Consider the following 132,467-nt stretch of genomic DNA (forward strand, 5'->3'; position numbering starts at 1 on the left):
TACCCCAACATTTTTTCCAATATTCTCATTCTACCCTTATCAAATTTAAATATATTTTATTATTTTTCACATTGTCATTTTGTAACTTTTTCGGTAGAGTGATCACACCCAGTGTTCCGGTGCGTTTTCTTTTCAGGTTTGTTAAACTTATTGGAACTCTTTTTCAAAGTGTTCCGGTTTACTTTTTTAAGTGTTCCGGTATACAAAAGGTGTTCCGGTATACAGCAAAGTATTCCGGTAATTACATACGTGTTCCGGTGTGTTGAACAAGTTGTAACAAGTGTTCTGGTACATTAAAAGTATTCCGGTATAGCAGTTTTGCTATTTTTTTTTAAACAGATATGACTCAAATCGGCAATACAAGTCAAATATTGGTAGATACTACAGATGTTTTTACAACTGATAAAAAATTTGCTACACCAGATGTTGTTCTCACATGAGCTCGAGATGTTGGAGATGCCAACAAAGTCAGTATTATCATTACTCGGTCAGATAAAAAGAACGGAATAAGAGGTAGAAATGATAAGTTGGTTCCACGTCAACTACATCGATTAGAGTTGCGCCTTCAACAGATGGTTTGGGATGGAAAGTTAATGTTGTTCATGGATGAAATTCTGGTATCACTAGAATGATGTTATCCAAGATGTCCCAACAACAGCTTTATGAATAATGTTGTATGGATTGTTGGCACATCTTACGTAACATGTAAAAATAAACTAACAGAAAGTAAATTGCACAAATAATTGTTAACCCAGTTCAGCCAACTGCCTACTCTGGGGGATACTAATCCAGGAAGGAAATCCACTAATAGTTCTAGTCACTAAGACCTCCAGCAAACCCTAGGATTTACGCCTTACACTAAGAGACCTCCAGCAAATCCTTGGTTTACGTCTTATAACCTCGACACTACTCATGCAACTTCTGCCTAGGAACTCCTAGACATGAGATCCCATCCCACTTCCACTTACTCAACACAACCTGTGTTGTTTATACAATGTTGGGAATGATGTGGCAACAACTTACCAAGACAATACTTCACTCTTGCTTAAAAGCTTCAAGTGAATCACACACGGTAAACTCCGTACTTCAAAGCTTAGGAGTAACCTTACAATAATAAACTCAGTTCTTAACTCGTGTTATAGAATCCACAAGCAAGAATCACAATTAACAAAACAAACAAAGACTCAACAAAGACTCAATATGTATTTCTAATACTTTTCAATGAGATGCTTAGTCTTGAACTTGGTCTTCATATATATACCATATTAGCACGCTCCTCTTGCTTCACAAATGCTAGGACTCTCCTTGAGAATCATAAAAGGTGATTGATAAACTCCAATTTAGTGTATTATATGTAGATACTTTTTGTGATATTTTAGAATAATTACTTATTATTATTTAAATTACTAGCTTGATTTTCTCTTATTATAGAAAAGAGAAGAAAAGATAAAAAGATGTAAATCCAATTTTTGAATCACTAAACATAATATATTTTTATTATTATTATTATTATTATTATTATTATTATTATTATTATTATTATTATTATTATTATTATTATTATTATTATTATTATTATTATTATTATTATTATTATTATTATTATTATTATCATTTTGTGTAATTTTATGCTAAATAGCCCAAAGGTGGGTAATTAACGTTGGCCCAATTGAAAGAAGAGGGCATATATACACATTGGAGATAATTGAAGAAAAAGTTGAAGCTTGAGATCAAGTGGAGGGTCGGTTAACATCGCAACACAAAAGGGATTGCAAGTTGAAAATATCTGACAACTCAAATGCAAGTAGCTGAGGCGGTGAAGTATGAGAGAGATCTTACATATTAAGGAAAGGGAATTTTGAGCTCTTAAGGAACAATATGAGGCGGCAATTGATCAAGCAGTGACTATAAATAGGGCTGCTCAAACACAGTTTGGGAGGGGACGGAGGAGATAGAAGACAGTTTTGGAGAGGCAGAGATTGAAGAACATGGAGGAGAATACCAACAACAATTGAAGTATTTTTGGGTTATTCTCTTCTCTTAGTTTCATGAATCTTTTTGTGTTCTTCATGATTATACGTAGCTAAATACTCTTCTAGGGTTTATGGTAGATCTTGTAATTGAAATTCCTTTTACTATGTCTTAGTTTTATGTTCTAGTTTCTTGTTTGGATTTCTATTTTTAGTTCAATTAATTTTATCCTATTGATTTTATCACATGATTAGGAATGATCAACCTATGAATGTTTATAATCAATTGATTGATCAGCGACTGTACTGCAGTTAATTGGTGGACCTATAGGATAAATGAGACTTAGATTATTGCATGACCAAACCTTAATCTTAGTCTTCTAATCATTCAACCTTTTTGCACTTTATGCTTTTCTTGAATTTAAACTCTTTGCATGACCAAACAAGGGGTTAATTTAGGAAAAAGAATATTAATCACGAATGACCAAACGGATTAATAGTTATAGTAAAGGGATTGGTAATTGAGTTAAAATAATGGAATTCAAGTGGAACTAGACATAGGGAATCAATGATTGCGAGTGAAACCATGACCCTAGACCTCTTTATTTTGAACCACAACTTTCACTTTTGTTCTTATTCGTTATTACTTTCTATTTACTTATTTAGCTACTATAAACAATGAAATCATCGTTTAGTCTAAATAATAAATAATCTTAACTAGTTTGGTAATTGTTAATTAATCCCTGTGGATACGATAATCTTTTATACTACTTCTACGCTAGAGTACACTTGCTCTAAGTGTGTTTTTAACGCAACAGTGATCTGATTCGTTTTTGATCTTCATCAAGGATGTATAAAAACTTTCCAAAATTGTTTAAAGGACTTTAGAAGATAAGTGTAATCATACTGTTGTTCCATTAAGTCTATCTTATCCTTAAAACACCTGATCAGATCAAATCTTCAATAAGCGCGCTCTTAAGTGGATTTCCATATATAGCAGATGCTCATATTAAATGCGCGAGATTTCTTTTAGCAGATAGGATGTTGTAACATATGTTTTCCAACATCTTGTTAGCATATTTGTTTTAGCAAAATTAAGCCAATTCAAATATCCAACAATGGAATTCACAACCACAGACTACCTGACCAATATCATGGTCATCCTCGCAAGGCGCGTTTAACCGCAGATGAAAACAAACAACCACAGACTACCTGACCAATATCATGGTCATCCTCGCAAGGCGCGTTTAACCGCAGATGAAAACAAACGTGTTGAAGATTTGACAAAGCGTCGTGTAGCACCAAGGCACATCGTTTTACATTTGAAAGATCAAAATTCAGAGTCTGTTGTTGATGCCAATCAAATATATAGGAAAAGACACATGATGCAAAAAGAGGAAAGATGCTCTAGAACAGAGCTGCAACACTTGCTGGAGTGGTTAGATGAAGCAAAATTTGTCAGCTGGAACAGAAGAAAAGATGATGGCTCTGATGTTTTGAGTGATATTTTTTGGGCTCATCCAGATTCAATCAAGTTGTTGAACTTGTTTCCCGTTGTTTTGGTTATGGACTCCACCTACAAAACTAATAAATACAGACAGCCACTGCTTGAAATCACTGGCATAACGTCAACTAACATGACATTTGCTGTTGGATTTGCTTACATGGAATCTGAGAAGACGGACAATTATCATTGGGCGTTAGGGAAGCTGAAGGAATTGCTTACTAAGCAAGATATATTTCCTAAAGTAATTTTGACCGACAGGGAGTTTGCTTTGATGAATGCAATTCAAGTTATATTTCCACATACTATTAATATGCTCTGTACGTGGGACATAAACAAAAATGTGAATGCGAGATGCACCGCGCATATACCTAAGGATATGCGACAGTTGGTGATAAATTTGTGGAAAAATGTTGTTGAAAGTCCAAATGAGGTGGAGTATCAGCAGCGGTTGAATGCGTTTCAGCAAGCATGTGTTAATTCAAGCAGGTTTGTTGACTATGTCAATAACACCTAGTTGACCCCTCACAAAGAAAGATTTGTTGGTGCATGGACCAATCAAGTGATGCATTTAGGAAACACAACGACTAATAGGTATGATTTTATATATTTCAAAATTGTAATTATATTTTTCTTCTTTTTTTTCGTTTAATTGACTGTTGTTTGCAATTTGATATTTAGAGCCGAGTCTGTGCATTGGAAACTGAAGCAAATGTTGGAACACAGCAAAGGCGACTTATGCAAGTGTTTGGATGCCATGAATAACAACATAATACTAAAAGTTGGCAAAATTAAGAAGTTTTCTCAAAAAAGTTTTTACTATGCAGAGAAGACACACATCAGTCCATTTTTTTAGAATTTGATAAACTTTGTCTCCAGGGCCGCTATGACACTAATTTCTGATGAAATGAAGAGAATTGGCATTGTTGGAACAAATAAAAACTTTTGTGGTTGTAAACGTAGATCAACATGTGAGTTGCCTTGTTCTTGTTAATTGGGTGGGTATACAACCAGCGGTGTACCGATACCATTAGATTCAGTTCACGGCCACTGGAAGAAATTAATTATGGAAGAACCACTAGAGGATGACACAGAGGATGGATATGAGTTGGACATGAGTCATGCAAATGGAGGCAATATGGACTCGATTTCATTCACTTGATATTGTTGGTAAAAAAACGTTGAAGAGTAAAGTGTTTGAACTTGCTTATCCAGCCTCAAGTTCATTGTGTCCACCACCTGAAAAAATAAAAACCAGAGGAGGAGTGAAGAACAAAGATAGAGGCAAAGCACCAAAGGGTTATGATGTGTATCGTGAACCATCATACTTTGAGTACAGTAGAAACTCTTTAAATTAATACTCGGTAAATTAATAAACTCTCTAAAATAATAAATTTGTCCGGTCCCAACTTGGGCCAATGTAAAAAATTGAAAAATTCGATAAAATAATAAGATAATAATTTTTCGGGAGATCCCTTTATAATTTTCGGTCCCAAGAAAATCATAAATTAATAATTCATAGAAACTGAAAAAAATATATTACACTCTATATTGAAATATGATTCAATAGTTGTCTGGTTTCCTTTAAAGTTCAAAAGCCCTTATTGATTTCCAAAGCATATGAACACAGTAGTTACTAATTTACGTTGAGTCTCAAGGTTCACTGCAACGTAATTCTAAGAGGCATAGACTAATTTGCCTTTTTGTTTGGTATGTACAGTATAATTACTTAAAAACTCTTTAAATTAATAATTATTGTTATAAAACTAATCTAAACATAACTAAGAATATAGAAGAATAGAGATGAAGGAGAGAAGAGAGAAAGATTAGAGTTTGTATATTCTCTTCAAGGTGTGCATTACATTGTAATAAAGGGGTCCTATTTATAGGACACATTTAGGGGACAAGAAAACCTACACAATAATGGACATTCATTACATATTATTCATAACACTCCCCCTTGAATGTCCATGAAGGATATTCTTTCTCTAAAAAAAAACCCTAGTGAAGGAAAAAGAGTACATCATCATTTGTGTGTGAACTGCCTCATTAAAAACCTTACCAGGAAAACCCAGTGGGACAAAACCACGGTGAAGGAAAAAAGAGTGCAGAACATATTTATATCTCCCCCTCATAAAGATAATTATTATACATGAGATGAAAAATCAAATAATCTTCTGTACTAGCTGCTCCAAAGTTTTACTAAAAGTTGACTCTGTAGAAAAATCTGTCATATCTTCTTTATTATACTCTTCTCTAAATTAACACTGCGTTTGATATTATCTTCATGTTGAGTTGTTGCAGGAACCATCATTTTGTAATAAAACAACGAATTTCTTGTATGTGTTGAATTACAATCCTCAACAAAAACATCTTCTCAGCTTGCTTGATGTAGTGCTAAAATCTTCACATGATTGGATGATATTGTTGTTTCTTTAAAGTATAAATAATTGTATGTTTTGCTTTACTTCAACATTTGGGTTGGATGAATAGGCAAAAATAAAATACTACGAAATTATAGTAAATATATTAGTGAGCTTAATTGAATTAAGATATGGTACTTCAGGACCAATTCAAATTGTTCATCATTTTCTTGAGGCATGACACATCAAATGACATTGCAACCATTTGTAGTATACAACAAATTAGATTTGTCAATGTCAAACTGTTTTAACACTTTTGTTATATAATCTTATTTAAATTATAAATTTAAATGAGAATATCTCATAAGCTCTTCGGGAGTCTAGATGATATTTTATCATTAATATAAGCCTCAGATATAAATAATTCATTGTCAAATATAACTAAATCCTTTAGGGATCATCATTATCAAGTGAGCCAGTAAAATACGTTAAAACACATATTTCACATGAATTGAGTATTTCAGATGCTACTCAACTTAATTAATTTTTGAATTCACTTCAGGTGAATATGCTTCTTGAAAATCAATGATTGACATTTATCAATATACTTGAATAACAATTCAAACTCTAAATATTTTGTTTTTATTATTTTTCTCTTGAAAACTTATTCATATCGATTTATCTCCATCTGCAGATGAAATGGACTACTGGTCCAAAAACATTTCGCTTTGCAAAGCTAATTTAATTTTGTATCAATTGTGTCTATCTTATTTAGTCAATCATTTCATTGTCTATAATCCTTAATAGACTTTGATTTATGATCCTCATTGTCATTTATCACATATATAGCGCTTTATTATGTGCAAAAATATTGTCAACGTTGACTTCATCTCGGTTCCATCGTATTCCATTCATGACATAGTTTGTCGAGATCTCTATATTTTCGTAAATTACAGGTACCTGATAAGTTCTTCTGGAACTGGAAAATTAATTATATCAAATACTATTTTCATATCCTCACTCGGGTCATCTTTGTTTTTAGCTCCTTTTCTTATTTGAGGATTTTTATCTTTGGAACCGATTTGCTTACCATGCTTCACGCGTGGTTAGGAATCATTTGCAATATTAGATTGTCCAACTAGAAATCAATTGCAATATTAGATTGTCCAACAGGGACATTCATTTTTATTGGAGCATTAGCAGCTGTTGATTGATTTCATAAACTTTGCAAATGAGTTATCTTTTGAACTTCTGGTTCATATTGATTTCTAAGAGGATCAAAATAACAATTATTAATTTATTTCAAAACATTTCAATTGAACTTCTAGTTCATATTTTTAGCTGCTTATTCTCTCCCCCTAATATTGGGAAAACTGATTCATCACTTGAAAATTAGCCTTCTAGGCTATAAACAAGTCCCTTATTGGCTCGATATAATTTATAAGGGATGAAGAGGTATATCAAATATATTTTCCCAATATTCTTTTACGACCCATTTAAATGCATTATATTGGAGCAATTGAGTCGTACCCAACACATCCAAAAATGTTTATATATGGGAAATTAGGTTTATAAACCAAAATTCAAATAAATTAGGGGAGAGCTTATGTATATAATAATTTGTTGGCATGATGCTATTTAATATCTCAACATACATGTTTGAGTGTTCCCTTATGATCTCATAAGTATCGGTCGTGTAATTAACTTTAGACCTCTAAAGAATGGATCTTCAAGTCCATTATTTTTGTTTGTATGAACATATTCTACAAAATGTTCAGTATAAATTTCAATTAACATATGATACTTATCAAATACTTTCTAGAATAATATATATAAAATGAGCTCTTAAAAATAATCTCACAAACTTCTGGTTGTGAGTTTATAACAAACATACATGTGACCATTTAGTTGATGCATCAATTAAAATTTTAGGAATCGAATTGGTCCACGTGATCGGTGTATTGATTTACAAATATCACCTTATATATATTCTAAAAAAATAAAAGATGCTCATTTACTTTAATTATCAACTTCCTTCGGGAACTAGTAACACATAAAATTATTAGATTGAAGAAACTTCAGGCCCTTCAATTCGTATAAAATTATTTTATATTTCACATCATAATAGATTCGGGATGACCCATCCGATCTTGCCAATTACAAACTTAATATGATTTAAATTGTAAACTTCTGGTTTACTTAAACATATATGTGCCTGAGTTGCACTAATATTATAAGTATGCCCCAAACTAGAGATAAAAATTGATAATGTGTCTCGTAATATAGAGATACAAGATCTCCTCCATTACTTGTTTCAATATGATATTTATTTATGTGAATATCCTTCGGTAACAAATTTCTTTAAGACTTAAAATATAAAATACATTAGCAAAGTGCAACTTTGTTTCTCGATATAACAATGCATTGACTCTTCTGGAGTCTTCAATAATTTTCGTACTACCAAATATAAAATTTAATTTTTCATGAATAGTAGTATCGATGAATATTTTCAAGCTAAACAAATATGTTTCTATAAAAAAAATCTTTTCGGTGGAACACAATAAAAAAAATAGTAATAATTTATTTGTATGAGAATTAAAAGAGTAAAAATAAAGTATAAAAAATTTTTTTTATGTGGATTTCAGTAGAATTAGAAATTAAAATATAGTAACAATTAAAAGATTTTAAAATTAAAATCAATCAATTGATTTAAATATGTAACCGGAATAATTAAAATTAGTTTATATTTACAAACTGTAACCGAATTATAATTATAAGTAATTAAGAAAATAATTGTATTCAAAGCTTAAGAAAACATAATCACCATAAAATAAATTCAAAGTTTAATGTATAAAAAGCTAAATGTAACTTTTTTCTTAGGCATATATTTCATAGGGAATAATAATCGTCTACCTCATAGTAAAATATAAAATAGATAGATAGAGATCTTACTAAGTTGTACATCGAGAAATAAAGTCGAATTATCATGTAAAAACTTTCACATTTCAATTGATAATTATTGAAATTGTACCAATCTAAAATATGATTAATCAAATATTTTTTGAAATTATTTTCATAAGTTTGCTACTTCAGGAGCATATTCAAGAGACATACATAATTGTTCTTTTAATTTTGGTCCAATTTATACTAAGATAAAATAGATCATATGGACTTTAATCATGTTGTAAACAAAAATTAGTTCTTCAGGAACTCAACAACAAATCTCTATTCATAATGGCTAGAGAAAAACACAATTTTACAATCTTTCATAATATTGGTTAAGAAAATCCATATTCTTTGAGCAATCCATCAAAGATGCGCTAATATTAAAGCTTTAGCTTTTCAAGAACTATATCACAAGTGATCTTCATATAATGATCATAATAATCTTCAAGAAAATTTTATTCTTTGAGCAATCATTCAAAGATGCTTCAATATTAAGGTTTTCCCTTTTTATTCTTTAATTAGTTCTTCGGGAACTAGCTAATATCACATATATTTTCATTAGTTTTGCTAATTTGTCTACTTTTCCTTTTTTTCTTTCAATTCTAGCGAGAAGCCGAGCTTTTAAAATTAACACGGCCATGACTATTACCTCAACGATGGCCACAATTTTGTCCATGGTAATCGTGTGTTGCTACATTCACTTCCGGGAATGGAGTAACATCAATGGGTTGGACTTCATTCACTTCTGGGAATGATTTTTCATTCATTTATCATTGATATATACTATCATCAAATAATAAAATTAAGCAAATACTTAGATAAGCATAATAAACATAGTCAAATAAAAAAATTAATTCCAATTATTTTTTATTAATACTAATGTAATGTAACGTACTGAAAATTTATAATTTAAATTAAATAGTAACTTAATAATAATTATAATGTAACCTATGTTATGAATAAGATTAATTAGTAACTTATTGAAAAAATAAAAATAAATTGGCATATAACGTATTGATAACAAAATTGGCATATGATATACATTTTTTATGTTTTGTACAATATAGAAATAAATAAATAAATCCATTGAAAATTGTAAATTGCCAAAATTTTATAAAAATTGGTAAAATTATCCTTTAGGGATGCATATGTATATTGAATTCTTCTGGAATTCTTAAGAAATAATTTGATTTTTCTTTTAAGTTCTTCATGAACTATATAATATTGTTATAATGTAAGAATAATCCTTTATGCAATCCTCATAAGAATAATCCATATTCTTCGTTATATTATAATATATCTAATTGTACAATCCTTCAAAGATGTATCCGTAATGAATTCTTCAGGAATTCGTGGGTAATACAAATTGATTTTAAAATTGTTTAAGAACTGTATAACGGATCAAATATATATTCAATCAGTTATTTATCCAATCCTTCAGGGATTGATGTTCATTTTACTTATATCTATGAATCTTCAGGATTCATATTTTAAAATTTCATCACACTATGAATCTTCAGGATTCATATTTCAAAAATTTCACCACGATACTTCTGGATCGAAGGTTTGTGAATCAATATAAAAAAAAACAAGAAGACAAAAATTATCTGAAAGAATAGAATAAAAAAATCATACATAAAATAAAATTGTCACTTCCCTTTGTTGCTATACCTTTCTTGAAAGGGGAGAGACTATCGTGCTGATAACGTGTTATAAAACTAATCTAAACATAACTAAGAATATAGAAGAATAGAGATGAAGGAGAGAAGAGAGAAAGATTAGAGTTTGTATATTCTCTTCAAGGTGTGCATTACATTGTAATAAAGGGGTCCTATTTATAGGACACATTTAGGGGACAAGAAAACCTACACAATAATGGACATTCATTACATATTATTCATAACAATTATTAATTTATTGATAAATTAATAACTCTCTAAATTAATAAATTTCTCCGGTTCTGACATTATTAATTTAAAGAGTTTTTACTGTATGTTGAAAGAGAATACAATGATTCACAAGGTAACTAATTTATTTTTTATAATATAGTTATTGTTTATATTTTTATTTCTTATTTTTATATATTCAACTTATTTTTTTCTACATAAATCAAGGTACATCAAAGAGGTTGCGTACACAACTATCTCAGCCATCTCAGGAGCAACAATTTCAACCATTTCAAAAGCAACTATCACAGATGTCTAAAAAACTGACATCTCAGAAGTATTTGGGGCAATTTCCTACCCATATACATCCACATATTGTTGACATTATTGAAGTGTTAGGAGATGGAAATTGTGGTTTTAGAGCTGTTGCATATTTACTTGGTTACACAGAGGAAGGTTGGCCTATCGTCCGTCGAGAGTTACATGAAGAGCTGAGAAATAATAACAGTTTGTATGAGAAATTATTCAGACAAGGTTTACAGGGCGTTAGAGATTCGCTGGTAGCAAATAGATGTTTCACCATACCTGCTATGGGTTACTTGGTAGCAAATAGGTATAATGTTATTTTAGTCACTTTGGGTAAACCTAGTCGGACCTTCTTTCCTATGATGAATTCATATTCCTCTTCAACAAGGTTTTTTTGTATCGGTTTTGTCGGTGGAAATCATTGGGTTCCGATAAACATGTCAAAGGGGTTTCCGTTGCCCGAAGTTACAACTGATTGGAAGAAATTTCGTTCACATGAAGCAACATCTTGGATGTCAAACTTAAACGGACGCCTCCGATGAAACCTCCTAGTGGTGTTATGTCTATTGATTAATTTTTAATTTCATGTCAAACAATTAAATATTACTTATTTTCAAGTGATCTAGGGACAAGCATGTGAATGTACGATGGATATATCACAATTTAATTCTTTCTACTAATTAAATTAAAATAGAATTTGTGAACTATTTAAAATATATTCTTTAACCATGCACTTAACGAAGCTTAAAAGTCCATGGGCATGTACAATTTTATGCATAAAATAAATAAAAAATGTTATACATCATATGAACAAGTTAGAAGCGAAATTCTCACGAGTAGTGTGCATACCATATAATAAAAGGAGAATTTCTAATAGTCAATTTTTTTTCCTGAAACCTTTGCGATATGATTTTTGCTATGTATAGCAATACTGTAAAATAAAATATATGAATAGATACATATGGAGAGAGAGAGAGTTAGATAACACCAGTTTTCTCTAATTCAAAGTAGCAAATATTACTCCTATGTCATGAATCAAAGAAGAAAATAAAACATATCCGTCGGTGTAAACTAAATTTATAACATGGTACTGGTCAAGTTTTACTACAATTACATGAAATGCATTTGGATAACATATTTTTTCGACCAATAATAATTAAATTCACTCATAAATCAAACCATATGTCCTGCATCCATTTTAAGTGATAAGAATGAAAATTCAATCACACAAAATCCAAGTTATCAAAATTATCACAGATTAAACTTTTGCATAAACCAACCAGTGTTCAAAATAAGTACACATGTACATAAAACAGTCATAAAAAAGACGTACATAAACCAGTGTTCAAAATAATAATATAACAACACGAAAAAAAAAATAGTCATGGATGTTCACCATGAGCCACATCCAGTGCCAAAAAAAAGATCTTCAAATTCCTCTTCATCTATCGAGATCTAACCGCGTGACCAATCTCTCCAACGCGGAACCAATCGTACCTCTCCATATTCGTTCGTGTTGTAGGTCATCTTCTGCTGGAGCTGGTGCATCTGCTTCTATCGGATCATCTTGTGCTGGCATATACTGTGGAACTAGTTGTGCTCCATGCGGTCCATCAACATGGCGACATACTCTAGGATGTGATACTATATAGTACCACGACAAGTAATCAGCTGCAGCCTCAGCAGCATATGTCGCTGGACGTGTCGGCTGAACGATCCGATCAACAACGATGTCATAACCGATCCAGTCGTTATCAACAAAAGCAATGGCAGGAGCTGGAGGTGGTGGTAGTGGTATATATTGAACGTAGCCAAACTGCTTGATACATCTCTCAGGCAAGTAAGGAACTACCGTGCACCCACGCAGATAACCACTATACATACCCACCAGGTCAAAAGGAAGTGCAGCTCTATGATTTTGAAACGGACGCCATATCATGTCATCAGGGGTCAATGCATCCATTACTGGTCGATATTCGAGAAGCTTCACATTCCCTTGCCTATACCTCCACCTCCTAGCTCGAGGGAAACTCGCACCGGGTACATCACAGTCAAGACCAGACTCAGCCTGCCTTCTAAGGCTAGGGAAATACTCGTGAATCCAACACTGTTACAACCAAAATTTTCATTATTTCAATAAGCTGAAAAATAATAATGCATCAAGAATTTTAAAAGAATTTTAAAAGGATGAAATGATCCTAATCATGTTTTTTATTGTATTTTAATTTCTACTTACTACTAACCATATCCCATAGGTCTTGTCCGGTATCAAAATTGGTTCCCTAGTCCTTTCTCATCTCATGGCAACGCAAAGCAGCAGGGCAAGACACATATAGTAACAACACCTCATCTCATGAAATATTTTAGTAAACTAAAATTTAAAACTAAATACCTGTAAAAGTGACACATACGCAGCGAGCCCCTTTGTGGTAAATACAGAAACATCATTCAAGTTATCATATAATTCAACCAACGCAATAGCACCCCAATCAAATCTACCACATGTAGACAAAACCCTAAACATCAGTAGATATTTTGCATCTACGCGTGTATAACTCTTGTCAGTGCAAATTGTACAGCCTACCAACAACAACAAATACGACCTAGCAGCACAATCATAATTCTTAACAGAACACTGCCTTATATAGTTATCAAATAGCCATTGTTGAGAAAAATATCTACCTCGCTGCTTTCTTGTCTCTCTGGCCGCAAACTGAACATTGACACCCAACAAATCAGCTGCAAGTGTCGCAGCTTCTTCCTCTGTGAACGATGACAGTGTGTAAAAGTTACCCCTAATCGGAATATGCAACAAACACGCAACATCATCTAGTGTAATTGTCATTTCACCGAACGACATGTGAAATGACGATGTCTCTGGGTGCCATCTCTCAACAAATGCGAATATAAGATTCGAATCGACCTTGTTCAACTGGTTCGCTCAAGTGGACTCAACCCAGATGTAGTCATCCAACCTTCAACAATTGGTGGATGTTGATCAGGAACCAATTGGGCTAGTTTTCCACCGAGATATGCTATCTTTAATTCAATTCTTGGTCCATGACATTCCTACATATATTGAAATGCATATAAGTTTTGTCCTTTCATTAAAATATTTCTTTAATAAACACCCACCAAAATTAATAAAAACCATACATATTTACTACTTAAGTTTACCACAATTACAACTTAAGTTTATCCACCAAAATGCAATAGCTATTTATAAGAATACTAGGTTACGAGTGTTACCAAAATATTAGGTGAATTTTTTCATAATTTTTTACCTGAGATTCTTTCCCCAAACATTGATCATAAGATACATCCTACTGCTATACATTTAATTGAACTTTAACTAAAACTATAAATAATAATTGATTACCTCGCCAAACCATACATGACGAGCAACATGCTCATGATACCGTGTCAGAAGACTCGTATCAATTGGTCCTCCAGGCCAAACCACAGGCTGCGCAACAGGCTGCACCACAGGCACAAGCTCCTCCTCATGTTGCTCCTCCGCCTGGCACCGTAGAAACTCTTCATGTCCGATATCTTCGGAACGCCTAATTCTACCATCACATCCTCTTATACGCGCCACTGATAAAATAAAACAACATTCATTAATAAAAAATGCAAAACAGTTTAAAAATGTAAGAAATTTTCATATAATAATTTATTTTAAAGTTAATTATTATATAATTAATTTATCTTTGAATTAATCATCTCACGTTTTTTATTTATTCCTTTGTATTGTTATCATTCCTAATTAAAAGGGTGGGTTTTCGGTTATGCTTTTTAAAGAACATTGTAACGTTGCTTTTTAATCCTAATAATTAAGAATTATGGTTTTGTCTTATGAGATTGATTGGCAATAGTATATATACAAGGACGAGGGTGAGTGAGAAGAGGGTGAAGAGAAGAAGATGAATAAGAGATACAACAAATTCTATTACTAAAATAATAATATATAATATTAAGTTCCCTCGAGCATCCAAAAGTAGTTCTATGAGACCTTGCTAATTCACGTGCAGTGCTAGCAAGAAGTGACTGTTGTATCCTGGAGGGTATTAGCTATGAGACCAACTGCACCGGGTAATTTACCTGTGGTGGCGAAATACTCTTAAGCCCAGTGCATTGCACGCCTCAGTCAAAATCGATAAGCTTTTCTTCTTCTCTAATTTAATTTATTATTAGTCATATTTATTTGTTCTAATATTTCATTGATTTATTATTATTGAAATAATTCTATGTCATATTTTTCCAACAAAAAATACATACCGGAACTCTTGAGTTTGAGTCTTCCGATATGCAAATATTAACAAACGCGGAATAGTTGACAAATAGAATATCGGAACCCATTTTTGAAGTGTTCCGGTAAGAATATTCATACGGGAACACTTTCATTTAAGTATTCCGGTATGAATATTAATACCGGAATCCTTAAACGAAAGTGTTCCGGTTCGTTATCGGCACTTACTCTCTCGATTTCCTCTTTCACAACACCGGAACACTTTTTTGAGAGGTGAGTAGAAAATGATTTTTTTACGGTTTTAGTTTATATACGAGGGCATATTCGTCCATTCAAAAATTTGTGTTGGGGTAGATGGAAGATTGTTGGGGTAGAAAAAAATAATTTCTGGTGTTTTTAGGTGCTAATAAGCCCAACAAAAACAAACGAAATTCTTACTTTTGTCTATCGCTTCTCTCTCAGTGGACATATAAATCAAGTATCAATTACTCCGTTCAATCATTATTATAAGCAAAAAAATAATTTTTTAGGTTCATTGAAAAAATAATGTATCTATTCTACATTATTAACCAGATACATTACTTTTTTAATTAACCTAAAAAATGTTTTCTGTTTATAATAGTGACCGGGGGTATGAATTTTGATACAATGATAGTTGATATATATGGTTGATAATTGATGAGTTGATACAATGATATATAAGTATTAATGATCAAATTATCTTTGTGTATGTATCTCATACTCATATCAAGTATCATATTCTCTTTTAGACATCTTTCGTACTACCTTCTCATCACTACACATATGAATTTCTTTTCTTCTCGCAAGACTGCAACTCATCAGTCATCAGTAGCTTTCTCTAATATAACATATTGATGTAAACACAATTATTCGTGATTTTGCATGATTGCACGTAGTAATTGTTTTGTATGATTATTTTGATATTAAATGAAAAGTTTAATGTTTTTTGAGTATTTAACTTTTTTATAATACAATTATTAGTTTGGGCCCACAGTGTGATTCGCATTTAGGCCACTAAAATCTTAGAAACGGCCTGGTCTTCTGTTCCGGTGAATGGGAGGTGGCTTTTGTACATGCAATTACATATAGCCCGACGCTGGATCAAGACCGTTGATGAACATGTTAATGCTATCAATAGATGTCGCGCGGAAAACGACCGAAGAGCCATAATGGACAGTAAATACCCATCATTCTGATATCGAACATTACAATACGCTCAAGTTGGTAAATGCACATCATTTTAAAAACACACTGAACCACAACTATATTTTTAGAAGAACAAACAAAAAAACCTAAACTTGAAAGTTATTGAAAATAAAGTAGAGTAAGGAAAAGTTTTAATGTGAATGAAAGAGACCAAATTTTCAAAGAACAAAAAGTAAGAAGAGATTCGCGGGCCCAGCTTCTTCTTGCGTATGGTTGTTAAGCAAAAATGAATGATAGTGTCTTTCGTATGTGATTGTCTTTTTTAAAGACCAAAACAAATGATTGTCTTAGTTTTTGGTTAGTTTTTGTAAATCAACTTCTAGAAACACTTTTCAAGAAACAAAACAAAATAAAAGCTGTTTGGTAGTCCTATTTTCTAAAAGGTTTAAATATGCAAAAGGTCCCTGCACTTACGTGTCATTTGAGTTTTAATCCCTGCATTTTAAAATTCTTTCATTTTGCCACTGCACTTTCATTTTACTTTAAAAATGGTTCCTGAACCCATTTTTTGTTGAAGTGACACATTTTTTATGATGTGTCAATTTTATTTTACTTTTAAAAAATTACTTATTTAAGGGTATTTTGATCGATTCACTGCAAAATTAAATTAGTCATCAACTCTAAAGTCCAGTCAACAGTGACAGATCAGCAAAAATGTGTTATTTCAACAACAAAAAAAAGGTCCGGGGACCATTTTTAAAGTAAAATGAAAGTACAGTGGCAAAATGAAATGTTTTTAAAATGCAGGGACTAAAACTCAAATGACTCGTAAGTACAGAGACCTTATGCATATTTAACCCTTTCTAAAATTGTTTTAGAAATGAGAAAATGAAAAAAACTGTTTATAGTAAATCAGTTTTCATGCTATGTTTTAAAAACATTTTGCTACAAACATATTTTTAAACTAAGTGTAATTGCTAAAAAACAGTTTTTAAAAAGTAAATCAAATAGGCTCTTATTCTCTTTATAAATAAAAAATTAGGAAAATGCTAAAAATTAGGTTTTTCATGAAGATAGTTGCGAAACTCATGCATAGGTGATAAAAATAGATAATTGTACGATCAAATCTATACGAATAATATTTCAAATATCTCTCCAGTTAAATATGTTTGGATCTCATCCCAAAAGTTAGCTCATAGGGTGAAGTTGCCCTCACATATTTATACACTTCACGGAACCTAAGCAATGTGAGACTTCAAACAAACCAACAACACAACTACATATTCCAACACCCACCCTCATGCCTAGCGTGGTCCTGGGTCCAATGTCCATATTACAGTCCTTAACCCGGCTTTGATACCATGTTATAGGGTGAGGTTGCCCTCACATATTTATACACTTCACGGAACCTAAGCAATGTGGGACTTCAAACAAACCAACAACACAACTACATATTCCAACACTCACCCTCACGCCTAGCGTGGTCCTGGGTCCAATGTCCATATTACAGTCCTTAACCCGGCTTTGATACCATGTTATAGGGTGAGGTTGTCCTCACATATTTATACACTTCACATTCCGGAACCTAAGCAATGTGAAACTTCAAACAAACCAACAACACAACTACATATTCCAACATCTTCAACTTTTATCATGTGAACTGCATTTAATTTCACAATTCAATCATTTTTCTTAAATTTTTTTTTATTTTTACATAGTTCCCGTGAGGTATGAAAATTCCATAAAAAAAATGAGTGAACTTTGAGGGATGAATTGATATTTAATTTATACGGTTGATGAAATGCACTTTTAGATTAATAAATTTATAGTAGTTATCACTAGGCTATTAAATAACAAATTCTCTAAAAACATGGTAAAAAAGAGGAAGATTGTTTCATATATCATAGTTGCACCATGATGGTGATGGTGATGGTGGGTCATACGGTTATCCCAAATTAATAGGTGGAGAAGTGAACTTTCTATGTTTGAACGTGATGGATAAGTGGGAATGTTTTTTTTTTTATAATTATGGATGAGTGGAGTTAATAGTGGTTGGTATTTTAATTTATTTATTTTTAATTAAGTATTTTTAGTTGTTGTTGAGATAAGTCATTTTTTATAGCAATAATAATATTGTTGAGAAAACAAAATCATATTACAACAATTTAAAAAGATTTTTGTTGAAAATATATTGTTGCCAAAATTCTTTATTCTTGTAATGTCTTAAGACACAATTACCTTCTACTAATTTTTATCTATTTTTGAATAGCAAACACCTTTATTAAACAACCGATCAAGCAACAACTTGTTTGTAAGTAACTAAGACAAATAAGCTTTATCAACCGAGATGGGTAGAGGAATTGCTATCAATCGAGATGGAAGCTTTATCAGAACTAACATGCATGTTGACAAATATTAGTCCAACGCCAAACCATGCCGGCATTTTTCGGTGCGTTCAACTTATGCTTTCCTTCAAAATCGCGACGCACAAACGACTTTTGACAGTAACGTTGTGGATGCGCTACAAAATTTATGGGCGAATGATGTTCCTTTCAAAGTGAGCATTTTCGGATGGCGGTTATTATTAGCAAGACTTCCAACACGTATGGCTTTGGTGAGAAAAAATATTATTGTCAATCCTCATGAATTTAGTTGCGCGTTTTGTTTCCGAGAAGAAGACATCGACCATTTATTTTTTAATTGCTCTTTTTCATTACAAGTATGGAAGAAAATTTTTAGGTGGTTGAATGTGGAATTCATACCCTTTGAAGAAGGATGGAAGCATTTTAATACTTTTGGCAGTTTGGTGAAGCATAAGAAAGTAAGACATATAATTTGGTTAGCAACCATTTGGAGTCTATGGTGTGCACGCAATAACATCATGTTTAGAGGAGAAGTGGTTATTTTGTCTTTCTTAGTGGATCAAATTATGTTTATTTCCTGGTTTTGATTTATACGACGAATAGGGAATATTTCTTCTTTTATATTTTCTGATTGGTATAATGACTCGTTAGTATGCATTTTAAGCATCTAACGATTTATTTTTTCTTTGAATTGTAAGGTTTAAATACACCCAGTACTTCTTATAATTCAATTTTTTCTTATAAAAAAAAACTAAGACAAATAAGCTGTTATTAAAATTATGCTGACCCACAAATCTTATATGTTTCCATGCATGCAATATATATACAAGTCATTATGTGCTTATCTACCTAAAATTGTCACCCTGCTTCTGGATCCCCTCAATATACCTTTTGGTCAAAAAAAAAAAAAAGGAAAAAGAAAGAAAGGTTGTGGTCACAAGTCATCATGTTGTGATGTTCACATTTGATTAGTGCTACATCGATCTATCATCCAATAGAAACTTGATATAAGTTATATTAGTTAAAAAACTTCATTTACTTTTATTACACCCACCACAAAGGAACAAACCACACTCACTCGCTAAAAGAAAGAAATACGTCCCACTCATTTTTCATTCATCATTTTTCCTTTTTTAGTTTTGAGGGGGCTTTTAGTTTTGACTAATGCATTAGCATTTCATCAAGTTTGTTTTTCTCTAGTCCCTTGATCCTCAATTTGTCCGGTTTTAAAAATTTCAAAAATGAACGGTGTTAATGAAAATTGTTTTTGTCTAGTCCCTGAAAAATGAAATAGTCATTGGATTGAGTAAAAAAACTTTATAATAATTATACTATATAATATAATTACTTTATGTTATAGAACAGTGTAATTTTGCTTTTTTAATGCATGATGAAATTTTTTTTTTGGTTTATAATGAGCTGAAAATCGAACTCAAGACTTATAATGTATTGCTCAAACCCCTCACCACTAGACCAAACCTAGTGACTTAATGCATAGTGAAGTTAGAACAGTGTAATTGTTGTTAATTAAAATAATTCACTGCAACATGCAACATATTTATTCCAAATCATATATTACACATTCATGTTAGTTGATATGAATAAAATATATGAATGGTCCTACATGATAATGATAGCTATTACGAAAACTTCTATATATACCTCTTTCATTCTACATTTGACATAAACATAATATCAACAAATTCTCTTCTTATTTTCCTTCGTTCCATCTGTTTTCTCCTCCTCTACCGATGGCAATGCTACTCTTCTTCATTATTGTGATTTCTGCTGCTGCAGATAGTTACTCTTCTTCTCCACCACCTTATTGTGAACCAAACTTTGATAAAAACAATTGATTTTTTTTCTTTCTTTCTTAAGCATGTACTTATATATCCAATGTCTATTCCATTTTTGAATTATTATTATAAATTTTTTCAATTTAAGTGCACCCTAATTTTCAAGTTTTGATTTTATAATCACTTCAAGTTTTTAAAAAATAATATCTAATTTTCCTTAACTTCTTGATCTAATGATCTATAATCGTACAGTTATTGTTTGTTGATTATTGATCTATGAATTAACCACAACATTAAATAATAACGGAAAGTTATGACACATATTAAGCTAGCTAAAAGTAGAAATTTAACAAAGTGTATATCTGAAATTAACCACTTAGATAGATTCTAGTGACTAATGACTTTTATTTAAAGATGGATTATTAAAACATAATTGAGTTCAAATTATGACTAAATAATGTGATACCCCATACTTAATTTACTATTATATTTTATCTTATTACTACGAAAAGTTATGTTTACTTCTGATTAATTAGTAGTGTGGGGAGTTGGCCGTTAGAGCATCCACAATGGAGAAATCTAATTTTGAGTGCCTAAGTGGGTTCCGCGTGTACATATCACTTATTTATAATTTTTTAATAATAGTACATAATAAGCACTCAATCTCTTCAACTCAGCACCTCTTAAAAAATTCTAAATGGGTCCCACAAATAACTCCACATGTCATCAATAACTCTACATCTTTATAAATGAGTCTCACAAATTCTATTATGTTGCAAAGGTTGCAAAATTCAAGGCACCATTGATTTTATCTTTGGAAATGGGAGGTCCCTTTACCAGGTATTATTCTTCCATTTAAAAATTATTTGTTGCTTAATCATGTTTGTTTGTTGTTTAATCATGTTTTCTTGATGCAGGGCTGCACTATAAATTCCATAGCGCAAAATGTAAGCTTTATCACAGCTCAAAAGCGCTCAAGTTTGACAACTGATGATAGTGGATTTTCAATATTAAAAAGCAAAGTAATAGGGAGTGGTAAAGTTTATTTGGGAAGACCATGGGGAGATTACTCGAGAGTAATTTTCTCTTATACCTACATGGACAGTCTTGTTCTCCCTCAAGGATGGGTTGACACTATGGACGACGGTGACCACCACTTGTTAGTACTAACTATACCTTGCCTTCATACAAATTATGCAAATGCAATGCTAAAAGACTTATTGTATGTATTTCTTTGTGCATAAATGCAGGAGCGTATTCTACGCAGAATATAAGTGTACTGGACCTGGATCCAATTTTGCTGGAAGACTTCCATGGATACAGAGATTGTCAGACAAAGATGCCCAAGAATTTATCGGGGTCCATTTCATTTATGGGGAGACTTGGCTCATTACCAGTGGTGGTGCTCGGACCCTGGTCCAAGGGTGCACATTTTTAATCAATATTTTAATTTATATATACATATAAATTAAATTGTACTAAAAAAATTACTTATATATGTTTTACAATTTTTCACTCCGCGGTTTCAAGTTTTGAAATCGTTGAATGACAACTTATTATCTATATTGTCGAACAAATCTCTTTCAATATAAGTGTAACGCCCCAAATTTATTAATTTGGTATTTTATGTTAATTTAATTAATTGGCATGTTTATGTATTATTTAGGATGTCTATTTATTGGGCTAGTGTTTGGTTATGTATGAGCCCATTTTAGTGGAAGGTAAAATGGTAATTTATGGCTATATGAGGTTAATTAAGTTAAAGAGAGAGAGAGGTGATAAAAAAAATTTATAAGGTAAAGAACATTTAGACATCAGGGGATAAAACAGTCTTTACCCCATCCATTGCCCATATTTCTTTATTATATTAAAAAAAAAAAGGAAAAAAATTAAAAAACTGGGTATATAGACCTAACCGATTGTCCAAACTTATGACGGTGACCCGAATCAACGCCATTATTGAACAACAACCATATGACGGCTTCTCCTTGAAGCATCTCCGACGAAACACAAAACAGAGGATCAATGCCGACCAAACAACCTGAGCACTCATCCACAGACGCGACAACAACAAATGAAAACCAACCACCGCAACTACGCCAATGGAGTGGCGGTGAACAGACCCGAAATGGGTTTTCCGACCTAAGCAACCGACTGAACAAGATCAAAGCACAATCGAGCCAGGATCGATTAAGGTCTAGATCGGATTGTAGTAGAGTAGTGCTTGACGGCGGAAGAAGACTGCTATAGAACCACCCAGAAGGGGCTTTTTGGTGGTGACGACGTCGTAAGATGCTAACGCACCACCAGAATGAATGCTACATGGTTGCATCGTAGTTTGGATGATGGAGATGAGCAAAAGAGGTTGGTGGTGGTGCTTGGTTAGATAGAAAATGGCGGGCGGCGGATTCGGCTAGGTTTCAAGGTCATAATTTTGAGATTGAGAAGGAGGTAGAGAGAAGAAAAGATGAGAAATAAGAGGAAGAAGAGAAGAAGAGAGAAAGAAAAATGTTTTTGAAGAAAAGAGAAGAACATAAGAGGAAGGAGAGGAGCTCTAGAGTGATCATCAGGCCTTTCCATCATTTCTCCAATTTCATGATGTAAGGGAAGTTTGATGTTTTCTCTCCTGACCCCGTGATTCTTTTATACCCTCAATATTTCAATTTTGCCCTTGCAAAAAAATTCGGTTTGCAGAAACGAATTTTTTCTAGTGCAAATTCAGAGTAAATTTCGGTTTTTAGAAACCGAAATTTGTTTTCAAGCAAAAAAAAACTTCAGTTTCTACAAACCAAGTTTTTTTAAGGGCAAAATTGGAAATTCAGGGGTATAAAAGAAACACGGGGGTCGGGAGAGAAAACATCGGGAAGTTTTATTTATGGGTAGACTAGGTGGATAATGGTTGAAAGTGGGTAGAACCCTTGGGTGTAGATTATTGCTTTTGTTGTGAATAATCTTGTTGGTGCTTTTAGAATTCATGTTTGAATCATATATATGAGAAAATACATGCAATATTGTTGTGTTGTTTTGAGAGAAATGGGTTTTATATGATTTTATGAATTAATGATGAACCTTGGTGATTTGGTGTTGATTGTCGATGAAATGATGTTGTTGAGGTTCAAATATCATGAGTGTTGATTAGTGGGACTAATGGAATTCACATTGGGATTTTGGAAAATCAAAGATTCAATTTTTATAGTTTAAGAAAAACTGTCTTTTTATAAGGTCTGAAGAGAAAACGTAATTTTTTATCCTTTTGCGCTCTGAATTGGTTTTTGTCGTCAACATGAAAGTTGTAACTCTTCTCTTTAGCTTTTCAACACATGTTCACGCGTCTCAATCGGATGCTCGTATCTGAAGTTATGATCCATGCATTGAGCAGCTGTTTTTCAAAATTGTCTGTCCGCCAAATCGATTGAAACTGTCATAACTTGAGAAAAATCATGTTTTTGAGGTCCAATTGATTCCTAATACTTAGGCTACCTATTCCTAATCGTTAGGTGAGTTTATGGGAGTTTAAATCACTACTTTTCTATGATAAACTTGGTGGTTAATTAGGAGAAGTTGTTTTGGAAATAAAACGAAGTTAGTAACCAATAACTAGAGGATTTTGGGGAGTGTTAGAGAATGGAGTTGGGTGAGGTTTAAGATAAATTAAACCATGTTATCTTATCCTTATGATGTAGATGATGTGTTATGGTTGGTTGAGTAACATTGTTGTTTGTCTATGAATATTTTCATAAGATTAATGGTGATGTCAATGCATGAAAATTGATAATGAATTGATGCATGATTGGAGATGATGTATCATACCGACACATCTGCTCTCTCAATTCCTCTGCCACTGTGCCACCACCTAATCCTGCATAACCACTAATTTTTACCTACACAGTATATGCAAGAATTAGGATTTCTAGTCATTTTTACCAGATGAGCAGGACATGTGCGGTAAGGAGCTACCTGCGTTAAAAATAACACATGTATCATGCGCGGTAAGGAGCTATCTATTGTCGCAGCGTGAAAAATAATCCTCGAGTGTGAACACTCGAAAAATAACAGAGTCGCACCGAATTTTATTTATCCCAAAAAAGGGAAAGGAAAATATCAAGAAAACCTTGAGGGTGAGAAATGGGTTCGGGAGTTGGTTATGCGAGGGGAAGGTATTAGCACCCCTCACATCCGTTGTACTCAATGGAAACCTTTTAGAGGGAAATGTTTGTTTGTTTTAATGTGTTTTTTAATGTTTGCTTGATTACTTGTTCCTTGCTTCATCGATAGATAAGTTATTTTTTATTATTATTTATGTGATTGTGGATACGGGGAAAAAGGTTTGTTTTTTATTATTGTGCCCGACAAGATGTTGAATCTTGCTCCTACGTATTCCCAGGTGCAATGGGAAAATTTGGGTTTCGTAGTTCAGGGTAAAAAATGTTTGTGGGTTGGTTGTTTTTAGACGCATGACGTCTAAGTCGCATTCTCGTATTTAAACGCTGCTTGTATGCTCGCACTTTGGAGGCTTAAGCGTGGTTTGTATTACGAAGAATGTCGCATTCTCGTATTTAAACGCTGCTTGTATGCTCGTAAAGTGGAGGCTTAAGCGTTGTTTGTGTTACGGAGAAAGGACGAAAACGTCACCCGTTTTATGGAAAAAGTTTTACTTTTACTGCGCGCGTGGGCAGTGAAAATGGTTTGAGTGTGTTGAGTTGATTTTAGGAGTTTTAATGAAAACGTCCGAAAATGAGGATAATTCGAGTCACGAGCCATATGTCAGGGTCTCAAACTATCCGGGGAAGAAAGCCATACGTCAGACTAGCCCCTTTTCATTCTGATTATGCTTAAGTTCTTTTATTTGATTTAAGAAAGTCAAAAGAAAAGATGAAGCGGGTAACGAAGTGTTTTAACGTTTTTTAGTGTTTGGGAATGAGAATGATTCAAGTCACGAGCCATACGTCAGGGTCTCGAATCATTCGGAGAAAGAAAGTCATACGTCAGACTAACCCTTTTTCATTCCATTTATGATTTAGTTTGATATGTTTAAGCAAGATTACCAAGAAATAAAGCAAACAGATATAATATAACAATAAATATATGCATGACTGAAGCTTTTATCAACCGATCAATTTTGCTTAATCATGATTATTTAGAGAAAAAAAATAAGAATGGGAATAATTCGAGTCACGAGCCATACGTCGGGGTCTCGAATTATTCGGGGAAGAAAGTGATACGTCAGACTAACCCTTTTTCATTCCATTTATTTTAATTGTGGGGTTTTTCAAGTAAAGAAGTGTTTTTGAGAAACAAACTTGAGATGAAAGTATTAAATCAAGTAAATAATCCAAACATGAACTTATTAAAATAAGCTTGAGAAGTTTTGATTAATTAATCATTTAACTAACAATCACTTATTTAAGTGTTTAACCATTTAAGCACTTAGTAACTTAAGCACTTTTAATTAAACAACTTAAATGGTTACTCACTTAATCAAGTGTTTAATTAATTGACTAATTAATCAACAACTCAAATAATCATTTCTAAATGATAAGCACTTATTTAAATAAGCACTTATGTGAATAAGCTCTTATTTGAATAAGCACTTATATAAATAAGCACTAAAAAATAAGTAAAACGTAACTGGGGGTGCAAGAATGGGTTCTGGGGCTGAAGCAATAGCAATCTGCAACACCAGGCCCAACCCAAGATCTAATTCGTCCAAACAAAAAAAGGATAAGCAGGATATGATCCAGTGTGGCATGAGCACAGAGGCGCACAGTAGACGTCACATATCTGAGCCTTTAGATTAAATCAGGCAGTCAGGATTTAAAATTCCCATAACAGATCTCGGCCCTTGATCTTTTAAATAAAATCAAACGGCTGTGTTTTAAAAACGGAGGGAGCCGATGACGCGTCGCCATGTCATCGTCTTCAACAACAACAACATCAATTCTTCGTCAAAAATTTAAAAAGAATATATCGTTTTGCTCAGTTTTCCGCGTAGATCATGAATATACACTTAGATTTTTCAAAAGATGTTTGTATCTCAAAAAAAGTTCGAAACTTTAAAACCCAAAAAACTTTAAAATTCACATTTGTACGAATTAAACAAAATCAAGGGTTGGAAAAGCTTCAGTAGGTGTTCATGAGTAAAAAAACGTTTAAAAACCTACTTGTTTTGAGGCTTGTTTAGGTGGGTTAACACCTACTCTTTTCTTTGCTATTTTTGAACTTTGGGTGAGCTTCTATTGACGTTTTTTCTTCGTTTTTCTTGTGTGTTTCACTACTGAGATGTATTAGAAGAGTTTTGTGAAGAAAAATTGAAACTTGAATGATGTTTGTATGGATTTCGAAAAATGGAAAAAATGGTGAAAAAAAAAGAGATTTTTGGTGATTCTAACTCTTCAGAAAATCCAACCTCTATTCCTCTCTTCTCTGCTGCTTATATAGAGACAATAGGAACATTCTAGGCTGAAGGAATTAGGTTAAAAAGGGTGAAAAAAGAATTTTCTCATGAGTGGCATTTTTGGGAATTTTTGGAGTTATAGTGGTAGTTTTATTGCTTCCAATCATGATCCTTATCCAATGATTGGAGGGGATCACGAAAATTGATGAGGTGGCTACCTTCTAGAACATTCTAGGTTGGAATGGAGGTGTGCAATAATTGTTTTGGTATATTCCCTTTTTGGTGTTTTTGGTATATTTTTTGGTCACTTATTCCATATTTTTTGGTAGTGTTGACTTTGGTCAAATTGGTATTTTGGTGAGTGGACCTTATTTGGGGTAAAAGTGGAATTTTGATAGTGAAATGTGGTTTCTTGAAGGTGAAGCAACAAAATGCATATAAAAATAATATTTTTTTGAATTTTTGAAATAATAATAAAATAATGGAAATAAAATAATGATAAAAATGGGGTAGGACAAAATTAGGGTACGACAGAATTAGGATTTCTAGTCATTTTTCCCAGATGAGAAGGACATGCGCGGTAAGGAGCTACCTGCGTTAAATTGGCAGACAAATGCATCAAGTTTACAGCCTTAATGGGAATTAGGAAATCAAATTTCTAGTATAATAGTTTTATTTATGGGTAGAACCCTAGGCGTATAGTTTGAGATCCAAAACTCAGATACTTCCATTTGAAGATTCGGCATATCAGACCAATTGATAGAAACCCAAATTAAGAGAGAACACAAGAGTTATTATTATTGCTTGAAAACTAACTATCATAGAATATTTTCTCTGCCTAATCACAAATAAGTAATTTCCTAACATAAATTTCCACACTGTGGGCTAGGAAGTATGAGCCCACAATCCTAACATTGTTTTACTGTGGGCTAGGAAGTGAAATTCATCAAATGAAATGCATATGCAAAAATTTGAGTACGGGTGGGCAGGTTTATCATTATGCAAGGAAAGAACGTCTTTTGGTTTTCAGTAGATTCAAATTTAGACACCTGTTTGAATTAAAAAAAAAAAGGAAAAAGAAGTTAATTCAACGTGTTTGTGGTTTTCATCGTGAATAACAAAAACATGTTCTTGTAACTCATCGAAACGGTAAAAAGAAACATGTTCTTGTAACTCACCGAAACGGTAAAAAGAAGAGAGGTAACCCAGATATACATTAATGCATGAATTTATTGTGCTTGTCAAATACACATCTTAGCTTCTAGCCATTTAATAGACCGAGCTCGAATGACACCAGGAACAATTACGCGTAATGGCTAAAGAAAGACACAGATTATACTTTGGAAGTTTAGCAAGAGAACACAACACATACCTGCAGTGTGGCAGTTACATTATACTTTGGAAGCTTCCTGTAATCAAAATAACATTTTTTCTGACATGAGCAGCTGCGTAAGTGTTTAAAAGGGCTTATAAAAATAGCATATGAAATGCTCACAAGATGCTTTTAGCTTTTTTAACTAAGCTCCCTATGATAGCTTATAGAAACAACTTTTATCATATAAATGCTTATTTATAAGCTATTTCTACAACATAAAACAAAATAAAGTCAAACTGTTTCCGTATTAGCTATAAATTGTTTTCATAAGCTGAGCTTATGGAAATAAGCAATATGAACATATCACAAGTTGTTTCTATAAGCTCTTCATAGCAGTCACACGAGTGCTTATGCGCATATGTAAGCTCAAATAAGTCAATCCAAACAAACCTAAGCATAAGAAAATTCTAAGTGAATTCCGTATTCAAAACAAACTTAACTAACCTGACATCTTTCATAAAGAGCTGTTTGGAATGTTCCACGAGACCAGATATCACCGCAGAGTATTTGTTCATAAATACCAAACATTTCATAAAATATAATAATATAAACTATTATATAAAGTCAACTCTAAAGCTAATTACCATTAACAACTAGGGTGGGTTGAGTAGCTCTACTAGTATGAGCTAAGGGTTCAACCCCAGACAAAGGCGAAAAATTATTAATCTAAAAAACTAACAACTAATATTGGTCGCTTAAGAAAAAAAAAACACTACAATTAACTACAATTAACGCTTAATATTTGTTCACATCTTAATCAAATGAATTTAAAAACCAACTACAAGATTTAGTCAATCTTTTCCTGACGAATTTGCCCACGACAATACAATATTTTCCAAATTCAATTTTCAATTCATAAACATATGACACAAATATTTAAACCGAAATTTGGATAGATTTATATTACCTAAATACTACCTCCTCTCTTACATAAAAATAGCAAGATAAAATACAATAAAACTATACTCCTTTCGGTCTCATATAAAATATCCAATATCTGATGTATGTGATCCATAATATATATTTGATACATCAGTTATTCAATTAATCTAAAAAATGTATCTTTGCTTGTATATGAGACCAACGGATGTCTGTATTTTACCAAATCACGCCACTACACTCCACTCTACTTTAATACTATGACATGAAGTTTTTTTTGTAGAGAAGTGAAGGGTGACGAGGTGGTTCTTTGGAATAATCTGATGGTGCTGTTAATCCTGCCAATTTTTTGTTTAGGAATAGAGTGAGTGGAAATGATGAAGAAAAAGAAGAAGGATTTGGAACCACATTGCAAGATTACAAATGCTCAAAATTAGGCATGACAACAGAACATGCGGGTACTCGCCTGAACCCACCCCGAGTTTGACGGGGAAAAACCGATTTAATTGGGTTTGAATTTTTCTCGATTTCAAAACATGGAGATGGGGCGGGTAACGGGATATTGCTACCCACCCCGAACCCGTCGTTTATAAAAAATTACTATATTACCCCTATTTAGAGTCTAAAACAAAACAAAATTAATTTAGTTATTAAAAAGAAAATTAACTCAAGAGGAATTTTATGAGATTATGTGGGTCTCTTGTAACTTAAGTAAAATTATGGGTTTGATTCATTTTAAGGTAAAATTTCTAACAATTAGGTTATTAGACAAAAAAAAAATCATGGGTTTGATCTTATCTTTGGTAGTTTATGGCCAATTTGGGTCCACAAAATTCGACTAATTAGTCTTTTAGTTGTGCGCAAAGGATATTTGTTTTACGCAGAAATAAAAAACAAAAATTATATACCAACCCATCATGTATGGTGTTTAAAAACAAATAATGTGTGTCATTCATTAAATAATGTGACAACACATCATTTGGTGCATGTGTAAAAAAACATTACATTAACCGTGCATACAAACTCTTATTGATTTGAGTTTAATTGACATAAGCATACAAAATAAAAAAACTTTACACACTCGATTAATAAGAATGTTTCAACCTTCCATGTCATATAAAAAAAGTGGGGTGAAGTAGCAGAAAACATGGTCGTGATTGGTTGACAGTGTAAAATTATTTTACACTGTATGTGCATATTCTTTTTTCTCTATTGATTTACTTGTATTCGTATTGGAATGGTCGTAAAAAATTATCTACATAAAAAAGATGATTTTTTTTTTGACATAAAAAAATTATATCGAATATGTCTTGGTGAGCATAACTCAATTTGCAAGGACATTGCAAATTATTGCAGGGACTGGAGTTCGAACCCAGTACTCCCACTTAAGCTATGTTTGGTAAAATTAAGCTATCAGTTAACTGGTAGTTGAAAAGCTAGCCGATAGCTTATCAGCCAGCTTTTAGCTGATAGCAGCATAATGATAGCAGCACAATGTGATCAATTACAAAAATTATTTGCTTGGTCAGATGTTTTTTCAATTCATGATATGGTTCCCAATATGCAACAATTCTAAACATTTTCATGCATCATAAAAGCCGTTACGAAATCAAAATCACAAATAAATTTTACTACTCTGAGCTATAAAATCAGTGCTCCAACAACACCAGCACGACGAGGATCTTGTATTAGTATTACTGAAGAACATGTATCGAAATGCGATTGTTGAGGCAATATGTCCCATTCTTTGCGATGAATACATTCATTGCTTGAGTCTTTGAACGGAAAAGTACTGTTGCCATTTTAACAGGTTTGTTAGAATATGATGCACATTTCTAGAATTTACTAGAATTCATTAGTAAGTTGTGGAATAATTAATAGTTATTAAATGATGATGTAAACTTGTAGAACTTTCTAGATTACTTGAGTAGTTAGTAGAATATGTAAGTACTAGGACATATCATGAATGATCTAGAATAAATGATCTAGAATATGTCATCCACACCTATAAATATGTAACCATGACTCATTTGTAATGTATCCAAGTGGAGAGCAATTCAATATATTCTTGCTCTAAGTGATCCTCATTCCTCACACTACTTGCTACTACTATTCAACTATCAACTAAGCATTCTACACTATCTAACTATTTTCTAAACTATCACTACTACCTCAACTACTAACTGTGGCATCAGAGCAACGTTCGATCATACATTGGGCGTAGAAATTTCATTCATATATTTTCAACCAAGCCCTCCTTATATCTACATCATTTCTAAATTTTCCCCTAAGACATGGCCAATATCTTTCAACCATCATCTATGACTATCCCTATCTTTAATGGTGAAAACTATGATTTTTGGAGCATTAAAATGAAGACATTTTTTTGCTTCCAAGATTTATGGGACATTGTAGATGAAGGATTTACTATTCCAGAATATCTTTCAACTCTCAATGCTAATCAGAAAAAAGAGTTGAAAGAAAATAAACAAAAAGATTCAAAGGCACTATTATTTCTACAACAAGCGGTAGAAGATAACATCTTTCCGAGAATAATGGGAGCTACAAGTGCCAAAGATGCATGGGGTACATTGAAGGAGAAGTTTCAAGGAAGTGATAAGGTACGTGCCATTAAACTTCAAACTCTAAGGCGTGAGTTTGAATTAATACAAATGAAAGAGTCTGAGACCGTAAAAGACTACTATACTAAAATAAATGAATTAGTGAGTCAAATGAGATCATACGGGGAAAATATTCTCGACAAAAGAATTGTTGAGAAAATTATAATTTCGATTCCTTGTAAATATGATGCAATCGTGACTACGATTGAACAAACCAAAGATCTATCTACTATGTCGGTGACAGAATTAATAGGCTCACTAGAAGCTTATGAGCAAAGATTGAGTAGGCATGATGACAATACATTTGAAAATGCCTTTCAATCAAAGCTCAAATTACGACTGGGAAATGGCACTGTTGTAGAATCTAAAGGCAAAGGCACTGTGATGGTGGAGACTAATAAAGGTACGAGATTCATCAAAGATGTCTTGTTGGTTCCCAATCTCAAAGAAAATCTATTGAGTATTGGTCAAATGATGGAGAAAGTCTATATTCTTCACTTTGAAGGAGACACATGTTCAATATATGACAATAAAAGAAATGAGATAGCCAGAGTAAAAATGGACAAAAGGAATAGAAGCTTTCCAATAAACTTCAAATATACTCCAATACGACAATCAGACATAGAGGATATGGAACACGCAATAGAAGAACCAGGTACGCTACTTTCACCTTCAAAACAAGAGATTTATTCACCGGAATCTACTCCAACAAGAATAAAATCATTGGTGGATATATATGAAACCTGCAACTTTTCCATGCTTGATTCTAAAAGTTATCAAGTGGCGTCAAAACAACTATGGACAAAAGACAATCAAGAAAAACTTCCAAGACTAAGAAAACCTTTATATGGACTCAAGAAAGCTCATCCAGAATGGTACAATAGAATTGATCACTGTCTCATCAAACGAGGATTCGGAAAGAACAAGTTTTGAGCAACGATGAACTATGGTTAGAGTTACCGAAATATGCATCAAGGAGGAGTGTTAGAATATGATGCACATTTCTAGAATTTACTAGAATTCATTAGTAAGTTGTAGAATAATTAATAGTTATTAAATGATGTTGTAAACTTGTAGAACTTTCTAGATTACTTGAGTAGTTAGTAGAATATGTAAGTACTAGGACATATCATGAATGATCTAGAATAAATGATCTAGAATATGTCATCCACACCTATAAATATGTAACCATGACTCATTTGTAATGTATCCAAGTGGAGAGCAATTCAATATATTCTTGCTCTAAGTGATCATCATTCCTCACACTACTTACTACTACTATTCAACTATCAACTAAGCATTCTACACTATCTAACTATTTTCTAAACTATCACTACTACCTAAACTACTAACAAGGTTCATTACCCTCTCCAGTTCTGAAACAAAGCACCATCATCTTGAGAGAATAGTAAAATCAGACATCAAACAAATTTAAAAATGACATATACTTGATGTTAACCTTAGAAACATATTGAGGGAAGATGAATCATGATCATAATCGGACCCTCAAAGATTTTTCCTTGTTCCGTCCCTGATTGGAGCATGTTTAAGGAGTGTGTTAGAGGGTGTGACTATAGCACTTAGTGTTGTGTTGGGGTGTAAGGGGAAATTTTTTTATGCTCGCTACAGTTTGGAAGATATCAATTTATGGTTTAACAACACTGGCCGGTTCAAATTACATTTCCAAATTGCAGATAGCGGAATCAATTTTTTGAACTAAAATTTGGTTTGGAAAATAGAATCCAAACCATTCTCAATGGGCAAAAATTGAATTTTGGGGGGCTGACTACAGTCTAATAAGTGGATCAGTCTGTCGTCGAGTAATAATATTTATAACAAAGATTCGTCTCCACAGGATTCGTGCCAAAGCGATTAGTTTCGTTTATGATTTAGATAGTTTGCATTCATTTTTTAGTTTGAAAAGGTTTTGAGACATAAATCAGATGATAAAAACTAAAAGAAAATCAGATGAGAAATATAGGTTAAGTGCTTTCGAATTCCTCTCTTACTCCTGCTTGGTAACTGACGTTATATTGCTTCTATTCATTTTTGTTTTTGTTTTGAAGAAGCTAAATTAGCTCACCCAAATTGACACAGAGAGAATCGAACCTGAGACTTCCAGGTCTCAAGTCAATGCCACCAGACCAACCCAAGTGGGTTCTTCTATTCATTTTATTATCTGGCGAATTAATTCTAAAGTATGTGCTGTCGCATACCTAAATCACCATATTGCAATTGAGAACGCTGATACTAAACCAATAATAAGAGTGCCATTGTTTGTCACGTATTAGCATTTAACAAGTTCTCAACGTTAAGCTTACCTTGATTGAACAGCTCTAGAACATGCAGAAATTAACAATGTGTTCCATTAATCCTTTGCCCCTAACCTCGGGTACTTGTACTTCCGTTCCCAATGTTGGCTAGCTATATTATCTCTTAGTTTGGGATGAGTAGTGTTGTCACGAGATCACTTAATCCTAGAGGTTTATTCTATAATGTGATCAGTATTAAGAATCAAACATTAAAGCAAAGATAATAATAGATAATAAACCGAATAGTAATTAATATAAACTTTTTCTAACCAAATTACATAGTCTCAAGCATTCATAGAGAAGTTTACCTACTCGACCTAACCTAAAGATATTTAGCGACTCATAGTCATAATTAAAACAAAAGAGTAAAAACCACGCATACAAAGTAACCTCGATTTCTTGAAGAGGAAGTTTTGTCTCCCTATGATGAGGAGAGTCGCATTCCCTCGAGAGCTCCTTAGCCCGCCATGTTGCTCCTCCTTTACTTCTGAATTTCTAAATGAATTTCCTTAATATATAAAGAAAACATATCTGAAACTCTATTTTCAATGCTACAATATAAACTACTTTTAACCAAGACAATAAACTAAACGAGTTAGAATTTCTCCCCTAAGACAAATCTTTTGGGAAACCAACTTCTGAGTGTTTATCACCAATAAAACAATTATAAAATACATTTAAAATTATAAAAAATGTGAATATATCTCAATCGAAGCATTTTGTGTTAGATCTACTTGGTAACCCATGTATAAATTTTATTATTTTTTTGAGAAGTTGTATTGCTTTTTAATTTATTTTTGTTTTGTTTTTAATAATTTACCGTACTTTTTTTTTTTTGAAGCAAGTTTAGACCGTACTTGTACTTACAAGATGATGTATTTATTTGTTCTTGGTCAAGTGATAATGTTTGTTTCTATAATTGTAAGCGCATATCAATTTAATTTAATACTCCGTAATATTTATCATTAAAAGAAAAATAACATTATTAATTTTTTGTCAAAAAAAATCATAGTCGTCCACAAATCCTAACTCAAATGGCAGAAATGCTAAAATTGCTAGTGTCGCACCTTAGGACCGGGGTTCGAACCTCAGTCACTCTACTTTGTGTGTGTGAGTTTTCAATGGCTTTGCAATTTTGTCTATCAAATCAAAAAAAATAATTCATAGTCAACCAAAGTCAAAAAACACAATTTGACTTGTTGAGAATTTACCATATATTAAACCTAAGTCAGACGATGAAAAAAAAAACCTAAGTCAAAATACCTGTATATTGACCAATATTCAATTAAAATAATTAATACCTTTTCTTGGCAAAAACTAAAATAGTTAACTATTTAAAATTAATAATTGAGTGTTTTACTTTTCAATTGATGATAACTATAAAACCAAGTGAGGAAACCAATCAGGGCCCGTTTGGTGCACAGGATAAGAGACAGGATAGGATAACTGTATCATATCCTGCCGCAATCCAGTGTTTGGTGATACAGTAGGATATGATAAGTTAATCCTGAAGCTTATCCTATCTTGTCTCTCTAGTTATAATTCTTATCCTGAATTTGAGTTGGGTTACCAGCAGGATAAGAAGAAAAAAAAAATTACTGATTTATTTTATAAAATATATTTTAAAATACATAAAATAAAATTAATAAAATATAAATAGTAAAATAATTATTTTTTTAAATATATATATGTGATTTTCTCACAGGGGTAATTTTGTAATTTACATATTCTAAAAAGTCAAAATTTTACTAAAATTACAATATTTTAAAGTAAAATGATTATTAAAAAATTGACAAATAGGGATATTAATTTAAATTTTATGAAAAAATTAAATATAATTCTTTTGCAATAGTAGTTTTATTATTTACGTATGTGATATATCATATATTTATTTGGCTTATCTAACATGTATATATTATCGAGTTATTTATTTGATCATGATTCATATAAAATATTAAACTTGATTCTTAAAAAAAAAAAATATTAAACTTGATTATTTTCTCATGATTTTTATTTTAAATTATATAAAGTTATTTGATTACTTATTTATATTTTTTATTTATAAAATTCAAAGTATTACAAAATAATTTTAAAAAAATAACAATTGTTTTACAAGAGTAATTTTGTCAATTAAATATGTTATATATCTTATCATATTATTATGAGCAAGTATGTATTAAAAACAAAATATAATAGTTATCATGTTTGTTATCCTGTGTGCACCAAACATATGATATGATAACTGAGTATAACTGTTATCCTGCTGTTATCCTATCCTATCCTTATCCTGTTTTATATCCTATCCTGTCACTATGCTATACTGCGCACCAAACGGACCCTCAAAGTAAATACTAAGATAGGAGAACTAATAAGAAAAACAAAAAATGGTTCATCACTCTTTCATTTTGCTAGTGTTTCTTCTATGTATTACATCCTCTTATTCAACCAAAATTGTTCAAGTAGATGAGATTTGCCACAAAGTAAAAAATCCTTCATTTTGTTCGAGTCTTCTCAATTCAAAAAAAGGTGCAGACCTTGTTAGTCTTGCACAATATACAATTGGCGTGCTTCGTGTTAATATGATGAACACGGTGAAGCTAATCAACACACTGATCGGACAAAGTGGTAAGGATGTCAAAGCATTAACTCATTACAAAATGTGTTTGAAAGAATTTGTTAATGATGGGGGTGCTCTTTTTGTGCTTGGGAACGTAGAAAGAGTTTTGAATGAAGGAAATTATCATCTTATGAGTGTTGGAGCTAATGATATAATGCAAGACATTAGAAATTGTATTTATGATACTAGTTATCAAGATACTTCTTCCCTTCCAAGTTATGGTGAAGTTGCCTTGCAAATTGATCAAATTATTCAAATTATAGCAGGATTATTTACTGCTTAATTAATTAATTAATTGTTGCTTAATTCTTTTTATGTGTAATGTTAAAGTTTGCACAATCAAAATCACTAAGTTTGATCTAGTGGTGAGGGGTTTGAGTAATATACTAGAGATTCTAGGTTCGATTCTCAGCTCTATTGTAAAAAAAATAAAAAATAATTTGCACAATCATGCAATACATTTATTTGAGAATCATTTTTTAGGTTTGTAATAAAAAGTGTGGCATTCACAATTACATTTCAATATTGAGTAAGTTATCTTGCTTTGTTACAATGTATACTACTCATGATAAAATTAAGTAATCAACGGTTTTATTATGTAAGGTTTTTCATTCTTCAAATGCAACAAATGATTTATAAAAAACAAACATCCAATTAGGGGTGGATCTAGAAAAATTATTATGATATATAAAAATACTGCATCCGTCTCAAAATATAAGAGAAAAAAACTCAATTTTTTATCTGAAATTATAAGATAAAAAAACAAACATATATCTTTTTCTAGAATTTTTTAATCTTCTCATACAACTTAACTTACTTTAAAAAACATACAATAACATACTTTAAATTTTTATGTTTTGATTTTTTTAATAAATTTGATTTATTTTTTTGCAATATAATTTAAGATGGATGGAGTAATGAGATATGATTGAACTTATGCATATGATTATGGGTAGGGCTGAGTATGAACCCACGATCTGACTCAAAACTGATATAACCGACAACACATTCAAGCGTTCGGCCGGATATGGCCCGTGACAAAGCTCCATACCGATTCACCCAAGGTGGGCTACTCCAGTCCTCACAAACTTTGTGAAAGTTCACTAGTGTTTGGGATAACCTCCCAAATCCGTACAAGTTTGACCTAGATAGATTATAATGTGATTGCGATACCCTCTCAAATTATGCACACAAATCCAATCTAACTAGACCAAGTAAACAACCTACAAATCATTCCTTAAGTCCAAAGAAGATTAAAGGTGTTTACAACAAAACCGCGGAAAGGATGAAAATGCTTCTCAACTCTAAACTACAGGTAGATAATTATACATTCACTTTTAATGGATAAATGATGAACCATATAAGTGTGAAGAGATATATGAAGCTTCTTGTATGCAAGAGCAAGGCAATTGTTTCAGTTTCTTTTGTTGTTCGATATACTTTTGATCTTGGTTGATGAGAATCAATACTTTTCTTTCTTTCAAATATCTTTGAAATCTCTTACCAAAATAGGAGGCATGCCTTCCTATATGTAGGAACATGAAGTGGTTGGATAAATTTGGTGCACAAGGCTTGAAATAACCGCTATTCTTATAAATATGCTTCTGATCATGTAAGAACAAGCCATGAACTAACAATTACTTGCATGATTATGTTTCTCAAGCCTTTAGTTAAGAAACAAGGAGGCCTTGATATTGATCAGTGATGTTGATGATCATTTAACAATTGCTTCTCAAGTTGTGTAAGCATTTTTCCTTTCATGGAATCTACTTCTCATGTGGTGTAGACATTTTTTTCTTCCATATATAAGTCTTTTTTATTGAATACTGTGAACCTTCAAATTGATTTGAAAATGTTCTTCTAATTAATCGCTTCTGATCATATGATTTTCAAATCATGGTTGCTTCTTATCATGAAGCATGAATGGTTCTTAAGATGAAGCTTGAATGCTTCTCATCTTGTGAAGCAAAATACAAGGAAACATATTAGATAATAAAACATATCAGAATCATAAAATGATTCTTAGTCATTAAGTTTGTTATCATTAAAATACAAAGGGATTTTTGGAATATTTCCTCAACACTACAACCTAAGGACTTTTACAATCGGAGTTATAGAGATTGTTTTGGTTTTGCATACTTTTGAGACTCCAAAGAGTGGTAAGATTACAATTGAGCGCTGAGTTTTTCAAACAACTTAGATATTCTAAGATATAAGTTTGCAAGAATCTATCTAAGTGTTTATGTTTTACAAATATTCACAAATATATACAGAGAGTTGTAAGTATCTATCTAAATGTTTGAGCTTCCTTGAAAGTTATCTCTATAAACATCATTGACTGTAGGCATGTTTGCTAAGTGCATTTAATGTAGCAGAGACAAAATGCATGGAGCAGGTTAATGATGTTGATGTTCTAGAGCAAGAGGACAAAGGTGTCAGTTATAGGAGCATGTTCTTCAAAGAAGTACAATACTTGTTATTGTCACTTCAGAATCTTGGCGAACCTTGATCTCTTCAGAGTCTCGCTTCATCTTCAGAGATCGTCTTCTGCTTTAAATGGTCTTCAGAGCTCGTTCTTCAGATTCATATGACTCTCTTGATTCTTTTTGAAGATCTTGCTCAAAGCGTTGACTTTTGTTAACTTGCTCAGAAGCTCTTCAGAGGGACACTAGTCTTCAGAACTTATTGGTCACCAGAGTTGACTTTTTACCTTCAAAGTAGAACTTTGTAGCATGATTAGTATGTCCTTGAGATGCAAGTTACTATTATTAGAAATAGAGTTTCAATATATGGTCCTGCACACTTGAACATACATTAGTATGTTGAAGTGTTCTCTTATACATTGAAAATAATCGACATAAATGTCACAATTTTGGTTCATGACTTGTTGCTATGGGACTCACAGCCCAAATTCAACACATTACCGCCATAGAGATGGTGAGTTTTGAGCTTGCATCAAAATTTTGTTTCCTTCACATCAGCCATTTCAAATGCATGTTTCAAGATTTTTTTTAAAACTTTAAAAATTGATAAATAGTTTAAAACAAACTAAATAAAAACTAAAAAAAATAAATTAAATAATATAATAATCTCTAAAACATGCATGGACACTTTTAAAATAGTGAAATACATGTATTAAGTATTTTTATTTTTAAAGTAAATTTAATAGTTAGAAATTTCATCACTATTGTGAATAAGTTGTGTGTCCGGTGTTTGAACCATAACCCCTGTACATTTTAAATATTTTATATCGTCAAGGAATTTAAACTTAGTCAAAAAATACAATTGTGGTTCGGCGTTTTTAAAACATGAAGGTGATCGTACCTGAATTAGAGTTGACCTTGTCGGTGGTGCTCTTCTTCCGCAGTGCCGTATATGAGGGAAGGCGAAAAGGGCGACTCTCTTATGTCCATAAAAATGAGTCTAAAACTTGGGCCCCATAATGGTTTTTTGAAAGAAAAAAATTTTCTACCCCAACATTTTTTCCAATATTCTCATACTACCCTTATCAAATTAATAATTGAGTGTTTTACTTTTCAATTGATGATAACTATAAAACCAAGTGAGGAAACCAATCAAAGTAAATACTAAGATAGGAGAACTAATAAGAAAAACAACAAATGGTTCATCACTCTTTCATTTTGCTAGTGTTTCTTCTATGTATTACATCCTCTTATTCAACCAAAATTGTTCAAGTAGATGAGATTTGCCACAAATCAAAAAACCCTTCATTTTGTTCGACTCTTCTCAATTCAAAAAAAGGCGCAGACCTTGTTAGTCTTGCACAATATACAATTGGCGTGCTTCGTGTTAATATGACGAACACTGTGAAGCTAATCAACACGCTGATCGGACAAAGTGGTAAGGATGTCAAAGCATTAACACATTACAAAATGTGTTTGAAAGAATTTGTTAATGATGGGGGTGCTCTTTTTGTGCTTGGGAACGTAGAAAGAGTTTTGAATGAAGGAAATTATCATCTTATGAGTGTTGGAGCTAATGATATAATGCAAGACATTAGAAATTGTATTTATGATACTAGTTATCATGATACTTCTTCCCTTCCAAGTTATGGTGAAGTTGCCTTGCAAATTGATCAAATTATTCAAATTATAGCAGGATTATTTACTGCTTAACTAATTAATTGTTGCTTAATTCTTTTTATGTGTAATGTTAAAGTTTGCACAATCAAAATCACTAAGTTTGATCTAGTGGTGAGGGGTTTGAGTAATATACTAGAGATTCTAGGTTCGATTCTCAGCTCTATTGTAAAAAAAAATAAAAAATTTTGCACAATCATGCAATACATTTATTTGAGAATCATTTTTTAGGTTTGTAATAAAAAGTGTGGCATTCACAATTACATTTCAATATTGAGTAAGTTATCTTGCTTAGTTACAATGTATACTACTCATGATAAAATTAAGTAATCAACGGTTTTATTATGTAAGGTTTTTCATTCTTCAAATTCAACAAATGATTTATAAAAAACAAACATCCAATTAGGGGTGGATCTAGAAATATTATTATGATATATAAAAATACTGCATCCGTCTCAAAATATAAGAGAAAAAAACTCAATTTTTTATCTGAAATTATAAGATAAAAAAACAAACATATATCTTTTTCTAGAATTTTTTAATCTTCTCATACAACTTAACTTACTTTAAAAAAAATACAATAACATACTTTAAATTTTTATGTTTTGATTTTTTTAATAAATTTGATTTATTTTTTTGCAATATAATTTAAGATGGATGGAGTAATGAGATATGATTGAACTTATGCATATGATTATGGGTAGGGCTGAGTATGAACCCACGATCTGACTCAAAACTGATATAACCGACAACACATTCAAGCGTTCGGCCGGATATGGCCCGTGACAAAGCTCCATATCGATTCACCCAAGGTGGGCTACTCCAGTCCTCACAAACTTTGTGAAAGTTCACTAGTGTTTGGGATAACCTCCCAAATCCGTACAAGTTTGACCTAGATAGATTATAATGTGATTGCGATACCCTCTCAAATTATGCACACAAATCCAATCTAACTAGACCAAGTAAACAACCTACAAATCATTCCTTAAGTCCAAAGAAGATTAAAGGTGTTTACAACAAAACCGCGGAAAGGATGAAAATGCTTCTCAACTCTAAACTACAGGTAGATAATTATACATTCACTTTTAATGGATAAATGATGAACCATATAAGTGTGAAGAGATATATGAAGCTTCTTGTATGCAAGAGCAAGGCAATTGTTTCAGTTTCTTTTGTTGTTCGAAATACTTTTGATCTTGGTTGATGAGAATCAATACTTTTCTTTCTTTCAAATATCTTTGAAATCTCTTACCAAAATAGGAGGCATGCCTTCCTATATGTAGGAACATGAAGTGGTTGGATAAATTTGGTGCACAAGGCTTGAAATAACCGCTATTCTTATAAATATGCTTCTGATCATGTAAGAACAAGCCATGAACTAACAATTACTTGCATGATTATGTTTCTCAAGCCTTTAGTTAAGAAACAAGGAGGCCTTGATATTGATCAGTGATGTTGATGATCATTTAACAATTGCTTCTCAAGTTGTGTAAGCATTTTTCCTTTCATGGAATCTACTTCTCATGTGGTGTAGACATTTTTTTTCTTCCATATATAAGTCTTTTTTATTGAATACTGTGAACCTTCAAATTGATTTGAAAATGTTCTTCTAATTAATCGCTTCTGATCATATGATTTTCAAATCATGGTTGCTTCTTATCATGAAACATGAATGGTTCTTATGATGAAGCTTGAATGCTTCTCATCTTGTGAAGCAAAAATGTTTCTCATATATGAGTGAGACATTGGATTCTTTTAGAAAATGTTCCTATGCTCTATCACACTCAAGGAAACATATTAGATAATAAAACATATCAGAATCATAAAATGATTCTTAGTCATTAAGTTTGTTATCATTAAAATACAAAGGGATTTTTGGAATATTTCCTCAACACTACAACCTAAGGACTTTTACAATCGGAGTTATAGAGATTGTTTTGGTTTTGCATACTTTTGAGACTCCAAAGAGTGGTAAGATTACAATTGAGCGCTGAGTTTTTCAAACAACTTAGATATTCTAAGATATAAGTTTGCAAGAATCTATCTAAGTGTTTATGTTTTACAAATATTCACCAATATATACAAAGAGTTGTAAGTATCTATCTAAATGTTTGAGCTTCCTTGAATGTTATCTCTATAAACATCATTGACTATAGGCATGTTTGCTAAGTGCATTTAATGTAGCAGAGACAAAATGCATGGAGCAGGTTAATGATGTTGATGTTCTAGAGCAAGAGGACAAAGGTGTCAGTTATAGGAGCATGCTCTTCAAAGAAGTACAATACTTGTTATTGTCACTTCAGAATCTTGGCGAACCTTGATCTCTTCAGAGTCTCGCTTCATCTTCAGAGATCGTCTTCTGCATTAAATGGTCTTCAGAGCTCGTTCTTCATATTCATATGACTCTCTTGATTCTTTTTGAAGATCTTGCTCAAAGCGTTGACTTTTGTTAACTTGCTCAGAAGCTCTTCAGAGGGACACTAGTCTTCAGAACTTATTGGTCACCAGAGTTGACTTTTTACCTTCAAAGTAGAACTTTGTAGCATGATTAGTATGTCCTTGAGATGCATGTTACTATTATTAGAAATAGAGTTTCAATATATGGTCCTGCACACTTGAACATACATTAGTATGTTGAAGTGTTCTCTTATACATTGAAAATAATCAACATAAATGTCACAATTTTGGTTCATGACTTGTTGCTATGGGACTCACAGCCCAAATTCAACACATTACCTCCACAGAGATGGTGAATTTTGAGCTTGCATCAAAATTTTGTTTCCTTCACATCAGCCATTTCAAATTCATGTTTCAAGATTTTTTTTAAAACTTTAAAAATTGATAAATAGTTTAAAACAAACTAAAAAAAAACTAAACAAAAAAATTAAATAATATAATAATCTCTAAAACATGCATGGACACTTTTAAAATAGTGAAATACATGTATTAAGTATTTTTATTTTTAAAGTAAATTTAATAGTTAGAAATTTCATCACTATTGTGAATAAGTTGTGTGTCCGGTGTTTGAACCATAACCCCTGTACATTTTAAATATTTTATATCGTCAAGGAATTTAAACTTAGTCAAAAAATACAATTGTGGTTCGCCGTTTTTAAAACATGAAGGTGATCGTACCTGAATTAGAGTTGACCTTGTCGGTGGTGCTCCTCTACCGCAATGCCGTATATGAGGGAGGGCGAAAAGAGCGACTCTCTTATGTCCATAAAAATGAGTCTAAAACTTGGGCCCCATAATGGTTTTTTGAAAGAAAAAAATTTTCTACCCCAACATTTTTTCCAATATTCTCATTCTACCCTTATCAAATTTAAATATATTTTATTATTTTTCACATTGTCATTTTGTAACTTTTTCGGTAGAGTGATCACACCCAGTGTTCCGGTGCGTTTTCTTTTCAGGTTTGTTAAACTTATTGGAACTCTTTTTCAAAGTGTTCCGGTTTACTTTTTTAAGTGTTCCGGTATACAAAAGGTGTTCCGGTATACAGCAAAGTATTCCGGTAATTACATACGTGTTCCGGTGTGTTGAACAAGTTGTAACAAGTGTTCTGGTACATTAAAAGTATTCCGGTATAGCAGTTTTGCTATTTTTTTTTAAACAGATATGACTCAAATCGGCAATACAAGTCAAATATTGGTAGATACTACAGATGTTTTTACAACTGATAAAAAATTTGCTACACTAGATGTTGTTCTCACATGAGCTCGAGATGTTGGAGATGCCAACAAAGTCAGTATTATCATTACTCGGTCAGATAAAAAGAACGGAATAAGAGGTAGAAATGATAAGTTGGTTCCACGTCAACTACATCGATTAGAGTTGCGCCTTCAACAGATGGTTTGGGATGGAAAGTTAATGTTGTTCATGGATGAAATTCTGGTATCACTAGAATGATGTTATCCAAGATGTCCCAACAACAGCTTTATGAATAATGTTGTATGGATTGTTGGCACATCTTACGTAACATGTAAAAATAAACTAACAGAAAGTAAATTGCACAAATAATTGTTAACCCAGTTCAGCCAACTGCCTACTCTGGGGGATACTAATCCAGGAAGGAAATCCACTAATAGTTCTAGTCACTAAGACCTCCAGCAAACCCTAGGATTTACGCCTTACACTAAGAGACCTCCAGCAAATCTTGGTTTACGTCTTATAACCTCGACACTACTCATGCAACTTCTGCCTAGGAACTCCTAGACATGAGATCCCATCTCACTTCCACTTACTCAACACAACCTGTGTTGTTTATACAATGTTGGGAATGATGTGGCAACAACTTACCAAGACAATACTTCACTCTTGCTTAAAAGCTTCAAGTGAATCACACACGGTAAACTCCGTACTTCAAAGCTTAGGAGTAACCTTACAATAATAAACTCAGTTCTTAACTCGTGTTATAGAATCCACAAGCAAGAATCACAATTAACAAAACAAACAAAGACTCAACAAAGACTCAATATGTATTTCTAATACTTTTCAATGAGATGCTTAGTCTTGAACTTGGTCTTCATATATATACCATATTAGCACGCTCCTCTTGCTTCACAAATGCTAGGACTCTCCTTGAGAATCATAAAAGGTGATTGATAAACTCCAATTTAGTGTATTATATGTAGATACTTTTTGTGATATTTTAGAATAATTACTTATTATTATATAAATTACTAGCTTGATTTTCTCTTATTATAGAAAAGAGAAGAAAAGATAAAAAGATGTAAATCCAATTTTTGAATCACTAAACATAATATATTTTTATTATTATTATTATTATTATTATTATTATTATTATTATTATTATTATTATTATTATCATTTTGTGTAATTTTATGCTAAATAGCCCAAAGGTGGGTAATTAACGTTGGCCCAATTGAAAGAAGAGGGCATATATACACATTGGAGATAATTGAAGAAAAAGTTGAAGCTTGAGATCAAGTGGAGGGTCGGTTAACATCGCAACACAAAAGGGATTGCAAGTTGAAAATATCTGACAACTCAAATGCAAGTAGCTGAGGCGGTGAAGTATGAGAGAGATCTTACATATTAAGGAAAGGGAATTTTGAGCTCTTAAGGAACAATATGAGGCGGCAATTGATCAAGCAGTGACTATAAATAGGGCTGCTCAAACACAGTTTGGGAGGGGACGGAGGAGATAGAAGACAGTTTTGGAGAGGCAGAGATTGAAGAACATGGAGGAGAATACCAACAACAATTGAAGTATTTTTGGGTTATTCTCTTCTCTTAGTTTCATGAATCTTTTAGTGTTCTTCATGATTATACGTAGCTAAATACTCTTCTAGGGTTTATGGTAGATCTTGTAATTGAAATTCCTTTTACTATGTCTTAGTTTTATGTTCTAGTTTCTTGTTTGGATTTCTATTTTTAGTTCAATTAATTTTATCCTATTGATTTTATCACATGATTAGGAATGATCAACCTATGAATGTTTATAATCAATTGATTGATCAGCGACTGTACTGCAGTTAATTGGTGGACCTATAGGATAAATGAGACTTAGATTATTGCATGACCAAACCTTAATCTTAGTCTTCTAATCATTCAACCTTTTTGCACTTTATGCTTTTCTTGAATTTAAACTCTTTGCATGACCAAACAAGGGGTTAATTTAGGAAAAAGAATATTAATCACGAATGACCAAACGGATTAATAGTTATAGTAAAGGGATTGGTAATTGAGTTAAAATAATGGAATTCAAGTGGAACTAGACATAGGGAATCAATGATTGCGAGTGAAACCATGACCCTAGACCTCTTTATTTTGAACCACAACTTTCACTTTTGTTCTTATTCGTTATTACTTTCTATTTACTTATTTAGCTACTATAAACAATGAAATCATCGTTTAGTCTAAATAATAAATAATCTTAACTAGTTTGGTAATTGTTAATTAATCCCTGTGGATACGATAATCTTTTATACTACTTCTGCGCTAGAGTACACTTGCTCTAAGTGTGTTTTTAACGCAACAGTGATCTGATTCGTTTTTGATCTTCATCAAGGATGTATAAAAACTTTCCAAAATTGTTTAAAGGACTTTAGAAGATAAGTGTAATCATACCGTTGTTCCATTAAGTCTATCTTATCCTTAAAACACCTGATCAGATCAAATCTTCAATAAGCGCGCTCTTAAGTGGATTTCCATATATAGCAGATGCTCATATTAAATGCGCGAGATTTCTTTTAGCAGATAGGATGTTGTAACATATGTTTTCCAACATCTTGTTAGCATATTTGTTTTAGCAAAATTAAGCCAATTCAAATATCCAACAATGGAATTCACAACCACAGACTACCTGACCAATATCATGGTCATCCTCGCAAGGCGCGTTTAACCGCAGATGAAAACAAACAACCACAGACTACCTGACCAATATCATGGTCATCCTCGCAAGGCGCGTTTAACCGCAGATGAAAACAAACGTGTTGAAGATTTGACAAAGCGTCGTGTAGCACCAAGGCACATCGTTTTACATTTGAAAGATCAAAATTCAGAGTCTGTTGTTGATGCCAATCAAATATATAGGAAAAGACACATGATGCAAAAAGAGGAAAGATGCTCTAGAACAGAGCTGCAACACTTGCTGGAGTGGTTAGATGAAGCAAAATTTGTCAGCTGGAACAGAAGAAAAGATGATGGCTCTGATGTTTTGAGTGATATTTTTTGGGCTCATCCAGATTCAATCAAGTTGTTGAACTTGTTTCCCGTTGTTTTGGTTATGGACTCCACCTACAAAACTAATAAATACAGACAGCCACTGCTTGAAATCACTGGCATAACGTCAACTAACATGACATTTGCTGTTGGATTTGCTTACATGGAATCTGAGAAGACGGACAATTATCATTGGGCGTTAGGGAAGCTGAAGGAATTGCTTACTAAGCAAGATATATTTCCTAAAGTAATTTTGACCGACAGGGAGTTTGCTTTGATGAATGCAATTCAAGTTATATTTCCACATACTATTAATATGCTCTGTACGTGGGACATAAACAAAAATGTGAATGCGAGATGCACCGCGCATATACCTAAGGATATGCGACAGTTGGTGATAAATTTGTGGAAAAATGTTGTTGAAAGTCCAAATGAGGTGGAGTATCAGCAGCGGTTGAATGCGTTTCAGCAAGCATGTGTTAATTCAAGCAGGTTTGTTGACTATGTCAATAACACCTAGTTGACCCCTCACAAAGAAAGATTTGTTGATGCATGGACCAATCAAGTGATGCATTTAGGAAACACAACGACTAATAGGTATGATTTTATATATTTCAAAATTGTAATTATATTTTTCTTCTTTTTTTTCGTTTAATTGACTGTTGTTTGCAATTTGATATTTAGAGCCGAGTCTGTGCATTGGAAACTGAAGCAAATGTTGGAACACAGCAAAGGCGACTTATGCAAGTGTTTGGATGCCATGAATAACAACATAATACTAAAAGTTGGCAAAATTAAGAAGTTTTCTCAAAAAAGTTTTTACTATGCAGAGAAGACACACATCAGTCCATTTTTTTAGAATTTGATAAACTTTGTCTCCAGGGCCGCTATGACACTAATTTCTGATGAAATGAAGAGAATTGGCATTGTTGGAACAAATAAAAACTTTTGTGGTTGTAAACGTAGATCAACATGTGAGTTGCCTTGTTCTTGTTAATTGGGTGGGTATACAACCAGCGGTGTACCGATACCATTAGATTCAGTTCACGGCCACTGGAAGAAATTAATTATGGAAGAACCACTAGAGGATGACACAGAGGATGGATATGAGTTGGACATGAGTCATGCAAATGGAGGCAATATGGACTCGATTTCATTCACTTGATATTGTTGGTAAAAAAACGTTGAAGAGTAAAGTGTTTGAACTTGCTTATCCAGCCTCAAGTTCATTGTGTCCACCACCTGAAAAAATAAAAACCAGAGGAGGAGTGAAGAACAAAGATAGAGGCAAAGCACCAAAGGGTTATGATGTGTATCGTGAACCATCATACTTTGAGTACAGTAGAAACTCTTTAAATTAATACTCGGTAAATTAATAAACTCTCTAAAATAATAAATTTGTCCGGTCCCAACTTGGGCCAATGTAAAAAATTGAAAAATTCGATAAAATAATAAGATAATAATTTTTCGGGAGATCCCTTTATAATTTTCGGTCCCAAGAAAATCATAAATTAATAATTCATAGAAACTGAAAAAAATATATTACACTCTATATTGAAATATGATTCAATAGTTGTCTGGTTTCCTTTAAAGTTCAAAAGCCCTTATTGATTTCCAAAGCATATGAACACAGTAGTTACTAATTTACGTTGAGTCTCAAGGTTCACTACAACGTAATTCTAAGAGGCATAGACTAATTTGCCTTTTTGTTTGGTATGTACAGTATAATTACTTAAAAACTCTTTAAATTAATAATTATTAATTTATTGATAAATTAATAACTCTCTAAATTAATAAATTTCTCCGGTTCTGACATTATTAATTTAAAGAGTTTTTACTGTATGTTGAAAGAGAATACAATGATTCACAAGGTAACTAATTTATTTTTTATAATATAGTTATTGTTTATATTTTTATTTCTTATTTTTATATATTCAACTTATTTTTTTCTACATAAATCAAGGTACATCAAAGAGGTTGCGTACACAACTATCTCAGCCATCTCAGGAGCAACAATTTCAACCATTTCAAAAGCAACTATCACAGATGTCTAAAAAACTGACATCTCAGAAGTATTTGGGGCAATTTCCTACCCATATACATCCACATATTGTTGACATTATTGAAGTGTTAGGAGATGGAAATTGTGGTTTTAGAGCTGTTGCATATTTACTTGGTTACACAGAGGAAGGTTGGCCTATCGTCCGTCGAGAGTTACATGAAGAGCTGAGAAATAATAACAGTTTGTATGAGAAATTATTCAGACAAGGTTTACAGGGCGTTAGAGATTCGCTGGTAGCAAATAGATGTTTCACCATACCTGCTATGGGTTACTTGGTAGCAAATAGGTATAATGTTATTTTAGTCACTTTGGGTAAACCTAGTCGGACCTTCTTTCCTATGATGAATTCATATTCCTCTTCAACAAGGTTTTTTTGTATCGGTTTTGTCGGTGAAAATCATTGGGTTCCGATAAACATGTCAAAGGGGTTTCCGTTGCCCGAAGTTACAACTGATTGGAAGAAATTTCGTTCACATGAAGCAACATCTTGGATGTCAAACTTAAACGGACGCCTACAATATTGACAACTTCTAAATCCTCCGATGAAACCTCCTAGTGGTGTTATGTCTGTTGATTAATTTTTAATTTCATGTCAAACAATTAAATATTACTTATTTTCAAGTGATCTAGGGACAAGCATGTGAATGTACGATGGATATATCACAATTTAATTCTTTCTACTAATTAAATTAAAATAGAATTTGTGAACTATTTAAAATATATTCTTTAACCATGCACTTAACGAAGCTTAAAAGTCCATGGGCATGTACAATTTTATGCATAAAATAAATAAAAAATGTTATACATCATATGAACAAGTTAGAAGCGAAATTCTCACGAGTAGGCATACCATATAATAAAAGGAGAATTTCTATTAGTCAATTTTATTTCCTGAACCTGAAACCTTTGCGATATGATTTTTGCTATGTATAGCAATACTGTAAAATAAAATATATGAATAGATACATATGGAGAGAGAGAGAGAGAGTTCGATAACACCAGTTTTCTCTAATTCAAAGTAGCAAATATTACTCCTATGTCATGAATCAAAGAAGAAAATAAAACATATCCGTCGGTGTAAACTAAATTTATAACATGGTACTGGTCAAGTTTTACTACAATTACTTGAAATGCATTTGGATAACATATTTTTTCGACCAATAATAATTAAATTCACTCATAAATCAAACCATATGTCCTGCATCCATTTTAAGTGATAAGAATGAAAATTCAATCACACAAAATCCAAGTTATCAAAATTATCACAGATTAAACTTTTGCATAAACCAACCACTGTTCAAAATAAGTACACATGTACATAAAACAGTCATAAAAAAGACGTACATAAACCAGTGTTCAAAATAATAATATAACAACACGAAAAAAAAAATAGTCATGGATGTTCACCATGAGCCACATCCAGTGCCAAAAAAAAGATCTTCAAATTCCTCTTCATCTATCGAGATCTAACCGCGTGACCAATCTCTCCAACGCGGAACCAATCGTACCTCTCCATATTCGTTCGTGCTGTAGGTCATCTTCTGCTGGAGCTGGTGCATCTGCTTCTATCGGATCATCTTGTGCTGGCATATACTGTGGAACTAGTTGTGCTCCATGCAGTCCATCAACATGGCGACATACTCTAGGATGTGATACTATATAGTACCACGACAAGTAATCAGCTGCAGCCTCAGCAGCATATGTCGCTGGACGTGTCGGCTGAACGATCCGATCAACAACGATGTCATAACCGATCCAGTCGTTATCAACAAAAGCAATGGCAGGAGCTGGAGGTGGTGGTAGTGGTATATATTGAACGTAGCCAAACTGCTTGATACATCTCTCAGGCAAGTAAGGAACTACCGTGCACCCACGCAGATAACCACTATACATACCCACCAGGTCAAAAGGAAGTGCAGCTCTATGATTTTGAAACGGACGCCATATCATGTCATCAGGGGTCAATGCATCCATTACTGGTCGATATTCGAGAAGCTTCACATTCCCTTGCCTATACCTCCACCTCCTAGCTCGAGGGAAACTCGCACCGGGTACATCACAGTCAAGACCAGACTCAGCCTGCCTTCTAAGGCTAGGGAAATACTCGTGAATCCAACACTGTTACAACCAAAATTTTCATTATTTCAATAAGCTGAAAAATAATAATGCATCAAGAATTTTAAAAGAATTTTAAAAGGATGAAATGATCCTAATCATGTTTTTTATTGTATTTTAATTTCTACTTACTACTAACCATATCCCATAGGTCTTGTCCGGTATCAAAATTGGTTCCCTAGTCCTTTCTCATCTCATGGCAACGCAAAGCAGCAGGGCAAGACACATAGAGTAACAACACCTCATCTCATGAAATATTTTAGTAAACTAAAATTTAAAACTAAATACCTGTAAAAGTGACACATACGCAGCGAGCCCCTTTGTGGTAAATACAGAAACATCATTCAAGTTATCATATAATTCAACCAACGCAATAGCACCCCAATCAAATCTACCACATGTAGACAAAACCCTAAACATCAGTAGATATTTTGCATCTACGCGTGTATAACTCTTGTCAGTGCAAATTGTACAGCCTACCAACAACAACAAATACGACCTAGCAGCACAATCATAATTCTTAACAGAACACTGCCTTATATAGTTATCAAATAGCCATTGTTGAGAAAAATATCTACCTCGCTGCTTTCTTGTCTCTCTGGCCGCAAACTGAACATTGACACCCAACAAATAAGCTGCAAGTGTCGCAGCTTCTTCCTCTGTGAACGATGACAGTGTGTAAAAGTTACCCCTAATCGGAATATGCAACAAACACGCAACATCATCTAGTGTAATTGTCATTTCACCGAACGACATGTGAAATGACGATGTCTCTGGGTGCCATCTCTCAACAAATGCGAATATAAGATTCGAATCGACCTTGTTCAACTGGTTCGCTCAAGTGGACTCAACCCAGATGTAGTCATCCAACCTTCAACAATTGGTGGATGTTGATCAGGAACCAATTGGGCTAGTTTTCCACCGAGATATGCTATCTTTAATTCAATTCTTGGTCCATGACATTCCTACATATATTGAAATGCATATAAGTTTTGTCCTTTCATTAAAATATTTCTTTAATAAACACCCACCAAAATTAATAAAAACCATACATATTTACTACTTAAGTTTACCACAATTACAACTTAAGTTTATCCACCAAAATGCAATAGCTATTTATAAGAATACTAGGTTACGAGTGTTACCAAAATATTAGGTGAATTTTTTCATAATTTTTTACCTGAGATTCTTTCCCCAAACATTAATCATAAGATACATCCTACTGCTATACATTTAATTGAACTTTAACTAAAACTATAAATAATAATTGATTACCTCGCCAAACCATACATGACGAGCAACGTGCTCATGATACCGTGTCAGAAGACTCGTATCAATTGGTCCTCCAGGCCAAACCACAGGCTGCGCAACAGGCTGCACCACAGGCACAAGCTCCTCCTCATGTTGCTCCTCCGCCTGGCACCGTAGAAACTCTTCATGTCCGATATCTTCGGAACGCCTAATTCTACCATCACATCCTCTTATACGCGCCACTGATAAAATAAAACAACATTCATTAATAAAAAATGCAAAACAGTTTAAAAATACATACCGGAACTCTTGAGTTTGAGTCTTCCGATATGCAAATATTAACAAACGCGGAATAGTTGACAAATAGAATACCGGAACCCATTTTTGAAGTGTTCCGGTAAGAATATTCATACGGGAACACTTTCATTTAAGTATTCCGGTATGAATATTAATACCGGAATCCTTAAACGAAAGTGTTCCGGTTCGTTATCGGCACTTACTCTCTCGATTTCCTCTTTCACAACACCGGAACACTTTTTTGAGAGGTGAGTAGAAAATGATTTTTTTACGGTTTTAGTTTATATACGAGGGCATATTCGTCCATTCAAAAATTTGTGTTGGGGTAGATGGAAGATTGTTGGGGTAGAAAAAAATAATTTCTGGTGTTTTTAGGTGCTAATAAGCCCAACAAAAACAAACGAAATTCTTACTTTTGTCTATCGCTTCTCTCTCAGTGGACATATAAATCAAGTATCAATTACTCCGTTCAATCATTATTATAAGCAAAAAAATAATTTTTTAGGTTCATTGAAAAAATAATGTATCTATTCTACATTATTAACCAGATACATTACTTTTTTAATTAACCTAAAAAATGTTTTCTGTTTATAATAGTGACCGGGGGTATGAATTTTGATACAATGATAGTTGATATATATGGTTGATAATTGATGAGTTGATACAATGATATATAAGTATTAATGATCAAATTATCTTTGTGTATGTATCTCATACTCATATCAAGTATCATATTCTCTTTTAGACATCTTTCGTACTACCTTCTCATCACTACACATATGAATTTCTTTTCTTCTCGCAAGACTGCAACTCATCAGTCATCAGTAGCTTTCTCTAATATAACATATTGATGTAAACACAATTATTCGTGATTTTGCATGATTGCACGTAGTAATTGTTTTGTATGATTATTTTGATATTAAATGAAAAGTTTAATGTTTTTTGAGTATTTAACTTTTTTATAATACAATTATTAGTTTGGGCCCACAGTGTGATTCGCATTTAGGCCACTAAAATCTTAGAAACGGCCTGGTCTTCTGTTCCGGTGAATGGGAGGTGGCTTTTGTACATGCAATTACATATAGCCCGACGCTGGATCAAGACCGTTGATGAACATGTTAATGCTATCAATAGATGTCGCGCGGAAAACGACCGAAGAGCCATAATGGACAGTAAATACCCATCATTCTGATATCGAACATTACAATACGCTCAAGTTGGTAAATGCACATCATTTTAAAAACACACTGAACCACAACTATATTTTTAGAAGAACGAACAAAAAAACCTAAACTTGAAAGTTATTGAAAATAAAGTAGAGTAAGGAAAAGTTTTAATGTGAATGAAAGAGACCAAATTTTCAAAGAACAGAAAGAAACAAAATAAGAAAATATAAGAATAAAAAGTAAGAAGAGATTCGCGGGCCCAGCTTCTTCTTGCGTATGGTTGTTAAGCAAAAATGAATGATAGTGTCTTTCGTATGTGATTGTCTTTTTTAAAGACCAAAACAAATGATTGTCTTAGTTTTTGGTTAGTTTTTGTAAATCAACTTCTAGAAACACTTTTCAAGAAACAAAACAAAATAAAAGCTGTTTGGTAGTCCTATTTTCTAAAAGGCTTAAATATGCAAAAGGTCCCTGCACTTACGTGTCATTTGAGTTTTAATCCCTGCATTTTAAAATTCTTTCATTTTGCCACTGCACTTTCATTTTACTTTAAAAATGGTCCTTGAACCCATTTTTTGTTGAAGTGACACATTTTTTATGATGTGTCAATTTTATTTTACTTTTAAAAAATTACTTATTTAAGGGTATTTTGATCGATTCACTGCAAAATTAAATTAGTCATCAACTCTAAAGTCCAGTCAACAGTGACAGATCAGCAAAAATGTGTTATTTCAACAACAAAAAAAAGGTCCGGGGACCATTTTTAAAGTAAAATGAAAGTACAGTGGCAAAATGAAATGTTTTTAAAATGCAGGGACTAAAACTCAAATGACTCGTAAGTACAGAGACCTTATGCATATTTAACCCTTTCTAAAATTGTTTTAGAAATGAGAAAATGAAAAAAACTGTTTATAGTAAATCAGTTTTCATGCTATGTTTTAAAAACATTTTGCTACAAACATATTTTTAAACTAAGTGTAATTGCTAAAAAACAGTTTTTAAAAAGTAAATCAAATAGGCTCTTATTCTCTTTATAAATAAAAAATTAGGAAAATGCTAAAAATTAGGTTTTTCATGAAGATAGTTGCGAAACTCATGCATAGGTGATAAAAATAGATAATTGTACGATCAAATCTATACGAATAATATTTCAAATATCTCTCCAGTTAAATATGTTTGGATCTCATCCCAAAAGTTAGCTCATAGGGTGAAGTTGCCCTCACATATTTATACACTTCACGGAACCTAAGCAATGTGAGACTTCAAACAAACCAACAACACAACTACATATTCCAACACCCACCCTCACGCCTAGCGTGGTCCTGGGTCCAATGTCCATATTACAGTCCTTAACCCGGCTTTGATACCATGTTATAGGGTGAGGTTGCCCTCACATATTTATACACTTCACGGAACCTAAGCAATGTGGGACTTCAAACAAACCAACAACACAACTACATATTCCAACACTCACCCTCACGCCTAGCGTGGTCCTGGGTCCAATGTCCATATTACAGTCCTTAACCCGGCTTTGATACCATGTTATAGGGTGAGGTTGTCCTCACATATTTATACACTTCACATTCCGGAACCTAAGCAATGTGAAACTTCAAACAAACCAACAACACAACTACATATTCCAACATCTTCAACTTTTATCATGTGAACTGCATTTAATTTCACAATTCAATCATTTTTCTTAAATTTTTTTTTATTTGTTTTTATTTTTACATAGTTCCCGTGAGGTATGAAAATTCCATAAAAAAAATGAGTGAACTTTGAGGGATGAATTGATATTTAATTTATAGGGTTGATGAAATGCACTTTTAGATTAATAAATTTATAGTAGTTATCACTAGGCTATTAAATAACAAATTCTCTAAAAACATGGTAAAAAAGAGGAAGATTGTTTCATATATCATAGTTGCACCATGATGGTGATGGTGATGGTGGGTCATACGGTTATCCCAAATTAATAGGTGGAGAAGTGAACTTTCTATGTTTGAACGTGATGGATAAGTGGGAATGTTTTTTTTTTTATAATTATGGATGAGTGGAGTTAATAGTGGTTGGTATTTTAATTTATTTATTTTTAATTAAGTATTTTTAGTTGTTGTTGAGATAAGTCATTTTTTATAGCAATAATAATATTGTTGAGAAAACAAAATCATATTACAACAATTTAAAAAGATTTTTGTTGAAAATATATTGTTGCCAAAATTCTTTATTCTTGTAATGTCTTAAGACACAATTACCTTCTACTAATTTTTATCTATTTTTGAATAGCAAACACCTTTATTAAACAACCGATCAAGGCACAACTTGTTTGTAAGTAACTAAGACAAATAAGCTTTATCAACCGAGATGGGTAGAGGAATTGCTATCAATCGAGATGGAAGCTTTATCAGAACTAACATGCATGTTGACAAATATTAGTCCAACGCCAAACCATGCCGGCATTTTTCGGTGCGTTCAACTTATGCTTTCCTTCAAAATCGCGACGCACAAACGACTTTTGACAGTAACGTTGTGGATGCGCTACAAAATTTATGGGCGAATGATGTTCCTTTCAAAGTGAGCATTTTCGGATGGCGGTTATTATTAGCAAGACTTCCAACACGTATGGCTTTGGCGAGAAAAAATATTATTGTCAATCCTCATGAATTTAGTTGCGCGTTTTGTTTCCGAGAAGAAGACACCGACCATTTATTTTTTAATTGCTCTTTTTCATTACAAGTATGGAAGAAAATTTTTAGGTGGTTGAATGTGGAATTCATACCCTTTGAAGAAGGATGGAAGCATTTTAATACTTTTGGCAGTTTGGTGAAGCATAAGAAAGTAAGACATATAATTTGGTTAGCAACCATTTGGAGTCTATGGTGTGCACGCAATAAACATCATGTTTAGAGGAGAAGTGGTTATTTTGTCTTTCTTAGTGGATCAAATTATGTTTATTTCCTGGTTTTGATTTATACGACGAATAGGGAATATTTCTTCTTTTATATTTTCTGATTGGTATAATGACTCGTTAGTGTGCATTTTAAGCATCTAACGATTTATTTTTTCTTGAATTGTAAGGTTTAAATACACCCAGTACTTCTTATAATTCAATTTTTTTCTTATAAAAAAAAACTAAGACAAATAAGCTGTTATTAAATTTATGCTGACCCACAAATCTTATATGTTTCCATGCATGCAATATATATACAAGTCATTATGTGCTTATGTACCTAAAATTGTCACCCTGCTTCTGGATCTCCTCAATATACCTTTTGGTCAAAAAAAAAAAAAAAGGAAAAAGAAAGAAAGGTTGTGGTCACAAGTCATCATGTTGTGATGTTCACATTTGATTAGTGCTACATCGATCTATCATCCAATAGAAACTTGATATAAGCTATATTAGTTAAAAAACTTCATTTACTTTTATTACACCCACCACAAAGGAACAAACCACACTCACTCATTTTTCCTTTTTTATTTTTGAGGGGGCTTTTAGTTTTGACTAATGCATTAGCATTTCATCAAGTTTGTTTTTCTCTAGTCCCTTGATCCTCAATTTGTCCGGTTTTAAAAATTTCAAAAATGAACGGTGTTAATGAAAAATTGTTTTTGTCTAGTCCCTGAAAAATGAAATAGTCATTGGATTGAGTAAAAAAACTTTATAATAATTATACTATATAATATAATTACTTTATGTTATAGAACAGTGTAATTTTGCTTTTTTAATGCATGATGAATTTTTTTTTTTGGTTTATAATGAGCTGAAAATCGAACTCAAGACTTATAACGTATTGCTCAAACCCCTCACCACTAGACCAAACCTAGTGACTTAATGCATAGTGAAGTTAGAACAGTGTAATTGTTGTTAATTAAAATAATTCACTGCAACATGCAACATATTTATTCCAAATCATATATTACACATTCATGTTAGTTGATATGAATAAAATATATGAATGGTCCTACATGATAATGATAGCTATTACGAAAACCTCTATATATACCTCTTTCATTCTACATTTGACATAAACATAATATCAACAAATTCTCTTCTTATTTTCCTTCGTTCCATCTGTTTTCTCCACCACCTTATGAGGTTAGCTAGCTATATGAACCAAACTTTGATAAAAACAATTGATTTTTTTTCTTTCTTTCTTAAGCATGTACTTATATATCCAATGTCTATTCCATTTTTGAATTATTATTATAAATTTTTTCAATTTAAGTGCACCCTAATTTTCAAGTTTTGATCTTATAATCACTTCAAGTTTTTAAAAAATAATATCTAATTTTCCTTAACTTCTTGATCTAATGATCTATAATCGTACAGTTATTGTTTGTTGATTATTGATCTATGAATTAACCACAACATTAAATAATAAGGGAAAGTTATGACACATATTAAGCTAGCTAAAAGTAGAAATTTAACAAAGTGTATATCTGAAATTAACCACTTAGATAGATTCTAGTGACTAATGACTTTTATTTAAAGATGGATTATTAAAACATAATTGAGTTCAAATTATGACTGAAATAATGTGATACCCCATACTTAATTTACTATTATATTTTATCTTATTACTACGAAAAATTATGTTTACTTCTGATTAATTAGTAGTGTGGGGAGTTGACCGTTAGAGCATCCACAATGGAGAAATCTAATTTTGAGTGCCTAAGTGGGTCCCGCATGTACATATCACTTATTTATAATTTTTTAATAATAGTACATAATAAGCACTCAATCTCTTCAACTCAGCACCTCTTAAAAAATTCTAAACGGGTCCCACAAATAACTCCACATGTCATCAATAACTCTACATCTTTATAAATGAGTCCCACAAATTCTATTATGTACTATGAGAGAGAGTACTTATTTGAGAAGTGATACCTATTTGATACTAAAATGTGTTGTGCTCCAATGATAGTACATAATAAATACCATAAATAGATACTATATCATTGGAAATGGTCTTATACAAACATACGCTAAAATAACAAATAATTTTTTAGTACAACTAACTAACTACTAAGAGAGGGAGTAAGGAATATTATTTATTGACTTTCAAATTTAGTCTCCGAATGCGGGCCCTATATTATTATTTTATGAAATAGCTTTATTGTATGATCTAATTAAAATCTAAAAGGCAATGTAATGTAATTTATAAGTAAATAAATAAAGACTTTTAGCCTAAAAGACTTTTTTTAAAAAGGCAATGTAATTTATAAGTAAATAAATAAAGTTACTCAAATGTAATTAAATAATTAAATAACATGCCTTTATGTTATTTATGATGAGTACTAGTTAATAAATTTTCTGTTGCTCAAAAAAAAAAAATTAAATAAGTAAAAGAAAAATCTCTCACTACTCTTTCTTTATTGGCTATATATAAAGCCTCAGGAGTAAATTTCAGTGAGTTGAGAAGTAGAAATTCAAATGAACAATTTATTTAGATGAGTGCACATAATGATAATATATAGGAGAGGAAAAATCAATTTTCTGAATTGAGTTACTGAATTAAGGAAAACTAATTTATAAATAATAATATAAAATAACATATGTTTAATTGATTAAGTCAAAAAAACATATGTTTAGTTGATAGCAAAATTTTAATGAAGTGGGGTCAGGTCTGCTAATCTCAATAGATATTCCCCCTAGGCCACCCTGCCACGTCAAATGTCTTTGTGTTAATGCTTTTTACTCTCTCATAGACACAAAGAATATACTCCCTCCGTCCAAAAATATAAGGGAAAATTGGTCAACCAAAGTTGATGTATCTAGTCCAAATTTTTAACCAAATACATCAACTTTCTTTGACAAATTTTCCCTTATATTTTGGGACAGAGTAGTATTTGATAACTTTTTTTGATGTTAATGGATCCCCGCATTAATTGTGGAGATCCGCGAGAATGTGGATGGAGGCAGAATGCTAACTTCAAAGCGCAAATATGTATAAAATTAACTATTTGAATGCAGGCTCGGTTTTGGGCCAGGGCAACTAAGTCCCCAGCTCAGGGCCTCCAAAATATTGGGGCCTCAAAAAAAAATTTTAAGTCCATGATCACAGTTATTAGTTAAGTAAATGTTTTGGTGAAAACTTTTGATGAAGTGTTGAGTGGTCTAGTGGTGTGCGCATGGCTGTTAAGTGCCAATGTTTAGGGTGGTAGGTTCAAATCCTACCTATGCTAGTTTTTGATTTTATTTTAAGAGATCAATTCATAATAAATATAGTTAATTTTAATTTAATATTATTTATAGTTCGTATTGAATATGACAAAAATTGTTTCCTTTTATAAAATAATGAGTATTTTATAAATAGAACTCTATAGCTTACTAATAATTTTACTATTTTTTTTTAAAAAAAACCTATATTTTGTTGTTTCTTTGAAAATAAATAATTCATTTTTAAAATTAAGTTGCAATTTTTATTAAAAAACCATAAGTTTTTTTTACACGACTAACAATACTATCATTTTTTTAAGATGTATTTTGTTGTTATTGATTAGAATACGACATTTTTTATATTATTGATGTTATTTTAATTTTTTTTTAAAAGTTACTCTCTTTTAAAAATTGCATTTTTTTAAATAAAAAAGATATTAATTTTACTAAATTTATTTACCTTTAAAATGCTTCTTTATCCAATTTATCTGGGAGCTCCAAATGTATTAGAACGGCTATATGTTATTTTCAATTTAAATAGATGATGTTCTTTAATAAAAAAAAAATTAACAAAAAAAAAAAATTTATTAGGGGCCCTTATAATTATTTGCCCTGAACCTCCAGAATATCGGAACCGGCCCTTTTTGAATGTACCGATTCATTTTGGCTTAACTTTTGCATCCTTTGTTGTGGTGTATTATGCAGGTTAAGACACTTGAGGGACAAGGAGTGCCTTTAGATCAAGCTGAAGCAATAACTGCTGCTGCCATAACTAATCAGTCATTGGTACCAAAAGAAGAAATGCAAGCTGAATCCAAAATCAAAGCAGAAGTGCAGAACTCACAGGTATTCATTAATTGAGAAGTTGTTATAAAGTGATTTTTAAGGACTTTGGTGTTGGTGTCTTGGTGAGTTTAGATATTTAGAAAGCAAATGTACTTAAAAGATTACATTCAAATAGATGTTATTTACTATGATTACTATTTTTTATGTTATTTACGATTCAAATAGAGAATAACTTTTTAAAAAAATTGTATTTTTTATTAAAGATATATTTTTAATTTTCAAACAGGACCTCCAAATAATATTCGGCACCGGCCCTGACATCGGACAAAGTCAGGGTAATATTCAAATAGATTATAAGCTGAGGCAAGCGGAGAATAACAAGGTGACTATTAATGTTAACCCAAATGGTAGTGGTGATTTCATGACCATTACTGAAGCTATCAACAGCATTCCAGCACCCAACAGCAGAAGAGTAGTTGTTTTCATTGCGCCCGGTCTTTACAGGTATCAAAATTTAATATAAAGTATTATGTATTTTTTTTTGTTTAAGTTACAAAAACTGTTACTCTCATTATTTTTTCCAATTGTAATTGTTGGAATTCTAGAAAACTAAGATATGCAGAGTTTAATTTAATCCATGAAGTTTTCTAATTCGTGATGATTAATTGTTTTAGGGAGAAAATTGTGATCCCTCGAGATTTGGATTTCATAACATTCTTAGGGGATGCAACGAAGAAACCAATTATTACCGGAAATGATAGATCATCTACCATTGGAAGTGATGGCGAACCATTGGCGACGTTCAAGAGTGCAACAGTTGCAGTAGATGCAGACTATTTCATAGCTATCAACATTGTATTTGAGGTAATAAAAAAAACGAATAAACATAGTATCAATAAAAGATACCCTTTAATTTTTTTAAGCTTTTAATATGCTATTATATTTTATGTTTTTTTTCAAAGCTTTTATTATTCTATTATAATTTTTTCAACTTAAAAGTATGATAAAGATTACTCACAAAATTAATTTTCTTATTAAAACAGAACACTGCATCACCACGTATTGGATCGAAGGATGATCAAGCTGTTGCTCTTCGCGTCTCTGGAAACAAATGTGCTTTTTACAATAGCGACTTCTATGGATTTCAAGACACGTTGTACGATCATAAAGGCCTCCACTACTTCAAAGGTTGCAAAATTCAAGGCACCATTGATTTTATCTTTGGAAATGGGAGGTCCCTTTACCAGGTATTATTCTTCCATTTAAAAATTATTTGTTGCTTAATCATGTTTGTTTGTTGTTTAATCATGTTTTCTTGATGCAGGGCTGCACTATAAATTCCATAGCGCAAAATGTAAGCTTTATCACAGCTCAAAAGCGCTCAAGTTTGACAACTGATGATAGTGGATTTTCAATATTAAAAAGCAAAGTAATAGGGAGTGGTAAAGTTTATTTGGGAAGACCATGGGGAGATTACTCGAGAGTAATTTTCTCTTATACCTACATGGACAGTCTTGTTCTCCCTCAAGGATGGGTTGACACTATGGACGACGGTGACCACCACTTGTTAGTACTAACTATACCTTGCCTTCATACAAATTATGCAAATGCAATGCTAAAAGACTTATTGTATGTATTTCTTTGTGCATAAATGCAGGAGCGTATTCTACGCAGAATATAAGTGTACTGGACCTGGATCCAATTTTGCTGGAAGACTTCCATGGATACAGAGATTGTCAGACAAAGATGCCCAAGAATTTATCGGGGTCCATTTCATTTATGGGGAGACTTGGCTCATTACCAGTGGTGGTGCTCGGACCCTGGTCCAAGGGTGCACATTTTTAATCAATATTTTAATTTATATATACATATAAATTAAATTGTACTAAAAAAATTACTTATATATGTTTTACAATTTTTCACTCCGCGGTTTCAAGTTTTGAAATCGTTGAATGACAACTTATTATCTATATTGTCGAACAAATCTCTTTCAATATAAGTGTAACGCCCCAAATTTATTAATTTGGTATTTTATGTTAATTTAATTAATTGGCATGTTTATGTATTATTTAGGATGTCTATTTATTGGGCTAGTGTTTGGTTATGTATGAGCCCATTTTAGTGGAAGGTAAAATGGTAATTTATGGCTATATGAGGTTAATTAAGTTAAAGAGAGAGAGAGGTGATAAAAAAAATTTATAAGGTAAAGAACATTTAGACATCAGGGGATAAAACAGTCTTTACCCCATCCATTGCCCATATTTCTTTATTATATTAAAAAAAAAAAGGAAAAAAATTAAAAAACTGGGTATATAGACCTAACCGATTGTCCAAACTTATGACGGTGACCCGAATCAACGCCATTATTGAACAACAACCATATGACGGCTTCTCCTTGAAGCATCTCCGACGAAACACAAAACAGAGGATCAATGCCGACCAAACAACCTGAGCACTCATCCACAGACGCGACAACAACAAATGAAAACCAACCACCGCAACTACGCCAATGGAGTGGCGGTGAACAGACCCGAAATGGGTTTTCCGACCTAAGCAACCGACTGAACAAGATCAAAGCACAATCGAGCCAGGATCGATTAAGGTCTAGATCGGATTGTAGTAGAGTAATGCTTGACGGCGGAAGAAGACTGCTATAGAACCACCCAGAAGGGGCTTTTTGGTGGTGACGACGTCGTAAGATGCTAACGCACCACCAGAATGAATGCTACATGGTTGCATCGTAGTTTGGATGATGGAGATGAGCAAAAGAGGTTGGTGGTGGTGCTTGGTTAGATAGAAAATGGCGGGCGGCGGATTCGGCTAGGTTTCAAGGTCATAATTTTGAGATTGAGAAGGAGGTAGAGAGAAGAAAAGATGAGAAATAAGAGGAAGAAGAGAAGAAGAGAGAAAGAAAAATGTTTTTGAAGAAAAGAGAAGAACATAAGAGGAAGGAGATGAGCTCTAGAGTGATCATCAGGCCTTTCCATCATTTCTCCAATTTCATGATGTAAGGGAAGTTTGATGTTTTCTCTCCTGACCCCGTGATTCTTTTATACCCTCAATATTTCAATTTTGCCCTTGCAAAAAAATTCGGTTTGCAGAAACGAATTTTTTCTAGTGCAAATTCAGAGTAAATTTCGGTTTTTAGAAACCGAAATTTGTTTTCAAGCAAAAAAAAACTCCAGTTTCTACAAACCAAGTTTTTTTAAGGGCAAAATTGGAAATTCAGGGGTATAAAAGAAACACGGGGGTCGGGAGAGAAAACATCGGGAAGTTTTATTTATGGGTAGACTAGGTGGATAATGGTTGAAAGTGATTTTATCTCTCCCAAGATCCCTCATCCCTTTCATAGGTTGGGTTTTGTGATAAAACCCTTGGGTGTAGATTATTGCTTTTGTTGTGAATAATCTTGTTGGTGCTTTTAGAATTCATGTTTGAATCATATATATGAGAAAATACATGCAATATTGTTGTGTTGTTTTGAGAGAAATGGGTTTTATATGATTTTATGAATTAATGATGAACCTTGGTGATTTGGTGTTGATTGTCGATGAAATGATGTTGTTGAGGTTCAAATATCATGAGTGTTGATTAGTGGGACTAATGGAATTCACATTGGGATTTTGGAAAATCAAAGATTCAATTTTTATAGTTTAAGAAAAACTGTCTTTTTATAAGGTCTGAAGAGAAAACGTAATTTTTTATCCTTTTGCGCTCTGAATTGGTTTTTGTCGTCAACATGAAAGTTGTAACTCTTCTCTTTAGCTTTTCAACACATGTTCACGCGTCTCAATCGGATGCTCGTATCTGAAGTTATGATCCATGCATTGAGCAGCTGTTTTTCAAAATTGTCTGTCCGCCAAATCGATTGAAACTGTCATAACTTGAGAAAAATCATGTTTTTGAGGTCCAATTGATTCCTAATACTTAGGCTACCTATTCCTAATCGTTAGGTGAGTTTATGGGAGTTTAAATCACTACTTTTCTATGATAAACTTGGTGGTTAATTAGGAGAAGTTGTTTTGGAAATAAAACGAAGTTAGTAACCAATAACTAGAGGATTTTGGGGAGTGTTAGAGAATGGAGTTGGGTGAGGTTTAAGATAAATTAAACCATGTTATCTTATCCTTATGATGTAGATGATGTGTTATGGTTGGTTGAGTAACATTGTTGTTTGTCTATGAATATTTTCATAAGATTAATGGTGATGTCAATGCATGAAAATTGATAATGAATTGATGCATGATTAGAGATGATGTATCATACCGACACATCTGCTCTCTCAATTCCTCTGCCACTGTGCCACCACCTAATCCTGCATAACCACTAATTTTTACCTACACAGTATATGCAAGAATTAGGATTTCTAGTCATTTTTACCAGATGAGCAGGACATGTGCGGTAAGGAGCTACCTGCGTTAAAAATAACACATGTATCATGCGCGGTAAGGAGCTATCTATTGTCGCGGCGTGAAAAATAATCCTCGAGTGTGAACACTCGAAAAATAACAGAGTCGCACCGAATTTTATTTATCCCAAAAAAGGGAAAGGAAAATATCAAGAAAACCTTGAGGGTGAAATGGGTTCGGGAGTTGGTTATGCAAGGGGAAGGTATTAGCACCCCTCACATCCGTTGTACTCAATGGAAACCTTTTAGAGGGAAATGTTTGTTTGTTTTAATGTGTTTTTTAATGTTTGCTTGATTACTTGTTCCTTGCTTCATCGATAGATAAGTTATTTTTTATTATTATTTATGTGATTGTGGATACGGGGAAAAAGGTTTGTTTTTTATTATTGTGCCCGACAAGATGTTGAATCTTGCTCCTACGTATTCCCAGGTGCAATGGGAAAATTTGGGTTTCGTAGTTCAGGGTAAAAAATGTTTGTGGGTTGGTTGTTTTTAGACGCATGACGTCTAAGTCGCATTCTCGTATTTAAACGCTGCTTGTATGCTCGCACTTTGGAGGCTTAAGCGTGGTTTGTATTACGAAGAATGTCGCATTCTCGTATTTAAACGCTGCTTGTATGCTCGTAAAGTGGAGGCTTAAGCGTTGTTTGTGTTACGGAGAAAGGACGAAAACGTCACCCGTTTTATGGAAAAAGTTTTACTTTTACTGCGCGCGTGGGCAGTGAAAATGGTTTGAGTGTGTTGAGTTGATTTTAGGAGTTTTAATGAAAACGTCCGAAAATGAGGATAATTCGAGTCACGAGCCATATGTCAGGGTCTCAAACTATCCGGGGAAGAAAGCCATACGTCAGACTAGCCCCTTTTCATTCTGATTATGCTTAAGTTCTTTTATTTGATTTAAGAAAGTCAAAAGAAAAGATGAAGCGGGTAACGAAGTGTTTTAACGTTTTTTAGCGTTTGGGAATGAGAATGATTCAAGTCACGAGCCATACGTCAGGGTCTCGAATCATTCGGAGAAAGAAAGTCATACGTCAGACTAACCCTTTTTCATTCCATTTATGATTTAGTTTGATATGTTTAAGCAAGATTACCAAGAAATAAAGCAAACAGATATAATATAACAATAAATATATGCATGACTGAAGCTTTTATCAACCGATCAATTTTGCTTAATCATGATTATTTAGAGAGAAAAAATAAGAATGGGAATAATTCGAGTCACGAGCCATACGTCGGGGTCTCGAATTATTCGGGGAAGAAAGTGATACGTCAGACTAACCCTTTTTCATTCCATTTATTTTAATTGTGGGGTTTTTCAAGTAAAGAAGTGTTTTTGAGAAACAAACTTGAGATGAAAGTATTAAATCAAGTAAATAATCCAAACATGAACTTATTAAAATAAGCTTGAGAAGTTTTGATTAATTAATCATTTAACTAACAATCACTTATTTAAGTGTTTAACCATTTAAGCACTTAGTAACTTAAGCACTTTTAATTAAACAACTTAAATGGTTACTCACTTAATCAAGTGTTTAATTAATTGACTAATTAATCAACAACTCAAATAATCATTTCTAAATGATAAGCACTTATTTAAATAAGCACTTATGTGAATAAGCTCTTATTTGAATAAGCACTTATATAAATAAGCACTAAAAAATAAGTAAAACGTAACTGGGGGTGCAAGAATGGGTTCTGGGGCTGAAGCAATAGCAATCTGCAACACCAGGCCCAACCCAAGATCTAATTCGTCCAAACAAAAAAAGGATAAGCAGGATATGATCCAGTGTGGCATGAGCACAGAGGCGCACAGTAGACGTCACATATCTGAGCCTTTAGATTAAATCAGGCAGCCAGGATTTAAAATTCCCATAACAGATCTCGGCCCTTGATCTTTTAAATAAAATCAAATGGCTGTGTTTTAAAAACGGAGGGAGCCGATGACGCGTCGCCACGTCATCGTCTTCAACAACAACAACATCAATTCTTCGTCAAAAATTTAAAAAGAATATATCGTTTTGCTCAGTTTTCCGCGTAGATCATGAATATACACTTAGATTTTTCAAAAGATGTTTGTATCTCAAAAAAAGTTCGAAACTTTAAAACCCAAAAAACTTTAAAATTCACATTTGTACGAATTAAACAAAATCAAGGGTTGGAAAAGCTTCAGTAGGTGTTCATGAGTAAAAAAACGTTTAAAAACCTACTTGTTTTGAGGCTTGTTTAGGTGGGTTAACACCTACTCTTTTCTTTGCTATTTTTGAACTTTGGGTGAGCTTCTATTGACGTTTTTTCTTCGTTTTTCTTGTGTGTTTCACTACTGAGATGTATTAGAAGAGTTTTGTGAAGAAAAATTGAAACTTGAATGATGTTTGTATGGATTTCGAAAAATGGAAAAAATGGTGAAAAAAAAAAGAGATTTTTGGTGATTCTAACTCTTCAGAAAATCCAACCTCTATTCCTCTCTTCTCTGCTGCTTATATAGAGACAATAGGAACATTCTAGGCTGAAGGAATTAGGTTAAAAAGGGTGAAAAAAGAATTTTCTCATGAGTAGCATTTTTGGGAATTTTTGGAGTTATAGTGGTAGTTTTATTGCTTCCAATCATGATCCTTATCCAATGATTGGAGGGGATCACAAAAATTGATGAGGTGGCTACCTTCTAGAACATTCTAGGTTGGAATGGAGGTGTGCAATAATTGTTTTGGTATATTCCCTTTTTGGTGTTTTTGGTATATTTTTTGGTCACTTATTCCATATTTTTTGGTAGTGTTGACTTTGGTCAAATTGGTATTTTGGTGAGTGCACCTTATTTGGGGTAAAAGTGGAATTTTGATAGTGAAATGTGGTTTCTTGAAGGTGAAGCAACAAAATGCATATAAAAATAATATTTTTTTGAATTTTTGAAATAATAATAAAATAATGGAAATAAAATAATGATAAAAATGGGGTAGGACAAAATTAGGGTACGACAGAATTAGGATTTCTAGTCATTTTTCCCAGATGAGAAGGACATGCGCGGTAAGGAGCTACCTGCGTTAAATTGGCAGACAAATGCATCAAGTTTACAGCCTTAATGGGAATTAGGAAATCAAATTTATAGTATAATAGAACCCTAGGCGTATAGTTTGAGATCCAAAACTCAGATACTTCCATTTGAAGATTCGGCATATCAGACCAATTGATAGAAACCCAAATTAAGAGAGAACACAAGAGTTAATATTATTGCTTGAAAACTAACTATCATAGAATATTTTCTCTGCCTAATCACAAATAAGTAATTTCCTAACATAAATTTCCACACTGTGGGCTAGGAAGTATGAGCCCACAATCCTAACATTGTTTTACTGTGGGCTAGGAAGTGAAATTCATCAAATGAAATGCATATGCAAAAATTTGAGTACGGGTGGGCAGGTTTATCATTATGCAAGGAAAGAACGTCTTTTGGTTTTCAGTAAATTCAAATTTAGACACCTGTTTGAATTAAAAAAAAAAAGGAAAAAGAAGTTAATTCAACGTGTTTGTGGTTTTCATCGTGAATAACAAAAACATGTTCTTGTAACTCATCGAAACGGTAAAAAGAAACATGTTCTTGTAACTCACCGAAACGGTAAAAAGAAGAGAGGTAACCCAGATACACATTAATGCATGAATTTATTGTGCTTGTCAAATACACATCTTAGCTTCTAGCCATTTAATAGACCGAGCTCGAATGACACCAGGAACAATTACGCGTAATGGCTAAAGAAAGACACATATTATACTTTGGAAGTTTAGCAAGAGAACACAACACATACCTGCAGTGTGGCAGTTACATTATACTTTGGAAGCTTCCTGTAATCAAAATAACATTTTTTCTGACATGAGCAGCTGCGTAAGTGTTTAAAAGGGCTTATAAAAATAGCATATGAAATGCTCACAAGATGCTTTTAGCTTTTTTAACTAAGCTCCCTATGATAGCTTATAGAAACAACTTTTATCATATAAATGCTTATTTATAAGCTATTTCTACAACATAAAACAAAATAAAGTCAAACTGTTTCCGTATTAGCTATAAATTGTTTTCATAAGCTGAGCTTATGGAAATAAGCAATATGAACATATCACAAGTTGTTTCTATAAGCTCTTCATAGCAGTCACACGAGTGCTTATGCGCATATGTAAGCTCAAATAAGTCAATCCAAACAAACCTAAGCATAAGAAAATTCTAAGTGAATTCCGTATTCAAAACAAACTTAACTAACCTGACATCTTTCATAAAGAGCTGTTTGGAATGTTCCACGAGACCAGATATCACCGCAGAGTATTTGTTCATAAATACCAAACATTTCATAAAATATAATAATATAAACTATTATATAAAGTCAACTCTAAAGCTAATTACCATTAACAACTAGGGTGGGTTGAGTAGCTCTACTAGTATGAGCTAAGGGTTCAACCCCAGACAAAGGCGAAAAATTATTAATCTAAAAAACTAACAACTAATATTGGTCGCTTAAGAAAAAAAAAACACTACAATTAACTACAATTAACGCTTAATATTTGTTCACATCTTAATCAAATGAATTTAAAAACCAACTACAAGATTTAGTCAATCTTTTCCTGACGAATTTGCCCACGACAATACAATATTTTCCAAATTCAATTTTCAATTCATAAACATATGACACAAATATTTAAACCGAAATTTGGATAGATTTATATTACCTAAATACTACCTCCTCTCTTACATAAAAATAGCAAGATAAAATACAGTAAAACTATACTCCTTTCGGTCTCATATAAAATATCCAATATCTGATGTATGTGATCCATAATATATATTTGATACATCAGTTATTCAATTAATCTAAAAAATGTATCTTTGCTTGTATATGAGACCAACGGATGTCTGTATTTTACCAAATCACGCCACTACACTCCACTCTACTTTAATACTATGACATGAAGTTTTTTTTGTAGAGAAGTGAAGGGTGACGAGGTGGTTCTTTGGAATAATCTGATGGTGCTGTTAATCCTGCCAATTTTTTGTTTAGGAATAGAGTGAGTGGAAATGATGAAGAAAAAGAAGAAGGATTTGGAACCACATTGCAAGATTACAAATGCTCAAAATTAGGCATGACAACAGAACATGCGGGTACTCGCCTGAACCCACCCCGAGTTTGACGGGGAAAAACCGATTTAATTGGGTTTGAATTTTTCTCGATTTCAAAACATGGAGATGGGGCGGGTAACGGGATATTGCTACCCACCCCGAACCCGTCGTTTATAAAAAATTACTATATTACCCCTATTTAGAGTCTAAAACAAAACAAAATTAATTTAGTTATTAAAAAGAAAATTAACTCAAGAGGAATTTTATGAGATTATGTGGGTCTCTTGTAACTTAAGTAAAATTATGGGTTTGATTCATTTTAAGGTAAAATTTCTAACAATTAGGTTATTAGACAAAAAAAAAAATCATGGGTTTGATCTTATCTTTGGTAGTTTATGGCCAATTTGGGTCCACAAAATTCGACTAATTAGTCTTTTAGTTGTGTGCAAAGGATATTTGTTTTACGCAGAAATAAAAAACAAAAATTATATACCAACCCATCATGTATGGTGTTTAAAAACAAATAATGTGTGTCATTCATTAAATAATGTCACTACTAGAAAAATCTTAAATACCGACGGGCAAAATCTGTCTCTAAAATGCAAATATTCCGTCACTAAACATGTTAGAGACAGAATTAGAGACGGATTTGATTCTGTCTTTGATTTCCTCGTCTCTAAACTATCAGAGACGGATTTTATATTCTGTCTCTGATTGGAGACGGAATTTATCCGTCACTACCAAATAAAAATCTGTCTCTAAACATTGAATTCAAAACACAATAATCCGTCTCTATTGGAGACAGAATTATCCGTCTCCATATTCAAATAATTATGTCTCTAAAATTCCGTCTCTAAACATAGAATTCCGTCTCCATAGAGACAACACATTTTCCGTGTCTAATAATTATTATTTTTTGTCTGTATAGTAATTATAAATGCTTATACAATTTTTTAAATATTAATTTTTATTTACTCTATGTAATTCATATAATTCTAGAATGTGAGAATATTAAAAAAAAAATCGACACCAAATTTGCAAATTAACATAAAAATGTATGTCATTCTTACAAAGTATCAAATGCGCTACTACGGCACTACATAATAATATCAGACTTAAAGTTGTCCAACACAAAAAAATACATATAATTGATTTAACGAAAATACATAACGGAAAATAACTAAAACTAAACTTCACTGGATTTCAAAGATTCTTTGATAGTGGCTGCTTGAGATCCTAATCCAAATATGTTTCTCTTCTTGTTAATGCCTCCAACCACTTCATGTATATACTATCATCATCAGATTGTTGGCTATGTTGTCTGCTATCCTCACCTCTTTGAGAGTTTCTCTCAAACAATTTAGTTTATGCAGATCCATCTCCTCTCATCATGTAGAGAAGCAACTCTTAGCTCTTCCTCTAGCTCTACCAAAGTTTATGTAACTCTCTGAAACCAATTCAAAATCAAATATTAGCAATTAGCATAATATGTGCAGGAATTAACTACATTAATTGTTGTCAAATTATATAAGTGTAGGAACTATAACTAACATTATGTGAATTAAAAATATAGAATTTGAAAGAAGCTGACAAGTTTTAATGCATACCTTTTAAGTTGGTCTGGACCAAATTTTCCTTCCTGTATCCTTCACTTGGTCATGGAACTCTTTAGGAAGTCTAGAGTATAAATTTGAAAAAGTGTTTAGGTTTATTAAAATAATATAATCAAATGATAGGATACTTACCAAATGACATGATGTGGAGGTTAGAATCAAATCATTGTCTAATATCGATCAATTAGATGTTAGGCGCTTGTGGTATAAAACCCGTTTTGGGATACTAATTATTGACCAGAAAGAAGCACAGATAATTAAATATTGGAACATGACAATATTCAATATATAGTTTTCTACATTTGCAATATTGGCATGCTGAATTTATTAGATGTTGGATATCAGTTCAAGAAATTGTGCATCACTCTAGTCCTTGAAAACTATAACATTCAGTTTCTTCACTGCAAACAGATACAAGGATCATTCCAAAGATTTTAAGCATGTGAAGCACCAATAAAAAAAAAAAAACCATTATCTTGAGAATGAGAGAGATAAACGACACTTACAAGGTAAAACTAAAACTAAAATTGATTTCAGACTTCATAGAAATGAGCAAACAAAAACACACAAATTTGACACTCACATTTTCCACAAAGTTAAAGTAGTCATAGACACAGACAAACAAATTCCACTAGTCTTACATGTACAAGGTTCACCAGAAGCAGAGTTACTGGCCATACCTGCTCTGTTGCTTCACTCTTCCACACACTCACTTTGCATAAATCCTTCAAATAATATATCAAAAGTGGAATTGAGTTCCTTTACCAGAAGCAGGAGCAATGGAAATCATAACATGCAGTGGATCTTCCGTTTACGCCATTTCCAGATTTGGCAAGTCCATATTTGTCTCAAGCTCCCTAAATTGTCTAGAGCTCTTTCAAACAAGCAGAATATCTCATCCTTCACAGCTAATGATCTGCAATGCATTGACCACTCAAACATTAATTTAGACAAACAAGGTAGATACATGATAATAAAATCAATAACAAAATTAGAATCATTGCAATCTAGTACCGGTCTAGCTAACATGTCACATAGACACTACAATCAACCAATCCAAGGCATGTGGTTATCATATGTCAAAACCAATCCAATAATCAATAAACCATCTTCCCACATTCTAAATTTAATTCACCTAGATTTTCATATCAAAACGCTTTTTTTTTTTCAATCAAAACAAGGTTGAAACTTCACTAACCTCTATCCCAATTTCAGCAACACACCCGAAACCAACTATTTATTAACAATTATTCAGTACAGCAGAGTATAGTACACGGACACTGAATAATTTTTAAACAAGCAGAGTAAGCAAACAACATGAAGAACAGTAAGAATCATAATGTAAAACCAAAAAATCCCTAAACTTTTGATAGATAGCTAGTGATCTAAGAATATTAAATCCACAAAACAAAACCTACAGATTTTGAGAAATACCAAATGAAAATCGTAGAAATATAAAGGAAGATGAGTGGAGGAAGAAGAAAACCATTGTTGTCGTTCGAAATCTGACCCTAACGCCCAAAACATCTTCAAATATGTGTTCTACCGAACTTTCTATTCTCCTCTTAGCTTACGCGGTATCAATTCTTGCATTCCTGGATGTTTTAGGGTATAAGAGATTAAGAGGAAAGGGCCTACTAATAGAAAAACTGTAAACTCAGAAAACCTAGATCTATTGTTTAACGAGAAAAGAGAGAAAACCTGAACCATCAGCGTTGTCATGGTCCCATCGCGTAATCAGTTGTATTTGCCGTTAATGTTCCAATCAAGCTTCGACAAAGCAGTGGATTGATCGGATCTTGAAAGGAGAGGTATATACTTTAGGTTCGAAGAGAGATTGGGAAAGAAGGTTTTTTTTTTTTTTAATAATTTTGGGAAAGAATGATATGAGAGCAAAAAGTTTAAGAGTAACTGCAAAATAGAAAGAAGAAAAAATTGAAAGCAAAGAGGGGGAAAAGTAAAGTGAAAAGCGGGGAAACCAAAATTTGGAGAGCGCTTGGTGAATTTGTTTTTAGTTTTTACTCCGTATTTGCAGAGATTAGAGGGAATTTGTTTTAGATTTTTTTAAGAAAATAATTATTTATTTTTTAAAAAAAGTTATTTTATTATTTTGATAGTGTTTGTAATAGATTTTTAAATTCTTATTTTTAATTTTAAAATAAAAATTTAATATTAATAGTTTTTTTAGAATATATTTTTTTTAAAATAAGGAACTTAGGTGCTTCACATTTAAAAAAAAAAATAAAAATTTATGATAGTAAACGAACGGAAATTATCTTTAGAATTTTATAAAAAAATTTAAAACAAAATTATTATTTTTAAAGCTTAAAGTACAAATGCACTCTAAAACAAACCCTTGAAATTTAATAAAACAATTCGAGAGTTTCTCTTTTATTCCCCTCAATTTGCAAGGGTTTTGTAAACCCTCCACTAAAAATGCCTCCCAAAATATTGTAGAAATCTAAGAGATGGGTGAGAAAGAAAACATCAAGAAACTTAAGAGAAGAGCATTGCCTCTGAATTGTGATCGAAGGTGGTGAGAATCGTGACTGGTGGTGGTGATAACGTGTGATAGAAAATGAAATCGTGACTAGTTAGCAGATTGAGTTTGAACGACAGAGTTAGATCAGCGGATAAAGAAAAGGGACTGAGTTAATGAGTTTGTGAGCGTTAAGTCATCGTGAAGAGAAAGGGGAAATTGTGACTCAGGAAAATGTGTTTTATAACATTAAAAAAGTCTAATTATAAAAAAATAAAATAAATCATTTTGTTTAAAATTTTGAGCGGGCAATAAAAAAACTGGCGTGAAATTTATGGCGGGATGAATTTTCAATGTTATTTCGTTTAGAGACGGATTCTAGAGACAGATTAATTCAGAGACGAATAAATTCTGTCTCTGACAAATGTTTGACTATTTCAATATCAAGTTGACTAATTAGAGACGGATTATAGAGACGAAAACTATTAGACACGGAAAAAATCTGTCTCTAATTTTCGTCTCCAACTATTGTTTTCAATTATAATTATAAAAATAATAAATTAGAGACGGATTTAGAGACAAAACTTTGTTGAGACAGAAATTTCTGTCTCTAAAATCTGTGACTAATACATATATTTTAATTTTGGTCTCTAACAGCTTTTTTTCGTCTCTAATTTCGTCTCTATTAGAGAAGAAACAAATTCTGTCTCTAAATTCCGTCGGTATTTAAGATTTTTCTAGTAGTGTGTGACAACACATCATTTGGTGCATGTGTAAAAAAACATTACATTAACCGTGCATACAAACTCTTATTGATTTGAGTTTAATTGACATAAGCATACAAAATAAAAAAACTTTACACACTCGATTAATAAGAATGTTTCAACCTTCCATGTCATATAAAAAAAGTGGGGTGAAGTAGCAGAAAACATGGTCGTGATTGGTTGACAGTGTAAAATTATTTTACACTGTATGTGCATATTCTTTTTTCTCTATTGATTTACTTGTATTCGTATTGGAATGGTCGTAAAAAATTATCTACATAAAAAAGATGATTTTTTTTTGACATAAAAAAATTATATCGAATATGTCTTGGTGAGCATAACTCAATTTGCAAGGACATTGCAAATTATTGCAGGGACTGGAGTTCGAACCCAGTACTCCCACTTAAGCTATGTTTGGTAAAATTAAGCTATCAGCTAACTGGTAGTTGAAAAGCTAGCCGATAGCTTATCAGCCAGCTTTTAGCTGATAGCAGCATAATGATAGCAGCACAATGTGATCAATTACAAAAATTATTTGCTTGGTCAGATGTTTTTTCAATTCATGATATGGTTCCCAATATGCAACAATTCTAAACATTTTCATGCATCATAAAAGCCGTTACGAAATCAAAATCACAAATAAATTTTACTACTCTGAGCTATAAAATCAGTGCTCCAACAACACCAGCACGACGAGGATCTTGTATTAGTATTACTGAAGAACATGTATCGAAATGCGATTGTTGAGGCAATATGTCCCATTCTTTGCGATGAATACATTCATTGCTTGAGTCTTTGAACGGAAAAGTACTGTTGCCATTTTAACAGGTTTGTTAGAATATGATGCACATTTCTAGAATTTACTAGAATTCATTAGTAAGTTGTGGAATAATTAATAGTTATTAAATGATGTTGTAAACTTGTAGAACTTTCTAGATTACTTGAGTAGTTAGTAGAATATGTAAGTACTAGGACATATCACGAATGATCTAGAATAAATGATCTAGAATATGTCATCCACACCTATAAATATGTAACCATGACTCATTTGTAATGTATCCAAGTGGAGAGCAATTCAATACATTCTTGCTCTAAGTGATCCTCATTCCTCACACTACTTGCTACTACTATTCAACTATCAACTAAGCATTCTACACTATCTAACTATTTTCTAAACTATCACTACTACCTCAACTACTAACAGTGGCATCAGAGCAACGTTCGATCATACATTGGGCGTAGAAATTTCATTCATATATTTTCAACCAAGCCCTCCTTATATCTACATCATTTCTAAATTTTCCCCTAAGACATGGCCAATATCTTTCAACCATCATCTATGACTATCCCTATCTTTAATGGTGAAAACTATGATTTTTGGAGCATTAAAATGAAGACATTTTTTTTCTTTCAAGATTTATGGGACATTGTAGATGAATGATTTACTATTCCAGAATATCTTTCAACTCTCAATGCTAATCAGAAAAAAGAGTTGAAAGAAAATAAACAAAAAGATTCAAAGGCACTATTATTTCTACAACAAGCGGTAGAAGATAACATCTTTCCGAGAATAATGGGAGCTACAAGTGCCAAAGATGCATGGGGTACATTGAATGAGAAGTTTCAAGGAAGTGATAAGGTACGTGCCATTAAACTTCAAACTCTAAGGCGTGAGTTTGAATTAATACAAATGAAAGAGTCTGAGACCGTAAAAGACTACTATACTAAAATAAATGAATTAGTGAGTCAAATGAGATCATACGGGGAAAATATTCTCGACAAAAGAATTGTTGAGAAAATTATAATTTCGATTCCTTGTAAATATGATGCAATCGTGACTACGATTGAACAAACCAAAGATCTATCTACTATGTCGGTGACAGAATTAATAGGCTCACTAGAAGCTTATGAGCAAAGATTGAGTAGGCATGATGACAATACATTTGAAAATGCCTTTCAATCAAAGCTCAAATTACGGTCTCATGATGATAGAAGATATGGAGGAAAGAAAAATCAAGATGAGTATCCTCCATGTGGCATATGCAAGAGGACAAATCACGCCGAGAAATATTGTCGATGGCGCGGGAAAGAGCAAGGTCAACACTGTAAGAAATTTGGACATGTGGAGAAAAATTGTTACAGCAAAAATAAGCATCAAGCAAATTTCGTTGAAGAGCACGAGTGTGAGAATGATCAACATGAATATGAGCAATATCTTTTCTATGCTACACAAGGTTCTAATGATGAATTGAGCAAAAATTGGTACTTGGATAGCGGTTGCAGCAATCATATGGCCAAAGACGAGAGCATCTTCAAGGATATTGATGACTCCGTCAATGTAAAAGTTCGACTGGGAAATGACACTGTTGTAGAATCTAAAGGCAAAGGCACTGTGATGGTGGAGACTAATAAAGGTACGAGATTCATCAAAGATGTCTTGCTGGTTCCCAATCTCAAAGAAAATCTATTGAGTATTGGTCAAATGATGGAGAAAGGCTATATTCTTCACTTTGAAGGAGACACATGTTCTATATATGACAATAAAAGAAATGAGATAGCCAGAGTAAAAATGGACAAAAGGAATAGAAGCTTTCCAATAAACTTCAAATATACTCCAATACGTCAATCAGACATAGAGGATATGGAACACGCAATAGAAGAACCAGGTACGCTACTTTCACCTTCAAAACAAGAGATTTATTCACCAGAATCTACTCCAACAAGAATAAAATCATTGGTGGATATATATGAAACCTGCAACTTTTCCATGCTTGATTCTAAAAGTTATCAAGTGGCGTCAAAACAACTATGGACAAAAGACAATCAAGAAAAACTTCCAAGACTAAGAAAACCATTATATGGACTCAAGAAAGCTCATCAAGAATGGTACAATAGAATTGATCACTGTCTCATCAAACGAGGATTCGGATAGAACAAGTTTTGAGCAACGATGAACTATGGTTAGAGTTACCGAAATATGCATCAAGGAGGAGTATGCACATTTCTAGAATTTACTAGAATTCATTAGTAATAATTAATAGTTATTAAATGATGTTGTAAACTTGTAGAACTTTCTAGATTACTTGAGTAGTTAGTAGAATATGTAAGTACTAGGACATATCATGAATGATCTAGAATAAATGATCTAGAATATGTCATCCACACCTATAAATATGTAACCATGACTCATTTGTAATGTATCCAAGTGGAGAGCAATTCAATACATTCTTGCTCTAAGTGATCCTCATTCCTCACACTACTTGCTACTACTATTCAACTATCAACTAAGCATTCTACACTATCTAACTATTTTCTAAACTATCACTACTACCTCAACTACTAACAGTGGCATCAGAGCAACGTTCGATCATATATTGGGCGTAGAAATTTCATTCATATATTTTCAACCAAGCCCTCCTTATATCTACATCATTTCTAAATTTTCCCCTAAGACATGGCCAATATCTTTCAACCATCATCTATGACTATCCCTATCTTTAATGGTGAAAACTATGATTTTTGGAGCATTAAAATGAAGACATTTTTTTTCTTTCAAGATTTATGGGACATTGTAGATGAAGGATTTACTATTCCAGAATATCTTTCAACTCTCAATGCTAATCAGAAAAAAGAGTTGAAAGAAAATAAACAAAAAGATTCAAAGGCACTATTATTTCTACAACAAGCGGTAGAAGATAACATCTTTCCGAGAATAATGGGAGCTACAAGTGCCAAAGATGCATGGGGTACATTGAAGGAGAAGTTTCAAGGAAGTGATAAGGTACGTGCCATTAAACTTCAAACTCTAAGGCGTGAGTTTGAATTAATACAAATGAAAGAGTCTGAGACCGTAAAAGACTACTATACTAAAATAAAAGAATTAGTGAGTCAAATGAGATCATACGGGGAAAATATTCTCGACAAAAGAATTGTTGAGAAAATTCTAATTTTGATTCCTCGTAAATATGATGCAATCGTGACTACGATTGAACAAACCAAAGATCTATCTACTATGTCGGTGACAGAATTAATAGGCTCACTAGAAGCTTATGAGCAAAGATTGAGTAGGCATGATGACAATACATTTGAAAATGCCTTTCAATCAAAGCTCAAATTACGGTCTCATGATGATAGAAGATATGGAGGAAAGAAAAATCAAGATGAGTATCCTCCATGTGGCATATGCAAGAGGACAAATCACGCCGAGAAATATTGTCGATGGCGCGGGAAAGAGCAATGTCAACACTATAAGAAATTTGGACATGTGGAGAAAAATTGTTACAGCAAAAATAAGCATCAAGCAAATTTCGTTGAAGAGCACGAGTGTGAGAATGATCAACATGAATATGAGCAATATCTTTTCTATGCTACACAAGGTTCTAATGATGAATTGAGCGAAAATTGGTACTTGGATAGCGGTTGCAGCAATCATATGGCCTAAGACGAGAGCATCTTCAAGGATATTGATGACTCCGTCAAAGTAAAAGTTCGACTGGGAAATGGCACTGTTGTAGAATCTAAAGGCAAAGGCACTGTGATGGTGGAGACTAATAAAGGTACGAGATTCATCAAAGATGTCTTGTTGGTTCCCAATCTCAAAGAAAATCTATTGAGTATTGGTCAAATGATGGAGAAATGCTATATTCTTCACTTTGAAGGAGACACATGTTCAATATATGACAATAAAAGAAATGAGATAGCCAGAGTAAAAATGGACAAAAGGAATAGAAGCTTTCCAATAAACTTCAAATATACTCCAATACGACAATCAGACATAGAGGGTATGGAACACGCAATAGAAGAACACTACTACAATTTTGACATATAATAGCGCCAATTTAATAGCGCTTTTTAACTAAACGCTATTAAAAATGTCATACTGAGACTTATAATAGCGGTTTACAGGTCGGGCGCTATTATAAGGTGTTAATGAAAATAAAACGGATGCGTTTAATAGCGCTTTTTGGATAAACGCTATTATATGGGTAACTCTTTGATAGCGCTTTTTATAGAAGCGCTGTTATAGAACTTTCTACCAAATTAAATAAAAAAAATTGCGTAAAATATTTCAGTTCACGTTTTGGCTTTCATAAAACATCTCGCCAATCTCACCAATCTCAACTTCTTCGAACTTACCTTTTCCCTCATCAATGTGTTCACCTCATCGAACTCACTATTTCGTCAATCACCCTATATTCTTCTCTCTGTCGAACTCAGAAACCTTTTTGTCTCCATCGAAATCGCTTGAACCCTTAAAACCTTCTTCTCTCAATCGTTCCCCTCTTTGAACCCTAAAATGAAAAGTGATTGATCCTAGAACTCAGAAATCCTAAAATTCTATTGAACCCTAGAAATCAATTGAACCCTAGATATCAATTGAACCCTAGAAATCAATTGAACCCAAAGCTCAGTTCATTGTCTTCGTTAACACTATTACAATATCTTGGTGAGTTTTCAATGCTTTTTATTTTTAATTTTTTTGGGAACAAGCATGTTTTCACCTGTATTTTCTCTATGATTCATACTGATGATAAGTTTCACTTGTATTATACACTACTCACTTCTTTTTGTTATTTAACCGCTTATTTGGTAGTTACTTTACATAAAAGTGTCTGATACATTGAGACCAACTTAAGCTAGTTATAGAGTGCGGTTGCAATGTGTTTTGCAATATTAACCTTTTTATTACAATATCTTGGTGAGACAATTATTGGGTCATTCAATTTTGTTTTTATAGAGTGCGGTTGCAATGTGTTTTGCAATATTATTTAGCTTATGTTATGGCACCTGACAGACATTTCTCAACGGATTGTTGATTTTGAAAGTTCAAATGAGAAATTTGTTTTACTTTGAAGTTGTATTGTATGAACTGTTTGATTTTGTTTATATTACAAGTATTTTATTTAACTTGATTTTGTTAATAACTGAATTGTAGTCAGGCCTCAAATCATCAAATGAAGAAATAACAGGTTCATTTTTACTTGAAAATTGTTTAGAATGGTCTCTCAGCCATTTATATATAGAAATAACTAGATCATTTTACTTGGAAATGGTAATGTTTGTGTTTTTTTTTTTGATAAGCGGTAATGTTTGTGTTTGATTGTTGTGGAAATCGTGCTTGAGTCACTTGAATATTCCTCTGTACATTATTATGAGAAAGAGCTGCCATTGGATATCTTGAAGGGGTCATTGAGAAATTGCAAGCCACTATACAACATGACATATATTGATTCAGCTGCGTATGCGAGCTATTACCGAGTATACAAAGTAGTGGAGTCACTCTCTGATTCACTCAAGCTGGTATGTTATTGGACTGTCTCAAATGTTTTGTTGATATATTCCTTTTTTGCTGTCTCAAATCATGGCTAGATAAATTCTACACTTTACCATGGTTACAATTACTCTTGACTCTTATTATGATTTTAAGTATGGCCATGATGGGAGATTGGAAGAGGGTACAAAAGTTGTTTCATCTTGTGAATTTTTAAGGAAAATATTGTAGCTAATGCAATTTCTTTCTTAATTGGGTCAAATGGTGGTCTTCTGCATTAGAGGTTACATGAGAGTTCATAGTAGTCTATGGTTTATTTTCTATTAATTATCTGCATATATGATATTAGTGAATGCACCTTTTTTTTATGATATCACATGAACTATTATTATTATTTCCAGTTTCAATTTTTAACTTTTGGGCTTAATTTGTTTACCTTATTTTTATTTTTAAAAGTGGTTTGTGTTACTGAATTTTAAGGTTCGGGTTCAAAGGAAGAACACAGTAGCTTTTTCCACAAAACCAAAGCAATTCGCAGAGTCTAGGTGAATCTCATTGTTAATTATGCTGATTTTGTTGTTTGGAATGTCTGCTCTTTCAAGTTTTCTCTACTCAACTCATTTATTTAAGTTACTATATACTTATGTAGGTATGATCTGAAGTTATTAATCTAGCCTTGTTCTAGTTACACTGCACCTGTCCTAAATTGATTAAGTTAATGCACTCCCTTCACCACATTTTATGAATGTCATAAGTTTCTCATTAAATTTATTTGTGTTGTTATAAATTTCAAGTGTAAGATTTAGACTTGTTTATTGTAGAAAAAAAGTTTGATACATATTTCTATGTCCACTTTTAGTTTATCTTTTCCTCTAATAAGAAGTACAACCAAATGTATGCAGGGGACAAGGGTTTTAGATATCCCTTTGTATTTTGACCCTTTTTTTAATGTACTTCAGTGATTCCAGTTTGTGTTAGAAATGATCATTTCTCTTTTACTATTACTTGAAAGGTTATTATTATATTCAGAGAACTCTTTAGTCATATGGAACTTGGCAAGGTCATTGAACTTGTATTTTTTGTTGGTGTCTCCCAGTATTAAAGTTTATATATCATGCTTATTTTTAATTCTGAAACTTCTAAGGTTAGACATCTATTATTTATATCATTCATTGAACTTAATGATTTTATTTCTAGTTGACTACAAGAATCAAGTTGCAGCCTGCAGGTATCTCTTTCTATCTTTCACTTGAGTAGTTCCCTTTCTTAATAGGATATGGTATTAAAAAAATTAAACACTTTATATGTAGTTTTGTATACTGTGAATTGAATAACTTTCAGGTGAAGAAGCTCTACACCAGAGGGAAGATTAAATTAAATAGTAGATAATGATCAAATAGTAATGTTGGAGAAATTACTGATAGGGGAGTGGGATGGATGACATTGGTCTTTCTTTCTTTAGAGGACAAGGCAAAGACATATGGCTATTTCCGATCCGAGCAGTTAACGGATATGGGCTGCGGTAAGCATTCCTTGGGCGAAGAGCAGCAAGTTGTTCCAGAAAGAAGGGAGTTACGAAGTAACTCGACTGAAAGGAGAGGAGCGAAGCAGATGCATTACCAGCTAGCTAACAATTGATAAATCAATCGAAGGCAGACGCAATATTGTAAGAAAAGAAAGAAGCTGTTACTGTTGCCGCTTCTCGTAACCGGTGTTCTTGTTACTATAAGCGCTGCAATTGAATCCACCCTTGGCCTATTAGCTCTTATGCACTCATTGGCTGTTCTCGAAGAAGCTGCTGTTGAGGAAGCATCCAATTCCCAAATGGGAATAAATTGTCCACGTTGTAGTCATGTGTAGACATTTTAGGTAACTTTGTTCATTATGTGGAATTGCATATGCCTCTAAGTACTAAGGCACCACATGTAATCATGAATCTTGTGAAAATCTGAGCTAGTAAGCAAAACATTGATTAAGTTTGCCATTTTGATACCTCTGGATATATCTTTGAGTTGTATTTTGTAGTTGGATTATTTGTTATGTGTTGTTTAATTTTAGGATTAATAAAATTTATTTACTTTTTTTATCCAAGTATAGCATAACAAAAAGATTCAGATAGCTTACCAAAAAAAAAATTCAGATATGTTTATAAAAAAAAAAGATTCAGATAAAAAAAAGATTTTTTTTTAATTTGAAAAAGGACTTATAATAGCGCTTTTTTGGTTACGGGCGCTATTAAAAGTTGCTTGCTTGATGACTATAATAACGCTTTATATGCGAGCGCTATTAAATAACTAACATATAATAGCGTTTTCTACAGAAAGCGCTATAAAACCTTGTTTCCAAATAGGCGGCAGACTACATACGATAGCGGGTTTTGCAAAAAGTGCTATTAAATGTGACATTTTATAGCGCTTCAGAAACGCTATTATAGGCATCGAACTTATAATAGCGGTATCAGTAATAGCGCTTTAAAACGCTATCAAAAGTCAAAATAAATGCTATTAAAGACCCCTTTTTGTAGTAGTGGAACCAGGTACGCTACTTTCACCTTCAAAACAAGAGATTTATTCACCAGAATCTACTCCAACAAGAATAAAATCATTGGTGGATATATATGAAACCTGCAACTTTTTCATGCTTGATTCTAAAAGTTATCAAGTGGCGTCAAAACAACTATGGACAAAAGACAATCAAGAAAAACTTCCAAGACTAAGAAAACCTTTATATGGACTCAAGAAAGCTCATCCAGAATGGTACAATAGAATTGATCACTGTCTCATCAAACGAGGATTCGGAAAGAACAAGTTTTGAGCAACGATGAACTATGGTTAGAGTTACCGAAATATGCATCAAGGAGGAGTGTTAGAATATGATGCACATTTCTAGAATTTACTAGAATTCATTAGTAAGTTGTAGAATAATTAATAGTTATTAAATGATGTTGTAAACTTGTAGAACTTTCTAGATTACTTGAGTAGTTAGTAGAATATGTAAGTACTAGGAAATATCATGAATGATCTAGAATAAATGATCTAGAATATGTCATCCACACCTATAAATATGTAACCATGACTCATTTGTAATGTATCCAAGTGGAGAGCAATTCAATATATTATTGCTCTAAGTGATCATCATTCCTCACACTACTTGCTACTACTATTCAACTATCAACTAAGCATTCTACACTATCTAACTATTTTCTAAACTATCACTACTACCTCAACTACTAACAAGGTTCATTACCCTCTCCAGTTCTGAAACAAAGCACCATCATCTTGAGAGAATAGTAAAATCAGACATCAAACAAATTTAAAAATGACATATACTTGATGTTAACCTTAGAAACATATTGAGGGAAGATGAATCATGATCATAATCGGACCCTCAAAGATTTTTCCTTGTTCCGTCCCTGATTGGAGTGTGTTTAAGGAGTGTGTTAGAGGGTGTGACTATAGCACTTAGTGTTGTGTTGGGGTGTAAGGGGAAATTTTTTTATGCTCGCTACAGTTTGGAAGATATCAATTTATGGTTTAACAACACTGGCCGGTTCAAATTACATTTCCAAATTGCAGATAGCGGAATCAATTTTTTGAACTAAAATTTGGTTTGGAAAATAGAATCCAAACCATTCTCAATGGGCAAAAATTGAATTTTGGGGGGCTGACTACAGTCTAATAAGTGGATCAGTCTGTCGTCGAGTAATAATATTTATAACAAAGATTCGTCTCCACAGGATTCGTGCCAAAGCGATTAGTTTCGTTTATGATTTAGATAGTTTGCATTCATTTTTTAGTTTGAAAAGGTTTTGAGACATAAATCAGATGATAAAAACTAAAAGAAAATCAGATGAGAAATATAGGTTAAGTGCTTTCGAATTCCTCTCTTACTCCTGCTTGGTAACTGACGTTATATTGCTTCTATTCATTTTTGTTTTTGTTTTGAAGAAGCTAAATTAGCTCACCCAAATTGACACAGAGAGAATCGAACCTGAGACTTCCAGGTCTCAAGTCAATGCCACCAGACCAACCCAAGTGGGTTCTTCTATTCATTTTATTATCTGGCGAATTAATTCTAAAGTATGTGCTGTCGCATACCAAAATCACCATATTGCAATTGAGAACGCTGATACTAAACCAATAATAAGAGTGCCATTGTTTGTCACGTATTAGCATTTAACAAGTTCTCAACGTTAAGCTTACCTTGATTGAACAGCTCTAGAACATGCAGAAATTAACAATGTGTTCCATTAATCCTTTGCCCCTAACCTCGGGTACTTGTACTTCCGTTCCCAATGTTGGCTAGCTATATTATCTCTTAGTTTGGGATGAGTAGTGTTGTCACGAGATCACTTAATCCTAGAGGTTTATTCTATAATGTGATCAGTATTAAGAATCAAACATTAAAGCAAAGATAATAATAGATAATAAACCGAATAGTAATTAATATAAACTTTTTCTAACCAAATTACATAGTCTCAAGCATTCATAGAGAAGTTTACCTACTCGACCTAACCTAAAGATATTTAGCGACTCATAGTCATAATTAAAACAAAAGAGTAAAAACCACGCATACAAAGTAACCTCGATTTCTTGAAGAGGAAGTTTTGTCTCCCTATGATGAGGAGAGTCGCATTCCCTCGAGAGCTCCTTAGCCCGCCATGTTGCTCCTCCTTTACTTCTGAATTTCTAAATGAATTTCCTTAATATATAAAGAAAACACATCTGAAACTCTATTTTCAATGCTACAATATAAACTACTTTTAACCAAGACAATAAACTAAACGAGTTAGAATTTCTCCCCTAAGACAAATCTTTTGGGAAACCAACTTCTGAGTGTTTATCACCAATAAAACAATTATAAAATACATTTAAAATTATAAAAAATGTGAATATATCTCAATCGAAGCATTTTCTGTTAGATCTACTTGGTAACCCATGTATAAATTTTATTATTTTTTTGAGAAGTTGTATTGCTTTTTAATTTATTTTTGTTTTGTTTTTAATAATTTACCGTACTTTTTTTTTTTTGAAGCAAGTTTAGACCGTACTTGTACTTACAAGATGATGTATTTATTTGTTCTTGGTCAAGTGATAATGTTTGTTTCTATAATTGTAAGCGCATATCAATTTAATTTAATACTCCGTAATATTTATCATTAAAAGAAAAATAACATTATTAATTTTTTGTCAAAAAAAATCATAGTCGTCCACAAATCCTAACTCAAATGGCAGAAATACTAAAATTGCTAGTGTCGCACCTTAGGACCGGGGTTCGAACCTCAGTCACTCTACTTTGTGTGTGTGAGTTTTCAATGGCTTTGCAATTTTGTCTATCAAACCAAAAAAAAAAATTCATAGTCAACCAAAGTCAAAAAACACAATTTGACTTGTTGAGAATTTACCATATATTAAACCTAAGTCAGACGATGAAAAAAAAAACCTAAGTCAAAATACCTGTATATTGACCAATATTCAATTAAAATAATTAATACCTTTTCTTGGCAAAAACTAAAATAGTTAACTATTTAAAATTAATAATTGAGTGTTTTACTTTTCAATTGATGATAACTATAAAACCAAGTGAGGAAACCAATCAGGGCTCGTTTGGTGCACAGGATAAGAGACAGGATAGGATAACTGTATCATATCCTGCCGCAATCCAGTGTTTGGTGATACAGTAGGATATGATAAGTTAATCCTGAAGCTTATCCTATCTTGTCTCTCTAGTTATAATTCTTATCCTGAATTTGAGTTGGGTTACCAGCAGGATAAGAAGAAAAAAAAAATTACTGATTTATTTTATAAAATATATTTTAAAATACATAAAATAAAATTAATAAAATATAAATAGTAAAATAATTATTTTTTTAAATATATATATGTGATTTTCTCACAGGGGTAATTTTGTAATTTACATATTCTAAAAAGTCAAAATTTTACTAAAATTACAATATTTTAAAGTAAAATGATTATTAAAAAATTGACAAATAGGGATATTAATTTAAATTTTATGAAAAAATTAAATATAATTCTTTTGCAATAGTAGTTTTATTATTTACGTATGTGATATATCATATATTTATTTGGCTTATCTAACATGTATATATTATCGAGTTATTTATTTGATCATGATTCATATAAAATATTAAACTTGATTCTTAAAAAAAAAAAATATTAAACTTGATTATTTTCTCATGATTTTTATTTTAAATTATATAAAGTTATTTGATTACTTATTTATATTTTTTATTTATAAAATTCAAAGTATTACAAAATAATTTTAAAAAAATAACAATTGTTTTACAAGAGTAATTTTGTCAATTAAATATGTTATATATCTTATCATATTATTATGAGCAAGTATGTATTAAAAACAAAATATAATAGTTATCATGTTTGTTATCCTGTGTGCACCAAACATATGATATGATAACTGAGTATAACTGTTATCCTGCTGTTATCCTATCCTATCCTTATCCTGTTTTATATCCTATCCTGTCACTATGCTATACTGCGCACCAAACGGACCCTCAAAGTAAATACTAAGATAGGAGAACTAATAAGAAAAACAAAAAATGGTTCATCACTCTTTCATTTTGCTAGTGTTTCTTCTATGTATTACATCCTCTTATTCAACCAAAATTGTTCAAGTAGATGAGATTTGCCACAAAGTAAAAAATCCTTCATTTTGTTCGAGTCTTCTCAATTCAAAAAAAGGTGCAGACCTTGTTAGTCTTGCACAATATACAATTGGCGTGCTTCGTGTTAATATGATGAACACGGTGAAGCTAATCAACACACTGATCGGACAAAGTGGTAAGGATGTCAAAGCATTAACTCATTACAAAATGTGTTTGAAAGAATTTGTTAATGATGGGGGTGCTCTTTTTGTGCTTGGGAACGTAGAAAGAGTTTTGAATGAAGGAAATTATCATCTTATGAGTGTTGGAGCTAATGATATAATGCAAGACATTAGAAATTGTATTTATGATACTAGTTATCATGATACTTCTTCCCTTCCAAGTTATGGTGAAGTTGCCTTGCAAATTGATCAAATTATTCAAATTATAGCAGGATTATTTACTGCTTAATTAATTAATTAATTGTTGCTTAATTCTTTTTATGTGTAATGTTAAAGTTTGCACAATCAAAATCACTAAGTTTGATCTAGTGGTGAGGGGTTTGAGTAATATACTAGAGATTCTAGGTTCGATTCTCAGCTCTATTGTAAAAAAAATAAAAAATAATTTGCACAATCATGCAATACATTTATTTGAGAATCATTTTTTAGGTTTGTAATAAAAAGTGTGGCATTCACAATTACATTTCAATATTGAGTAAGTTATCTTGCTTTGTTACAATGTATACTACTCATGATAAAATTAAGTAATCAACGGTTTTATTATGTAAGGTTTTTCAATCTTCAAATGCAACAAATGATTTATAAAAAACAAACATCCAATTAGGGGTGGATCTAGAAATATTATTATGATATATAAAAATACTGCATCCGTCTCAAAATATAAGAGAAAAAAACTCAATTTTTTATCTGAAATTATAAGATAAAAAAACAAACATATATCTTTTTCTAGAATTTTTTAATCTTCTCATACAACTTACTTTAAAAAAAATACAATAACATACTTTAAATTTTTATGTTTTGATTTTTTTAATAAATTTGATTTATTTTTTTGCAATATAATTTAAGATGGATGGAGTAATGAGATATGATTGAACTTATGCATATGATTATGGGTAGGGCTGAGTATGAACCCACGATCTGACTCAAAACTGATATAACCGACAACACATTCAAGCGTTCGGCCGGATATGGCCCGTGACAAAGCTCTATACCGATTCACCCAAAGTGGGCTACTCCAGTCCTCACAAACTTTGTGAGAGTTCACTAGTGTTTGGGATAACCTCCTAAATCCGTACAAGCTAGTTTGACCTAGATAGATTACAATGTGATTGAGATACCCTCTCAAATTATGCACGAAAATCCAATCTAACTAGACCAAGTAAACAACCTACAAATCATTCCTTAAGTCCAAAGAAGATTAAAGGTGTTTACAACAAAACCGGGGAAAGGATGAAAATGCTTCTCAACTCTAAACTACAGGTAGATAATTATGTTGGAACAAAGTCTCACTCTATGAATCCTCACACACAGAACTGATAAGGCACAAAAACCAGTAGAACAAAATGAAAATCTATGAACTCAGAAATTGATCAACAATGGAGGAAGGGTTTTGAGAGAGAAAGGAAGAAGATGAATTACACTTTAGGGAAAGTTTGTTCTCTTTATTCACAACACAAAAACTGAAACTTTACAATAGATGCAAGTGCATTATATAGCTATATTACTTGCACCTTAAGTCACACACTTGTAACTTCTAACAAACTCCCTAATTATTAGCTAACAAACTAATAACTACAAACTAACACTCTAACTAACTCTAACTGCTTGAGTTAGTTACACAACACTTAAACAAACACTTAAAACTAACTATATCTTGTAACACAAGTAGATTGCAACATTTGAATTATAAACTAACACACCACCTAATTCAATGTTGCTAATGATTCTAAGCCCATCATGTTTCTTAGCCTCTTGTACACTTCTATTTGCACTGCCTTGGTAAGAATATCAGCAAGCTGCTCTCCACTTCTGCAATGCTTCAAGCATAACTTGCCATTATTGACCTGTTCTCTGAGATAATGAAATCTCATCTCAATATGCTTGCTCTTGCCATGTGCAACAGGATTCTTAGCCAAATTTATTGCTGAGATGTTATCAATATTCATGGTCACTGATCCATGATCTTCACCTGTCATTTCTTCCATTAGATTTACTAGCTAGATGGCTTGGCATGCACACAATGATGCTGCAATGTATTCAGCCTCACAAGATGATAAGGCTACTACTGATTCCTTCTTAGAACACCATGCTATTGGAGCATTATTCAACAAGAATAAGTACCCTGCAGTTGATTTTCTGTCATCTGCATCTCCACACCAGTTTGAATCAGTATAAGCAATCAATTCACATTGCTTTCCTTTGTTTGTATTAGGGAATAGTATTCCATAATCCATTGTACCTCTGATATACCTCAATATTCTCTTTGCAGCAGCTAAGTGTGATAGTTTTGGCTTTTGCATAAATCTGCTAACCACACCAACACTATAAGCCAGGTCAGGCCTTGTATTACACAAATATCTCAAGGATCCAATGAGGCTTCTGTACTTTGTTGGATCTATCTCAGCTTCTTCCACACTCTTTGACAATTGTTGCCTTGGTTCAGATGGAGTAACTGCATGATTGCAGTTTTGCATATCAAATTTCTTTAGAATTTCACTTGCATACCTTCTTTGATGCATCAATAGCCCTTTACTGCACTTGTAAAATTCGATCCCTAGGAAGTATGAAATATGACCAAGATCAGTCATTTCAAACTCCTTCATGAGTTCACACTTGAATTTACTTATCTCACTTTCACTGCTACCAGTTATCAGCAAATCATCTACATATAGGCATAAAATCACTAAGTTATCACTGCTTGATCTTCTAACATACACACCATGTTCTGTAGTGCATTTTATGAATCCTATATCACTTAGATAGCTGTCAATCTTCTTGTTCCAAGCTCTGGGAGCTTGCTTGAGGCCATATAGTGCTTTATGCAGTCTATACACTTTATCTTTCTGACCATCAACTTGGAAACCAACTGGTTGCTTCACATACACTTCTTCATCTAAAGGGCCATTTAAGAAAGCACACTTCACATCCATCTGATATATAGACCAGTTATTGATATTAGCTAATCCAACAACTAGCCTTATTGTTTCAATTCTAGCCACAGGAGCAAAAACTTCTTCAAAATCAATACCTTCCTTTTGAAGAAATCCTTTTGCTACCAATCTTGCCTTGTGTCTGGTTACTTCACCTTGTGAATTCACCTTCACTTTAAACACCCATTTCACATCAATAGCCTTCTTGCCATGTGGTAAACTCACTAGAGACCATGTATCATTGTTTTCTATTGAATCCAGTTCTTCAATCATAGCATTGATCCATTTTGGATCACTCAATGCTTCACTCATACTTACTGGTTCAGTGTCAGCAAGGAATGCATAATGAACTATCCCACCCTCATCATTCACTTGATCATCTGGTGTTGTTTCACAGTCTTGCAGTCTTGCTGGCATATTTCTAGTTCTCTGTGGCCTGTTTGCAGCTGGTTGAACTTGTGCTTCAGTTTCAATTGTTTGATCTTCAAACATGATTCTCACATTATCTTTCTTAGCACTTTGAGTCCAATCCCATTCTTTAATTTCATCAATTATCACATCTCTGCTTACTACAATTTGCTTTGTCACAGGATCAAGCAACTTGTAACCACCTGTTGAATGATAACCAACCAACACCATTTGATTTGACTTGTCATCCAACTTTCTTCTTAACTGGTCTGGCACATGTTTATAGGCAATAGAACCAAACACTTTCAAGTGACTCAAACTTGGTTTAGTGTTTGACCAGCACCCTTCTGGTGTAATTCCTTCTAATTTCTTAGTAGGACATCTGTTCAAAATGTATGTTGCAGTAGACACAGCTTCACCCCACAATTCTTTTGGTAAGTGCTTGCCTTTCAACATACTTCTCACCATATTCATGATTGTTCTATTCTTCCTCTCTGAAACACCATTTTGCTGAGGTGTGTATGGTGGCACCACTTCATGTATAATACCATCTCTTTCACATAATGTATCAAACTCTTTTGACACATATTCACCACCACCATCAGTTCTTAAAACTTTGATCTTGTGACCACTTTGTCTTTCAACCATGGATTTGAACTTGATAAACACACCAAGTACATCACTTTTCTGCTTAATCAAGTAAGTCCACAGTTTTCTACTGAAATCATCTATGAATGTGACAAAGTACCTGTTGCCTCCCATAGATTCAACTTGTATAGGGCCACACACGTCAGAGTACACCACCTCAAGAGTAGCTCTAGTGCTGCTTCCAGCATCTTTACTAAAGCTATTCCTATGCTGCTTGGATTGCACACATTCTTCACACACTTCACTTGGAATTTCAAATTCTGGCAGTCCAGACACTAATTGCTTCTTCTGCAAGTTACACATATCCTTGAAATTCAAGTGACCAAGCCTGTAGTGCCATAACCATTCATCTTTACTAGCTGCAGTAGCCAAACATCTATGCTCCAACACATTGAGTTCAATTTTAAAGGTCCTATTCTGTGACATTGGAGCCTTTAAAATTACTCTACTATTTGAATCAAGCACTTTCATCAGTTTATCTTCTATTATTACTTTGTAATTCTTTTCAATTAGCTGACCAATACTAAGTAGATTACTTTTCATACCAGGGATGTAAAGTACATTAGAGATTAGTGATTGTTTACCATCTTTTCTTTTGATCAACACATCACCAACTCCTTCTGCAGCCAATCCACTGTCATTTGCAAATTTCACTTTACTCTTTATTGATTTGTTGAGGCTCACAAACCAATCCCTTCTACCAGTCATGTGTGAAGAACACCCTGAGTCCAAATACCATTGATCTTTGAACTTGGTTTCTTCAGTAGTTGTCACCATCAACAAGGTATCTCCAATCTCTTCTTGAGCCAATCTTGCATTATCTTCTGACTCTTTCTTTTCACTCCAACACTCATCAGCAAAGTGTCCATATTTTTGACAATTGTAACATTGAATGTTACTCTTATCAAACTTCTTCTTGCCACCTCTACCTCTGTTACTGCTACCACCTCTATAGCCACCATGATTACCTTGTTTATGACTGGAAGAACTAGCTTCTTGCTGGGAATTTCTATTGTTTGAATTGCTATGACCACCTCTCCCTTTATTGTTCCACTTTCCCTTATTTTTCTTTTCTTTGTTAGGTTGAGCTTGTAATGCAACTTCTGCTTTTGTCTTGCCTGCAGCTCTTTCATTCATTCTCTGTTCATGAGATTCCAATTGGCCTTGCAATTCCTCTTTTGACATGCTTGCTAGATCTTTGTTCTGCTCTATTGCAGCCACCAAATAATCAAACTTTGGTGCTAAAGATCTCAGTATCTTTGAGACAACAGACCTAGCAGTAATCACTTCACCACAATTCTTGATTTGATTCACAAGTTTTGTGACTCTTGTGAAGAAATCAGAGATAGTTTCACTATCTTCCATTTGAATTAACTCATATTGTCTTTTGTAAGTTTGAAGTCTAACCTCTTTCACTTTCTCTGCACCACCAAATGATTGAGCAAGAATGTCCCATGCTTCTTTTGAAGATTCACAATCTCCAACCTTCTCAAAATTATCTGCATCTACACACTGATGTATTATGAACAGGGCTTTATAATCTCTCTTTTTTGTTTCTTTATGAGTCTCCTTCTCTTCATCTGTGGCACGAGCTCCAATTGTTGGCATACCCACAGTTACAAGATTCCACATATCTTGAGAGCAGAACACTACCTTCATCTGCTTGCATCAGTTATCATAGTTTTTGCTGGTCAGAATTGGAAGATTCATTGGAAAGTGACCATTTGGATGATTTATCATGGATGCTTTGCTTATCTTGAATACACTAATCTTGAACACACTTCAAGAACCACTGCAAGAATCACTTCTTGATCAGAACCAGAAGCTCTGGATACCATATGTTGGAACAAAGTCTCACTCTATGAATCCTCACACACAGAACTGATAAGGCACAAAAACCAGTAGAACAAAATGAAAATCTATGAACTCAGAAATTGATCAACAATGGAGGAAGGGTTTTGAGAGAGAAAGGAAGAAGATGAATTACACTTTAGGGAAAGTTTGTTCTCTTTATTCACAACACAAAAACTGAAACTTTACAATAGATGCAAGTGCATTATATAGCTATATTACTTGCACCTTAAGTCACACACTTGTAACTTCTAACAAACTCCCTAATTATTAGCTAACAAACTAATAACTACAAACTAACACTCTAACTAACTCTAACTGCTTGAGTTAGTTACACAACACTTAAACAAACACTTAAAACTAACTATATCTTGTAACACAAGTAGATTGCAACATTTGAATTATAAACTAACAAATTATACATTCACTTTTAATGGATAAGTGATGAACCATATAAGTGTGAAGAGATATATGAAGCTTCTTGTATGCAAGAGCAAGGCAATTGCTTCAGTTTCTTTTGTTGTTCAGAATACTTTTGATCTTGGTTGATGAGAACCAATACTTTTCTTTCTTTCAAATCTCTTTGAAATCTCTTACCAAAATAGGAGGCACACCTTCCTATATGTAGGAACATGAAGTGGTTGGATAAATTTGGTGCACAAGGCTTGAAATAACCGCTATTCTTATAAATATGCTTATGATCATGTAAGAAAAGAAGCACAAATGCTTTTAGCCGTCATTATTGTTTTTTAGTTTGTTGAGTATGGTTCATATATGCATCAGGAAGAGGCTGGGGGCGGCAGGGGTATTTACGACATTCTGCTATTATTATATATACCGCTTGTAACACTGAAACCCTAATTTTTTTTTTTTTGATTCTTTCATCTAATAGAAACGAGCTGTAGCGAATTCTGCAGCCGGAGACGTACCTAAGGGGAACTCCGTTATCAAACTTCTTGTGTTCTTATTGTTTGCAATTTCGTTATTATTACCTTCTGTTACTATTTGTGCACAACAATTGGTATCAGTGATGACGCTTAATCCTGCGAAATTCGAAGTGGCAAGGTTCGACGGGACGGGCAATTTCGGATTATGGCAGAGAAGGGTTAAGGATCTGTTGGCGCAACAGAGTCTACAGAAGGCGTTGCGCGAGACGAAGCCGGCAGACATGGACGACACCGACTGGACAGAGATGAAGGAGAAGGCTGCGGGTTTGATACGCTTGTGCGTTTCAGACGAGGTCATGCATCATATCCTTGATCTAACAACTCCGAAGGAAGTTTGGGATAAATTGGAGAGTCAGTACATGGAGAAATCGCTTATGAACAAGTTGTACGCGAAAAAACGGTTGTACAGTCTCAAGATGGAGGAAGGATCAAATTTGCAACAACACGTCAACGTCTTCCAAAACATTCTCACCGATCTGACGAGGCTTGGGGTTCAGATGGACGATGAAGACAAGGCAATCATATTGTTGTGCTCGTTACCAGAGTCATACGACCACTTGGTGACTACCCTTACTTACGGTAAAGAGTCTATTACTCTCGCTTCGATTAGTTCTGCACTGTTGTCTCATAATCAAAGGAGGCATAACACAGAGGGCGGTAGTCATGGCGACGGTTTGTATGTAAAGGGCGGTTCAGATCGTGGACGGAACAAGGGTAACACAGGTCCTGCAAAGAAGAGGAATAAATCTAAGAACAGGAAAACAGCAGAGTGCTACGGTTGCAAACAGATTGGCCATTGGAAGAGGGATTGTCCAAACAGAAAGCAAGGGGCATCAACTTCAGCCAATATAGTTCAAACTGATGACTCTGGCAGTGAGGGAGACTTACTTTGTGTTTCATCTAGCAAGTGCACAGATGCGTGGATTCTTGATTCTGGTTGCTCCTATCATATGACGCCGAATCGGGAGTGGTTCACTACATTCAGGTCAGGCAGTTTTGGTTTTGTTTATTTGGGTGATGATAAAGCTTGTGCTATCACTGGAATAGGGCAGATTAAAATTGCTATGGATGATGGTGGTGTGCGGACACTAAATGATGTTCGATATATTCCAGAATTGAGAAAGAACTTGATCTCCTTAGGTACTCTACAGGCACATGGTTACTCATACAGGTCTGATGGAGATAGGGATATCTTGAAGGTTAGCAAGGGTGCATTGACAGTGATGAGAGCAAAGAGGACTGCAGGTAACATCTACAAGCTGTTGGGGCATACTGTTGTAGGTGATGTTGCGTCGGTTGAGTCTGATAATGATGCAACAAAACTCTGGCATCTGCGTTTGGGCCATCTCAGTGAACGTGGGATGATAGAACTTCATAAGAGGAGTCTGTTGAAGGGTGTTCGTAGCTGCAAAATGGATTTATGCAAATATTGTGTTCTTGGGAAACAGTGTCGTGTTCGGTTCAAACCTGGGAAACACAAAACAGAAGGTATTCTTGATTATGTACATTCTGACGTGTGGGGACCAACTAGAGAAGCATCCATGGGAGGGTCAAGGTACTTTGTCACTTTTACCGATGATTTTTCTCGCAAGCTTTGGGTTTATTTCATGAAGCACAAATCTGAAGTCTTTTCAAAGTTCAAATTGTGGAAGGCAGAGGTAGAGAATCAGACAGGCAGAAAAATCAAGTATCTACGGTCAGATAATGGGACAGAGTACACCGATTCACAGTTTCAGAAATTTTGTGAGCAACATGGTATTCAGAGGCATTTTTCAGTTCGCAAGACACCGCAGCAGAATGGTGTTGCAGAAAGGATGAACAGGTCTTTAACTGAAAGGGCAAGATGTCTACGGTTGAATGCAGGACTCTCAAAAGGTTTCTGGGCAGAGGCAATTAACATGGCGTGCTATCTTATTAACAGGTCACCACGGGCTTCTTTGGAGGGGAAAGTCGCAGAGGAGGTATGGACAGGTAAACCCATTGATCTTAACAATTTAAGGATTTTTGGGTGTCCAGCTTTTGTGCATATATCCAGTGAAGATCGATCCAAACTTGATCCAAAGTCGAAGAAATGTGTCTTCGTCGGTTACTCTAAAGGGGTGAAGGGGTTTAAGTTATGGGATCCGGTTTCAAAGAAGATGGTTCTGAGTCGAGATGTTGTTTTTGATGAGCAATTTATGTTGAAACAACCAGAAGTGACAGAATCAGCAGGAGGAAATCCTAACAAAGAAGCCATTCAGGTAGAAATTGAGCCGACACCAACCAATACCATATCACAGGTACATCAACAACCACCTGAAACTACAACAACTAATAATGACACTGAAGTTTTAGGTGGAGCAACTGAAGATTTAGCTGGAGAAAATGATTATCAGCTTGTCCGCGATAGAGAACGACGCTCCGTTAAGCCACCAGAAAGATATGGGTACGAAGACTTGGCAGCATATGCACTTCTTACTAGTTCTGGAGATCCTTCCACATTTCGAGAGGCTATGGCCAGTCAGGAGAAAGAAAGGTGGATGGGTGCTATGATGGAAGAAATGGAGTCGTTACAGAAAAATCAGACATGGGAGCTTGTTCAGCTTCCTAAGGGCAAGAGGGCTATCGGTTGCAAGTGGGTGTACAAGAGAAAACCAGCAGTAACAGAAAAAGAAGGGGAAAAGTTCAAGGCTCGTCTTGTAGCAAAGGGGTACTCACAGCAGAAAGGGATTGATTATGATGAGATTTTCTCTCCGGTCGTTAGACATACTTCTATCAGGGCAGTGTTAGCCTTGGTAGCCAGCCGAGACATGCATTTAGAACAGATGGATGTGAAGACAGCATTCCTTCATGGTAATCTAGATGAGCAAATTTACATGGAGCAGCCAGAGGGTTTCAGTGACACTGGAAAAGGCCGACTAGTTTGTAAATTGAAGAGGTCTCTATATGGTCTAAAGCAATCTCCCAGGCAGTGGTACAAGCGGTTTGATTCCTACATGCTTCAGATTGGCTACAAGCGGTGTGAGTATGACTGTTGTGTCTATGTCAGGAGCCTTGATGATGGCTCTTTTATTTTTCTGTTACTTTATGTTGATGATATGTTAATTGCTGCTAACCATTTACATGATGTAAATGAACTGAAAATTTTGTTGGGTAAAGAATTTGACATGAAAGACTTAGGTGCTGCTAAGAGGATTCTTGGGATGGAAATTCACAGGGACAAGGGAGCTAGAAAATTGTGGCTCTCTCAGAAAAGCTATGTTGAAAAGGTACTAAACAGGTTTGACATGAGTAATTCGAAAGCTGTGAGCACTCCATTGGCGAATCACTTTAAACTTACATTGGATCAGTGTCCGAAGTCAGATTCAGAAATTGAGTATATGTCAAAGGTTCCTTATGCCAGTGCTGTTGGTTGTTTAATGTATGCTATGGTCTGTACAAGGCCAGATTTGGCACAAGCTGTAAGTCAAGTTTGCAAGTTTATGTCTAAGCCAGGAAAGCATCATTGGGAAGCAGTCAAATGGATTTTCAGGTACTTGAAAGGTACAACAGGTCATGGTATCATGTTTAGCAGTGAAAAGGGTAATCCTTCAGTTGTAGGATATGTTGATTCAGACTACGCCGGTGATATGGATGACAGGAGGTCTACTACAGGTTATGTGTTTACTCTTGCAGGAGGACCTATTTGTTGGAAATCGTCAGTTCAATCTATAGTGGCTATGTCAACAACTGAAGCAGAGTACATGGCAGTAGCTGAAGCTGCCAAAGAGGCCTTATGGCTTACAGGATTAGTGAAGGAATTGGGTGTTGAGCAAGGTGGAGTTCAACTGCATTGTGATAGTCAGAGTGCCATTTACTTGGCCAAGAATCAAGTGTATCATGCCAGAACTAAGCATATTGATGTGAGGTTTCACAAGATCAGAGAGCTACTTACAACTGGACAGATATTACTTGAGAAGGTTCATACTTCAGAGAATGCAGCTGACATGTTGACCAAGCCAGTCACCAGTGACAAGTTCAAGCATTGCTTGGACTTGTTACATGTTTCTCAGTGTTAAGAAGGAAACGACCCCCCCTAGCGCTAAGGATGCGGATGTCATACAGAGGTTCTTCATATGGGTTTGATATTCACCAAGGTGGAGATTGTTGAGTATGGTTCATATATGCATCAGGAAGAGGCTGGGGGCGGCCCGGAGCTGAGCTAGCGGAGCGAAGCGAAGCTCCGGCCGCCCCCTGCCCATATGGGCTTTGACCAGATGTTTTGGGGGGCGCTAGGGGGGTGCGGGGGGCGATAGCCCCCCGCGGTATGGTGCAGGGGTATTTACGACATTCTGCTATTATTATATATACCGCTTGTAACACTGAAACCCTAATTTATTTTTTTTTGATTCTTTCATCTAATAGAAACGAGCTGTAGCGAATTCTGCAGCCGGAGACGTACCTAAGGGGAACTCCGTTATCAAACTTCTTGTGTTCTTATTGTTTGCAATTTCGTTATTATTACCTTCTGTTACTATTTGTGCACAACATAGTTATTCTTCTTGAACAAGCCATGAACTAACAATTACTTGCATGATTATGTTTCTCAAGCCTTTAGTTAAGAAAGAAGGAGGCCTTGATATTGATCAGTGATGTTGATGATGTTTCTCATGTTGATTTTGATGATGCTTATGATCATTTAACAATTGCTTCTCAAGTTGTGTCTGTTAGAAGCATTTTTGTCCTTTCATGGAATCTACTTCTCATGTGGTGTAGACATTTTTTTCTTCCATATATAAGTCTTTCTTATTGAATACTGTGAACCTTCAAATTGATTTGAAAATGTTCTTCTAATTAATCGCTTCTGATCATATGATTTTCAAATCATGGTTGCTTCTTATCATGAAGCATGAATGGTTCTTATGATGAAGCTTGAATGCTTCTCATCTTGTGAAGCAAAAATGTTTTTCTCATATATGAGTGAGACTTTGGATTCTTTTAGAAAATATTCCTATGCTCTATCACACTCAAGGAAACATATTAGATAATAAAACATATCAGAATCATAAAATGATTCTTAGTGATTAAGTTTGTTATCATTAAAACACAAAGGGATTTTTGGAATATTTCCTCAACACTACAACCTAAGGACTTTTACAATCGGAGTTATAGAGATTGTTTTGGTTTTGCATACTTTTGAGACTCCAAAGAGTGGTAAGATTACAATTGAGCGCTGAGTTTTTCTAAACAACTTAGATATTATATTCTATAAGTTTGCAAGAATCTATCTAAGTGTTTATGTTTTACAAATATTCACAAATATATACAGAGAGTTGTAAGTATCTATCTAAAAATGTTTGAGCTTCCTTGAAAGTTATCTCTATAAACATCAGTGATTGTGGGCATGTTTGCTAAGTGCATTTAATGTAGCAGAGACAAAATGCATGGAGCAGGTTAATGATGTTGATGTTCTAGAGCAAGAGGACAAAGGTGTCAGTTGTAGGAGCATGTTCTTCAAAGAAGTACAATACTTGTTATTATCACTTCAGAATCTTAGTGAACCTTGATCTCTTCAGAGTCTCGCTTCATCTTCAGAGATCCTCTTCAGCTTTAAATGGTCTTCAAAAATTAATAAAAACCATACATATTTACTACTTAAGTTTACCACAATTACAACTTAAGTTTATCCACCAAAATGCAATAGCTATTTATAAGAATACTAGGTTACGAGTGTTACCAAAACATTACGTGAATTTTTTCATAATTTTTGACCTGAGATTCTTTCCCCAAACATTGATCATAAGATACACCCTACTGTTATACATTTCATTGAACTTTAACTAAAACTATAAATAATAATTGATTACCTCGCCAAACCATACATGACGAGCAACGTGTTCATGATACCGTGTCAGAAGACTAGTATCAATCGGTCCTCCAGGCCACACCACAGGCTGCGCAACAGGCTGCACCACAGGCTGCACCTCAAGCACAAGCTCCTCCTCATGTGTCTCCTCCGCCTGGCGCCGTAGAAACTCTTCATGTTTGATATCTTCGGAACGCCTAATTCTACCATCGCGTCCTCTGATACGCGCCACTGATAAAAAAAACAACATTCATTAATAAAAAATGCAAAACGGTTTAAAAATTGATGCCGGAACACTTGAGTTTCAGTCTTCCGGTATGCAAATATTAACAAACGCGGAACAATTGACAAATAGAATACTGGAACTCTTTTTTGAAGTGTTTCGGTATGAATATTCATACCGAAACACTTTCATTTAAGTATTCCGGTATGAATATTAATACCGGAACACTTCAAAAAAGAGTTCCCGTATTAATATTCATACCGGAATACTTAAACGAAAGTGTTCCGGTTCGTTATCGGCACTTACTCTCTCGGTTGGCACTTACTCTCTCGATGTCCTCTTTCACAACACCGGAACACTTTTTTGAGAGGTGAGTAGAAAATGATTTTTTTTTTATGGTTTTAGTTTATATACGAGGGCATATTCGTCCATTCAAAAATTTGTGTTAGGGTAGATGGAAGATTGTTGGGGTAGAAAAAAAAAATTCTGGTTTTTTTAGGTGCCAATAAGGCCAACAAAAAAAAAACGAAATTCTTACTTTTGTCTATCACTTCTCTCTTAGTGGACATATAAATCAAGTATCAATTACTCCGTTCAATCATTATTATAAGCAAAAAAATAATATTTTAGGTTCATTGAAATAATAATGTATCTAGTCTATATTATTAACCAGATACATTACTTTTTTAATTAACCTAAAAAATGATTTTTTGTTTATAATAGTGACCGGGGGTATGAATTTTGGTACAATGATATTTGATATATATGGTTGATAATTGATGAGTTGATACAATGATATATAAGTATTAATGGTCAAATTCTCTTTGTGTATGTATCTCACACTCATATCAAGTATCAAATTCTCTTTCAGACCACTTTCGTACTACCTTCTCATCACTACACGTATGAATTTCTTTTCTTCTCGCAAGACTGCAACTCATCAATCATCACTAACTTTCTCTTTTATAACATATTGATGTAAATACAATTATTCGTGATTTTGCATGATTACACGTAGAAATTCACGTAGTAATTGTTTTGTATGATAATTTTGATATTAAATGAAAAGTTTAATGTTTTTTGAGTATGTAACTTTTTTATAATGCAATTATTAGTTTGGGCCCACAGTGTGATTCACATTTAGGCCACTAAAATCTTAGAAACGGCCTGCTCTTCCGTTCCGGTGAATGTGAGGGGGGTTTTGTACATGCAATTACATATAGCTCGACGCTGGATCAAGACCATTGATGAACATGTTAATGCTATCAATAGATGTCGCGCGGAAAACGAAGGAAGAGCCATATTGACGGTAGATACCCATCATTCCGATATCGAACATTACGATACGCCCAAGTTGGTAAATGCACATATTATTTTAAAAACACACCGAACCACAACTATATTTTTAGAAGGATAGGGTTCTGTTACCATGTTTCGTTTATCTTTCTTTCATTTTATTTAATTTTTTTTCTTTTGTAAACAATTAAATAAATAAATTTTGCCTAGTTAAAAACTTAGGGAATTAATATAGAGTAGTGACTGAATAAAATAACAAAACAAAATCAAATAAAAGTAAATAAGAAAATATAAGAATAAAAAGTAAGAAGAGATTCGCGGGCCCAGCTTCTTCTTGCGTATGGTTGTTAAGCAAAAATGAATGATAGTGTCTTTCGTATGTGATTGTCTTTTTTAAAGACCAAAACAAATGATTGTCTTAGTTTTTGGTTAGTTTTTGTAAATCAACTTCTAGAAACACTTTTCAAGAAACAAAACAAAATAAAATCTGTTTGGTAGTCCTATTTTCTAAAATTGTTTTAGAAATGAGAAAATGAAAAAAACTGTTTATAGTAAATCAGTTTTCATGCTATGTTTTAAAAACATTTTGCTACAAACATATTTTGATCGATTCACTGCAAAATTAAATTAGTCATCAACTCTAAAGTCTAGTCAACAGTGACAGATCAGCAAAAATGTATTATTTCAACAACAAAAAAAAGGTCCGGGGACCATTTTTAAAGTAAAATGAAAGTACAGTGGCAAAATAAAATGTTTTTAAAATACAGGGACTAAAACTCAAATGACTCGTAAGTACAGAGACCTTATGCATATTTAACCCTTTCTAAAATTGTTTTAGAAATGAGAAAATGAAAAAAAAACTGTTTATAGTAAATCAGTTTTCATGCTATGTTTTAAAAACATTTTGCTACAAACATATTTTTAAACTAAGTGTAATTGCTAAAAAACAGTTTTTAAAAAGTAAATCAAATAGGCTCTTATTCTCTTTATAAATAAAAAATTAGGAAAATGCTAAAAATTAGGTTTTTCATGAAGATAGTTGCGAAACTCATGCATAGGTGATAAAAATAGAAAATTGTACGTTCAAATCTATACGAATAATATTTCAAATATCTCTCCCGTTAAATATGCTTGGATCTCATCCCAAAAGATAGCTCATAGGGTGAAATTGCCCTCACATATTTATACACTTCACGGAACCTAAGCAATGTGGGACTTCAAACAAACCAACAACACAACTACATATTCCAACACCCACCCTCACGCCTAGCGTGGTCCTGGGTCCAATGTCCATATTACAGTCCTTAACCCGGCTTTGATACCATGTTATAGGGTGAGGTTGCCCTCACATATTTATACACTTCACATTCCGGAACCTAAGCAATGTGAAACTTCAAACAAACCAACAACACAACTACATATTTCCAACATCTCCAACTTTTATCATGTAAACTGCATTTAATTTCACCATTCAATCATTTTTCTTTCTTTTTTTTTTTATTTGTTTTTATTTTTACATAGTTCCCGTGAGGTGTGAAAATTCCATAAAAAAAATGAGTGAGCTTTGAGGGATGAATTGATATTTAATTTATACGGTTGATAAAATGCACTTTTAGATTAATAAATTTATAGTAGTTATCACTAGGCTATTAAATAACAAATTCTCTAAAAACATGGTCAAAAAGAGGAAGATTGTTTCATATAACATAGTTGCACCATGATGGTGATGGTGGGTCATACGGTTATCCCAAATTAATAGGTGGAGAAGTGAACTTTCTATGTTTGAACGTGATGGATAAGTGGGAATGTTTTTTTTTTTATAATTATGGATGAGTGGAGTTAATAGTGGTTGGTATTTTAATTTATTTATTTTTAATTAAGTATTTTTAGTTGTTGTTGAGATAAGTCATTTTTTATTGCAATAATAATATTGTTGAGAAAACAAAATCATATTACAACAATTTAAAAAGATTTTTGTTGAAAATATATTGTTGCCAAAATTCTTTATTCTTGTAATGTCTTAAGACACAATTACATTCTACTAATTTTTATCTATTTTTGAATAGCAAACACCTTTATTAAACAACCGATCAAGGCACAACTTGTTTGTAAGTAACTAAGACAAATAAGCTTTATCAACCGAGATGGGTAGAGGAATTGCTATCAATCGAGATGGAAGCTTTATCAGAACTAACATGCATGTTGATAATTATTAGTCCAACGCCAAACAGTCCAGATCGTAGGAAATGGATCCCAAACCATGCCGGCATTTTTCGGTGCGTTCAACTTATGCTTTCCTTCAAAATCGCGACGCACAAACGACTTTTGACAGTAACGTTGTGGATGCGCTACAAAATTTATGGGCGAATGATGTTCCTTCCAAAGTGAGCATTTTCGGATGGCGGTTATTATTAGCAAGACTTCCAACACGTATGGCTTTGGCGAGAAAAAATATTATTGTCAATCCTCATGAATTTAGTTGCACGTTTTGTTTCCGAGAAGAAGACATCGACCATTTATTTTTTAATTGCTCTTTTTCATTACAAGTATGGAAGAAAATTTTTAGGTGGTTGAATGTGGAATTCATACCCTTTGAAGAAGGATGGAAGCATTTTAATACTTTTGGCAGTTTGGTGAAGCATAAGAAAGTAAGACATATAATTTGGTTAGCAACCATTTGGAGTCTATGGCGTGCACGCAATAACATCATATTTAGAGGAGAAGTGGTTATTTTGTCTTCCTTAGTGGATCAAATTATGTTTATTTCCTGGTTTTGATTTATAGGACGAATAGGAAATATTTCTTCTTTTGTATTTTCTGATTGATATAATGACCCGTTAGTGTGCATTTTAAGCATCTAACGGTTTATTTTTTCTTGAATTGTAAGGTTTAAGTACGTACTTCTTATAATTCAATTTTTTCTTATAAAAAAAAAACTAAGACAAATAAACTGTTATTAAAATTATGCTGACCCACAAATCTTATATGTTTCCATGCATGCGATATACAAGTCATTATGTGCTTATGTACCTAAAAATTGTCACCCTGCCCCTGGATCCCCTCAATATACCTTTTGGTCAAAAAAAAAAAGGAAAAGGAAAGAAAGGTTGTGGGGTTATTGTGAATGTGATGTTGTCGCAAGTCATCATGTTGTGATGTTCACATTTGATTAGTGCTACATCGATCTATCATCCAATAGAAACTTGATATAAGCTATATTAGTTAAAAAAAACTTCATTTACTTTTATTACACCCACCACAAAGGAACAAACCACACTCACTCATTTTTCCTTTTTTATTTTTGAGGGGGCTTTTAGTTTTGACTAATGCATTAGCATTTCATCAAGTTTGTTTTTCTCTAGTCCCTTGATCCTCAATTTGTCCGGTTTCAAAAATTTCAAAAATGAACGGTGTTAATGAAAAATTGTTTTTGTCTAGTCCCTGAAAAATGAAATAGTCATTGGATTGAGTAAAAAAAACTTTATAATAATTATACTATATAATATAATTACTTTATGTTATAGAACAGTGTAATTTTGCTTTTTTAATGCATGATGAAATTTTTTTTTTGTTTACAATGAGATGAAAATCGAACTCAAAACTTATAACGTATTGCTGAAACCCCTCACCACTAGACCAAACATAGTGATTTAATGCATAATGAAGTTAGAACAATGTAATTGTTGTTAATTAAAATAATTCACTGCAACATGCAACATATTTATTCCAAATCATATATGAACCAAACTTTGATAAAAAAAATTGAATTTTTTTCTTTCTTTCTTAAGCATGTACTTATATATCCAATGTCTATTCCATTTTTGAATTATTATTATAAATTTTTTCAATTTAAGTGCACCCTAATTTTCAAGTTTTGATCTTATAATCACTTCAAGTTTTTAAAAAATAATATCTAATTTTCCTTAACTTCTTGATCTAATGATCTATAATCGTACAGTTATTGTTTGTTGATTATTGATCTATGAATTAACCACAACATTAAATAATAACGGGAAGTTATGACACATATTAAGCTAGCTAAAAGTAGAAATTTAACAAAGTGTATATCTGAAATTAACCACTTAGATTCTAGTGACTAATGACTTTTATTTAAAGATGGATTATTAAAACATAATTGAGTTCAAATTATGACTGAAATAATGTGATACCCCATACTTAATTTACTATTATATTTTATCTTATTACTACGAAAAGTTATGTTTACTTCTGATTAATTAGAAGTAATCATAACTTTTAATTTTATCTTATCCACAATGGAGAAATCCAATTTTGAGTACCTAAGTGGGTCCCGCGTGTACATATCACTTATTTATAATTTTTTAATAATAGTACATAATAAGCACTCAATCTCTTCAACTCAGCACCTCTTAAAAAATTCTAAACGGGTCCCACAAATAACTCCTCATGTCATCTTTATAAATTAGTCCCACAAACATATTTGAGAAGTGATACTTATTTGATACTAAAATGTGTTGTGCTTCAATGATAGTAGATAATAAGTACCATAAATAATAGATACTATATCATTGAAAATGGTCTTATACAAACATACGCTAAAATAACAAATAATTTTCATTGTTTGTTATACAAACATACGCTAAAATAACAAATAATTTTTTAGTACAACTAACTAACTACTAAGAGAGGGAGTAAGGAATATTATTTATTGACTTTCAAATTTAGTCTCCGAATGCGGGCCCTATATTATTATTTTATGAAATAGCTTTATTGTATGATCTAATTAAAATCTAAAAGGCAATGTAATGTAATTTATAAGTAAATAAATAAAGACTTTTAGCCTAAAAGACTTTTTTTAAAAAGGCAATGTAATTTATAAGTAAATAAATAAAGTTACTCAAATGTAATTAAATAATTAAATAACATGCCTTAGGAGTACTATGTTTGGCTCTCATAACATGCCTTATGTTATTTATGATGAGTACTAGTTAATAAATTTTCTGTTGCTCAAAAAAAAAAATTTAAATAAGTAAAAGAAAAATCTCTCACTACTCTTTCTTTATTGGCTATATATAAAGCCTCAGGAGTAAATTTCAGTGAGTTGAGAAGTAGAAATTCAAATGAACAATTTATTTAGATGAGTGCACATAATGATAATATATAGGAGAGGAAAAATCAATTTTCTGAATTGAGTTACTGAATTGAGGAAAACTAATTTATAAATAATAATATAAAATAACATATGTTTAATTGATTAAGTCAAAAAAACATATGTTTAGTTGATAGCAAAATTTTAATGAAGTGGGGTCAGGTCTGCTAATCTCAATAGATATTCCCCCTAGGCCACCCTGCCACGTCAAATGTCTTTGTGTTAATGCTTTTTACTCTCTCATAGACACAAAGAATATATTTGATAACTTTTTTGATGTAAATGGATCCCTGCATCAATTGTGGAGATCCGCGAGAATGTGGATGGAGGCAAAATGCTAATTTCAAAGCGCAAATATGTATAAAATTAACAATTTGAATGCAGGCTCGGTTTTGGGCCAGGGCAACCAAGCCCCCAGTTCAGGGTCTCCAAAATATTGGGGCCTCAAAATTTTTTTTCAAGTCCATGATCACAGTTATTAGTTAAGTAAATGTTTTGGTGAAAACTTCTGATGAAGTGTTGAGTGGTCTAGTGGTGTGCGCATGGCTGCTAAGTGCCAATGTTTAGGGTGGTAGGTTGGAATCCTACCTATGCTAGTTTTTGATTTTATTTTAAGAGATCAATTCATAATAAATATAGTTAATTTTAATTTAATATTATTTATAGTTCGTATTGAATATGACAAAAATTGTTTCCTTTTATAAAATAACGAGTATTTTATAAATAGAACTCTATAGCTTACAAATAATTTTACTATTTTTTTTATAAAAAAACTATATTTTGTTATTTCTTTGAAAATAAATAATTCATTTTAAAAATTAAGTTGCAATTTTTATTAAAAAACCACAAGTTTTTTTTACAAGACTAAAAATACTATCATTTGAAAATAAATAATTGTTGTTATTGATTAGAATATGACATTTTTTATATTATTGATGTTATTTTCATTTTTTTTTAAAATGTTACTCTCTTTTAAAAATTGCATTTTTTTAAATAAAAAACATATTAACTTTACTAAATTTATTTACCTTTAAAATGCTTCTTTATCCAATTTATCTTGGAGCTCCAAATGTATTAGAACGGCTATATGTTATTTTCAATTTAAATAGTTGATGTTCTTTAAAAAAAAAGAAAATTTAACAAAAAAAAAATTTATTAGGGGGCCTTATAATTATTTGCCCTGAACCTCCAGAATATCGGAACCGGCCCTGTTTGAATGTACTGATTCATTTTGGCTTAACTTTTGCATCCTTTGTTGTTGTGTATTATGCAGGTTAAGACACTTGAGGGACAAGGAGTGCCTTTAGATCAAGCTGAATCCAACCTGCCCAAAATCAAAGCAGAAGTGCAGAACTCACAGGTATTCATTAATTGAGAAGTTGTTATATGTGATTTTTTAAGGACTTTGGTGTTGGTGTCTTGGTGAGTTTAGATATTTAGAAAGCAAATGTACTTAAAAGATTACATTCAAATAGATTGAGTATTTTCTCATGCATTGAAGAATTTGAATCCATTCTGCAAAATTCAAAATCAAGAATAAAATTAAAAATGAACCTTTAGCCATTGAATTCAAACTCGTTAATTTTGATTTTGAAAACTCAATAACATGCAACCAGGAAAATGTAAAAAAATGGAATGCGATCGATGTCATCGGACAGGGCCGGCCCTGTGGTGTGCAAGGTGAGCCACTACACAGGGCCTCAAACATTTAGGGGCCTCAAATTGTTTATATCGGTCTATTAAAAAATTTATATATGTAAAAAAATAATGACTTTGTTACTACTAAAAATATTTTAGTACTAAAAAAAATTAATAGATACACTCTTAATTTTATAAGTAACTTGCGGTTGATTGTAAAAAAAGAAACTAACATTTCGAGAAAGTTTTTTTTCTTGAAGGAACCGTAAGTTGATAATGATATTAGATTGAAGATGTATTTTAATGTTATTGATTAAAATATATCGCTTTTAGATGTTATTTACTATGATGACTATTTTTTATGTTATTTACGATTCAAATAGAGAATAACTTTAAAAAAAAATTGTATTTTTTATTAAAGATCTATTTTTAATTTTCAAACAGGACCTCCAAATAATATTCGGGACCGGCCCTGACATCGGACAAAGTCTTGATTTTAAGCTGAGGCAAGCGGAGAATGACAAGGTGACTATTAATGTTAACCCAAATGGTAGTGGTGATTTCATGACCATTACTGAAGCTATCAACAGCATTCCAGCACCCAACAGCAGAAGAGTAGTTGTTTTCATTGCGCCCGGTCTTTACAGGTATCAAAATTTAATATAAAGTATTATGTATTTTTTTTTGTTTAAGTTACAAAAACTGTTACTCTCATTATTTTTTCCAATTGTAATTGTTGGAATTCTAGAAAACTAAGATATGCAGAGTTTAATTTAATCCATGAAGTTTTCTAATTTGTGATGATTAATTGTTTTAGGGAGAAAATTGTGATCCCTCGAGATTTGGATTTCATAACATTCTTAGGGGATGCAACGAAGAAACCAATTATTACCGGAAATGATAGATCATCTACCATTGGAAGTGATGGCGAACCATTGGCGACGTTCAAGAGTGCAACAGTTGCAGTAGATGCAGACTATTTCATAGCTATCAACATTGTATTTGAGGTAATAAAAAAAAACGAATAAACATAGTATCAATAAAAGGCCTCCACTACTTCAAAGGTTGCAAAATTCAAGGCACCATTGATTTTATCTTTGGAAATGGGAGGTCCCTTTACCAGGTATTATTCTTCCATTTAAAAATTATTTGTTGCTTAATCATGTTTGTTTGTTGTTTAATCATGTTTTCTTGATGCAGGGCTGCACTATAAATTCCATAGCGCAAAATGTAAGCTTTATCACAGCTCAAAAGCGCTCAAGTTTGACATCTGATGATAGTGGATTTTCAATATTAAAAAGCAAAGTAATAGGGAGTGGTAAAGTTTATTTGGGAAGACCATGGGGAGATTACTCGAGAGTAATTTTCTCTTATACCTACATGGACAGTCTTGTTCTCCCTCAAGGATGGGTTGACACTATGGACGACGGTGACCACCACTTGTTAGTACTAACTATACCTTGCCTTCATACAAATTATGCAAATGCAATGCTAAAAGACTTATTGTATGTATTTCTTTGTGCATAAATGCAGGAGCGTATTCTACGCAGAATATAAGTGTACTGGACCTGGATCCAATTTTGCTGGAAGACTTCCATGGATACAGAGATTGTCAGACAAAGATGCCCAAGAATTTATCGGGGTCCATTTCATTTATGGGGAGACTTGGCTCATTACCAGTGGTGGTGCTCGGACCCCGGTCCAAGGGTGCACATTTTTAATCAATATTTTAATTTATATATACATATAAATTAAATTGTACTAAAAAAATTACTTATATATGTTTTACAATTTTTCACTCCGCGGTTTCAAGTTTTGAAATCGTTGAATGACAACTTATTATCTATATTGTCGAACAAATCTCTTTCAATATAAGTGTAACGCCCCAAATTTATTAATTTGGTATTTTATGTTAATTTAATTAATTGGCATGTTTATGTATTATTTAGGATGTCTATTTATTGGGCTAGTGTTTGGTTATGTATGAGCCCATTTTAGTGGAAGGTAAAATGGTAATTTATGGCTATATGAGGTTAATTAAGTTAAAGAGAGAGAGGTGATAAAAAAATTTTATAAGGTAAAGAACATTTAGACATCAGGGGATAAAACAGTCTTTACCCCATCCATTGCCCATATTTCTTTATTATATTAAAAAAAAAAAGGAAAAAAAATTAAAAAACTGGGTATATAGACCTAACCGATTGTCCAAACTTATGACGGTGACCCGAATCAACGCCATTATTGAACAACAACCATATGACGGGTTGAGTTTGTTAGGAGACAAGCCAATGAGGCCGCTCATATATTAGCAAATGTGGCCTCATCTCTAGCTAGTTTCCATATTTTCATTGATGTACCCTCTTGTATCGATTCTATTATTGCTAATGAAATGTCATGAGTTTCCTTCGGTCAAAAAAAAAAAAAAAAAAAAAAAAACAACCATATGACGGCTTCTCCTTGAAGCATCTCCGACGAAACATAAAACAGAGGATCAATGCCGACCAAACAACCTGAGCACTCATCCACAGACGCGACAACAACAAATGAAAACCAACCACCGCAACTACGCCAATGGAGTGGCGGTGAACAGACCCAAAATGGGTTTTCCGACCTAAGCAACCGACTGAACAAGATCAAAGCACAATCGAGCCAGGATCGATTAAGGTCTAGATCGGATTGTAGTAGAGTAGTGCTTGACGGCGGAAGAAGACTGCTATAGAACCACCCAGAAGGGGCTTTTTGGTGGTGATGACGTCGTAAGATGCTAACGCACCACCAGAATGAATGCTACATGGTTGCATCGTAGTTTGGATGATGGAGATGAGCAAAAGAGGTTGGTGGTGGTGCTTGGTTAGATAGAAAATGGCGGGCGGCGGAATCGGCTAGGTTTCAAGGTCATAATTTTGAGATTGAGAAGGAGGTAGAGAGAAGAAAAGATGAGAAATAAGAGGAAGAAGAGAAGAGAGAAAGAAAAATGTTTTTGAAGAAAAGAGAAGAACATAAGAGGAAGGAGAGGAGCTCTAGAGTGATCATCAGGCCTTTCCATCATTTCTCCAATTTCATGATGTAAGGGAAGTTTGATGTTTTCTCTCCTGACCCCGTGATTCTTTTATACCCTCAATATTTCAATTTTGCCCTTGCAAAAAAATTCGGTTTGCAGAAACGAATTTTTACTAGTGCAGATTCAGAGTAAATTTCGGTTTTTAGAAACCGAAATTTGTTTTCAAGCAAAAAAAAACTTCAGTTTCTACAAACCAAGTTTTTTTAAGGGCAAAATTGGAAATTCAGGGGTATAAAAGAAACACGGGGGTCGGGAGAGAAAACATCGGGAAGTTTTATTTATGGGTAGAGTAGGTGGATAATGGTTGAAAGGGATTTTATCTCTCCCAAGATCCCTCATCCCTTTCATAGGTTGGGTTTTGTGATAAAACCCTTGGGTGTAGATTATTGCTTTTGTTGTGAGTAATCTTGTTGGTGCTTTTAGAATTCATGTTTGAATCATATATATGAGAAAATACATGCAATATTGTTGTGTTGTTTTGAGAGAAATGAGTTTTATATGATTTTATGAATTAATGATGAACCTTGGTGATTTGGTGTTGATTGTCGATGAAATGATGTTGTTGAGGTTCAAATATCATGAGTGTTGATTAGTGGGACTAATGGAATTCACATTGGGATTTTGGAAAATCAAAGATTCAATTTTTATAGTTTAAGAAAAACTGTCTTTTTATAAGGTCTGAAGAGAAAACGTAATTTTTTATCCTTTTGCGCTCTGAATTGGTTTTTGTCGTCAACATGAAAGTTGTAACTCTTCTCTTTAGCTTTTCAACACATGTTCACGCGTCTCAATCGGATGCTCGTATCTGAAGTTATGATCCATGCATTGAGCAGCTGTTTTTCAAAATTGTCTGTCCGCCAAATCGATTGAAACTGTCATAACTTGAGAAAAATCATGTTTTTGAGGTCCAATTGATTCCTAATACTTAGGCTACCTATTCCTAATCGTTAGGTGAGTTTATGGGAGTTTAAATCACTACTTTTCTATGATAAACTTGGTGGTTAATTAGGAGAAGTTGTTTTGGAAATAAAACGAAGTTAGTAACCAATAACTAGAGGATTTTGGGGAGTGTTAGAGAATGGAGTTGGGTGAGGTTTAAGATAAATTAAACCATGTTATCTTATCCTTATGATGTAGATGATGTGTTATGGTTGGTTGAGTAACATTGTTGTTTGTCTATGAATATTTTCATAAGATTAATGGTGATGTCAATGCATGAAAATTGATAATGAATTGATGCATGATTGGAGATGATGTATCATACCGACACATCTGCTCTCTCAATTCCTCTGCCACTGTGCCACCACCTAATCCTGCATAACCACTAATTTTTACCTACACAGCATATGCAAGAATTAGGATTTCTAGTCATTTTTACCAGATGAGCAGGACATGCGCGGTAAGGAGCTACCTGCGTTAAAAATAACACATGTATCATGCGCGGTAAGGAGCTATCTATTGTCGCGGCGTGAAAAATAATCCTCGAGTGTGAACACTCGAAAAATAACAGAGTCGCACCGAATTTTATTTATCCCAAAAAAGGGAAAGGAAAATATCAAGAAAACCTTGAGGGTGAGAAATGGGTTCGGGAGTTGGTTATGCGAGGGGAAGGTATTAGCACCCCTCACATCCGTTGTACTCAATGGAAACCTTTTAGAGGGAAATGTTTGTTTGTTTTAATGTGTTTTTTAATGTTTGCTTGATTACTTGTTCCTTGCTTCATCGATAGATAAGTTATTTTTTATTATTATTTATGTGATTGTGGATACGGGGAAAAAGGTTTGTTTTTTATTATTGTGCCCGACAAGATGTTAAATCTTGCTCCTACGTATTCCCAGGTGCAATGGGAAAATTAGGGTTTCGTAGTTCAGGGTAAAAAATGTTTGTGGGTTGGTTGTTTTTAGACGCATGACGTCTAAGTCGCATTCTCGTATTTAAACGCTGCTTGTATGCTCGCACTTTGGAGGCTTAAGCGTGGTTTGTATTACGAAGAATGTCGCATTCTCGTATTTAAACGCTGCTTGTATGCTCGTAAAGTGGAGGCTTAAGCGTTGTTTGTGTTACGGAGAAAGGACGAAAACGTCACCCGTTTTATGGAAAAAGTTTTACTTTTACTGCGCGCGTGGGCAGTGAAAATGGTTTGAGTGTGTTGAGTTGATTTTAGGAGTTTTAATGAAAACGTCCGAAAATGAGGATAATTCGAGTCACGAGCCATATGTCAGGGTCTCAAACTATCCGGGGAAGAAAGCCATACGTCAGACTAGCCCCTTTTCATTCTGATTATGCTTAAGTTCTTTTATTTGATTTAAGAAAGTCAAAAGAAAAGATGAAGCGGGTAACGAAGTGTTTTAACGTTTTTTAGCGTTTGGGAATGAGAATGATTCAAGTCACGAGCCATACGTCAGGGTCTCGAATCATTCGGAGAAAGAAAGTCATACGTCAGACTAACCCTTTTTCATTTCATTTATGATTTAGTTTGATATGTTTAAGCAAGATTACCAAGAAATAAAGCAAACAGATATAATATAACAATAAATATATGCATGACTGAAGCTTTTATCAACCGAACAATTTTGCTTAATCATGATTATTTAGAGAGAAAAAATAAGAATGGGAATAATTCGAGTCACGAGCCATACGTCGGGGTCTCGAATTATTCGGGGAAGAAAGTGATACGTCAGACTAACCCTTTTTCATTCCATTTATTTTAATTGTGAGGTTTTTCAAGTAAAGAAGTGTTTTTGAGAAACAAACTTGAGATGAAAGTATTAAATCAAGTAAATAATCCAAACATGAACTTATTAAAATAAGCTTGAGAAGTTTTGATTAATTAATCATTTAACTAACAATCACTTATTTAAGTGTTTAACCATTTAAGCACTTAGTAACTTAAGCACTTTTAATTAAACAACTTAAATGGTTACTCACTTAATCAAGTGTTTAATTAATTGACTAATTAATCAACAACTCAAATAATCATTTCTAAATGATAAGCACTTATTTAAATAAGCACTTACGTGAATAAGCTCTTATTTGAATAAGCACTTATATAAATAAGCACTAAAAAATAAGTAAAACGTAACTGGGGGTGCAAGAATGGGTTCTGGGGCTGAAGCAATAGCAATCTGCAACACCAGGCCCAACCCAAGATCTAATTCGTCCAAACAAAAAAAGGATAAGCAGGATATGATCCAGTGTGGCATGAGCACAGAGGCGCACAGTAGACGTCACATATCTGAGCCTTTAGATTAAATCAGGCGGCCAGGATTTAAAATTCCCATAACAGATCTCGGCCCTTGATCTTTTAAATAAAATCAAACGGCTGTGTTTTAAAAACGGAGGGAGCCGATGACGCGTCGCCACGTCATCGTCTTCAACAACAACAACATCAATTCTTCGTCAAAAATTTAAAAAGAATATATCGTTTTGCTCAGTTTTCCGCGTAGATCATGAATATACACTTAGATTTTTCAAAAGATGTTTGTATCTCAAAAAAAGTTCGAAACTTTAAAACCCAAAAAACTTTAAAATTCACATTTGTACGAATTAAACAAAATCAAGGGTTGGAAAAGCTTCAGTAGGTGTTCATGAGTAAAAAAACGTTTAAAAACCTACTTGTTTTGAGGCTTGTTTAGGTGGGTTAACACCTACTCTTTTCTTTGCTATTTTTGAACTTTGGGTGAGCTTCTATTGACGCTTTTTCTTCGTTTTTCTTGTGTGTTTCACTACTGAGATGTATTAGAAGAGTTTTGTGAAGAAAAATTGAAACTTGAATGATGTTTGTATGGATTTCGAAAAATGGAAAAAATGGTGAAAAAAAAATGAGATTTTTGGTGATTCTAACTCTTCAGAAAATCCAACCTCTATTCCTCTCTTCTCTGCTGCTTATATAGAGACAATAGGAACATTCTAGGCTGACGGAATTAGGTTAAAAAGGGTGAAAAAAGAATTTTCTCATGAGTGGCATTTTTGGGAATTTTTGGAGTTATAGTGGTAGTTTTATTGGTTCCAATCATGATCCTTATCCAATGATTGGAGGGGATCACGAAAATTGATGAGGTGGCTACCTTCTAGAACATTCTAGGTTGGAATGGAGGTGTGCAATAATTGTTTTGGTATATTCCCTTTTTGGTGTTTTTGGTATATTTTTTGGTCACTTATTCCATATTTTTTGGTAGTGTTGACTTTGGTCAAATTGGTATTTTGGTGAGTGGACCTTATTTGGGGTAAAAGTGGAATTTTGATAGTGAAATGTGGTTTCTCGAAGTTGAAGCAACAAAATGCATATAAAAATAATATTTTTTTGAATTTTTGAAATAATAATAAAATAATGGAAATAAAATAATGATAAAAATGGGGTAGGACAAAATTAGGGTACGACAGAATAAGGATTTCTAGTCATTTTTCCCAGATGAGAAGGACATGCGCGGTAAGGAGCTACCTGCGTTAAATTGGCAGACAAATGCATCAAGTTTACTGCCTTAATGGGAATTAGGAAATCAAATTTATAGTATAATAGAACCCTAGGTGTATAGTTTGAGATCCAAAACTCAGATACTTCCATTTGAAGATTCGGCATATCAGACCAATTGATAGAAACCCAAATTAAGAGAGAACACAAGAGTTAATATTATTGCTTGAAAAACTAACTATCATAGAATATTTTCTCTGCCTAATCACAAATAAGTAATTTCCTAACATAAATTTCCACACTGTGGGCTAGGAAGTATGAGCCCACAATCCTAACATTGTTTTGCTGTGGGCTAGGAAGTGAAATTCATCAAATGAAATGCATATGCAAAAATTTGAGTACGGGTGGGCAGGTTTATCATTATGCAAGGAAAGAACGTCTTTTGGTTTTCAGTAAATTCAAATTTAGACACCTGTTTGAATTAAAAAAAAAAGGAAAAAGAAGTTAATTCAACGTGTTTGTGGTTTTCATCGTGAATAACAAAAACATGTTCTTGTAACTCATCGAAACGGTAAAAAGAAACATGTTCTTGTAACTCACCGAAACGGTAAAAAGAAGAGAGGTAACCCAGATACACATTAATGCATGAATTTATTGTGCTTGTCAAATACACATCTTAGCTTCTAGCCATTTAATAGACCGAGCTCGAATGACACCAGGAACAATTACGCGTAATGGCTAAAGAAAGACACAAATTATACTTTGGAAGTTTAGCAAGAGAACACAACACATACCTGCAGTGTGGCAGTTACATTATACTTTGGAAGCTTCCTGTAATCAAAATAACATTTTTTCTGACTTGAGCAGCTGCGTAAGTGTTTAAAAGGGCTTATAAAAATAGCATACGAAATGCTCACAAGATGCTTTTAGCTTTTTTAACTAAGCTCCCTATGATAGCTTATAGAAACAGCTTTTATCATATAAATGCTTATTTATAAGCTATTTCTACAACATAAAACAAAATAAAGTCAAACTGTTTCCGTATTAGCTATAAATTGTTTTCATAAGCTATCTTAGAGAGCTTATGGAAATAAGCAATATGAACATATCACAAGTTGTTTCTATAAGCTCTTCATAGTAGTCACACGAGTGCTTATGCGCATATGTAAGCTCAAATAAGTCAATCCAAACAAACCTAAGCATAAGAAAATCCTAACTGAATTCCGTATTCAAAACAAACTTAACTAACCTGACATCTTTCATAAAGAGCTGTTTGGAATGTTCCACGAGACCAGATATCACCGCAGAGTATCTGTTCATAAATACCAAACATTTCATAAAATATAATAATATAAACTATTATATAAAGTCAACTCTAAAGATAATTACCATTAACAACCTCTCTGGCGCCAATTTGGGTGGGCTAATTTAGCTTCTTCAAAAAAAATAAAAAAAATTACCATTAACAACTGGGGTGGGTTGAGTAGCTCTACTAGTTTGAGCTAAGGGTTCAACCCCGGACAAAGGCGAAAAATTATTAATCTAAAAACCTAACAACTAATATTGGTCGCTTAAAAAAAAAAACACTACAATTAACTACGATTAACGCTTAATATTTGTTCACATCTTAATCAAATGAATTTAAAAACCAACTACAAGATTTAGTCAATCTTTTCCTGAAGAATTTGCCCACGACAATACAATATTTTCCAAATTCAATTTTCAATTCAAAAACATATGACACAAATATTTATACTGAAATTTGGATAGATTTATATTACCTAAATACTACCTCCTCTCTTGCATAAAAATAGCAAGATAAAATACAATAAAACTACTCCTTTCGGTCTCATATAAAATATCCAATATCTGATGTATGTGATCCATAATATATATTTGATACATCAGTTATTCAATTAATCTAAAAAATGTATCTTTGCTTGTATATGAGACCAACGGATGTCTGTATTTTACCAAATCACGCCACTACACTTCACTCTACTTTAATACTATGACATGATGTTTTTTTGTAGAGAAGAGAAGGGTGACGAGGTGGTTCTTTGGAATAATATGATGGTGCTGTTAATCCTGCCATTTTTTTGTTTAGGAATAGAGTGAGTGGAAATGATGAAGAAAAAGAAGAAGGATTTGGAACCACATTGCAAGATTACAAATGCTCAAAATTAGGCATGGCAACAGAACATGTGGGTACTCGCCTGAACCCACCCCGAGGTTGACGGGGAAAAACCGATTTAATTGGGTTTGAATTTTTCTCGATCTCAAAACATGGAGATGGGGCGGGTAACGGGATATTGGTACCCACCCCGAACCCGTCGTTTATAAAAATTACTATATTACCCCTATTTAGAGTCTAAAACAAAACAAAATTAATTTAGTTATTAAAAAAAAAATTAACTCAAGAGGAATTTTATGAGATTATGTGGGTCTCTTGTAACTTAAGTAAAATTATGGGTTTGATTCATTTTAAGGTAAAATTTCTAACAATTAGGTTATTAGACAAAAAAAAAAATCATGGGTTTGATCTTATCTTTGGTAGTTTATGGCCAATTTGGGTCCACAAAATTCGACTAATTAGTCTTTCAGTTGTGCGCAAAGGATATTTGTTTTTCGCAGAAATAAAAAACAAAAATTATATACCAACCCATCATATGTATGGTGTTTAAAAACAAATAATGTGTGTCATTTATTAAATAATGTGACAACATATCATTTGGTGCATGTGTAAAAAAACATTACACTAACCGTGCAATTAAAGTCTTATTGATTTGAGTTTAATTGACATAAGCATACAAAATAAAAAAAACTTTACACACTCGATCAATAAGAATGTTTCAACCTTCCATGTCATATAAAAAAAGTGGGGTGAAGTAGCAGAAAACATGGTCGTGATTGGTTGACAGTGTAAAATTATTTTACACTGTATGTGCATATTCTTTTTTCTCTATTGATTTACTTGTATTCGTATTGGAATGGTCGTAAAAAATTATCTACATAAAAAAGATGATTTTTTTTTACATAAAAAAATTATATCGAATATGTCTTGGTGAGCATAACTCAATTTGCAAGGACATTGCAAATTATTGCAGGGACTAGAGTTCGAACCCAGTACTCCCACTTAGGCTATGTTTGGTAAAATTAAGCTATCAGCTAACTGGTAGTTGAAAAGCTAGCCGATAGCTTATCAGCTAGCTTTTAGCTGATAGCTGAAAAGATAGCATAATGAAATTAAAATGTTTGGTAAATTTAGTTTTTATAAATATAAATTGACGTAAAAGTACATGGTTATTTTATGTGAGTGGGTAATTATTTTCGTGAATGTGTAGTTTTTTTATTAAAAGAAAATAAATATAAATAATAAGGTTAAAATTGGAAGAAAAGGTAAAAAACTATAAGCTCAAACGTTACTTGAAATAACATATGAAAAAAAGCTATAAGCTGGTATAGAAAAACTCGTTACCAAACACCTCTAATTTTATGAAACAAGCTTATAAACTACTATAATAAGATATAAACTAGCTTATTCGTATTACCAAACACACCCTTAATCACCTTTAAAAAGGTAAAATTCTAGTCACCAGACTATTTGACAAAAAAATACATCAAATATAAATATAAAGTCAATATTACAAAAAATGAAAATGATAAATCTCTATATAAATTTACATGATCCAAATTAATACTCCGTCCGGTCCTATTACAATGTTATACATTCATTACATAAATACATTCACAAGGTTAATTTTGGAATTATAACACCTAATATTTTAGAATTTTTAATAAAAAAAATAAGTCTCTTTCATAGGTTTATTTTTCTCAATGTGTTTCTTATATATAGGAGCGGAATGAATAACATACAACGATAAAATACTTATAAATAATAAGATATAAAATCAAAGTTATCGGAATATTAATAATCAAATTTATCGGAAAAAAAATGGCTGAGAGATGGATAGTGGTATCAAGCAATAATGAGGGGAGAAAGGACAAAATGTCAATATCTTATGAATTGTTGTTTGATGTGAAGATATTTGGGAATTTTTGTTAATATTTGAAGTGATTTCTTTTCATATGGTGAAGTGATGAACGGTGTAATTTTGTTTTTAACTGCAAATATATTACTAAAGCAAACTGTACAAAAAGTACAGCCCAAAAAACAACACAATATTCTCTAAATTAACAAGTAAAGAGAGGCCAAACAACACTACAAAAATTAGTAGAGTGAACGAAAACACATTAATCTACACTAAGAATGTTGTTATTGTTGGTTATTTAAAATAACTCACAATCTACCAATCATTAGTTTGGTCCAGTGATAATTGGCACTAGATTTAGTAGGAATGATCACTGTTCAATCCCCCGCAACTATGATAGGGAGGGGCTGTAATCATTGCCAAAACTGACCCTGAATCAGATTAGGTAGTCCAGTGAACCAGATACTGGTGGTGGAAAAGAAATCACTATCTTGATCAAAATAAAATAACTCACTATAACACATTAATCTACAGATTCTATAACCCACTTGGTGTTGGTCTAGTGGTGTTGGTTTGGGTCCTTGGAGTATGCTCCTCTCAAGGTCTCAAGTACGATTCCCCCTAGTGTCAATTTCAGTGGGCTGTCCATACAGAGCAAAAAACTCTGACTTTAAATGGGGCCCCTGCAAGTGGACGGTGAGATTGGTCCCCTTGAATTAGTCGGTCTTAAGACCGGATACCAAGCTTTCAAAAAAAATCTACAGATTCTATTTTAAAAAGACTGCATAATTTTGGATAGAAAAAAAAAAAAAGAAAAAGAAGAAGATCAAGTGAAGCCACATTTTTTAAGGGATTTTATATGTTGGGAAATGCTAATATTTTCTCTTAGGACACTTGTTAGTGTATACTAATGATAGAAATTTTGTATTAAAAATTGCACATTATATTTGTTTTAAAGTAAATTTTGTTGAAGACATAATTACCATTTGAAACATTCTTCATATTGAAAATAAATTCATTGTATATTTTCAAATTAGTAGCAACCTATATATAGCCTCCTTGGAGAAAGAAAATAATGACATCTAAACCAAAGTAGAAGCAAATTAAAAATTACAATTGATGTGTATTTGATCTCTAATGAATGTCATAATGAAAGAGTGCTATCAAAAAAATATACTATAGTTTTGAACTTTATGTTTTTAAGGGAAATAAAAAATTAGAAATGCAAAGCTAGCTTAAGGGCTGGGATCAGTCCTTAAAGAGAGTTTTAGAAAAAGTTGAGGTTCTAATTAACAGAAAATGATAAGGAGTTACTACCCTCCTTTTGTTCTAAGTACAAGAAAATTTTTGGTGAAACCAAATAAATTATTTTAAAAAATATAGAAGAAACTTTGGATATATTATTGGTAAATGCTTCTAATACATTAGAGTTGGTCGTCGTCGTCGAGGACTTATTCGTGGTAAGCAACAAGGGTGGTTGAGAGTTTGAGGTGTGTGAAAAGACCTCGACGACGATGACCAACTCTCAAACTCACGCGATTACTAAAATGCTAATGGGTGAGAATAAATTGTTAGTCCCGATCATGTTGGAGTTTAGTTCCAATGTATTCAACATCTTATTCAATTGAATTGGAAGGTTAAAATTCAACACTTTTATATTGTGAAACTAACAAATTTATTTATTTATTTATTTTATTGCGAGTTCTAATCAACACCCTAATATTGCGAGTTCGAATGAACACCTCTAATATCGTAAATGTTTTACAATATGAACTGTATTCTTTCTTTCTTTCTTTCATTCTTACAAAACACGCAATTTTCAAACCTAGTTAGTAGCTTAATAAGGCCATTTCAATTTTTCATTTCTCACAAGCACTTTTTGAAAAGTTACTAACTTGGCTATGCTTCAAAATAGGCATGCAGTGCAAATAACGTGCGTGTAATATATATATACACAATTAGTAATTACTTTATGTTATAGATCTAAAAAATTATGAACTTAATCTTTACCAAAAAATTAATAGATCTAAAAAGAAATATAGAACAACATTTCTTAATGTGAAATCAATTTACGTGCTTATAATTGGATTAAAGCTAATCTATATTGGGTTTAGGGATAACGTGTGGTACATAACTCATGTCTCATAAATTGTCAAAATAAAATAAAAAAAACTCATGATGTCTCATAAGGGAGAAACTTGTTGAAGTTAATTTGTAGCACTCTAACAATGATACCATTTTAAGTTTCATACATTACTAATAAGTGACCCTTAGTCCTATAATTTTATGTAATATTTATGAAACACATACATATTTTACTTCAATGATACAAAATTATACAACTCTCACTGAAAAAAAATCAATATTTCATGATTGTCTTGGTAAAAAAAAATAATATCTCATGATTGTGGTTTATTTTTTGGATGGAAATATAAAAAAGAAAATCTAGTGAAGCTAAATATATAATTCGCTATAAAACATTTCTCAAGGGATTTTATTTGTACAAATGTACTTCAAATTCAAAAAATGTTTGCAGCCGAGGATTCATATTCCTATCATCCAATAGAAACTTGATATTAGTTAAAAAACTTCATTTACTTTTATTACACCCACCACAAAGGAACAAACCACACTCACTCGCTAAAAGAAAGAAATACGTCCCACTCATTTTTCATTCATCATTTTTCCTTTTTTAGTTTTGAGGGGGCTTTTAGTTTTGACTAATGCATTAGCATTTCATCAAGTTTGTTTTTGTCTAGTCCCTTAATCTTCAATTTGTCCGGTTTCAAAAATTTCAAAAATGAACGGTGTTAATGAAAAATTGTTTTTGTCTAGTCCCTAAAAAATGAAATAGTCATTGGATTGAGTAAAAAAACTTTATAATAATTATACTATATAATATAATTACTTTATGTTATAGAACAGTGTAATTTTGCTTTTTTAATGCATGATGAAGTTTTTTTTTTTTTGTTTACAATGAGCTGAAAATCGAACTCAAGACTTATAACGTATTACTCAAACCCCTCACCACTAGACCAAACCTAGTGACTTAATACATAGTGAAGTTAGAACAGTGTAATTATTGTTAATTAAAATAATTCACTGCAACATGCAACATATTTATTCCAAATCATATATTACACATTCATGTTAGTTGATATGAATAAAATATATGAATGGTCCTACATGATAATGATAGCTATTACGAAAACTTCTATATATACCTCTTTCATTCTACATTTGACATAAACATAATATCAACAAATTCTCTTCTTATTTTCCTTCGTTCCATCTGTTTTCTCCTCCTCTACCGATGGCAATGCTACTCTTCTTCATTATTGTGATTTCTGCTGCTGCAGATAGTTACTCTTCTTCTCCACCACCTTATGAGGTTAGCTAGCTATATGAACCAAACTTTGATAAAAAAAATTGAATTTTTTTCTTTCTTTCTTAAGCATGTACTTATATATCCAATGTCTATTCCATTTTTGAATTATTATTATAAATTTTTTCAATTTAAGTGCACCCTAATTTTCAAGTTTTGATCTTATAATCACTTCAAGTTTTTAAAAAATAATATCTAATTTTCCTTAACTTCTTGATCTAATGATCTATAATCGTACAGTTATTGTTTGTTGATTATTGATCTATGAATTAACCACAACATTAAATAATAACGGAAAGTTATGACACATATTAAGCTAGCTAAAAGTAGAAATTTAACAAAGTGTATATCTGAAATTAACCACTTAGATAGATTCTAGTGACTAATGACTTTTATTTAAAGATGGATTATTAAAACATAATTGAGTTCAAATTATGAATGAAATAATGTGATACCCCATACTTAATTTACTATTATATTTTATCTTATTACTACGAAAAGTTATGTTTACTTCTGATTAATTAGTAGTGTGGGGAGTTGACAGTTAGAGCAACCACAATGGAGAAATCCAATTTTGACTACCTAAGTGGGTCCCGCGTGTACATATTACTTATTTATAAACGAGTCCCACAAATTCAGCACCTCTTAAAAAATTCTAAACGGGTCCCACAAATAACTCCACATGTCATCAATAACTCTACATCTTTATAAATGAGTCCCACAAATTCTATTATGTACTATGAGAGAGAGTACTTATTTGAGAAGTGATACCTATTTGATACTAAAATGTGTTGTGCTCCAATGATAGTACATAATAAGTACCATAAATATCTAATAGATACTATATCATTGGAAATGGTCTTATACAAACATACGCTAAAATAACAAATAATTTTTTAGTACAACTAACTAACTACTAAGAGAGGGAGTAAGGAATATTATTTATTGACTTTCAAATTTAGTCTCCGAATGCGGGCCCTATATTATTATTTTATGAAATAGCTTTATTGTATGATCTAATTAAAATCTAAAAGGCAATGTAATTTATAAGTAAACTAGCGGGTCAGGCAGGCGCGTTGCCTGTGTCTAATTTATGTACAAAAAAAAAAAGATACGCCTTATGTTATGGTGAGTTTGTTAATAAAAAATTTTTGTTGCTACTAAAAAAAAGCAATGGTAATGTTGGTATTATGAAAATTCTACCCCAAAACTCATGTATTCTTTTTATATATTATAGTATAGAATAAATATAGATGAAAAAACCATAAAAAAAAGAGAGGAAGTTAAGGGCAATTATGGAATAATTAAAAAAGCATAAAGGAAGTTAAGGGCAAAATGGACAAAAAAAAATCCAGCCCAAACTCCCTTATCCCCTTTATATATTGTTATAGATATAGTATAGAATAGATATAGATGAAAAAACCATAAAAAAAAAAAGAAAGGAAGTTAAGGGCAATTATGGAATAATTAAAAAACCATAAAGAAAGTTAAAGGCAAAATGGACAAAAAAAAATTCATCCCAAACTCCCTTATCCCCTTTATATATTGTTATAGATATATAAAGACTTTTAGCCTAAAAGACTTTATTTAAAAAGGCAATGTAATTTATAAGTAAATAAATAAAGTTACTCAAATATGTAATTAAATAATTAAATAACATGCCTTAGGAGTACTATGTTTGGCTCTCATAACATGCCTTATGTTATTTATGATGAGTACTAGTTAATAAATTTTTTGCTGCTCAAAAAAAAAAAAAATTAAATAAGTAAAAGAAAAATCTCTCCCTACTCTTTCTTTATTGGCTATATATAAAGCTTCAGGAGTAAATTTCAGTGAGTTGAGAAGTAGAAATTCAAATGAACAATTTATTTAGACGAGTGCAGATAATGATAATATATAGGAGAGGAAAAATCAATTTTCTGAATTGAGGAAAACTAATTTATAAATAATAATATAAAAGATCATATGTTTAATTGATTAAGTCAAAAAAACATATGTTTAGTTGATAGCAAAATTTTAATGAAGTGGGGTCAGGTCTGCTAATCTCAATAGATATTCCCCCTAGGCCACCCCCTGCCACGTCAAATGTCTTTGTGTTAATGCTTTTTACTCTCTCATAGACACAAAGAATATATTTGATAACTTTTTTTGATGTTAATGGATCCCCGCATCAATTGTGGAGATCCGCGAGAATGTGGATGGAGGCAGAATGCTAACTTCAAAGCGCAAATATGTATAAAATTAACTATTTGAATGCAGGCTCGGTTTTGGGCCAGGACAACCAAGTCCCCAGCTCAGGGCCTCCAAAATATTGAGGTCTCAAATTTTTTTTTCAAGTCCATGATCACAGTTATTAGTTAAGTAAATGTTTTGGTGAAAACTTCTGATGAAGTGTTGAGTGGTCTAGTGGTGTGCACATGGCTGCTAAGTGCCAATGTTTAGGGTGGTAGGTTCATATCCTACCTATGCTAGTTTTTTATTTTACTAGACGATTACCCGTGCGATGCACAGGTCTTATGCGTTGTTTTATACTGTAACATCAAAAAATTATTTGTATAGGTAATAATTTTAAAATCGAAACAATAGGTATTATCAAAATAATAATAATAACAATAGAAATTATCTAAATGGGAAAAATTGATGTTGAAACATAATAAGTTTTTTTATATTATAAATCTCGTTGGAAGATTCTGAGTTGGATAAACTACTTCATTATCGAATCTGTCATTTATATTAATTTGAAACATATTGGGACAAAGATAAACCAACTTAACTCGTACTCAAAATCGAATATGATAAAAATCACGCAAAGCATGCAAACCATCAGTAAATTTTATTTTATCTATTTTTTTACTAACAATTCAAATTGAATTTTATTTGGATCAACCAAAAGAACATGACAATGAATTTGCATACCAAAATTATCAGTAAATAGTCCTAACAATCGACCAACTTCCTATATGCACAAAAATTGGAAAAAAGATTATCAGCAAAAGTATTAACTATTTTGTACCAAAAATAATAAATTGAACAAAAAAAATTAAAATGAATAGTAACCGAAAACAACAACAACAACAACAACAACAACAACAACAATAATAATAATAATAATAATAATAATAATAATAATAATAATAATAATAATAATAATAATATAATAATAATAATAATAATTAGTACCACACATTAAATGAATGTAAGTGGATGATGTGGCTAAATGAAAGATTTTGATTGGTTTAAGTGGGTGACGTGGATTAGGGTTTAGATAGTCAATTGGATAACTATCTAGGATTTATATATATAGATTTTAAGAGATCAATTCATAATAAATATAGTTAATTTTAATTTAATATTATTTATAGTTCGTATTGAATATGACAAAAATTGTTTTCTTTTATAAAAAAACGAGTATTTTATAAATAGAACTCTATAGCTTACAAATAATTTTACTATTTTTTTTTAAAAAAAACTATATTTTGTTATTTCTTTGAAAATAAATAATTCATTTTTAAAATTAAGTTGCAATTTTTATTAAAAAACCATAAGTTTTTTTTACACGACTAACAATACTATCATTTTTTTAAGGTGTATTTTGTTGTTATTGATTAGAATATGACATTTTTTATATTATTGATGTTGTTTTAATTTTTTTTTAAAAGTTACTCTCTTTTAAAAATTGCATTTTTTTAAATAAAAAACATATTAATTGTACTAAATTTATTTACCTTTAAAATGCTTCTTTATCCAATTTATCTGGGAGCTCCAAATGTATTAGAACGGCTATATGTTATTTTCAATTTAAATAGATGATGTTCTTTAAAAAAAAAATTAACAAAAAAAAATTATTAGGGGCCCTTATAATTATTTGCCCTGAACCTCCAGAATATCGGAATCGGCCCTGTTTGAATGTACCGATTCATTTTGGCTTAACTTTTGCATCCTTTGTTGTTGTGTATTATGCAGGTTAAGACACTTGAGGGACAAGGAGTGCCTTTAGATCAAGCTGAAGCAATAACTGCTGCTGCCATAACTAATCAGTCATTGGTACCAAAAGAAGAAATGCAAGCTGAATCCAACCTGCCCAAAATCAAAGCAGAAGTGCAGAACTCACAGGTATTCATTTAATTGAGAAGTTTAGATATTTAGAAAGCAAATGTACTTAAAAGATTACATTCAAATAGATTGAGTATTTTCTCATGCATTGAAGAATTTGAATCCATTCTGCAAAATTCAAAATCAAGAATAAAATTAAACATCAAGACCAGATAAAATTGCATTGTACGAGAATGAATTTGCAGTAAATTTAGCCATTGAATTCAAACTCGTTAATTTTGATTTTGAAAACTCAATAACATGCAACCAGGAAAATGTAAAAAAATGGAATGCGATCGATGTCATCGGACAGGGCCGGCCCTGTGGGTGTGCAAGGTGACCCACTGCACAGGGCCTCAAACATTTAGGGGCCTCAAATTGTTTATATCGGTCTATTAAAAAATTTATATATGTAAAAAAATAATGACTTTGTTAGTACTAAAAATATTTTAGTACTAAAAAAAATTAATAGATACACTCTTAATTTTATAAGTAACTTGCGGTTGATTGTAAAAAAAGAAACTAACATTTCGAGAAAGTTTTTTTTCTTGAAGGAACCGTAAGTTGATAATGATATTAGAGTGAAGATGTATTTTAATGTTATTGATTAAAATATGTCGTTTTTAGATGTTATTTAGTATGATGACTATTTTTTATGTTATTTACGATTCAAATAGAGAATAACTTTTAAAAAAATTGTATTTTTTATTGGTGGACATCTCTGCCACCCTAAACCGCTCACACAAGGGCGTACCATCCACCCAGGGATCGGTCCAAAAAAAAGTCTCTGACCCATCCCCCACCCTCCTCACAACATGCTCCCCGAACCATCTGCCCCCTTGCTCACCATCTCCCTCCCTGATACGCACAATCTCCCTCCACCACAAAGACCCCCTCCGACCTCCGTCCCGAATTCTGCCTCTCTCAACCCCATACCTAGCTGCCAACACTCTAAACCACAACCCCCCGCTGTCCACCAATATCCTCCAACACCACTTACCCAAAAGGGCCTGGTTGAACTCCCGCAACCGCCTAACCCCCAAACCTTCACTCTCCTTAGGTAAACAAACAGATTTCCAACTAACCTAAGAAATTTTCCTAGAATCCTCACACCCCCCCCCCCCCCAACAAAATTTAATGAAAAGAGATTCAATAGAGGAAATAATACCTGAGGGAGCTTTGAAGAAGGAAAGAGCGTAGACAGGTAGAGAGGTCAAGACAGATTTCAACAGAACCAGACGACCACCAAAAGACAAGAAGCGACTCTTCCACCCAGACAATCTATTCTGTAAACGATTCAGCACCAGATCCCAAAAACTCAGTCGCCTTGGATCACCCCCAATCGGAAGACCCAAATAAAGGAAATGAATCTTTCCCACCTTACAGCACAGAGCAGACGCAGCTTCGCCCAACCAGGAATCAGAAATATTAACTCCAACCAACATGCTTTTATTAAAATTAACTTTCAGACCTGACATAGTCTCAAACAGTACAAGAACAGCACGCAAAGCCCGAACATTTGCCCAGCTTTTAACCCCTAGCAAGAGAGTGTCATCCGCAAACTGGAGGTGTGATACCGAAGTCAAACACTGCTCACCAATACTATACCCCGAAAATAAATTTTGTGTTACCATTGCCTCCATTAACACATTCAGGCCCTCCGCAGCCAAGAGGAAAAGAAAAGGAGACAGTGGATCACCTTGCCTAAGACCACGACTAAGAGGAAATTCATCAGTTGGACTACCGTTGACTAAAACAGACGCCGTAGCCGTACAGACACACTCTCTAATCCATTTCCTCCACAAAGTAGGAAAAGACATTCTCCCCATGACATCATCCAGATAGCGCCTCGTCCACCACCTCATTAGCAACAAGAATGCCATCAAGGATTTGCCTATCCTTCACAAACGCTAACTGGGCCTCAGAAATGACGCTCCCAATCACAAGACGCAACCTGTTCGCTAAAACCTTTGCCAAAATTTTATAAAGACAACCCACGAGAGAAATGGGCCGAAAGTCGTTCAGCCTTTGGGGACTATCAACTTTAGGAATTAAAGCTATAAAAGTGGAATTTAAACCCTTAGAAAGCTTTCCATTCCGATGAAATTCAGATAGGAAACGCATAATGTCACCCCGCAGCTCAGCCCAGAAGTCTTTAATGAAACCAAAATTAATCCCGTCAGCACCAGAGCTTTTATAACTATCACAATTCCACACAGCGGATTTCACACAGCGAAAGCGAGTGAATATCAATCGACACACCATGAAGCTCCGCTAACTCCTCTTCAGAAAGATCCTCTTCCTCACCCTTCTCATCTAGGGCCGAAAGCCTGGCTTTCAAATTATCGATGCGACTAGGAAGTTATGAGTATGAGACCTATGCCACTCTTTCAACCCTGCCTTAAGCAACTTAAGCTTTTCCTTAAGCACGTAACCACCCCAACCATCGACCTGAAGCGAATTCCACTTTTCTCTCACAAAAGAATGATATCCAGGCATATCCTTCCAACACTTTAGCATCCTAGACGGTCGAGGACCCCAGTCTTCCTCATTCGCCGATAAGACAAGAGGACAGTGGTCAGATAGCCCTCTCAGAAAGGAGAAATCTATTTAGGCGACTCATAGACAAACCATCCCCCTTGAACCAAGTAAACTTACGACCAATCAAGGGGAGATCAACCAAGGAATTATCTTCAATGAACTGAAAAAAGGGAACGTGATCTAAAGAACGATGACCACCCCGCATCGAACGTCGTTCATCCAATCGTTTCACGGCATTAAAATCCCCACACACACACACTATCTTCCCCACCAGCGAACGAAGCCGCTCCGAAATAGTCTCCCACAGCCGTTGCTTTTCCCCATCATCATAAGGGGCATAGACATTTGCCACATAAAACTCTTCTCCAGACTTAGTGAAACGACCATGACACCACAACACGTGCTCACGACTCTCTGTCCACCACATCTCCACCTCAGAAGAATCCCATAAAGTTAAAATCCCGCCTGAACCCCCAACCGAAGGGCGATATGAAAACCCATGAAAAGAGCTACCCCATAGATTAGAACAAAGAAAAACATCACAATTTTGTAGCTTCGTCTCCTGCAGACAAAGAATAAAGGGTTTCAGTTCCCCCACCAACTGGCCTACATCCTTCCTCTTCTCGAACCCACCCAACCCTCTTATGTTCCAAGAAACGATCTTCATTCACAAACACTCTCTCCCCTAACTCAGCAAAAATCACACAAACTAGCATCCTTTCTCAGGACGAGGTTCCCCCACCGAGACCCTACTTGAATATTCCTTCTTACCTTTACCCGCCCTGGATAAAATATTGAACATGTTCACGTTATCTCCCTTAAACTTGACCAATTGCTTTCCCTATACCCCAAACATCATCCACCGCCAATTGATCATTGCCGTGAACGGCCACCTAGTTCTTCCAATCGTTACTAATGGATCCGGACGAGGAGGAATCTCCACTGGAGGCTAGGCGACTCACAGAGCAAGAACGATTAATATCGTCCCCACCCCTACGTCGTCGAACCTTCTTTTTTAAAACTTTTAAAATCTCACAACGATCATTGTTTGGCATCGAGCAACTTTTTTAATACTGTGAAGCGGGGTGACGAAGGACCCCACCTGCCTTCTTTTTCAGGTTATCCTGTTGCCCTTTCTTAATAGAACTCTGACCAGAATAGTAACCCTTCCTACCTTTCTTACTCGCAGAAAAAATCACACCAGCATCCCCGTGATTCTGATC

General features: G+C 33.0%; 9 protein-coding genes, 1 long non-coding RNA gene and 1 pseudogene across 10 annotated transcripts; 7 read left to right on the top strand and 4 right to left on the bottom strand.

The window, feature by feature from the left end:
* The first annotated feature begins 10,980 nt into the window (after positions 1 to 10,980).
* On the top strand, positions 10,981 to 11,517 carry LOC123885908. Its single transcript, XM_045935247.1, has one exon. The coding sequence runs from the start codon at positions 10,981 to 10,983 to the stop codon at positions 11,515 to 11,517; it is 537 nt and encodes a 178-aa protein (XP_045791203.1).
* An 899-nt stretch (positions 11,518 to 12,416) lies between these two features.
* Positions 12,417 to 13,835, bottom strand: LOC123885909 (protein MAIN-LIKE 1-like). Its single transcript, XM_045935248.1, has 2 exons — positions 13,368 to 13,835; positions 12,417 to 13,082 (listed from the first exon to the last, which is right to left on the bottom strand). Exons 1-2 carry the CDS (start codon positions 13,833 to 13,835, stop codon positions 12,417 to 12,419), a joined length of 1,134 nt encoding a protein of 377 aa, XP_045791204.1.
* A 17,657-nt stretch (positions 13,836 to 31,492) lies between these two features.
* Positions 31,493 to 32,752, top strand: LOC123885911. Its single transcript, XM_045935249.1, has one exon. The coding sequence runs from the start codon at positions 31,493 to 31,495 to the stop codon at positions 32,750 to 32,752; it is 1,260 nt and encodes a 419-aa protein (XP_045791205.1).
* Positions 32,753 to 36,515: 3,763 nt separating this feature from the next.
* LOC123885912 lies at positions 36,516 to 37,031 on the top strand. Its single transcript, XM_045935250.1, has one exon. The coding sequence runs from the start codon at positions 36,516 to 36,518 to the stop codon at positions 37,029 to 37,031; it is 516 nt and encodes a 171-aa protein (XP_045791206.1).
* Positions 37,032 to 40,563: 3,532 nt separating this feature from the next.
* LOC123885913 lies at positions 40,564 to 40,884 on the top strand. Its single transcript, XM_045935251.1, has one exon. It carries the CDS (start codon positions 40,564 to 40,566, stop codon positions 40,882 to 40,884), a length of 321 nt encoding a protein of 106 aa, XP_045791207.1.
* A 10,168-nt stretch (positions 40,885 to 51,052) lies between these two features.
* Positions 51,053 to 52,471, bottom strand: LOC123885914 (protein MAIN-LIKE 1-like). The gene is made up of 2 exons (XM_045935252.1): positions 52,004 to 52,471; positions 51,053 to 51,718 (listed from the first exon to the last, which is right to left on the bottom strand). Exons 1-2 carry the CDS (start codon positions 52,469 to 52,471, stop codon positions 51,053 to 51,055), a joined length of 1,134 nt encoding a protein of 377 aa, XP_045791208.1.
* Positions 52,472 to 60,039: 7,568 nt separating this feature from the next.
* Positions 60,040 to 70,949, top strand: LOC123885915 (putative pectinesterase 63). The gene is made up of 8 exons (XM_045935253.1): positions 60,040 to 60,054; positions 61,295 to 61,435; positions 61,662 to 61,879; positions 62,050 to 62,239; positions 62,419 to 62,622; positions 62,700 to 62,941; positions 63,033 to 63,206; positions 70,820 to 70,949. Exons 1-8 carry the CDS (start codon positions 60,040 to 60,042, stop codon positions 70,947 to 70,949), a joined length of 1,314 nt encoding a protein of 437 aa, XP_045791209.1.
* Positions 70,950 to 71,891: 942 nt separating this feature from the next.
* On the bottom strand, positions 71,892 to 73,224 carry LOC123885028. Its single transcript, XR_006801059.1, has 3 exons — positions 73,172 to 73,224; positions 72,486 to 72,555; positions 71,892 to 72,325 (listed from the first exon to the last, which is right to left on the bottom strand). It is a non-coding gene; the product is annotated as an uncharacterized LOC123885028 (long non-coding RNA).
* Positions 73,225 to 88,582: 15,358 nt separating this feature from the next.
* LOC123885916 lies at positions 88,583 to 89,098 on the top strand. The gene has a single exon (XM_045935254.1). The coding sequence runs from the start codon at positions 88,583 to 88,585 to the stop codon at positions 89,096 to 89,098; it is 516 nt and encodes a 171-aa protein (XP_045791210.1).
* Positions 89,099 to 105,242: 16,144 nt separating this feature from the next.
* On the top strand, positions 105,243 to 128,736 carry LOC123885918 (annotated as a pseudogene).
* Positions 128,737 to 131,281: 2,545 nt separating this feature from the next.
* LOC123885919 (exodeoxyribonuclease-like) lies at positions 131,282 to 131,911 on the bottom strand. Its single transcript, XM_045935255.1, has one exon. It carries the CDS (start codon positions 131,909 to 131,911, stop codon positions 131,282 to 131,284), a length of 630 nt encoding a protein of 209 aa, XP_045791211.1.
* Positions 131,912 to 132,467: the final 556 nt, after the last annotated feature.

This window comes from Trifolium pratense, linkage group LG5 (genome assembly GCF_020283565.1).
Source record: "Trifolium pratense cultivar HEN17-A07 linkage group LG5, ARS_RC_1.1, whole genome shotgun sequence".
In the NCBI taxonomy this organism is placed as follows: Eukaryota; Viridiplantae; Streptophyta; class Magnoliopsida; order Fabales; family Fabaceae; genus Trifolium; species Trifolium pratense.

Coding starts and splice junctions, on each gene's coding strand:
- LOC123885916 (XM_045935254.1), top strand. CDS start 88,583: ATGGTTCATCACTCTTTCATTTTGCTAGTGTTTCTTCTATGTATTACA.
- LOC123885915 (XM_045935253.1), top strand. Junction 61,436..61,661: donor CAGAAGTGCAGAACTCACAG/GTATTCATTAAT, acceptor ATTTTCAAACAG/GACCTCCAAATAATATTCGG. Junction 62,942..63,032: donor GACGACGGTGACCACCACTT/GTTAGTACTAAC, acceptor GCATAAATGCAG/GAGCGTATTCTACGCAGAAT.
- LOC123885914 (XM_045935252.1), bottom strand. CDS start 52,471: ATGTCGTTCGGTGAAATGACAATTACACTAGATGATGTTGCGTGTTTG. Junction 51,719..52,003: donor CGTATGTGTCACTTTTACAG/GTATTTAGTTTT, acceptor TGGTTGTAACAG/TGTTGGATTCACGAGTATTT.
- LOC123885913 (XM_045935251.1), top strand. CDS start 40,564: ATGACGAACACTGTGAAGCTAATCAACACGCTGATCGGACAAAGTGGT.
- LOC123885908 (XM_045935247.1), top strand. CDS start 10,981: ATGTCTAAAAAACTGACATCTCAGAAGTATTTGGGGCAATTTCCTACC.
- LOC123885919 (XM_045935255.1), bottom strand. CDS start 131,911: ATGAAGATCGTTTCTTGGAACATAAGAGGGTTGGGTGGGTTCGAGAAG.
- LOC123885909 (XM_045935248.1), bottom strand. CDS start 13,835: ATGTCGTTCGGTGAAATGACAATTACACTAGATGATGTTGCGTGTTTG. Junction 13,083..13,367: donor CGTATGTGTCACTTTTACAG/GTATTTAGTTTT, acceptor TGGTTGTAACAG/TGTTGGATTCACGAGTATTT.
- LOC123885912 (XM_045935250.1), top strand. CDS start 36,516: ATGGTTCATCACTCTTTCATTTTGCTAGTGTTTCTTCTATGTATTACA.
- LOC123885911 (XM_045935249.1), top strand. CDS start 31,493: ATGGCCAATATCTTTCAACCATCATCTATGACTATCCCTATCTTTAAT.